Source organism: Ptychodera flava, chromosome 22, assembly GCF_041260155.1.
Source record: "Ptychodera flava strain L36383 chromosome 22, AS_Pfla_20210202, whole genome shotgun sequence".
Classification (NCBI taxonomy): Eukaryota; Metazoa; Hemichordata; class Enteropneusta; family Ptychoderidae; genus Ptychodera; species Ptychodera flava.
This window is the reverse complement of record NC_091949.1, coordinates 13,813,840-13,917,258: the sequence shown is the minus strand read 5'-3', so window position 1 is coordinate 13,917,258 and position 103,419 is coordinate 13,813,840. Positions and strand designations below refer to the sequence as shown.

Here is a 103,419-nt window from a genome sequence, read left to right as displayed (position 1 = left end):
GATACTAGTAACTCACGTATGGAAAGAAGTTTCGACATTTGGTCTAGCTTTTATTTCATGACGTAACTGTCAGCAAACGCTTCCACTGTCTACGCTGAATAAGTTCTGAGAGGAGCAAGTATGCTTTCGTATGAAAATGAAAGCTTCAGAGCCGCGGTTTTTTGACAGGCACGCACTTTTTTAGGAGTTGTTTTGGTCCTTTTTTGTGTTTCTGGAGATAAGCCATGCTGCTGTATATATTACAACATTGAAGGTTGCAACTTCAATCGTGCCGTTTCAATATTCCCCCTTCACATGGTTATGTTAATCTACGGTTGGGACCACTAAGGTGTAAAATAAGGTTTCGAAGATATAAGAAAATGACAAAAACTATGACCTATTATAATGCAGTGAAAGCGCTTTGCAGAGTCGATACAATTTTCTAAGCGTCAAATGTTTTCTTCGCCCTTATTATCAGTGGTAGGCGCGGTCTGCATACTTTTCCTATATGCACACTGCCCTATATACTGTAAGCATGATAAGGAATAGATAACATTTGCAAATAATGTCATTTTTGCATCCGTATGTCATGGAAGCGGAACATTTGTAGAGAATCCGTGGAAATGTTAGCTTGGTGATATTAAAATTGACTAATAGCGTCGCCATGTTACAACTCATTGGGACAACATTTACATGTAAATGGAAAATAAACGAAGATTGATCAGAGAATATGTTATTATATTTTTGTAGAATAAAACGAATATCCCATTCACTGGCTTAAACTAACTTAATAAATACATACACAGAGATAGATAGATAGATAGATAGATAGATAGATAGATAGATAGATAGATAGATACATACATACATACATACATACATACATACATACATATACACCTATGCAGTCTAAATATTTCCTTTCAATGGGAAGGCACTCCCATTAAGAGTGTATACATGTGCCGCGGTTTTTGATATCCCTCCTTTTTCGCCTGATGTAGACCGTTGACAATGATCATTTGAAAAATGTAGACTTTTGACCTCTGTTCTTGACTCTACACGGCGCCATCGACCCCTTCGGCATTTTTGACAAACCATTTTATTGAGAATGTAGAGTTTTGACATCGGTATTTGGCCAAAACTGTACACTTTTGACACGCCTCTCATTTAAAGGAAATATTTCGACTTTGTACCTTGTAGTTTGAAACAGGGGTAAACGTGTACTAAATTCAGAGTCAGGTGCTCCTCCCGAAGAAAAAATTGTGCCACTTTGATTAAAATTATCGCATATTAAAACAGCTTGTTTCGCGGTAAAACAAGAAAACACAGTAGGCATACTCACATAATTTCGATAACAAATTCAACAGAATAACGGTAATTTTTGCACGATAAGCGATATTCTAGGTGCGTTTTACAAGTAAATGGATGTTCAAAGCGGCGTGAAGCGCTCTGAATGTAGCAGGTGTATAATCGAAAATGAGGCCAAGGGGATTTGAACTGATTTAATTTAGGAAAAGGTCAGTCTTTTGTCAATATCAGTTGTTGAAAAACGTCTTTTGTATCAAATATACATTTCTGACCTCAATGTGTAAACTCTGACATTTTTCCTAGTTGCAACTCACAAAATCGGTTTTCTTAAGATGTTCCACCGTATTCGGTTTTTGTTAACGATCCCAAATGGCGTGGCGTCTGCTGAAGGCTTATTGCTGCCTTCAGTGAACTCAGGGTGCGCGTGATACACAGTTTGACCTCTGTCGAACTGTCAATGCGTAATGTAAGTCGGGCGGTGTTTGTTTGCCAACGACGCTTGTCAGTGAAAGGTCGTGAGGGTCACTTCGTCACCATCCATGTCGATCAAATTACGAGCGGAGAACCCTCTAAGATGGTGATTATTATAGTAGCTGGCAATTATTGAGACCGCGCCAAATTTACGAAAAGGCTATGACCTTCGCGTGTGTCTGTGTGCACAGTTCGAAAGCGCAATGCATTATGTCGCCCATGGTTTTCATTTGCAAATATGTTTATTGCATCTTGCGCTCTCACGCTTCAAGCGTGGTATTTTTTATTAAATAAATCGTGCAAATAATACCTTGTGTTTAAAGAAGTAAAAGATTCGAAAGAAGTTCATAATGTTTAGTTTTTTTTATTCTAAATATTACCAATGATATTAATTATATTAAATGCTGAATGATAAATAATGGTTGCGTTTGTACAATATATATGTCAATGCGCCCTGGTAGTTTGGTGGTCGGTGGCAGCAACCTTTTGTATTCTGTCAGTCAGCCATGATGAATTCCGTGACAAGTAGGGTACAGTGCAGTGGACGAGGGCGTCTTTGGCGACACTGGACGAGAATACAACGACCTGAGCGCAGACAAAACAGTGTGATCTCTGACAAGCGAGAGAGGGCAGCAAAAACAACTTCTGACGCAGGTCCGGGGCAGAGGTCAATGAAGCACCTGGTGCTGGGTATTATTGTTGCTGTCAATTTTACTATTCATTATCGGTAAAATGGCCCTCTTTGCCCGTATCCTCTTCCTTTATTTCTGCTTTTGGTTGACTGAGGCGTATAAAGAAAAGTTCAAGAAACTATGCAAACATATTGGTACTTGCATTGCCGTCTTCAATTAAAACTGAACAGAAGTTATGAAATTGCGGGAAATGGCTTACCTTTAATTTCCTGTGAAATTTTAGGCATGGCACTCCTCGTTTTCTTCTTTGATAGCTTTTTTTATTCGTGGTGCAGTAGATTAATTTCCCTCAATTTTATTATTTTGTCTAAACTTGGTGTGACGTCTACATTTCTGTACAGTTATAAATCTGTGTGAAAATAGAAGTGTCGGCCATGCTGTGAGAAGAAATACATGAACAGCGCGTATACTCGTCGGTTTTTCGACGATTTCAGCCAGAGACACGCCAATCTAAACTTGATAGTCTACGACAAAAATCTATCCGCTTAGTTCCTTTCACACCTACAGAAACAACGCGTGTCATTTCGATGTAGGCCGAGCACTGATATTAAAGGGAGGGGTCGTCGGAACTCTGCTCAAAGGTTGCCAGGGACCCCTACGACCGAAGTAAATACTGTATCTAGGGTACTTTGGTGAGTGATGAAAGCTAAGATATGTTTGTTAAAAAGGAATATTGTAAAATTTAAATGTTGCTGCTTATTAAGTTGACGTGTTGCACCTAGATATCATGCACGAAATACATTTTTTGTAAATAAGAAATCGCACGCGCGCAGTTCAGACAACACCCTCCCTTTAAATGTTGTCGTAGTGTTTGAAAAATGTTCTGTGGTCACACTTTAAAATGCCCTTATTTATAAATTGATAAATTTGATTCAAAACCATCTTATCCAAAAATAAATGCAAAAACATATAACTAACGGGGTTTTAAAGGCACGCGAGCTGTAACTTTTGGCATTATTTTCATGATTTTACATTTAGATTAAAATTAGTTCATAGAAATGTTCTTACTCAGAGACGTTTACTCAAGTATAATTATCAACTGAGCGGGACTCGACTGCATGGGGAGTTTTCAGTAAAGACAAATAATAAACGGGTGACGTATCCAAATATGGCCGCCTCCATACAACTACATGATACAGCGTAAATGTTGCATTTGTACATTTAGACAAATAATAAACGGGTGACGTACCCAAATATGGCCGCGCCTCCATACAACTACATGATACAGCGTAAATGGTGCATTTGTACATTTTAATCTTTACAAATACAACATGGTGCAACCCACTGAAAGGACGGGAAAGGGATTCACTCCACTTTTACAAAAAATTATCCGTTTTTCACATGACATGGCAAGATTTTGAAAATGGCGGGAAATTTAAAATGAACAGAAATCTGTTCAATTTCTTGCCTGTTCTGCCACAGCAAACGTTGTTGAGGCATAGTTAATGACTATGTCGTTCAATCTGCAGATGCAAAACTCGTTACTTTCATATCATGGTTGTTGGTATGGATTTGATACCATATCCTAACATTGCCAGTATTAAGTTACAAAATTTAGTTATCGATACAGATAGTCGTACAGATAGTCAAACGCGTTGCCCGCGGTGAAACTCTCAAGATAATTGATACCCTTGCCTGCTCTAAAATCATGAAGAATTGGGTGTTTTCTGTTCATTATCCGTGAAAAAAAAACAAAACAAAAAGGATACTTTTGACGAAAACCTGTCCAGTGAAAGGATTAGAATACTTATCGAATATTCCAAACACATAAAAAAGTTGAAGTTTTGAGTCTCTCGTTTTCAGATCTAGAAAGTGTGCGAACCGAGAAGGTTGGTGTCGAAATGCAGGTGTGTATCTCACTCTCTATCTCCTGTAATGGCGGCAAAGAGTGTATAAAACTAAAGGCAACATAAATTATAGACTGTACTGAGGTGTTCAGCTATAACAGGCCGCATTAACTATTCTGTGATATTTATCCCTATATCACCTTCATTTGTTAATCAGGGAAGGTAGCTTATTTTTCATAATATTTATCTTAACGTTGTCCTGCAAAGCGGTATCTTGAAATAAATACCCATAGTGCCACAGGTGAGGCCTGTCTCGAAAAAGGCCACGGCATGAAATTGCTATATTGGAACTGAGGCGGCGCTGTATATCAATCATTCGTGCTGAGAATTCGCTCACCTTAGGGACCGTTCAGTTTTTACGGCCGGGGGGGGCCGGCAAAATCTTGTCGCCGGTGTTCAAAAAAATGATGACCCCCCCTGCATTTTTCGCTAAAAAATGATGACCCCCCCTTTGTAAGACTAAAAAATTTGATGACCCCCCCCCCCCCCCCCCGCTGAAAAATAACCAAAACCCATATGTCAAATTTACCCGCACGGTTTGGATTTGAACTCCGGTACGCAGCGCGCTTTATTCGTGTAGCAGAGATGCCAGTGCACAAACTTCTCAGCCACATCCATGCAAATGTCTGTTAATTAGGACGACTGTAAGGCAATTTTGAACTTCATTTCCATAGACAACTTATGTCCATGGACATTGTATAAAGTAAACTATTCGTGTAGCAGAGATGCCAGTGCACAAACTTCTCAGCCACATCCATGCAAATGTCTGTTAATTAGGACGACTGTAAGGCAATTTTGAACTTCATTTCCATAGACAACTTATGTCCATGGACATTGTATAAAGTAAACTTTATTGGAGTGGTTCGCCAAAGGCAGCCCTCCGGTTAAGAGGGTCATGGGCCATTACGTAAAGTCAACTTTATTCTAGTGGGCCACCAAAGGTGGCCTGCTGGTAAAAAGAGGGTCGACCATGGCCATTGCACAAAGTAAACTTTACTGAACAGGGCCGCTGAAGGCGTCCGGCCGTTAAGACGGTGATGGGGTATTACATAAAGTCAATTTATTGTAGTGGGCCGCCGCAGGTGGCCCGCCGTAAAGAGGGTTGATCATGGCCATTGCATGAAGTAAACCTAATTGGAGTGGTCCGCCAAAGGCGTCTGCCCGTTAAGAGGGTCATGGGTAATACATAAAGTATATTTATTGTAGTGGGCCGCCGAAGGCGGCCGCCGGTAAAGAGGGTCGATCATAGCCATGGCATAAAAGTGAACTTTATTGTAGGTATTATGTTTTTGAAAATGTGGTGACCCCCCCCTTTCCTACCAGTGAAAAAGTGATGACCCCCCCTTCTCGGATTCCAAAATTATGATGACCCCCCTGGATTTTGCCGGGCCCCCCCGGCCGTAAAAACTGAACGGTCCCTTACCCACAGGGGCGTGGAATGTTCAGTGTAGAGTATTAGTAAGAGACCTTCACCAGATCCTTTCCCGACCGTCTTTGCCCGTGACTTACAATTTTCATGACGGACTTATACAGTAAGCCTGCGTTCACAAATAACGATTAGGGGGGGGGCTGGAGGAATTTCGATTGAAATCTTATTTTTTTTAAATCCCCCCCTAAGTACCCCAAAAAAATTTCAAATGCCCCCCCTCTATATGGTCAAAATTTTTCAAGTCCCCCCCCCCCAACTATCACAGGCCCGCATATTTGTAAAGGATGTGAGCGCAGAAAAAATAAACATATTGCGCCGTTCCGCTCACAGGTGTTCAACACTACCTGTATTAGCACTTTCTATAGTCATATTCTCAAGGCAAGTTCTTTAAATGCATCAGTGATTTTTTTAGATTTATTGGTCTAAAAGCCAACTTGAGTTAATCCAACTCTGGCCAGGTCAATTGCTCCTGCTGAGGAGCACACAAAATGACAATCATGAGAGAGTAGGCAAATTGTGAATTCTGGCTAATTGCCATATTGCACTGTGACCTACCAAACATTTTTCCAAAACTACAAGACATCTATGAATTAGATGCTACTCTAAATTGACAATACTGGAAGGTTAAAATGTTCCACCAAATAAATGTTTTAATCTCTGAAATTTTGGGTGTAATAATTTCAAATTTGGTTAAAAAATAAATAATTCCATTTGGTCAAATATTTTTACTTTTAGTCTTTACTGTTCAAAGTTTTACATCTGTATCATTTTATAACAAGAATATGAAAATTTAGAAAACCAAGCATGGTGACCCTATCTTTTTTCTGTAATATTTGATTATTCTTATATGCTAGAATTCAAACATTACTATGTGTTCTTGCATGTGTTGCTCTCTGGCCTGATCTTGTGTACAATTATGTTTCACTGTCATGAGCATCATTTGACCCAAATTCTTCTTCAACTACCATGTACATCAGAGTCAGAGCTATCTCTGTCACTGATCAGGTATGCAGTGACAGTGAAACTGCAGGAGCAGAGCTTTAATGATAGTGACACTATCTGTAGGCAGTAGCTGTATTAACTTTGATAATTTTGGCAATATTTTTGTTCAGTTTTACAAATTTGTTCTAGTTCTACTCCCTACAGCCTGTTGAAATGTCTAGTATTCAGCTTGCTATCACAGCCTATTTATGTGTACCATGCATTTGTATCACTGACAACTGACTGTCAGTCTGGACTCCAATTAAATTATCACTAAATACATATTATATTTTATATATACAGGCTTTGTCGACAAACTAAATATTGTATGTTTGAGCATGCTGTAGGGAGATAGCAAGAAACTGTAGTTGTTATATTGCATAGAATATTGCAGAAACCATTAACAGTTGCAACTTCTGCCCTGTTACGAGGCTCAAGTTTGTTTTTTTAACACAAATCACACATTTAGATTTTTTCGAGATAAAAGTCATGAAATGTGACAAAATGGTTCTAAATTTTGTTAAATTATTTCTAACATTAAAACATTTTGATGACATTAAAAATGGTATTCATTTTTCATTGAATTATCTACAAAAGCTTGGAATTGGCAAATGTAAACACAAAAGGGAACAAAACATTTTCAAGTCCCCCCCTATAGGTAGAGCAAAATTTTCAAGTCCCCCCCCTCTACTACCCCAAAATTTTCGAATCCCCCCCCTGAATTCCTCCAGCCCCCCCTTAACCGTTTTTTGTGAACGCAGCCTAAGCTTATGACGTTCTCAGTATCTAAGTTTCTGTGCTCCATTTTGAGTGCTCTCTATCATCACTTGGTAGAAATTGGTCGAATTTAAATAATTCTTGTTCAGCTGCTTGTCGAAACAAGCCAGTTTCCGATTGCTAGTAGTGCTATAGACAACAGCCTACTCCAAGTGTACCAACACGATCTGTGGACGGAAAGGTTCTTTAAGAGAAATTTTCGTTACTTTTCTACATGGCCTCGGCAGTTTGACTTTAACCCTTTCAGCGCCAAAGTCAGTTTTTGTTGCCTTTACAAAATCCATGCAAGTCAATTTTTTCAGAGTTTTGCCAAAATTTTGATAAAAAAGTGTAGCTGATGAAATGTGATGCCCATTTGGTCCAAAAATTCAAAAGAATCATAGAAAATTTCGTAAAGATTGGCACAATGTTGCACTAAAATTTTGGTGTGAAAAATTTCAGCTCTCAAAGGGTTAAGCCTACATCGATGTATCTGTTAAAATGTCAAGTACTATAACGAGTGTAAGGCGACATTTCCTCTATAGTCTTGTTTGAAGGCACTTTTGTTCCAACCTAGTTGGGCCCATCTAACTTACTACAAAGTATCAAAATGAAACTGCAAATTTATGTGAATGATATGAAGCTCCGCATTGGATGATGTTGGAAGGGAATCGTGCATATGATATGACTTAAACTGCGCCACCTATAGTATCGAGGCTTCAGTCGCTGTATACTTCTCCAAAGGTCCATGAAACAAGGATATATAGGACAAGTTTCTGCACAGCTCTTCTTTTTTAAAATTACACTTTTCAAAGGATAGATAATCGCGGACGCCAAACTCTCTCGCTCAACTACGGTTCTCTGTTCGACCATTGCACGTGACACAAAGAGAAACTTAAAACGAGAAACAGACGAATAGGAATGTTTAAGAAAGAGTAGAAAGGGGGCGATGACTCGATATTACATTATTTATGGACTAACAGACAATATTGGCTTCGGACATAAAGAGTTAGAGGTCCAGTTTCGTTTTTAGGTAAGCCCAATCAAGTTAAATCGTGGAGGCAAGGGGTTTGTGTTCGGTGTCGACTGGGAAAAGATACACACAATACAACTGCGACAGCGCCATCGAGTTTCGAAAGTTTAGTGGTGAAGTACCATTTTGCCATACTCCTACAAATGTCAACGAAAGAAACATAGAACAAGTCTTCCAAATAATCAACAGATGTGCAAACTATGCATCTTGTCCAAAACTGCCTCAGAAGGGCCAGAGAGCTAGCAATACTGGAATGACTCTTTAGAAATAAGGGGGAGAGGGCTTGGAAGATCGATTTTTGTGGCGGAAATTATGTTTCAGCAGCAACTCCCAAAACAACATTTCTTCCAAACCAATGGGAATTTTCTTATCCCTGTCTTAGACAGTCTGATATTTTATTCTTATTGAATCAAAGTTCACAAGTAAAAAAATACTAAGAAAATACTATCAACCATCACCCTTCACATCTAATGTTTTTATCTGCCGCTTTCCCGGTATTGTAAAATTTTATCTATTTTATACTCGCACTTGTGCGATTTTGTACCTTTCCTACCTTTATGAAGATTTTTACGGTTTTGTAACAATTTGTGTTAACGTTTGATACTATACAACATGTCAAAGAACTCGTAGGTAACTTCAGTCAAGGCGAAGACGTCCCCACCTCTCCTGACGCTTTTGGATGTCACATTACAAAAACTGAAGCCTGTTATTACCCTGAAGACGACGAAAGCAACGTATCTATGTCACAAAAGTATACATTACTTTGTCTTGATTTACACGCTATTTTTACTCATGAACAGTTTTGTAAATTTTGACACATTTGGGTGGTCTTGGGGCTGTCCGACCCTTGAACCAAAGCGAAATTCGTGAAGTAGTGACAATTGTATGGAACAAGTTGACATAGCCTGTATTGTGTGGGAAATACATTTGTATCATAGTCATGATTTCATTTCCCGTCGTGAGTTTAAGTGGAAACTCTAGTTTTTTTGTGTGTAAATGACATACTATGATGACTGAACATTATGAACGCGATGTGCAATTAGTCTGGATTTACTACTTTGCGTGCATCCTACTTACCAAGTTCATTGGCCTAAGCTTATACATTAAAGGAAGGGGGCGTCGGAACTGCACATGTGCGACTTTCTCGTTTTCAAACAATTTATGTCATGCTCGATATCTGCATCACGTTAACACAGTTGCAATTTAAATTTTTCAATGTGAATTATGACAAACCAATCGCCAAGGTACATTGGAGACAGTGTTTACATTGGTCGTCTGGGTCCCATACGACCTCTTAGCGCAGTTCAGACTAACCCTGTCCTTTGATACTCATGAAGTGTTGCTCTTCGAAACATATATTACATTGCACCCTGGGAAAGTGCCCATTAACAATATTCGAAGTTCAACACTGATGGAATAGTACGGAAAATACTCCCATAATTCGCAAATAAGCTTATTGCAATTTGATGTTTGTGTCCGCATATTTACATACAAATAACGCGATTAAAATTAAACGTGAAAATTTAGCCTACATACAAGCATCGAAGGAACGTTCAGGAAACAATAGCTGTGCCTGTAAATTTTGACATTGAACGAGACAGTCAAATATAAACTACGCGAGTAAAAAATAATAATATTCCAAGTGGTTGTTGCTGCACTCCCTTTTGCTTGTTCTACAATTACCCCGATTTGGGGGGGGGGGGGAATAGACCACACTTAAATGCGCCCATGGTTTTGGCGACTCTTTACATACAAAAAAACTGAAAAAAACTGCTATTAAATTGTTGTTGCAGGCTTTTCGTGGTAAGAAAGGTGCTGTTCTGCTCTATGTTAACGGTTAGAGTTCGACCAAAAATTCGGACTAATTGCGCCGAAAGGGCACACACCAGGAGATAAAGTGGAGAAGCTACTACCTGCAACGTCGAGCCCGAAGGGTGCGGCCCCTCATGTCGAAAACTGATGACCCTCAAGTTCCTGGTTCTAGATCTAACGAGATGCCACAAGACACCCTCAGAGGCAATAATGTTTCTTTATATCTCTATTTTCCTTCTTGACGACAGTGGTTTGAGAAACTTTAAAATGAATCCATTTGGGTATTTGTAACACAAAAAATCTGCTAAAGCCACCCCTCGCCTAGTCGTATCAAATGGCCAAGCCCTTGGTTTGTGAAGCCATGTAGAGTATATAAATACCAAACAAACATCACACCTACTTCCGTTTTTATGCAAGACTCGGACAAACAGTAAGCGGGATAACATTGAAATGGCTTCTTCAAAGTAACGTCGCTCCGCTCCGTTTGCATGTCCAGTGGGCTAGTTAGTCCGTTTAAATATCTGTCGAGCGTGTGCGTGATTTTGGACGACAGAGAACGGGACAACCGACGTGGTGCCTTTTCGTTGGGCGAACAGAGTAGTGGCTACATTACGGTCAACTTACGGTGGTGCAGTGGCACTGGAAGTGGAGCGACAGTTTGGGCTTGTTCGAGACACAAACAGACAAAACCAAACGGCGCAGGATATCCTTGTACGTATTGAACTAATCAATTAAGCAAGCTAGTACTGCATGTACAAGAATTTCCCCTCTCTTGCGGAAGATTTTGCGCCAAGCCGCTTTAGACTGAAGTTCTCTACCAGTACTGTAGGTTCAATCACCTTCCGGAAAGTGGTACCGCATAGCACAGCTGAAATTCCAGTGTCCCGCTAAGGTGACAACATCAAATCAAGAAAAACATCAGCTTCAGTCCACGTCGCGCCGAGCCATGGTGCAGTTCTCCAAAGTTAAACAGCTTCTTCACTGGGGCCCGTTACTAGCTCTCTTCATCATAGCATTCGTAACCGCTTGGGCAGTACTCTGTACGTTTGTGTGGTGGCCCCCAGCGCTGGACGATGTTGGTAGTATCTTGCACATGGTTATGCTGTTTGTTTGGTTGTTCCTGATTTTGTACAACTTCTTCAAGGCCGCGTTTATTGGGCCAGGATTCGTACCACTGGGGTGGAAGCCAGTAAGTCACACACATGTCACTTTACATTCTATCGTTGTTTGTATTACTGGATTGCTGCAGATTATATTATAAATGTAGTCCTGTAGAATAGGTTGCCACAGATTATAGTATAGAAGTAGGAGTCCCAACTGTACTGAGGGACAGCATCACAATATTCGCCCTTAAAAATATAGGATTGCAAATTCTGATATTTTTTCTGTGGACAGTGATAAATCTGAATTGTAATAAATTTGTGCACCAGGCATCTTGCTAGTTCGGACTATCGGTTCTCATATACATTGTAGATGCAAAAGTGTACTGTACAGGTTGAGCTTCATGTTTTCCAGCAGCTGAGGTAACAGATTGCAACAGTTCTATAGCTGACATTCACAACCACATCGACAAGTTCTCGCTTCAGATTCATTTCCAGTGAAAATCTTAAGGGTATGGGATGACAGCTTTGATGTTCATGTGATTCCACATATTGGACAATGGTGCCAGCAGCATGGAAGCATCGGCTTGCAGCCCTCAATGCTTTCAGTTTGGATAGACATCAACAATCCCATAAAATTTTTTCCGACAATACATGTACAATATTTCAATGCAGTCAACAATGGTAGACAAGCACATATTGCTGGTCTTTGAAGGCCACATGTTTTTCCCTCTATTATTGTGACAGGCTGTGAGTGAGACTAGAATTGCGTACCAGTGCATGTGATGTACATGTGATTCTGTCCAGTGACAGATACATCTGGTGTGTATTGAGATGAGACAGCATAGCATTGAGATACGCAATATCACATTTTAACCCTTTGAGCTCTGTAATTTTTCCCACCAAAATTTGAGTACATTTTACCAATTTTTATGAATTTTTCTGTAATTTGTGTGATAATTTTGGACCAAATGGACATCACATTTCATTTGCTCCAGTTTTTTATCAAAATTTTGGCAAAAACATGAAAAAATTGGCTGGGGTATAATTTTTATAGGCGACAAAAATTGACTTTGGCGCTCAAAGGGTTTTTAAGGGGACTATGTGTGAGATGCATACAGCTACGGTTTGCGCTGTAACGGTAACAAACATAAGCTTCAAACTCTTCAGGCAGCTTTCTTAATTTCTGAGAATTCCCTCAGAACCTGTATATATATGGTTTACAAGTACCATCATAAGAAACTCTCGTGACTATCAAATGCAAACTAAATGACTTGGTAGACAGAAAAAAAACACCTGGAGAATCACATCAGTCAAACATTCCTATTTTAGCCAAATTTAATGGTTTTGCATGTGATTTTGAACCATTTATAATTCCGCGGCAAGAAAACCATACTGCATTACTGCCTCAGGTCAGGAAACTTTATTCTCCTCTCATTAACATGGAAGATAAAAGAACAGTCCCATCTGAGATTTCACTTCAGTTTCAATTTGCATTTTAAAATGAGAACAAGCCCATATTATGCAAATTTTCATTTTTCAAAATCTACATTATAACTGTATTTCTGAATTATAGAGAAAAAAGGTATCCCAGCCCTATGTTTTTCCATAAATTATGAATAGCAAGTCGCAAGCAGGTTCTCAATTAATTTTTGGAAATTTTGCTTGCACAAGTGCAATCAAGGATATAACAGCTCAGTTAAAAAAAAGGAAGACATAAATGCATCTAGATTAGGATGTAGGGGAGAAATTGTCCTTTATGGTCAATAAATCAAATAAGTGTGTGTAAGCGATGATTTGAGAAATTATTTTGGATTAAGAATCATATCCTCTTCTATAATTGCCAATTTTTAAAAGATTCATGAATTTTTTTTCTGTTTTTCTGCCGAAACATCATGAATATGACTCTTGGAATTGAAACTCGCTATTGAAAATAAGCCATCCTGATGCTTTGACCTACATGAAGCATCATCAATAATGGAAATGTGAACACACAATCCTATCAGAAAGCCGTACTTGCAGGTCTGTTTCAATAGTCTATTCACAGTAATCAGCCAACACTGACATCTGCTGTCTCTGTGATGGGTGTGATTAATGATTTTTCACTATTAAACTTGACAAGTCAGTCGATTGAAAAAAAGGACAGTGCTATCATGTGATTGTTACAAAGAATAGCACCATTTCTGTGGGTACTTTTTCTCATGGATATCATAGTCAATACGACTTTAACAGAATCAGTGTGTCTGCTACAGGTCTAAATCTGAGATCTCTCGTCCAGTTACTTCCAAAGTGTGAATTTTATAATAATAATGTAAAATGGGTTCTTATATAGCACACATATCCACAAGTACATGTGATCAAGGTGCTTTTACAATTATTACAATTTTGTGTAGGTTTATCAGTATTAAATTTTTCTTGGACATACGAGATACTAGAACTCATGAAATAATGAGCTAAATGTCACTGAATATGGCAGAAAAAACAAGATATGTCAGTTTTTGATAGAGACATTTTTGAACAGAAATAGGGAAGACTGGAATATAACATTTACCATCTTTATATCTTTCCAAGGCAGATGTTTGACTAAAAATATCACAAATGTTATGGGTGACTCAAAATGTGAATTTAGTTTCTTCTGTTTTATTTTTAAACTTAATTAATGACCCAGAAGCTCTTAAAATACTTGCAAAAAAAAACCACTAGTGAAATAAAAACAAATGAAGAAAAAATACTCAGGTGGTTTGCATTGAAAGAGGTTAGTGAAAGGAATTTAGTTCATGTCATATGGTTTATATACCGTATTGGACACTTCTATAGTATTCCATTTGGATTTGAAAGTTTGACTTAGATTAAGTTCCATGACAGCTGTTGGGTAGGTTCCCCAGGAGAAGCAGTAATAGGGCAAAGCTACCTCACTCTGTTTTGACTGAATACACAATCAATATTCAATCACTCACTGTCATTGATATTACACAGATGAGTCCGTGTATCTTCAAAAGTTTGTGAAGAGTATGCTATCATTATCAGCTAGTGCTACACATATATTCTGGCTTCTCCATTTCTCAGTATACACATAGGCGTTGTACATGTATATCCCTTTTCCTGCCAAGTCGGTGAAAATCCGCTTGAAATTCGGTGTAGCTAGAAGCTGAGCAGCCACGGCCGTTATCCTCCTAAGGCGGTGGAAATCGGGCTCCTTTTTGGTACCCCCTTTCCTGCCTAGTCGACGGAACTACGTGTAGCAAACCCTTGCTCACGCTAGGGTCGTTCGAGACGAGGACAGGTTTTGGGCGAGGAACGGCGTTTGCTCTCGAAATGGGTTCACAGGGAGTCCAAGGACAGGGAAAGGTGCAGAAACCTGTCCGCCAGTCCCCCACACCCGAGGGGGCTGGGTTTTTTTTACCGCTTTTTAGCGGACTTGGCAGGATAGCATGGTGACGTTTTCTGGCGGAGTTGGACGTACTTGGCTGCCTGGCACTATACAGATTGCTGCCGAACTTGACCAACTCGGCAATGCTAATCTAGAAGGCTACCTCTTGCAAACGACTTGGCAGATATGCTGATGGTGCGAGACGAAAGTCACTTATTCAGTTGTGCGTGACTGAAAATGAGAACGTATTTTTGACGGGACGGCTCGACTTGTTCCTCCCATGGAACGGATATGAACGACTCAGAAATACCATTGCAAACTGGTGTCCGACGTACTAAGCTGGGCTTCAGCTCTGCAAGTTCAAGCCAGGCAACATCCTTCACTGCCTTGGCCGTGCCATTCAATGGACGTAGCTTTGGATTTTTATTTATTCCACCGTCCGAAGTACTGGCTCTGGTTTGCAGGCAAACGTATCCTCTTGCCGATGCATTGGTAACTACGTACGCTGTTTGCGTACAGAGAATTCAAAAGGGCACATGAGGTCAATATGCTACATGTACGGGGATACCGTCTGCATTTAGCAGGGACTGCTTTTGTTATGCAAACCAGCTAGCAGTACAATATGGCTGCCAGCATGTGGACACGTCGATGGCTAGAACAATGGAAGCATATTGCGTTGCACCCGTGCATCGCAAAGTGAACTGAAGACTTGGGGTAGTGACTGGTTATCACTGGTTAGCTGCAACCCAAGCCATGTCGGTACAAACCCGTACCTGACTGAGGACCACTCGATTAAGTCAGTAATGAACGGTAACACTCGTAAGCCAACTCCCAACTGAGCTGGCAAAACTACGTAAAGCTGTGCTTCAATGGCTCAGCCATGTCGTTAATACAACGGCAAAAACGTAGTTTTTGTGCTACACTGCCAATGTCGTTGGAGGTACGTATTCAATTGACCCTACCCTGGGGAAACAGGACAGGTTTGACGGTGGCTGCTGCACCCCTAGCACGACCCTCAGGGTCTCTGACTAACAGACGAGTGAGGTGATGTTTGTGCCTAGCGGACGTACGTAATACTGAAGGAGTTTATTTCCGAAAAAATAAACATGAAACGGCAATAAAATGACGCACTCCCAGGGGCAAACAAAGCCGGTGACCTCAATTTTTTTCTGCAGCAACCCTTGAGCTCCTTCCCCTGTCTACGGGCATATAGAAATTATCGAAGTCTAACACGTATAAGTACGGCTAAAACTACCCTGAAAATGGGCGATTTCTGCCAAAATGCCTGGCAGGATAACATGCAGGAGAGCCAATCTTTTGCAGGCACATATTATGGGGCGGTTTTCTACTGACTTGGGAGAATAACGGACAAGGGTGCTCGGCAGGAAAAGGAATATATGAAATTTTGCAGGAAAATAAACAATATTATGCTGATGATAGATTACTATAGGGTGGAAAAAGAGGACTGTTTGTTTTATGATTGAGTAAGAACTGTTGAAACTAGCTGACAGAGATTTATTTGTGTCACTGGTACAGTATTGCAATTTCAAAGACATCCTCCTTTTCCATTGCTCCTTGCAATATTTCCAATTGATCATTCAGAATTTCACTCTGTTGATCACTATGGAATTCAGGGCAATAGCACAAACGAATCCTCAATTCTAGGCTCACAGTACACCACCCATTATATTTTCATTTCGACAAAATATACAGTATGTTCTTGAAACAACTTTGACAGAAGGGGAAAATTTGCTTTCTTTTGGCGTTGCTAAGTTTGTATGATTTTTGAACCAAGTGTTGATCAAAACTTGAAAAATGTGGCAAGTTCGTCCACACAACACAAATGAAGAAAAGGCTGACATGATTTCTTGTGTCTACCAGAAATATGCAAATGAGCCAGTCACTGCTTTAACCAATGGCAAGCATCGGAGTGTACATGTAAATTTTACCCTGATTTATCCCACATTTATTGACAGGCAAGAAAAAATGTAGCTCTATGTAAAGTTCTGGTCACTCAAGTTTGCATGAAATTGATGAATCTTTAACCAGGGTGTCTAATTTTTTCAATCCTCCAAGTCCCGGTACAAGCTTGTACCAATGTGTACTGAAGATACTCTGTCAGCACTCGATTATTTCCAGTTTACAAATGGATACAAACTCACTCTGCATATTGTCATTTCACAGATATCCTAATTTATGATATTCTGTCAGTAAAAGTTCCCTGGGAATTGTTTCAAATCTGTCCTTTCTTTCATTACAGCCTGCAGGTAGTTGATGATAGTTTTAATGGAATGGAGTCATTAAAAACAAACATGAATCATTCTGTGATCATCTGATTATTGCGGACAGGAATTCTAGCTTTTAGAGATGTCTGGGAATCATGGGAACAAACAGAACAGTGAGGCGGTGTCACTTGAAAAAAGAAATAATCAATAATAATGCAAAAACAGAATCCTTTCAAATGGCATTGCTGACGTTTTCTAAAATCTCTCCACTGAAATATTTGAAAAAATGTCTGTTGATGAATACTAGGCCAACTCTGAGCTGTACTACAATTCAACATCATCCTAGGGGGTATTTTTGTATATATTCATCATGTAAAGCGATGCTGAAGTTATTTTCGTATTCGTTTTCGTATTCGTTTTCGTATTCGTATTCGTATTGGAGTCACTGACAGAAAATGTTATTTTTAGTCCAGGTTTCAGGTATGAAACGTGCAATATACGATATTTACTGAGGTTTAAATATTGTGATAATTTGATTCGTAATTTCATCTGCCCAATTTGGTTAAATTTACATAAATTTGCATTTGTAGATTTCAAAGAATTTTGTTCACCTCATTTTATTTGAAAAAAAAATACTTAAAATCAGTTGGGATCAGGCAGCATCTTCGCTTGCCAATGTCTCTTGACCGGGCCGCAGCTGGATGCACCCCGAATCAGGTGGTCAGTGCCAAGTAATGGGACTCGTGAGAGCGGATGCAAAGGAGCTGCCCTGGACTGTACCATTGTTTTGCGGGGAGGGCAGATTTTTGTGAGGCGCTGCAAAACGGGTGACTGTTGAAAGCTATGATGATCGGGGGACTTGTCCAGGACTCACTTTAGAATAATCATATCCATTTACAATTTGTATTTCAAGTATTTTACTTGATTTTGATATGACTCTACGTAGACCTGAAATAAATTATAATAACAATACAATACAATACTTTACAAAACTCAGAGAGTGTGGTAAGGCAAAAATTACAAAATTGCAAGTTACGACAAAGTTGTACGTGCTGCTACAGGGAAGAAAGTAACAGAAATCAATCACAAAAGGTTGTTTATCTTTCAGAGTAAAGATTTGAGCAATAATAACATAAAACCGGACCGACCGATAATTTATGTATTACATTCAATCAGGGCTCAAAGTACACCATTTTCAGTCGCATAGGCGACCAAATTTTATGAGATTGCGACTGAATTTTTTTCAAGACCTTTCTCCATACCGTATACGTGATCAAATACAACATGTATTCGCTCAGTGTTCACGGAGCATTGTTCAAAAGGCCGCGATCCCCCAAAATACGCATTGAATAAGCATAGCCGTTGAGCGGAGTTAAGGTTTGAGCGCGTTCTCTCCAGTTCACAGCGCTGCTAATGTGTCTGCTGATGTTATCTTGAATGATCTGTCAAAATTCCCATGAATTTAATGATAAATTTTACTACAATCCAATCAAGTATCAGAAGCAGTTTTAGTGCTGTCACATCATTTCAATTGAACCAATCATAATCCCAGCATAAAATGTCATCAAAATATAGCTGACAAGGGAAAACAAGCAACCAGTAACTGCAACATGTTTCATGCGTTCACGTGCGTAATGAATATTTGCGTTAGTGGCATGTGACCGGCTAGACCATTTCCGGAAATCGTCCTTTGGAAAGCAGATCAAAGCATCGATTTCATCAAGCTTGGACTGGATCAGCCTGTTTCATAAAGGTTTTTGTTTTCAGCTAGATCTAAATAGCAAGCAACTTTGTTGAAATATCATGGCACATCTGCCGGGTAGCGACTGCAATTATGTAGACCATGGATGGGACTGTGGCGATGACCTCAATGACCCGAGCGAGTTCGATACACGCCACAAGTACCGCTGCGATATCACAGCTAGGATTCAATGCGCATATACGTTTGAGTTTTGTTCTCTTGCCTACAAAATATCTATCGAAAGTTGATAGTTGCTGCATTTCTATTCAGAGTTTTTGTTGAAAAAAGTAGCTATCTACGGCTAGCGGCTTAATTGGTCCCCCAAAATAGTACTGCTGAAAGTTTTTGGAGTGACCTGCAGAACGGAGTTGTAGAGCGGGGCAAACTGCGTAACACTAAAACTGGATCGCACAGTCAGTAACAAATGACGGAAACCGATCGAGCCAGTTGCGACAGCTACTAGACTAGCTGAAGCCTATTTATCATAGAATACAGGTATTTCTCGATATTTCGTGATACAAATTAATTTCCATGCATTCTGGTGTATCTTATCATAACACAAGTTGATCAACATGTTCTGGCAATGACAGTTGACGCAAACGCAAGGAAAGAAAAAGAGATGGGCCGTACTCAAATAAAGACTCTGACAACAGCTCACACATTAATTTAGTCTTTATTAGGGAAACAAATGTACCGATCGGGACATAGGCCTATGATACCATTTTATTCATCTCGTTTTCTTTTATGACGCTTTCCCGCATCATATGAGATGATATTTTCTTTGCGACAGCAGTCTAAATATAGCATGTCATATATATATAATTTTTTAAGGTTTTCGTGACACTACAAAAGCCTCTAATATTTTCAAGGTCCAAGGTTTGCCCCTAAAATTTCGACTTAGGGGCATGCGATAACGTTGAGCCCTGCATTCACTGTCTTTATCACTTTCTCAGAGATATCAGTTTAAAACAAGAAAATTACCTTTTAAGTTTACAACTCGTCAAATTGGGCGGGTCAGCTAAATTTCCATTATCGATACTAATGATGTCAACAGAATGTTGAAGTTGGTTGTTGTGATAGAAGTTAATACGAAAACGAATACGAATACGAATACGAAAATGATGTTTGTTTAAAAAATCTTTCCTCCAAAGACTACTACTGGCCCACAGGCGCTAATAGCTTGGTAGTCTGCTAAATAGATCGATTTTCGGCTCGATCTATCGATCCCGTGGTCAGTATGCCCGCCACTGTAACCTAGTGATTATTTTGGTTATAATGGCGCGCATATCGACTACGGGATCGATAGATCGAGCCGAAAATCTATCTATTCAACAGACTACCCAGCTAAGAAGTGCCTGTGTACTTGCCGTTTGTTTTTAAAATCTCTCCTCTAATGATAGCAACGATATCTTTCAATCTAGGGCCTAAAAAGATTGGATCTTTTTCAACTTACATTCTCAAATATTGAAGTATTGATATATTGTCATATAAAAAGCACTTTAACTTCTGTAAAGACAGAACTTTTATGTACATGTAATACGTACGAAATTTGGACTAAAAATAAAAAATTTTGTCAGTGACTCCAATACGAATACGAATACGAAAACGAATACGAAAATGAATACGAAAATAACTTCAGCATCGTCATGTAAAGCATAGACCCTCAAGAGGTCTATGCGTAAAGCACCCTCAGGTAAGTGCTGGTTACAAAGGATGTGTTCCGGTGTTCTTTAGGTGAACAGTGATTCCTTTCAAACAAAGAATTCACAGTCAAAAACTAGGGAAAACATGGTGCATCTGCCTACACCTGCAGATCTTGTCATTTTTTCAAATACATGAGTTCACACAGCAGACATTTTACAACACTTCAAATTCCGTTTTACTATCTCGTAAAATTTCTTTTCAAAATTTGATCAATGAAAAGCTATCACAAATATAAATTCTGGAATCGTGCAGGCTTTCAATTGTCTTCATTATCATGATTAAAAATTTCAGTCCAAACCGTTTTAATATCCGCGAAACCTGTTAACAAAATTGGACGAGGAGAACCGTAGATGAAAGTGTGAAAAGCCAACCATAACTCGCACAAATTTTCAAGCAGAAATGAGATGGTGTTGTCGGAGGAAGTGCTAAAATCAATTATTTAAAGACTTTTTTCAAATTTCCTGTGATGCAGACAGCACAATAACCATGGAACGTTCAATCAGTAGTTTACAAATAGACTGACAGTCAAACAATGCACATTATGCGGGATTGCTTGATCTGTATTTGGTGAAGAATACCGTATTTGAAGAGGCTTTTTCCTCAAACTATAACTTTCAGCTGTAACTTCACCTAAGTTGGCCTGAGGTCAGGTGCAGTTGACAAACACCTGTACTTTTATATAAAAATGCTGAAACCACAATGACACTTTTCACATTATATCCATGGAGTGAAATCAATATTTGCTGATCCAAGACCATGCAGTCTTCTCCCATCTACAATTAACAGTTGTAGAAAAACTTAAAGGGACATAAGCTGTAACTTGTGGCAAGTTTTTCAGTATTCTGCTTCTGTATATCAACTACCGTGTCTGACCCTAATCCATTTGTCATGCTGAAATTTTGAGTATTCTTTTTGTCAACACAGCTTGTATGTGTGTAGTGATCATTGTTGATCTCTTCAATTATGCTGCCACGGAACTACCCGGCGGACTGTACCATTATTTTTTAGGGGTGGCCGACTTGTTAGAGGCTGAATACATTGGCGCGCTAATTGGGTTTCTTTGTAGGACAAAAGGACGGGTGATTGTCACGCCTATAACACGGTCTCCTTTTTCGCTAGCCGACAAATGAAACTAGAAAAAAATAGCGTACATGCATTAAAATTGGAAAGAATCAACAAATGAAACAGAAGAAATAGCCGACATGAATTAAAACGATAACGCTTTCGGTTGCCGACAAACGCCACAATTCCCCACGGGAATCTACATGGCAACAAGTTATTTATAGCCTGAGCGTTGCTAGTTTTCAGTTCTATTTCCGGCCAGTTCTAGTTTTCAGTTCTTGAGCTAACACAGCGAGAAAACCATACAAGCTTAGGTAATTAATCATACGTTCTTTCTCAGTTTTTCTCGATTAGTCGAGTTCCAGTCCAATTCAATAAATCGGTGCATACACCATTAGTACAGTTCCGTCTCTTCAACCAAAATCAGCTATTTCAATAAATCATTCGTTCATGCACGTTGTTCGGATGCATTTGCAAAGTTAAAGTGCGGACAAGTTCAACTTTCTCAACTATGTTCAACTACACTATCAAAAGATGCCGCAGTAATAGAATGTGTGAAGTGGGGTGCCAAAACGACAAGCTTGTCGCAGTACCCGCAACATGCCGACAGCTTTTTTAACAAAGTGTTCTGTGTGGTTAGAATGTGTGAAGTGGGGTGCCAAAACGACAAACTTGTTGAAGTGCCCGCAACATTCCGACAGCTTTTTAAAAAAGTTTTCTTTGCGTATATATGTGGCGAGAGCGGTACGGTAGGACAGATGAGGATGCTGTTCGCAATATTTTGAAGAATATTGCAGAGCAGTATCCACTAAAGGGATAAGTTGAAAAGAGATATACCAAACCAAACCAAACGGTCCTTTTCAGGACCATTTTTAATCCTCCAAAAAGAGATATACCGTTAAAAAACATTTAATGCCAATACAGTTATACTGCAAAGTCCCGCCCTTCAATTAGTAGTTAATTTATTCCGCCACTCCTGCCAATGTATTCAGCCCCTCACAACAGTCGGCCACCCCTAAAAAATAATGGTACAGTCCGCCGGGTAGTTCCGTGGCAGCATACTTGAAGAGATCCATCATTGTTTAGTGTTTACAAATGAATTCTAGTCCGGACTTGAATACAATTTTCAACAGTAACCATGTAGATTATACTCATATAGTGTTGTGTTGATATGCTAAATACTTGGCATTAAATTACAGTTTAGGGATTCAATGCAGAAAGTGTAGGGAAACCACAAAACAAAAGTTCTGAAAAATAGCCAAAAGATACAGCTTATGGAGCTTTAAGAGCAGAATGTGTGAGAAAACCCAACAAGTCACATTTAGCACAGGGACAGTATCCTAGGTTAAACATCATGGCAGCTCAAACAGTGGTCAATTTTTTTTTAATTTCAAAACGAAGCTAGTGAAATTATATCACTGTACTGTGATTGCATGACCATGAATTTCCTGATTAAGATGGCAGCCTGTACTACAGTACTTGTTCTACCTGACTTCAAGATTTTGTATCAAACCAATATTTTTAGTTAATTAAGAATTCCTAAATAATTCTTTTAAAAAAATTGCCAGTGGATTTCAACAAAACAATTGAATCAGTAAATGCCGAGGAAAGCAACTCCAGGTGCTGTGTCAAATATGCATGGTACAATAAGCACATCTTTGCTTCCCTTGTGGTTTGGTCAAAGTTGGAACACTTTAGTCTTATGTTATCACAACAGGTGTCTTTCACACAGGTAAAGTGCAGAGTAAAACACACGGAAAATAGTTTAAAGCAGAAAGTACAACCGTACATTAACCTTTAACCCTTTTCCTGCCAGACAGTATCACTTCCCCATCAGCCAAGTCAGTAAAAAGTGGTATTGAGCCAAAACATGGCGCATTTTCATCCACTTGGCTTGGTCTGTTATAGCATCTTTAGTCCAAAAAAATCAAGTTTACAGTGTTTATGTTTTCAACAGCTTTCAAATGTACAGTATTATGTTAAAATACACCATATGGAATATGTTGTGTTTCATTAATTTTAACCATCTTGACCTGGTGGTGAAATATGGACTTGGCAGGAAAAGGGTTAAATCACGTTAAATTCATTAATCATGAAGGTAATGTGTTCCGTGATTGCCATGAACATAGTATCAATCATTATATTACCATGCCCTGGCTGTCGCAATTTGATTGGTCGAGCTGAACCATGTGACTGACCACAAATAAACAGTAATGGTCTGTTTACATGCCCGTGAATATGAATAATAAGATTAACAACTCAAAGTATCGTAACTTTACAGCTGAAACGTAAATCATAATCAATCACAAAATAAAATGGAGCACTTGTAGGACAAGTTGAGATACTTTTTCTGAAAATATCTCCGGATTTGCCAATATTTTACAGAGCGCGTGACATTTTGTCGCGTATTGCTCATTTCTGGGGCCCAGTTGTCATTCGCCTCCAGAAATTTTCGCAAATTTTGACATTTTTTTTCGGTTCGTTGATATTATAATGGAAATAACAGACTCCGCTCTGACCATTAACGTTTATTTATGGGCGCGGGCTCGAGGAAAGCCAAATTAGCGGGCTTGGCAAGCCTCGCCCGTTAATTTTTGGCTTTCCTCTCGCCCTTGCCCATAAATAAACGTTAATGGTCAGCGCGTTGCCCGTTATTCTATAATGTATTAACACACACACATGAGCACATGCATGCATGCACAGACATATACACACATGCATGCACACACACACACACACACACACACACACACACACACACACACACACTCATATAGGTATATTTATATGTGTACATGTATCTATTCAGAAATACCATCAGATAAGTTTATTGAATAACTCCTCACTGAAAAAGAACGATCTTGACAACATCAGTCTCTGTCAGTTCACGTAGTATGCAGTGATTACCTACATAAAATGTTATAAAAAAAATGAGTGTTTCAACACTTAATCTCTATTTTCTGACATCTTATATGATAATGAGAGTTTTATAATCCTTGTTTTTGATCTATCATCTCTTCAGATTAGCAGGTGTACCAATAATATGTTGAATTAATGAAGCAAATGAGCCAATAAACAGTAGAACCATTGTATTAAGTTTCTCTAAACTCTCATTTTGATGTAATGCTGCACCCATGTCATGAAATTAAAGAAAAGCTGATGGACTTTCCATGGTAACATGTGAAGAGGTTTCCATGGTAACACTTCTCCCCAAGTAAGATAATCGAATCCTGTGCTAGGATGATCCTTGTCGTGCAAGCAACGAGAAAATCAATGAAATCAATTTATTTCCAATTACAGGACAACCCAGAAGAGTGTAAATATTTACAGTATTGTAAAATATGTAAGGGTTACAAAGCGCCAAGATCTCATCACTGCAGGAAGTGTGGCAGGTTAGTGGCTTATTTACTGGTAACTATGGCAACACCATTATGCATAGTTGAACAACCTTGTGGAACAAAGTTCATCATATTTTCTTCAAGCTCATTAATGTTTCAAAACAATTTTCACACCATCCAGTTCCCTATCATTTTGTGTTTGCATTCATTTTTTTCCAAATAATGATTCTAAGTTGAATGTCTTCCTGAGCATCTGGTCAGTTCAATCTAATGGATTGTAAGTTAGCCTTTCAAAATATGCATTAGTGATTTCAATTCACTCTTCTTGGCTACAATTATGTAAATTTTAACAGCTTTATATAAAAACACAAAAGTTACTTTAACAGAGCGACCTATTTATTCATTTGTGTGGTAAATCTTAAATGGAAAACATTTTTAAATGTTAGAAACATGTCAAATTTTCACTCATACATGTATTATCACAATGAAAAACAAAACCTCATAAGGTGTTCAAATTGTTCACAACATAAAGAGTTTAAATGTTGTCACCATTGTCTCCCTGAATAGTCATGTTTCCAGGATATTACGGAATATATACGTATATTCTTTCAGGGTTTTTTCCTTGAGATAGCCAGACTAGACTGTTGTCACCTTCGTTGTTCACAAGTTGCAAGGTCAAGTTTCTCCCGACGATTGAAACGTATCGTTTCTGTGAAGTGGAGATTACACTTCAGAATCATCAAAAACATCGACACATTTGTCTCTGTGTGAAGGTCAAACTATCTTTCTGAGAAAGATGAGGCACCAAAATCTGTTAAGGTAGAATGCACTTCAGGGACAGATATTCAGACTCTCAAACTTTTACAATGTTCTTTTGGCCTACCACTTGTGGGGGCTCATTTTGAAGCTTATGGAGTAAATAAAGTTTTCACTGGCTTGGTTTTGTGAAAACTAGGAATTTTATTTCCCCCATAGAGATAATACAGGCCATTTTGAATTTCAAGTATTGGCAAATAATGGGTAATTTGTTTCTCTAGTAGTACTGAAATTTGTACAATGATCCCTCAATTGTTATTCTTGATTTTTGAAAAAGAATTGTTGAAAGTTTCTTGAGGAATGATTGAGCAAAAGTTTAAATCTTTCAATTTTGAGACATGAACTGTCTTAATGTTCATGTTCATTAAGGTTTAATATTCACTTAAACTATTACTTTCACCAGAATTATTGTACATTGTCCCCAGCAAATATCTAAAGACATTAAAGAAAAATAATTTTTACTGTGATGTCATAACAAGTTAATATTCTGCTTTCTTTATGTAGGTGTGTTATGAAGATGGATCATCATTGTCCGTGGATCAACACATGTTGCGGTCACACCAATCACACAAGATTCATCTATTTTCTATTTTTTGCACCAGCTGGTTGTATACATGGATCTGTTATATTCATACTCACAATCTACAATCAACTATATAAGGTAAGATTATCCATGATTTGATTGATGTCGAAAGACTTTGCTATCCTGTTCACCCTTTGATCATCAAACTTTGGAATGTTCCATTTGTTTTAGAAGCTGTGGTTAGACTTGTGTACTTGGAATATAGGGCTGACCTGTTCACCCCTAATTTCCTGTAGACATGTCCATACTCATCATGTGTAACAATGGGTTTGGGCCAAACCATTGTTGTAAAGGGGTAAGATTTTGATGTTGAGGGCCAGTAAGCCAGGAAATGGTGCTAGCATCTTCCAATCAGCTTTTCTTCAATTCCCTTTGCATATCAGTATGGTCTTATAACCACACAGAAGAAATTTTACCATGGTACCCAAACTGTGTGCCCATATTTCCCAACCTTAATTTGCAAAAATCACTTTAGATGAGGTCACATCTGACCCTTTTTCACCATATTCGTTGACCATTGGTATGAAACTGCTGTTTTCAAACTTTTAGCTGTTTTATTCCAGCTCGTTTCAGATGTGTCTTTTGTGACCATATAATTCCAAAACTTGTGCTCATTGGTATTTGTAGACTGGGTTGTTCCATGTTTTGGTGCTATAATAGACTAAGACTATATTCTGGTCATTCGGAGATCCTTAAAGAATTTGACGTTCAGAGTACCAGTTGGTTTGAAACTCTGCATAACTAGGCTAGCTTTGTGTGAAAACATGGCACATCATATCTGTGAAATTTCACAGCATTCAGTTCATACTTCTGAACTCTACATATATATATTATATTGTCACGTTCAATACCACAGCCATGCAATATCTTGTAAACAGTAAAGTCTTGCACAATACAGAAAATGTTCCAATGAAACATGAAAACATGAAGATCAACCATCACCCCATGACAGTGCTCCATCACATATCTATGCACAGCTGTTTGCTAGTTTGGTGATATGATCCAACATGGCTTCCAATGGGTCTTTGTCATTGATTTCTACCTCATAGTCAAAACCAAGACACAACTGAAACTTGGCCCATATATGTAAATGGTGGACTGAACTATGTAGACGTTTACGCGAATCATGGTATATCTTATCATCACCTTACAATCTGTATGTTTCCTTGTCTTCAAACCTTTCAATCTATTCCCACCAAATGTTGGTACATGTATGACCAATTTTCTGTTCTGTTGCAAGAACACCTCTGCAGATTATCATGACTACTGAAGGAGATGGAGGATGAATGGCTTAAGTTCATTCTGAGTCTCACATACATGGGTCATCTTAACTAGCAGAAGAAAACTGGATTTTGCATAATCTTCCTAGAAAAAAACGTAATATTCAAAACAAGGTCTGTGATGTTTTCAGTCTGTTCACGTCACTGTGTTTTGACCCCTCACCCCAACCAGTATCTGCTACTACTAGGGGCATACATCATTTACTTAGTTGGGGTTTGCTGAATTATGAAAAAAATTATAAAATTGTTTTTTTTTCATAAATTCCAAAAATTCACATTATGACAGAGCTATTTCTATGATAATTGGTATATATGTTGGTAGGGACAATTCATTCAATATTTGTTCAAATTGGTATAATACAAGTTTGAGAAAAATTTTTTGAAATTTTTTGTCAAAAGTTTTCTTTTCAGGAATAACTTGTCTGGTAGGTCTTGGTTTGGATTGTATGTTTTCTTTAGGATGATCTGATTAACATATATCCAAATGATGACAAAATTTAAATTTTCAAACATACAGCCTAATTTTATCATTTTTGTCAGAAATCATATTTTTCAGAACTGCTTGAGTAATAGCTTATTTTTTGTGAAAAAGTCAAGATATACCCATTTCAGTCATTTCCATATTCAATTTTTTAGGGCCATGGACTGTTTATTTCCAGAAAAATCTTTTTCGATTACTTCATATTCTTTTTTCATCATCACAGCCATATGACATGGGGGCCATGAAAGTCTTACTTTGATTTTCATCAATTCTGTGAACTCATTTGCATTCATATCATTTTATTTCCATTTTCAGTATAATCATAGATGTTTTTCGTCCATTTGGTCAGAAATTGAAAGCCGTCAAGTAATTGTATGCTACTATTCAACAAAAAATAGAAAATCAATACTTAATCACTCTTCAAGATTTCATCACTCTTCTTTTGTTGCTCATGAACATTTTATCTACAATCTGTCACGTTTTTGTCAGTGCACCTGTGGCTTTTCAGAAGTTTTCAGACAAATACAATACAAATACATTTTATAGAGGAAATTTCTTTCTGTTTTGGTGTCATATTCCCAGCATCAAACCATTTGGTGACTGAAACGGTACTCCCTAGAAACATTGCTTCATTGATATGCTGTGTATATGCTGTCTTGCTTCCCAAATTGAGAAGGCAAATTGACTTCCTCAGTCCATGTTAAATTTTCTAGAGTGTCAGATGTAAAACAGAAAATTTACTTATGTTGGCCTTATCCTTCTCAAGATGAAAATTATCAGTATTTTTTTTGCAACATGCTTTGAAGTTCTTTCAGGGGTTTTGTGATCCTAGAATTTATTAGATAAAAGTCTGAAAAATGATGGAAAATGCTAAATTTTTACAGTGTTGAAGTTGTTGTTTGTTTTAGGCAGCCAGGTTGCAAATATCGTACAGTCAGTGTAACATTGAATAAGATATAAAGACAAACCTGAAAACAAATTTCAGATGTTACAAATGCGTTGAAATTAAATTAAGTGTCCATACATGCATGATTAAATATTTGATGAGTTAATGAAGTAATAATTTTACAGCACTACAGCTTCTTGTCAATGAATTCCAGACATTTTCCGCCCATGTTCTGTTTATTCTGAACGTCGTGACTAATATGGAAGCTATTCGTGTCATCCAGTGTTGTGATGGTGCCGATATGACATGAAGAATGTGGCAGTTGGAACACAAGCGATAGCCTCATTTGGGACTCTACAAGTTGAACACGTAGATGAAGATTTTGCAAACAGCTGCTCTGTGTTGACGACATGTCAGCAGTTTGACCTTTGACCCCTGCACAGGCAGAACATGTCTGCCACAGTTGTCGAACCCTTTCCCACCACATTGAGGCAGTTTTGTTTGCAATTTTCCGGTGACAGTAACTTAAATTTCTGAGAGACAATTTTAAAATTTATAATAATTAAAAGATGTGAATGTTACAGAGTAATAACATTAAGAAAAGGGGAAATTTGCGAAGTACAAATGTATCAGATATTTTAGGAAGAGGAAACGAGGTTGAGCTAAGTGGGAATGGGTCCCCTTAGTTGTTTCCAGATTTGTCTTTTATGTTGGCGTTTACATTTTGTACTATCACATACTTCACAACAGTAGGTTTATAAAAATGTTGAACTTGTTGCCATGGAGAGAATTTATAGATTTAAACGGAAATGAACATTGAAATGCAAAATAAATTTTGAATTTTGATGAAGGATATGCTCAGTACACTTTTCATGAAATTGTTAGGTGCTCTTAAGAATCTCATGAAATGAAGATTTCAGCAATGGTAGGAGCAGAAAGATTTGAAAAAAGAAAAACAGTCTACCGTCAAAACTGAAGGAAATGATTTTATTTTGTCATGGGAAAGCAAAAAATACCAAATGCCAGTCCCTTTTAGATGTAATTCTGTATCACATAGTCAGTTTGGGATTTTAACTGCTGTTTAATGTATCTGAAAGACTTAGTTTGCCCTCTATCTTCAAGATTTGTAGAGTTTTTGGGTTTAATATACAGACTGATAGAATCATTTTAGCATTGGACAACAAGGGAAACGGCTTTCAGAGTGTGCCCTCTTAGCATACAGGATTTCATAAAGTCTTTCAGCCAGATAAGGAACAGAATTAGCATTTTCTTTCAGTCAATCCTGTGTCAATACATGTAACATATTGATCAGCTTGAGGTAAAGATAACATTGGTGATATGGTGCTGCATCATTATGTGATCGAAGACATACTGCAAAGAGCTTTGTTGAGATGGTGTACATTATATTGCATTTAAGAACACACCACAAAGATCTCCAGCTTGCCATAAGCCGCCTTTAACAATTCTTCCATTGGTTGGCTTACACAGTGTATCATTATTTTCCAAGACTTTTTTGGACTAATTTTTTGTGTTATTTGTAGTTCATCTGTGTAGAAGGTTGTTACCTATAATATGAATATCAATTCATATCGTTTCATCTTGTTCTTTTCACCATGTCAAAAATATTTCAGATGCACATAAAATTTGAAATTATATATTATGACAGGTTAAACAGAGGTAAACCTTTATGTGATCATATGGCCTTGTTGTAGAGAAATATTGGAGAAATGTATGGTTTTTTACCTTCTCGTGTCTATTTATAGACAGAGAAGGTATTAGAGTTGAAAACCAGTATGCTGGTGTCAACTACTTCCGTCTATCAATACTTCCGTCTGTCAAGATCCGTTGAAGTTATGCCATTGTGATGGGTCATATCATAAACTGGTGGGGGTGTTCATGGTTCAGGTTGAGGTGTAGGAGAACCATTTTGAGCTGTGACAAAAATCAAAAGGACTTAGCGGCATAGCCATAGTGTTACATGTAAGCCTTTCTCCAAGGTTCTTAGTTGACTACGATCTATTACAGACTACTGAGCTGACGTTAGGGTACTCACTTTGTGTTTGCTCACCCTGTGTGCGCTAGTGTTTGGTACTGAGTTGCGTGGATATACCCTCATGGCCTCACGTGATATGGGCATGTTGCATAATCTGCAGATGATCATATGCCTCATGCCTCTGAGTCTGAAAAAAGTCATTGTGTAAGCCTGTCGGCATTTTCCTTGCATTTTTTCTCATTTAATTTTGCAAAATATCGGCGAGTACCTCAATATTTCAAGATAACTCTTTCTTCCCAATCGTTTCCTTGAGTTTCAGAGTCATATGAACGAAAATGAGTGAAAGTTTTAGACAGGAAAATCGGACGTCGGCCATGTTCAATGTTTACAGTACAATCAGAAGTTTATGTGGAGGAAATAACTAACAAACACTATTCATGATGCCCGCCCTCTAGAGGCAGACCTTCCTATATGAAGTACATTGTACAACATTTGATGCTTGTGGAAAGCTTGACCACACAAAGGAGCATTTTAACTTTTAGAAAATGACAAATTGAATAAGAAGCTATTCTGAAAATGTCAAATACTGAGAAAAAATGCTCAAATATTCAAAATAAACAGGTTAACTGACTGGTCAGCTATAAAAAAACAATGAAAATGTTTATGATCAAAAGTTTTTGAGATGCGCACATTTTAACAAATACAGAAATTATTAACATTATAAATATAAGACCAAACTATTTTTTCAGGGATGGGACAGGTTGGAAATGAGGGGTGAGAGACAAAGGCACTCCTATTGCTGCATGTGGATGCAGCCACACCATTTCATTACAGCATACTTATTCACTGTGTTGTGTTCAAGTTCCATATTGTACTGACTGTCATACAAAGGTAACATAGGCAAATCAAATCAATTAGAAAATGCTGTTGTGTGGATTTTGCTGAACACGGCTGATTTTAATATTTCGCCCTACATATTTGGTATCCAGCAAAGGCATATTTTGATGTAAAGTCAAAATTAACACTACATTGCTGACAATATATGTTACCGTTTCTGCATGAACTTTTCTTTTTAAATTATAGAAAGTACTTCGAACAGATTAACAATTATCGTGATGTCAACCCATGATTTTACATCACAAAGACTAATTCTGCCAATTTTTTTTATTCTTCAGTCATTTTATAAATTTTGCACTGCACAAGATGATTGAACAAATTGTAATGTTTGAATTTGTAAACTCAAAGAATAAAAATCCTTTAGTCACAGATTAATTATTTTTGAAAAGAAATTTACTCTTAAACACTTTTAGCATATATTCTTTACACGGTCATGTATTTCAAGGAAAATATGCCTATTAAAAACTGTAATTTCTTCACTTTCAATTTCTTTTGAATACTATGACAATTATCAGCCATGAGGTTTTACAAACACAAGACCAGATAAACGTTTTTCATCATTTCCACAGGACTCTTTGGAATATCCCTTAAAAACAGTTAAAAGTGACTTAAAATGATCACTTGGTATACATTTAATTTACAGATGCCAGGTTGTGTATTTCACATGCACTCAGATCAGTAGGGAAGTGCGTCATTACTATTTTGGACTGTTAATTCTTATTTCTGAATTATTTAACCCTTTTTCCACACTGAACTATCTTTAGGCAGTTTATACTGTAGCTTAGAATTTTTTTGATTGATGTATTTAATCATCTTTTGGGTTCTTTGGGTCCATATCCCACCTCATGCCCCTACATCATCAACTATTTACCAACAACTCCATGCCAACAACCAATTACCTGACCTGGCCACACATTAGAGAAGGTACAGCGTCATTGACGGTATTTTTTTGTGTAGGTTTGAATGAAAGAAATTGTTATGATGTTAAACATGAAATAACAAATGTCAACGCCCGTTTCCTATGAGGATTCCTCGCTACAAAGCAAATACAAAAGTAAAAATAGATGAAAAGACCTTTAAAGGATTCAGCAAAAAGTCATAATATAAATTTTTCAATATTATTTTCAATCATCGTTGAGAAAGTAATTGAATTCTGTCATAACCATAGCAATGCCATAGCCTCTGTCTAGGAGAGAACAAAGACTTGCATACCTGCTACCAGTTTTGCCATCAACTCATTCAACTCAGAACAGGCGGTACAGTATATTATGCATTCATCATGAGAATTTGCTTTCAATCAGTCCATGAAAAGAAACTTTAATTAATTGCTTATTTACTGATGACATAACAGATGGGAAATCAAAAACACATAGATGCATAGAGATAAAAAAGAGAATTCTCAAGGAGATATTACTACCATGACTGGTGAAAAGTGTTAATATTAAATTTGAAAATTGTGGATAATTAAATTGATTGTAATTAAAAGCATGTAAAATTGAATTTTGTTGACATTTCAACTCTTGATTATGCCAGACTGATTATTTCAGTTTTTTCTACCTGAACAGAAGTACATGGTAGAGCATTACATGTGTAGTGTACAGTGTTTAGACACGTATGCAAGGGACTGTATAGAAAATATACAATTCTGCTCTGCAGCCATGAAATACATTAAAGCCATTACACAGATTATGGCTTGAAATTTGGATCATTTAGGAGTATTGCCGTGCTGTGTATCACCCACATTATGTTATTTTTTTGCCCCAAAACATGTTGAATACAGTTTGACATAACCAGATTTACAAGTACACACACAGTCTGTAACCTCACGTTGGTATTTTAGCCCTCACATCTGCTGTCCCTCGTAGGAATGAGAGGATCAGTTGAAGACATGTCTCATGTTAGTATTTTAGCCCTCACATCTGCTGTCCCTCATAGGAATGTGAGGATCAGTTCAAGGCATGTTTGAAGGACAAAGAAAGCCAAGGAGCCAATCACTTCATCCGATATTAATCAAATTTCTTGAAATACTCGTGTGTCGCATATAAATGGTACATACACAGACACACATTTTTAGATTTTTTCTTGAGTGCATGTATCTATGACTTGTTTGGTGTATCTATGACTTGTTTGGTGTTTAACACACACAGAACAATAAAACTCAGGATATGTTATTGAAAATGTGGAACGTTGCTCTTTAAATCATCTAGGAAATATTTCCAATGTTCCATACATTTTTTCTACAGTATTTGTTTTTCAACTATTAGAAAGCTACTCATGATATGTTTGGCAACCTCATCAGTAAATATAAATACATTTTAAATTATCACTGAGGAGTACCATGTGCCAATCACTTGCAAAAATTTCAGTTGACATAGGAACGAAAATGATTCATGTTTTTAATGAAGCTACATGTTTTAGAAAGTGAATTTGACGGTTACATAATACTTTCAGATCTGACCTCGTTTTACAATTTTGTTAATTGTTTTCACAGAATCGATATTTGTATCACGCCATTGCATCCAAGGCCTGGTTGACTTTCACAGTATATTCCTTCCTGTTGACATTCTTTGCTCTGGGAATGGCCATTGGAGTTACGCTATCTGTAGGATTTCTATTCGTCACACAGGTAGGTTAGATATACTTCTCAACAGTTTGAATAGGCCTTCATGAGTATCTACATGATAAAGAAAGCAGTATTTACCATAAGTGGCATAGAGGGCGCCAATCATCTAAGGGCATCTGTGCAAACCATCGGCTAAAAAAAACAAGAAAACCATCAGCTTGGTTGATGTTGGCTTTGTAATGCAAAGGTGAACTTCTGTCCAGGGAAGCATAAACGCAAGATAAATCAAGGCCTCTTTATATATATTGGACAAAAGCTCCTTTAGGCCCGCACCCCTGGAAATCACTTTGGTAGACTTTATTTGGAAAAAGCACATCAAATACAACTTTTGGAGGGGTTTAGAATTAGGGTTTAGGTTAGTTTTAGGGTTAGCATACTTAAAAGTGTTGTATATCATACCTAAGAAAAAAAATTTAGGGTGGGGGCCCTAAAGGTACACTGTCACCTGTTCCAATTTTGCCACAGTTACCATGGAAAGAGAAAATCTAACCAATCACAGATTTTAAGCGGGTGGCCACTTTTTAAAAACAGCGCCCTCACATGGGCATTTTGAATACCAAGGAACGCCCCTTTGACCATATATGGGTATATTTATATTACAGGTGACTGTATACCTTTAAGGAACTCTTTCCATATATTGGATCTAATCACAATTTGTAGTTCATGAGAACTTGGCCATGATTTCTCACCATCATCTTTCATGGGTTAGACTTTGTTACTGTAATAGTGGATTTAACTGTATCTGCTTTCTCTTCTACCAATGTGAATATGTGTGATCTACAGGTCTTTGAATAATATGAGTGGGTTTGTAAAGTTTAGACAATGTAATTGTTGAATTGATGAACAGAATCATCAATGTAAAGTGTCTTACAAGATAGAGGTGATTGTGTGTACTCTGTGTGACTTGCAACTACTGCCAAGATAACTGAATAGAAACCTCATGAAATGTTTTTTATTCAAAACTAGGTTAGGAGTATATGGAAGAATGAAACAGGGATTGAAACATGGATTATTGAAAAAGTAAGTATCTTTGCTATTCAAAGTTTATAGATGTTTTCACAGAACTTCAAAGTCTGAAGTAAAATTAATTATATAGACAATGTGATGACTGGATGATATTTTGATGATACATGTCTTCTTCTGCAAGACAAGAGCATAGTAGGATTATATATGGCAATGTTATTGTACACTTCTTTTAAAATTTACTGTTTATACAACTTTTGAAAGTTCAATCATTTTTTGCTCACGTGTTCACACACGTGAGCATATGGTTTAGCCATGTCTGTGTGTGTGTGTCTGTGTGTCTGTGTGTCTGTATCCCCATTATCTCAAAAACGGCTGAACGTATTTCAGTCAAATTTGGTAGACATCTTCAGAATTCAAATGGCTAGAACTGAAAAGGTTTTGGTGGGCGTGGCTTGGATATTAATGAAGTTATGAAAGTTTTAATTTTTCTGTTACGCCGCGTATGACAAGTGAAAACAATCGACTGTTTGAGGGCGCTGTGAAATGAGCTGGTCCAGGTTGGCTACAGCTGGATAGCTCTGGTTTCAACCACGGTCCCTCCGTGTTTCAACCTCGTATTGAACATTAAAAATATGATATTTTATTACTCATTCAACTCACTATTCAAGATAAAATATCGTTTAGCAAATTAGCTTTACCCTTGGTGATTGATTGTTTCTCTCGCTGCTCGATCGCCAGAAATGAGTACATACGTTCTCTACCTAGCCTCATGGCATGGCATTATCACTCGCCCCGATCCCTAAATATGGAAGTGCTGATGAATAATAACTTTGGGTCAAAGGTATTGAAGTGTCCAATCAGGTTCGTGCAGTGAGTCCAAGGCCATGACCTACTTCATGTACTTCTGCAGTGGTTTGATTTTGCTTCGCCAAGAAACGTGTTCGTCATTGTCCATAGAAGTATGTTTGCTCTCCTTTGTAACCATTTTTAAATTCTGACTGTGGCACATTAAAAAGGTGAGGTTGTTTGTGAAACAAATTCCGGGATAGGCCTTGGAATGCATACGATCGGCATCGCGGCAGTGCATGTAGCGTACCATGCTTGTGTAACTGCCGAGCTCAACGTGCATTCACGGTTGATACTCATGTACAATCATGATGTGTTCAATTCCGATGAAGATTCATAAGTCTTACTTTTGCAGTCTTTTTTCCGTACGATAATCCCGACAATACGTGTTACTGTTAGACGAGGTGGCCATTTTATGATAAGTTTCAATACTGCACAGCTACATACATGTAGCGTCACTATCGTTTGATCGAGGTACAGCGTTGTTGAACGGGATACAGAAACTCTGCAGTCTGCAGAGGGAGAAACGATCGTTGACATGAACAGTCAATGTACTTCAGCACGTAGTCCGCAGATAGCGGATTTGGAAAATAAACGTGTCCCAGGATATAACGGAATATTTATGTACATTAACTCGATATTAATCAAATTTCCAGCTCATCGCAAAAAAATGTATTGCAAAGATTAATTTGTCACTGACAAATACTGCAGTGAATGGAAAAAAACAGTCTGTAGAATAGTTCAACTTCAAGTGGTACTACCCGAGACAAACACTAGTGTTGTCAATTTTGATTTCATTTCATAAACTTTCATAAATCGTGTATTTCAGCCTTTGTGAAGCCATTTTATTGATATTTTCAATTTTTGTCTTGGCTTTGTTGTGGAACATGTTGAATCGTCTCCGTGGACATGTAGGCACTAGGCCATGGTGCAAACATTCAGCGGCCAAATTATCGTTTCGAAGCAAACAGTTCTATCAAAGAAACACCATCGATTCTCTCTAGCAAAGTTGCGTTAAATATTCAGTAAAATGTCACATAACGTTAAAAGTGTGACGGGGTCGAAGTGACTTGGGTACCTGGGGTCGACCAAAACCAGTGTGAATTACTGGGGTCAAAGCGGACAGCGGTCGGGATGACGTGTTCCCCAAGCGAGCTACCTTCAGAAGTCTGTTTCATCGCAAAAAACGTCAACTTTTAAAACCCGTCATTTATTTACTGATGTTATTCTCAGCATCACAAACATATACGCCTCTGCTATGTATCACAGCAAATAGTTATATTTGAGCGCCCCGTAAATGGGATCCTCGTTTTTTTGCGAACCCGGAAGTGTGTCTTGCTCAATGTATTTCCTACCCATAGCGAGGGAAACTGCCCGCGTTCCCATGCTCCCATGCACCTTTTTTCAATGCCAGTGCAACACTATCTGTGCAAAATTTGTGGTGATATGCTCCCGTGTGATGGAAAACCTCTCTTATTCTAACAATGACGTAGTTGACTTTGGACTTCGATTTCGTAAATGTGATGTCCATCCAGTGAGTTTGGGTTGGCGCGCTTATAATGCAATCTTCACCCGCCTGCGGTCCGATATCCCGCATAAGGCATGAGACCACTAGAAAGATTGCAAGAAACCCGTATTTCAACTCTGTTGTCATTTTTAGTTGCTTTCACTGCTTATCAGAGAGGTTTTTCCAGGATTGGAAGCCATGGGAATGTAAATCTATATCTTTCTCTGTACTGCACCCTTATAGATCACCTCTAACTCCTGAAAACAACAGTAGAAATCAAAACCACGCGGTCCATTTGCAAGCAAAGAGTTCAAAGATCATTTTCTGCATGCGGGAAAATTTGGCCACCGATGACATTTTTTGTCTCAAAACGTTAAAGTTGAGTATGCGAAATCTGTGTTGCTGGAAGCCTTTTTGTTTGCCAAGGACCTAAAAGTGGGCCACCTGATTGGCCCACACGATGGCATAGTGTACATTGAAGATATTATGATATAACATTATCGAAAGTCATTAACTAGTTTTATTTCAGCCAATTCCTTATTTGCATATGTAATGAACATTTCTAATTAGGGATATATATATCTGAATTGACTCAACCAAAGTTGATAAATCTTGCTACATATATTTCAGATACTATAATACATGCTATTGAAATTTGTGAAGAATTTTTGCTTCAGCCAATTTCTAATTTACATATTTGATGAACTTTCTTAATTAGCGATATTTATCTGTATTGACTTGACCAAAGTTGACAAAACTTGCTATGTACATTAAAGATACTATGATACAAGATTATTGAAAGTCATTTGACATTTTTTTCAGCCAATTCCCAATATGCATATTTAATGAACCTCCAAATTAGGGATATATACTGGCATTTACTTGATAAAATTTGGCGAAACATGCTGTGTACATTGATCATTATACCAGGTTATAACAGTATTGAAAGTCATTTTGCATTTTCATGTCAGCTAATTCATAATTTGCATATCACGGTTTGGCATATAGAGCTTGAAGGACTTGACCAAAGGCAATTACAAATGCTATATTGTGATACAATGACAGTACTCGAAGAAATTAATTATTTTTGTTTTAGCTAATTACATATTTGAATACTGAATGACCTTTAGAATTGATCTGTGGTGAAATTCATTATGTTGATCATAACACTTTAAATGTAGCAAAGCATGTAGCAAAGGTTCAAACTTGCACATAAATGCAATATATAATGAAACACGTGAGCATTTTCAGTTCGTATCTGGTAAGAAATTTATTTCAACAACATTAAAGAATTCTTTTTATGTAAAAGAAAATAGTCATCATTTAGCATGAAATGCATTATTAATAGAAAATATAAAATGTACAATTTTCATGAATTTTACTTTTTTTTCAGGCTGATAGACCCAGGGAAGATGAGTTTGTGTATCCATACAATTTAGGATGGAAACGAAACTTGAAAGAGATATTTACATTGGAAGGATTGCCAAGTGGTGATGGCATCACATGGCCAGTAGTGGATGGATGTAATCAGTACACACTAACTGTGAGTAATTATTATTACAGTTCATTATATTACCATGCCCTGTCCATCGCATTTTAATTGGTCAAGCTGGATCATGTGACTGACCACAAATACACAGTAATGGTTTGTTTACATGAATATGAATATGAATATGAATAATAATATTAACATCTCACAGTATCGTAAACATCATTAACTTAACAGCTAAAACGTAAGATCATAGTCAATCACAAAATAAAATGGAGCACTTGTGGGCCAAGTTTAGAAATCTCCGGATTTGCAAAATTTTTACAGCGCAAGTGACAGTGCGTCGCAAATTGCATAGTTCTGGGGCCCAAATGTCGTTCGCATGGAAAATTTTCGTAAATTTTGACATTTTTCTCGGGTTTGTTGATAATATAATGGAAATAACGGACACAGGCCTGACCATTAACATTTATTTATGGGCGAGGCTGAGAGGAAAGCCAAAATTAACGGGCTCAGCAAGCCTCCCCTGTAAATTTTTGGCTTTCTTCTTGCCCTTGCCAATAAATAAACATTAATGGTCAGGGCGTCGCCCTTTATTTCTATAATATATAACATATTTCAGAAACACATTGTAGGGAACAATCTTTTTACGTAGGCATTTCTGTCATGTTTTTAATATTTGAAAGATTTCGTGCATTTTATACCTTACAGGTTGAACAGTTAGTCCAGAAAGAAGAGAAGCGAAATCGAACTGTAAGTAAAACATGAAACATCGACACAATAATTTCATGATTCCAGAACCTCACACCTCCATTTCCCAGTACATGCCTTCAACCACAAGACTGAACACTAAAGAGCTTTACCTTAATAGTTTGGATTGCTAGTCAAGGACATTTCATAGGCAATGTCAGAATTTTTATGTGATACTGTTTTTAGCCAGGCTGTGATAACACATTCTTTTTTATGTTCTGTAAATTTTCCAATGATAGCAAGCAACCATACTGTGTATGTCATTACAACTCTGTGAGAATTCATGTGAATATTGTCTTGGATATGAAATACAAGGCATCCATCTTGAGATTTTCATATCTTGTTACAGAATGAAATGATGCTATTTTTGTCCACACTGAGCTCAGAAACATAGGAACTGACCTGATTATTTTGTTGTTTTGTTTTGCTTTTCAAGATGGAGCTGACAGCGTTTGAAAACTACAGCGGCTATGTCTTCCCTATCACAAAGGGATTCTACACGTGTATTAGTGTCCCCTGTACGGATGAACCGAGAATACCACTAACTAAAGGAGATAAAATACTGGTCACAAGATGGAAAAAGTATGAGACACATTTAATTCAGAACTTTCATGTAAACTGTCAGTAGAATATATTGCATGCAGCACTGCTGTGACAGAACAATGGTCAAGTCATGTGGTTTCGTTCAACATAGCATCTGAACAACACAGTGTATGACATATTCATTAGTGAACAAATGTAAAAATGCATTGGACTTCAAATGAGGAAAGAAATTGGTCCAGGAAAATAAGTACGGCTGACAAAAATCATTACTTTCCAAATGCAGTGACATTTATAAGTTGTTGAAGTTTTGAGATGGTGCATTCAAGGAGTGTTTTCAGTGTGTACTATAAATTTTTTGCTTCCACAATTGACAAAATAAGACCTGAATTAAAAGCAAAACAATGATCACACATATGCACGTTAAACTTTATACTCACTACGATATAAAACCTCAAACCATAGTTCCAATATATGAAAAAACACAGGAGGGGTATATTTTGGTATTTTCTTCTTGGTTTGTTATCAGTGTATTGCTGAACAAATCAAAGTGTTAGTCAGTCAGCAGTCTTCTACACTCTTGATGATTTTGACAATGTTGAAGCCTGGCATTGTATGTATACTGTTTACTAATACTATGAAACTCTTTCCCTTGTACTTGGCAATTCTCAATAGAAATCATATAGGAACAGAATTACATCCCCAGCTGTGTAGCTGGAGGTATTTGAACTTCCATGTATGGTGTAATATTGACACCTCATAAAACCCTAGTTTAATGTAGCTTATGCCAAAATAAGAAAGGTTTTGTTCTCATTGTTGTACATATCAGTCTAGCCATGTCAGTCATCTTTCATGTTTGCTTAAAAAAAATTAATTTAAAAAGTGATAGTGTACCATGCATAGCAGGAAATGTCACTATTGGTAGGATCAACATGTTTTCACCATACTGTATGAAACAGTGAAGTTGTCATGTTGCTCGCGTCAGAATTACTGCTGCATGTAAACGCTCCTGTTTTGATGTTTTTGTGTTGGAAGTTCAAGTTGATTTTGTGAGCTAAAAAAAAAAACAAAATAAAATTACATAAAAACCCACATCACTGCATCATTTGTAAGACTGAGGATGAGAAACAGTGATTTTCAGCCTATCAGAATGGAATTTTAGAAAGTGATCAACATCTTTGAACGATAGCTTTCAACTAATCTGAGCTACTCTTTCTGATTGACAGGTATTGGTTATATGGCGACAAGGTCATCGACCAGGAAGGTGAAGGACAAATCAGAATTCGAGGTTGGTTTCCACGACGATGTGCCAAAGAAGTCTTCAACAATGGCATGAACTTGGTGGTAGAGGAGAAAAAAGACATGTAAACTGAAATCCATGGACCGTCAGGTTTTTCGTAAACTCAATTGGTGAGACACAGCAGTGTTTTTGTTAGGGTTTGTACCCCCTGTCATGATACCGGGGTTCCCCATGCTGTGTCAATGCAATCATATTAGAGGACGACAGAAATGGTACAGGGGGTCCCCACACCATTTACCCACATACCTGAACCTTGGCAAAATACACTGCACAGTCATTTGTGTTGTTAGTTCTTTTTTTTTAAACAACAATATTTTTACCAAATTATTTGTGCAGAAGATTTCAAAATTTTCTGTTATTTGTGTAAATTTCAGCATGATTTTGGACCAAGATTCTGTAGGCAGGTTTGTACATTGACAAGGTAGATAAATGTTTACTTCAAAAGTGGCAGATTAATAGTATAGGTACATATTTGTTTTAAACAAAAAGGCCAACAGGGGCGGGTAAAAAGGATGTTAAAAAGATGCACATGTGCTGTGAACATTTAAATTTTCTGAAAAGTTTTTTGGGTTCTGAGGTGAGTGACAAGTTAAGGGAATTTTTCAAACTGTAACGATCCTGTCACTCTTTCTGGCAAAACATCCTTTCCAAAACCATGAACGTGAGAGTTCATAGCTCGCTGTGTTGTAGTTGCCCAGAAGTGCTGTCTTGACGACACTGAGCCAAAACAGGAATCACATGATGGCAATTCAAACAAACAACATATTTTCTGTTTTAAATTGGCTCCAATTTTACTTTTGCTAATCTGTGAAAGTTTTGTACATACCTTCAGGTTTTGGTGTTAACTAAAGTTTTGTTTGTATTTTTAAGGTGGAGTAATTTTAAATGCTGATCACGTTACTGCACAACCCCCTTCCCCACCCAATCCTAAAATTTGATATGAATGATCTTGCCAGTGACTGTATCCCAGCACACCATTCCTGAAAATGATATTGCCCATCTAGTGCAATATGACATATTTCCATGGAAATGACTCTGTACAAAGTGTTAGCCTTACAAATTGTTTGCGACAAGTTTCCATGGAATTTTGGGAAATTAGCAAAATTTAGTGAATGGTTGTTCACGGTAGAAGTTTGTCACACAATAATGATTCACAATGATAAGCAGATTTAACCCTTTGAGTGCCAAAGTCATTTTTGTCACCCTTGTAAAATATAACGCAGACAATTTTTTCAGATCCAGACAATTTTTTTCAAATTTTTCCCCAAATTAAAAGTTATGACTATTTGGTCCAAATTTATAAAAAAAATTACAGAAAAATTCATGAAAATTTTTAAAATGTTGCACTAAAATTTTGTTGGAAAATCTGCAGCACTCAAAGGGTTAACAACGGAAAGGACCCCTAGAGAAACCCAATTTTTTTCATTCGGGAGCTTGGGTCAAGTTTTTTTCAGGCAATGTGCAGGAAAGTAGATACGATAAGTATAGGTGTTGAATTCTTCATAAATTCAAGTGTTTTTAATTTATAAGGCATACTTAAGTTAAATACCAAAAACGCTGATGCTGTGTGTCTTTTTATGGACTGAAATACTTAACTTTGAATGTCATACCTCAGAATACAAATCAATATACTGTACTTCTGAATACATAAACAAAATGATAATTTTATTTTTAATTTTTTTTTTCAAAATGAGAACTGTGTTAATGTTGAGGACCCCTGTGGATTTCATCGAATTTGAAATATGTCTTCGGTTTTGTGAAATGATTAGCAGGTGTTATTTTAGTTAGTTTTGAAATGTATGTTTCAATTTCAGTGTCAACTACATGACTTGGTACTCAAATGGAAAGAATATTTGTGGTATTTTCTACTTTTTCAGGGGAAAATAGAGCAGAAATATGTAGTCTTGTTTTTCGTAAAGCTTATAATCTGAAACAATTCTGTCGTACCTAGATAAGTTATACAGAAATTTCTGAAGCATTGGGTATTACATTGGATGTAGTTGACTCAACTACGAATCAAAAAGCTGCCCATAACCTTTTCACCCCCATATCCAAGTATATGGGTCCATCTACCCAATGAAAAGAATAGGAATATACCAATGGTTAGCAATGAAAGGTTGAAAGAAGTAATATGGAAGTGACAGTCAGTGCGCTGTGTTTAACTGATACCTCTGTCTTTTGACTTCGACCACATACAGGATTATTGCAAAAATAGCTTTGTTTTCACTGAGTCACTGTCATGAAATGGACCAAGTTGAAAAGTGTTGTGTACATAGTTGATATATATAATATTGTGTGTTGGAATGTGATGAAGTATTAGTGAAGTGCAATGGTGTTTCATCAGCCACGCTGATCAACTCTGATTTCTTTGATCTGTTTGATGTCAGGTAGTTTGTGTTCTGAACAATGCTGACCGACACAGAAATATGATATGATTGCCACAGTTCAAGCAATGGAAAGTTAACTGTCTTTCCGTCTAATATCAACCAGAGTCATTCTGTTGTATGTTATGCTACATGCTCCACAGTGGATCACGTCACAAACCAAATCTTATTAAAATCAGACGTAGAGATGGCGACATCTCTCCTCCTGGTTGTTTCTAGCTGGTTTCACCTCCGTACAACCAACAAGGTCCAGGAACAACTGAGAGAAGAAAACATTGCTGTCTTGACATCTCATTTTAATCAAGATTGGCAACAAGCCATTCTCTTCAGCGATTTCATTTATGTTAACATTAGATTCTAAAGCAGTGAAAGTTATTAATATCTGGAAAGAGATGTAATTATTTAGTCAGAGTGGATTTTTATAATTAATGATCTTAAAATATTGCAAAATGAAAATGATCAAACTTTCCTATATGTTGGTTTGATGTAAAAATGTAAGTTTGTGAAAGAAATATGTATGATAATTTCTGGTTAAGATTACACTGAAGGATTCATTGTGTGCAGTGGGTTGCTTAACATCAAAAGTATTTGAAACGGGGTGAAAATGTGTACTGTCTAGTAATTTTCAACAAATGCCTTTCATATCATGGTATTTTAAAGTTTTCAGCAATTAAGACAATTTTCAGAGGTTCAGTACCTTTTCATAAAATTTGAGAAACCAACCATTAGAGAATTTGAGAAACAACCAAGAAAACTGACAAGTTTTTTGTTTTTTTTTAAATTCTTGATGCAATATGGGTAATAAAATAGTTTAAATCATACAAAGTACATGTTTGATATGCTACTGGTTCTTGAAGTCTAACAAAATGCATTCTGTCGGTGATGGCCATGGAAGGATGGTCTCGTGTATCAACTAGAAATATGAGTTGCTGATTTTCAATAATATTGCAGCTTCACTCATCGTAATTTCATTGAGGTCACACGGCCATATTTTCTGTATGACTCCACAAAGTAAACAACTACCTGTCATTACGGATATCATCAGTTCTAATCACCAGTATGAAAAGCAATTTGAATCCTTTAGTGTTATCTTAACACTGCAACAAGATTATTTATGTTTCAATTGTTAAAATCATGTAATCTACCATGAGAAGTTTCTTTGTGGATTGAGATTTTCTACATTGTGCATATAGAATCAAATGACAATCAAAATGTCTGTTCAACAGCCAATGGGATATTTTCTTACATGTCAGACATGTTATCATGATTGGTTTGACTGTGTCAGATAATGTGATTGGTGTGGTTTGAAGTGCCAGCCAATGAAAACTTAGATTCTCCGTCTCTATGGCACTGCCATGGAAACTTGATTTCAGAGGCAGGCAATGTTATTTCTTTACTACTGCCATTAAAAAACATCTCACATGGACAAAATATGTTGTGTCAGAGGTTACCTATCTCCTACAAGTAGTTTCGTGGGGTTGCCTGAAGTACCAACTGTGTGCCTTGGCAGCCTGCTGTGTTCAAGCCAGAGCACTGACACAAAGGGGTGTAATCGTTTGAGTCAGTGCTGCTGCCACCCCATCCCCAACTCACCTAAACCTTCAATATTTGTTTGAAACATTTTATGATGATAAAACTCCATTTCAAAAGATGGAAAATGAAGATTTTATTTGAGCTGGTAGCCAAAGGGAAATAGATTTTGCATTTTGTTCTGAATATGAAAGGAAAGTAGATTTCTCTGAGAAACAAGTTCATCTGTACTCACTTTTTTTGAGTTTTTGAAAGTAGTGCTTGCTTTTCATTTTGTACATTTTAGAGATGAAATGACAATTTCAGTCTGTTTCAGCTGTACTTGCTCACTTTTTGTGTTAAGTTTTGTGTATGTACCGGTAGAATGTAGTATCTGTAACAACGGTATAGTCGTGATATTATTATAGTGGAATTTTTAGTTTCATCTGCAAAAACTGCTGCAGGATTGGACATACAAGCTCTTTTATGATTGTAGTTGTCAACGTCCACCAAGCATATGGCATTGATTCAAATTTTGTCATAATTGTATTTCTTTAGTACTTGGAAGTGTTGCCAAGTGTGCGTTCCTTTTTTACTCGCCGTGCACATCTTATGAGAGAGCAAACATTTGCCGCCATTTCCCCATGGCAATAGTACTACCTTCCAACAAGTATTGTTAGGAAATATCTGATAAACTCCCTCACTCTGTCTTCTTCAGCTTGCTGACGTCACAAAAAGTTGATAAAATCCTTCAACTCCATGGCAGTACTACTTGTATAAGCAGCTGTATATTTGCTGAAAATTTGTTTTTTTTAAACAACAAACAAAATAATATTCTTTAATAAACACAATGTGGAAGCCTGTAATGTAAGAATTCATACTTCGATGTTAAGTATATATCAAAAAAGACCTTGTGATAATAGTCTTCACTGGACTTTGTAAAAAATCTCTGATTGTCCTATTTCTTTCATGAGGGCCCAAGCTACCGATAACTATGTCCCATTTTATGAAAAGATGCCTTTTTTGAAAGGAAAATAACAAAAAATGCCAATGTTAGAGACCATGGCAAATCTGACAAAGTCAAATAAAAGAGTTCACAATTTGTAAAGTCTGTTACTCTTTCCCTCTGTATGGATTTGTACTGTACTCTGAGAACACAAAGGTTAAACCTGGAGCTTGTCAGTCATCACATTAAGTATTATGATGAAAATCGTAATTCCATAAATGTAAATAATTACAGTATGACTTTGTAAATACTGATAAAGGGGAGAAAATTCTCTTTACAATTTATGTACCTGTGAACTGCAATATTTAATCAAAGTTTTTATTTGTAATTGGAATGAATAAAAGACCTTGACTGAAATGTTAATTGCAATAGTGGTTTTTAGCTTCTCGTCTTTATGTAGACAGAGAAGCTATTAGAATTGATTTATCTGTACAATATGTGCAGATTTAGTGGTAGAGTTATCAAGTGACCTTTGAACTTTGTCCATAGAGCACACAGCTTGTTATGCATTGGAAACCGTGAGCCTTTTGCAGTATGTGAAAAGTGTGAACTCTGCCTGTGAATCTTACTGGAACAACAGTCAACATGTACTCTTAAGGTAGAACGTGCCTCGGGGACATATCTGGACTCTCAAATTTCTACAATTCTTTTCTGATCTACCATTTCTGGCGACTCATTTCAAAGCTCTTGGAGAAAGAAAAACTTTCACTGGCTTAGTTTTCCGAAAATCCAAATTAAATTTTCCCCCATAGAGTTATAACAGACACGGTGGCCATTTTGAATTTCAATTATCACAAAATATTGGGTAATTTGTTTCGCTAGTTCCAAACTTTGCACGGTGACCCCCGATTTTTATTGTTGATTTGGTAAGAGAATGGTTGAAAGTGTCATTCAGGAAAGTTTGAGCAAAAGTTTAAGTCTTTCACTTTCGAGGTGCATACAACCTTAATAGCTACTTGCATACAGGAGAGGTAGGAGAATGATGTTGGCAGTGGTACCATGCACACACACGTGGCAAATCTCTGAGATATTAAATATAAAATGTCATACAACACCATAATATCACGTCACAGCTGATGTTAGGCACAGACTTTGTCATGACACAGAAAACACGATGATGGCAATTTTTCCTTTTAGAAAATTTTTTCACAAAGCAGAGACAGGAAACATCCTGAATTAAACAAAATGCAATATGGTTAGACCTTGGACAATATGCGAAAAGTATTTTTTTTTCAGATATATCAGGGTAACTACCACATAATATGGCATAATATTCAAGCAAAAAATCTTTTATTAACAACAACACAACATGAAATGATGTAAACAATCTGGAAAATACAAAACTCTTTAAGAACAATAACAAAAATACAATTGTTAATCTGCAAGCACAAAACATTAAGTTGACATAAAGTAAAGGTGCTTGTTAGACAGGGTCTCAAAACCTACGGCTAAAATGCACACTACTCTGACACTGGTGGAACATGAAATTGTAGCTCTCATCGAAGGTTTTCAGCCCCAAAACCCTGACGTTTGAGCAATGTTCTCACAAATGGGGTTGTTCACGAATATCCCACCTTCATCTAGTGAAGAAAATGTTGGAGGGAAAGCCCCATTTGGATTTGAGTAGCTCAGTATGTGTCGGTTCAATACCACCTGCATGTGCAGTGTATATAAAGTGTTAATGCAGACATGTCCATCCCAAAGACTATAAAAATATACCCATGGTCATCCAACTGTTAAAGTTACTGAGTCATCACAAATTTGTATACATCGGTGTTGTACGAGGGGTGTACTATTCATGTCTACTTATAGAAGATTAGCTAGTGCTATAGAGTAAAAACATTGGTGGCGCACTTGTTTTTGCATGATTTGCTGGAACGGATGCAGGTTACAGAATTCCTTAGAGCAAAGTTGATAGAAGCTAATATTCTTTCTATGTACGGAAAATCAACACTGCTCATGGATACCAAATGGAAGTTTGTGATCAGTGACCCATGATCAAGATAGAGATAGAACCATGGAACCGTTCACACATAGGCACTGATTTGGGATATCCTTCCTCAATATTTTCACCATGAGCACTGATAGTAAGATTTCATTTACCGGTATCAAACAGGCAATCACCGACTTTCATTGTACACACGATTTCTGCTCATACCAACATGGCTCAATATACAGTTGGATGACCTATGGAGCATACATAGACAGTTCAATACTCTAAATATTTCTGACAACTGCCCTCACAGTGTGTATAAGCCAACAAAACACTGGGAAAAGTTTCTCAGCCTGGCTGCAGTAATCAGCTTTTCTAAGATGAGATTTCTTTTACCACTGAACATGAATGACAAAATGAGCAAACGACAAAATTACTTAAACTTCACATCAATCGTATAAACCCTTGGAATTTGAACCTGATCTCGATAACATAGCAATATAATAAACTCCTCTGAAATGCAAAGTATAAAACAGGAATATAGTTTACACCAACATTTGGTATGCAAATGTATAAACAAGCAAATAGGTACAAATAACTTTACCAGTCGCTATGTATCTTTGGCCATGTACATGAATGCATGACAACACAGCTCCCAGCTTTATATAAATGTACAAGAAAAACAAAACAAATTTCCACAGACAAGTGTTGCATCCCCTCCCCTATACGTTTCTGCTCTCTCACAATCCTGTTACTCCACTCTGTGATAACGCCTACATTTCCTCACAGACCCTAAAAAAGCGGTCTATAAATCACATATCTTTTCGATATATTTCACATCCTTGCTTTTAGTTTAGGTGTTCAATCTTTGTGTTGTGTAGTATTGAGATGTGAATGAATCTTTACACTTTCATTTGCAATAGGTATTCTCCTTGGAATGATAATGCAAAATTCAGCTGGTCATCACTGACAAATGGGAAGTGTGTGTGAAGGTTAGTCTGCTGCCACCAAACTACCTCACATAAATACAACAAAGACAAACTACCTGGAAACAGATACATGATGTAAAGTTACAACATGTCTGGGGAAAGTGACAGTGCACACTGAGGGCGCTGTATACATTGATGATACACTGTTACTGGAATACTGAACCCAGAATTCAAATGATTCACAGTACAAACAAAACAATTTACACAAATGCACACATAAAGACATATCATACGCATTTGTGCACACAGGTTTGCTTGTACTGCCATCATGTGATCTCTTGGGTGTACTGAGTCTGTAGAATGCACAGTGTCCCCCTTATTCCGGCGTAGAACCATTCTACCAACACATTTAAGGACTGATGTGTTGTACAGGGGATGGTTGTTACCCTTTTTGGTACATGTCTACGATAAACAAGTGTCAAGTACCCTATACGTGGAAATAAATGACACTGGTCTTCTGTTTTTGTTTTGCTTGACAGTGTCCCCATTTTACCTGACATTCTAGTATCATCACTCACTGGTACAATCTATTTTTAAATGATTGGCTCAAATCATTATACAACAGAATAGGGGTGTAATGGTTTGCAATCATTGGAATTAATTCCAGCCTCAAAAACTCAAATTAAACTTATTACAGATGCTTTCGAACTGACAAACAATGGCACAAGCAGCATGCCAACAGATATATATTGCTTACTTGAAATGCGGGTAATGTTTAGAACATGAACAAGAATTCTTAATAAACTCTGGAAATGCCCTGAGGGAATATACAAGTAAAGTAACTCTGGTAATGACTATGTACATTATTTGCATATAAACACCGAACTCAAAATAAGATAGTTTATGTTTACAAAAGCATATCCTTCATGTCAGGTTAATGTCTTTGGAAAAAGAGAGAATTTTGCGAAAAAAAAACACTGAACTTGGGGAAAACCAAATCGAAGGAAACTGATAAACTAAAGATAGCTATAAATTCATAAAGTTTAACACATAACAAAAAATGAAAAGATAACCTCTTCTTCTCACCAAAGTTGAGTCTGAAGAGGTAACTATTTTACACAAAAACAACGATGTTAGTTTAAAAATAAATATTGAAACTACTAGACAGTGAAAAGTACAGTTTTAGAAAACTTGAGAAAACGCCAACAAACATTTTTGCACATGTATTGAGATTGTGCAATACATGATGTGAATATAGGCAAACTGTTTTTTTGAAATCTTTATACAAGTATAATGATGTACAAATCAACTGTTTGGTGGAAGGAATTATCATAAAAGACAAACAGTTGACAGGATCAAAGAGTCCTAATAAATATGGTGGATTATCAGTTAAGCTGTAATCTTTTGTTTTTTCTTGAAATGGGATATGTACACTGTGCAATATAGATACTTTCTACAATAGATACACTCCATGAAATGCTATAAAAATAGGGTTAACTCTGTATAAGCTCTCTGGCCTGTCCTTTGAAAAACACATAAGTACAGAAATATAGAACAGAACAGAAATAAAGAAGTGTACAGAAATATGTACAGAAAACAAAATTGTTGGTTTTCAGAGTTACATATTTCAACCTTATGTCACCATAAGTTGCTACATCACAGCAAATAGATGAAGCAACAGGCAGTAAGTGTGTACAACTGTTACAGGAATGCTGAGAAATTTCTTTCCTCAGGGAGAAATATTGAACAGCTCTGTTCAGCCTGGTGTATGAGAGCCTTGTCTAAACATACGTATCTTCTGATCATAAGACAGCTCCTTCAGTGACCAATGTTTGCATGGATTATGCTGCTGTTTTCTCTGTTTCTGCAAAAAAGTACACAAACAAACATTATGTATCAAAACAAGGAGATACTTATCTCTGAAGATAATGAAAAAAGGAATTTAATATATCATCTATTTTAAGCCATCTGGGTTACATGTAGCAATGGATACACACACAGAAACTCATACTGATGATATCCTTAATCTGACGCAAGTTGATTTCAAACATGTACAGATAGCTAATGAGATATGAAAAGTACACATGAACAAATGCTGCAGTGTCCGCACCATTTGAATGCCTACAACTATGAAGGACCAGGATAAACAGAAAGTATATTACTACCCTTTTTTAACACAAAATGGATTAAACCCGGAATCTGATTTGACTTCTGGACAAAACAATGAATGCACATAGACTTATATGTGCATTTCCATACACATTTGTACATGTGGGTTGATTTGTACAGCTATCATAAGATCTCTCGGGCGCACTCAGTCAGTTGGACACTGCGTGTCCTTTTCATTCCTGAGTAGAACCATTTCACAAACAAGCATTTCAAGGTGTTTTACTGAGGTTTTTCAACTTCAACAGCAAGATAACGAAATATCATGTCACAGTAAATAATGCTGTGTGACCCAGGTATATGTTGTCATCTATAGCAAGCCCATCATCATACTGGTCCTGTGCAATAGATGAACTTTTCTTGAAACACCACTTTGCAGAGCCTTCATACACATGTGTGAAGTGATATGAATATTTTCTGTTGCACTGATGCAAAGAACTTGTTTGATGGTAATACTACACAGCACTATATACCCAAGCATCATAAATACCCATTAAAAATTATAAATTTGACCAATTCACATAATCCATATTTGCTTAGAAACTGGTGTATTGCATGTGCTATTACAATCATAAATCTGCAAACACAATCAATGCACAGAACTGTAGCCTACAAAGAAGTGAATTGATCATGAACATTTGGCAGGCAAAAGGACATTAATTCTTACCTACTGATTCCTTTACCAGCCTGCTGTTCAAAGTTTCTTCACCACTGCCTACTGTAATAACTGCTGTCACTGGAATAGTCACTTCTTGTCTCATACCTGTCTGGGTTATAACATCTCTTTCTATTGGCTTTGTACAAAAGTCTTTGCTCATCTCCATATTTTTCTTCCACATGGCTTTTGTGAACATGTCTGGAACCTTGGTCTGTTGACTGGGCTAATCTTGATTCCTGGTCTTCTGAAGTGACCTCTAAAGGTTGTGTATCGTGAAAGCGCCTGCTACTGTTTGCCATTCCCTCATTGTTAAAATCTATCTTTCTGGTGATCCAGTTTGATGTGAATCCATACACATCATTCATCCATGGTGAACTGTTGCTGACAGACCTTGTTAACCCATACACATCATCCATCCCTCTTGATCCATACACATCATCTATCCCTGCCGAGCTCTTGCTTACTGATTTTTGGAAGTATTCTGCACTCTCTGAGTTTCCAAACAGACGACCTGGCCTGTCAGGATCGTCCCCTCTCTGGCTAAACCTTGACTTATTCATATACTTTTCCTGCTTGCTATCTGTACCCCTGGAGAAACCACCATCTTTGTATGAACTACTGCCTCTGCGTCTTGAAGGACTCTTGGCCCTCTTAGCCTCTTCTATGATCTTCAGTCTTTTCTTCAAGAGGTACCAGTCATCTGGACTAGAGCTCCTGGACAATGAATGGCTGGATCTTTCAAACCTTTCTCCAGAACTGCTGTGCTTTCTGTGTCTGTACTTTCCTCTATCCCTATAGCTTTCCCTACCACTGCTACTGTGATTGCTGTGAATATGATCATTTGACATTACAGATTCTGAGCTTGATTGATACTCTCGCTTCTTTTCCTGATCTGGAAGCTCAAGATGACCACCGAAAAGATCTCTCTTCACAGGATGAGGGGAGAACTCACATGCTTTTCTTGAGATCTGTGGTTTGTCTCTTTCCTTTTCCTTTCCTATCTGCATTTCATCACTGTTAGTACTTCTTTTATCTTTGGTTGTTTCATCTTGTCTGGATTCCTCAGAAAGACACTTTGAGTCTTTTTTGACGTCTTTACGTTCACATCTTGGAGACACTGCTTTTCTCTTTCTTGTCTTACTAGTACCTTCAGCACTACTCTTTGCTGGACTTTTTGAGCAACTTTTGGCCTGCACTGCCTTGCATGCCTTTGCTTTCTGATTAGAGTCTTTAGATTTCTCCAGGCCTTTAAAGTCGTCAGAAGTCAACTCCTTGCTGTGCATAAGTCCCTTTGCAGAAGGGTACACTTTTTCTCCCTTCTGGGGTGTACCTTTGCATCCCTTATTGACGCCATCTTTGTTTGCTTCATTCTTTTTGGCTGGTGAACTCTTTACTCCTTGCTGAGTAAAGCTCTCTTTCTTCACAAGTACACTCTTTGACTCTGCTTCCTTGGGTGTTGATTTGCCTGGGCTGGAAATCCTTTTCTCCTTGCCAACAGCCTTCTTTGTTGGTGTATGCTTCTCTCCATCTCCAAAATCACAGTGCTCCTTGTGAGGAGAGGCTGTTGGCAAGATTGTTTTGGAGCTAGATTTCTCTGGACTACGATCGTTGCTTTTATCCCCTGTAGAGACATGTTCTTGGTTAGTATTACTTCCAGTGCCTGTAGTGGACAAAGATTTTGGATTTGCACCGCATTTTCTCTGTGACTGCTGGAGGGATTTCCCTTTCTGAGGGGAAGCCTTGTCACTTTTGGTCTTTTTCTTCTTTGCTGGAGAGACTTTCAATCCAGAATTCTTTTCTTGTCCAAATGTATCACACTTTCCATCTTCTCTGACAGTGGATATATCGTGTTTGAAACTCTTTCCTTTCTTCTCTGGTGTGCTTTTACAGGCAATCTCGGTAGTTGCCCCTGTCTCTGATTTTGATTTAACTGGGCTTACAATTTTTCTTTTCTTCAAAGGTTTACACTGTATGTGTTCATCCATGCTATCATCTATCTGACTTTCTACAGCTGATTTCAATGTTCCAATACTGTTTACCCCCTTCCGTTTCCTGTCATCGGGTGGCAATGTTTCACAAACCATCCTGCCGCCTTCTGGTTCCTTCGAGGAAACTTTGATTCCTGGTTTGGTATTGTTTTTATTGTTTATTTTATGCTTTTGAGGGCTCTTCCCAGATACCTTGATACACTGTCTTTGAGGATCTCTAACTTTATGTGGCAAATCTGCGTCGACATCCTTTGGCTCCCCGTTCGGAATGGAGATATCTTTACCAACAAGGCACTGCAGCTTTTGATGAGAGCAAGATTGAGTGCCAGCACAGTTATCATGATCAACTCTTTCATCTTTTGGTCTATTGTCTCCTACCTTATCAAAAGATAAATTGGTTTCCTCACTGGAATATTGCCTCTCATCCTGACATGGAGTCCCAGGGTCCTCAAGACTTTCATCCTTTTCATCCACTTGGCTACGTCCTCAAGACTTTCATCCTTTTCATCCACTTGGCTAAGTCCTGAAGATACCACTTCATTCAACAATGAGAAATCAATGTGCTGCCCCGTACTCTTCTCTTTCAAGAAATTTCCATCAGCTTTGAGTTCATCCTTCCCCATGCTTCCAATGAAGTCACTTGAAAATGTTGGAATATGTCCAGGATATCTCCTGCTATCATCAGTTTGAGATTCACAACTGTTTCTCGGAACTTCAACATTAGACTGCTCAACTCTTTCTTCAATATCAGTTTTCTGCTCGGAATCCAAACTGCCTGCTATGTCACTGCTCTGCAAGCCCTCTTTCAAAGTACACTGTCCTTCCAAGTCTGCTACGGGTTTTTGGCTTTCTGGGCTACTCTCTTTGCTCTTTTGACGATCTACACCAACTGTAACACCAGTTAGTTGATCTGTTCTACTGTCTACTGATCTAGACACATGGTTTGTATCTCTATATGAGCTATCACAGACTGAGCAACAACTGCTACTACTTGCTGTATAATCAACAAGATGTTCAGCAACTGGTTGTACCTGTTTCTGTTGAATACCACTTCTTTTGTCATTCAACATTTTCAGCTGTAAATCAATATCACCTGACTCCAGGTCTACTTTTGATGAGCTTGGCACAATGTCTCTTTTACTTTCACTGTCCTGCATCATTGCTGCTAGCGGCTGACCCTGTACAAATTCAAGATGTTCAACTTGTTTCTCTAGTTGCTGATATTCTGTGCTCATGAAATTTTCAGAGATTCCAGGAGCAGCTTCTGCTTTGCTACAATATTTATCCTGTTCATCCACCACTTTCAGATGATCATTAATCTTTGCTTTAGCTCTACTCTTCACCGGAGAGGTGCCATTTTTTCTTGTGTTGAACACAGGTCTAGTGGCTGTAGTTGCAATATTTCCTGCAGCTGCGAGTTTCTCTTTGATCTTACTTACATCAAATGTCTTTTCTGCCTCAGCTGTTTTTTGATCATCACCATATGGCATATGATTGGTTCCTTTGGTTAGACATTTGGAATGTTTCATGCTGTCAGACTTATTTTTGCCATTCTCTTGTGGAGCAGTTGATTCAGGCATATGTCTCTCCTTGCTGATTTCTTCCAATGCCTTAACTGCATATTCACCTTCCAATGCCTTCACTTTATATTCAGCTTTGTGCATATTAGAGATCTGCTTTTTTTCACTTTTGTCAATATTGTGACTATCTCCAGACTCTGGCAGGACATTATGGCTTTGTTGATTATTTTCGGTGTTTAAACAGTCATCTTTGCATTTGTCCTCTTTCTTGGACTTCACTTTTGTTGCCTGACTGGTCTTCTTATCGGAATAAAATTTAATCCTGGGATCATCTAGTTTTTCAGTCCTGCCTTGTTCAAGCAGGATTTCCGGTGGCTGCTTGGCATGAGGTCCTCTGTCATAAAGTAAAGGCCTCCCGTGGAATTCGAACTTACTATACTTCTTTGGCGGATGTGAGGATTTCTTTGGTGGAATCTTTTGTCTACGAGGCTTTTTCAATCTTGGATCTCTACTTCCATGGCCATTTTGAGGAATGTCTCTGGGCTTCTGGAATGCAATGTCACATTTGGATTCTAGTTTTGGCAAGTTTGATAGTATGGCAATGGCATCGTTGATTGCTGTTGCCATTTCTTGAGAAGTAGCATGGGACAGCTGGAATTTCAACTTTTGGATGGTCAATTCTTTTGTTGCTTCAGACATGCAACTATCCACTGAGCTTTCACTTTGTACATCTTGGTCTTGAGGTTTGGTGTCTTCATACAGCTTCTGAATATCTTCCTTTGAGAACGGACATGTCACCGTTACATTTTCACCGGTAGGAGCAACTTCTGGTGAAAAGGCTGGCGAGTTTGCCTTGCCTGGCAATGACGACGTTACACCTTCTGTTTGTGGATGGCCAACACCAGCCAGGCTCATCTGTTGTAACCAAGATAGTATACCCGATATTAAGTGCTCATATATTTGTGGGTTCGTCGGACTTTGGGGTTTTGATGGCTCAGGGCAAATTGGACTTGGTGGTTTTGATGAGTCAGGGTACTGTGTATCAATACCTGGAGAACCAGTTGTATCGAGAAATGGTAAAACTTCTTCTAAGGGAGACTTGTTCGGCCCATACAGCATTTCTTCAACTTCAAAGACAAGAGCATTGTCTTTGTCATAGTACTCTGAACATTCATTTCCTGGAATGATCACTTTCCCTTCGTTCATTTGACTATAACTTCTTGAATTCCTATTGTACCTGTCATGCCTACGATTACTGCTTGAGTATGTTTGACGTCTTTGGCTGAACGCAGACGTATCAAACTGTTGACCTGGCATACCTCCTGATCCAACATCAGGACTTCTCTTGCTAAATCCTTCTGGAACAGAACCTCTTCTAATATAGGACTCCTTCCTTCTTTCATTCCAATGGCCAGGATAGCTGTTTCCATATGAAGACCCTTCCCTTATGCTTCCTCTCTGATACTCTCTGCCTTGTCTGGAATGACCATTTCTGACATTCTTATCATCAATGACTGGATCATCTTGGCTACTGCTGGTTCTCCTGTATGTCTTTACTAAACTTGAGCCATTAATTTGTTCTGAGCCACCTGTACGCATTTCCTGTCTTTCTTGTGATCTTGGATCATCAACAATTTTATCATCTAGGCCACGGCTGGTTTTCTTGTATGTCTTCACTAAACTTGAACCATCCACTTGCTCTAAGCCACCTATACGCATGTCCTGTCTTCCTTGGGTTCTTGGATCATGACGTCGTAACGACACTTCTCCTGTTTTGGGTTTCTCTTCTGCAAAGCCTCTATGACTGCCAACTTTGTTATCACTGATGTTCTCTCTACGATAAGTATTAGATGAATCGTTTATTCTTGAATGAGCTATCCTAGGATCAGATAATCTGCTGGATTTATTGTCATCCATGAAACCTGCTGGTACAGCTGTTATCCTCTCTGCTGTATCATCTTTTGGAGAAGTGGTTGAATGACTTCTGTTGAAGCGTAACCGTTGTGATTTAATTTTTGCCAGCTTCTTCTGATTTTCAAGTATATCTTTCTGCAACTTTTCTAGTTTACTTTCTGTACCATCTATCACAGTTTTCCCAGATTTGTCGAGGTTATCATGGGCAAGATCGTCAGTTGAAAGGAGATATTCCTTTGTGGCCACTGGATATTTTCCATCTTGTAGCCCTTGGTTTTTGCTCACAACATTACCATCTTTTGAAGGCTGCTTGTCCCTTCCTTCAAAGTTTCTTTTCTCACTATCTATAGTACCATCTCTTGAAAGCTGCCAATCCCGTTTTTCAAAGCTGTTTTTCTCGCCATCTACAGTACCATCTCTTGAAGGCTGTCTGTCCCTTCCTTCAAAGATTCTTTTCTCGCCATCTACAGTACCATCTCTTGAAGGCTGCCTGTCCCGTCTTTCAAAGCTTTTCTCACCATCTACAGTACCATCTCTTGAAGGCTGCCTGTCCCGTCTTTCAAAGGTTTTCTCACCATCTATAGTACCATCTCTTGAAGGCTGCCTGTCCCGTCTTTCAAAGGTTTTCTCACCATCTACAGTACCATCTCTTGAAGGCTGCCTCTCCCGTCTTTCAAAGCTTTTCTCACCAGCTACAGTACCATCTCTTGAAAGCTGCCTCTCCCGTCTTTCAAAGGTTTTCTCACCATCTACAGTACCATCTCTTGAAGGCTGCCTGTCCCGTCTTTCATAGCTGCTTTTCTCACTATCTGCAGTCCAATCTCTTGAAGGCTGCCTGTCCCGTCTTTCAAAGGTTTTCTCACCATCTATAGTACCATCTCTTGAAGGCTGCCTGTCCCGTCTTTCAAAGGTTTTCTCGCCATCTGCAGTCCAATCTCTCGAAGGCTGCCTGTCCTGTCTTTCAAAACTTCTTTTCACACCATCTGCATTCAACTTGAACTCCTTGTACTGATTTGAGCTGGCAGTTTGTGCATGCACCAAGCTCTTTTCTTGCTCTTCCTGAACAAATGAACTGCGTCTTTCACTTCTTGAAAATAGCATGTGATCTTTTTCAGTTTCTCTTGGAGGTGGTTTGTGCCCATCACCAAAACTATTTCCTTGCCCATAAAAAGATGCACCATGCTCTTCAATTCTTGGAAATGTCTTGGAAACCTTTTCACTCTGTCTCGCACTTGATTTCTCATTCCATCTGTCCAAAAATCTGTTGACTGAGGCAGGTTTACTTTGAGACCATCTCTCTGACAAAGTTTTGATTCCACTGGATTGGCTCCTTTTATGGTATGGTGATGTGGGAGGTCGAGACTTTGACTGGAAGTGACTGTAGTTCCTTGAATGAGATGAGTCTCTTGGATCAAAGTCATCTGTAAAGCTATGTTTCCACGTATCCATTCTTTGCTTGGAACCATGTTGATCATAATCTTGCTTACTATCAACAGCATGGCTTATATTAGCTTTTTTGAAAAAGCTTCCACTAGGATGATCATTTACCACTCGCCCATATTTCTGAGGAGATATGTTTACATGCTGTGGCAGATTTCCTGTCGCTTCTACTGTACTTCTTCTTGTGAAAGACAGGATGGCCCATGGTAGACAGTGGCTTGGTAATGTATTCACTGGTTGTCCATCATCATCAAACTCATACAGAAATATCTGGAAGGAAATGTTAAAGTTACTGTATGAATGCAAATGAAAACACTGAATGGAGTTAAACCATAGCCACTATGTATGGTTTATGTTTTCACAATAACTAATGGAAAGGCTCAACTTCCATATTTATATGTTATACATGTGCCATGATTGTACAAACATGAAAGTGCTGCAATTCTTGTAATTGGTTTTTGTTCGATTATGTTAGCCAGACTTGCAGAATGCATAAATGAAACAGAAATTTTGATTCACTGCACATGTACTAATCTACAATCCTAACAACAGTTACTTTGTCCAAGCCATCCATAAAGAGTATGTACACAATTTACAATCTATACACTTGCGAATAACAAATTCCTAAGTTATCAACAGCAATAAGTTGAAATTTAGCAATAAAATTATATATAAGAAATGAAACTACAAGTTCGAAGCAATCATACAGTTCTATTTCATTTCTATAATTCTAGGGACAAGCATCAATTTATATTGGTCAAGCACTGCAACAGAATCTTCAAAGACTTATCATTATAAAAAATGTCAGTAAACTCCATTAAGTTTTCACTTAGCGGCATGATATACTGCATCATTTTGATCAAAGACATTATTGCTGGCATTAAAGACAAGCATCCTAAAAACCTATGCTACTCATCATATAATATCACCCACAATCCATACCTGAGAACAGTTCACCTGTTGTTCAAGAGAATCTGATGCATTGGGCAAGTCCTCACAACAATGGGTATTAAATTCTGGCAGTGGATCAACATATGCACAGCTTTCAGATTTTCTTGCAGGAACATGCAGAGTTCTACCTTTGATGACCTATATAACATACAGAGCAAGTGGTCACGTAAAGCTAAATGTAATATATATGCACATAACATTTTGCATCACTGACATTGATGTTTTTGAAAAACATTTCCACAATAACATACATGTACAAACTGCAAATGGAGATTTCAACCAAAATATTGCAGCAATAACACCGTTCTGTTTGATTCTCAAGTTTTCTATTACAAATTTGAAAATCTGTAGGGCGGAAAGGATTCCTCTGGAGTATGAGCATACAATATTGGGACATTGACAGCTGAGTTTTACATCAATTTCTTTTAATTAAATTACCAATGAAAAGATGAAGGTAGACCATGCACCATCACGTTGGCTTTTTGAAGGAAAATAAAGTAGCGGCAATCAAACTCAGTGTGCCCTCTAAGCCAATACGACACATATTTTGTTGTTTATATTTAAAGATATACGGCTGGTACAAAGAATTTTCCGCAATTCCCTAAATTAATGTAAAGTTTCTAGGAAGATATGTTTGTTAGAGGGCACACTGCTTAAACTTACGAAAATCAGGGAAGATCAAAAAGTCAAAGACAAAGTAATGAATCTTCAAACATTCTTATTTTCATGGTTGAAATGTGTATGGGAATTCAAGATCACTGTAAAGACGTCCTGTCAGTTAGTTCGATGATATGGCATACAGCCAGGTTTCAATGCATGCAAAGAAAGTATGTTTACACCAATACCATTTCATCCTTGGCATGCAGGGTGAACATAAACAATAAACTGTCATACAAAAGAGTTCGGTGAAAACTCCTGAAGTTTCCTTTATTCTTTGAGTGCAAAAGTCAATTTCTGTTGCTTTTATAAAATGTAACTGCAGACAATCTTTCTCAGATTCAGACAGTTATTTTTTCAGATAATTCCCAAACCTTACTAAATCAACTGTACTCAATCAAAAGTGATGTTCATTTGGTCCAAAATGATCAAAAAAAAGTCATTGACAATGACATAGTCCCCTTTGTAATTGGGAGTTTTGTCACTGGAAGTGACTAAAAATTGAAGTCAATATGATGTACATGAAAAAAGAAATGCGGGTACTAAGGCCCTGTCTGTGACTGATGCCCATAGTGGATTTGATTGTAAACAAGTAGACTACTACTAATTAGGAAAGTTCATTAAAAATATGCAAATTAGCAATTATCAAGATATCGCTACATGTTTTTCTTCACCACTATAACGCTGTGAGCAAAATATCTGTACTGAGTTTCATCAAATTTGCTTCAGTATGTGCAGACATATTTCCTTAACTAGAGAAATTCATCAAATATGCAAATTGGCAATTAAATATCATGATCCCACAAAGTATTTTTGCATACAGTTTCAGCTTTTGTATATGAATAGCTGTACCATGTTTCATCAAATTTGAGTCAGCATTTCTTGACATATTATTGGAATTATGAAAATTCATTAAATATGCAAATAAGCAATTAAATGACATGATCCTGGTAAATGTTTTTGCACACTGTTACAGATCTGGTATGTCAACATCTGGACCATGATTCATCAAATTTGAGTTGGCATTCCTTGATATAGCACCCTAATTACAAAAATTCATCAAATATGTAAATAAGCTATTAATTGACATGATCCTGCTATAGTCTTTGCACAAAGTTACAGCTCTGGTATATACACATCTGTGAGAAGTTTCATCAACTTTAAGTCAGTATTTATTGAAATAGTACCAGAATTATCAAAAATAAAGTATGTAAATTGGCAATGAATTGACACAATACTGATAAATGTCTGTGTGTGCCATTAGAGCTTTGTGTGCCAAACATGTGCACAAAGTTTCATCAAATTTAGTGCAGTCTCATTAGAAGCAGAGCTTTTTTCCAAAAATCCAAATTATGCAAATTAGTACTGATTACGCATGCCACACCAAAAACAATGGACATGCATATGTATGTCATAGTGTGTTATCCTTGTACCCAGTTTGAAAGGAATTGGCTCAGGTATGTCTGAGATATCAGCATGGATGGACGGGCAGATGGACAGACGGAACTGTTCTGAACCCAAACCATAAGTCCCCCTGGACTTCATCCAGGGGACTTATTACTGAAAAATTCATAAAAATTTGTAAAATGTTGCAGAAGGTGGGAAGAATACAGCACTCAATTGGTTAATACACATACATATGGCTGATAGGAGCTATTGAAATGAAGGCAGACAACATAAAATAGATGTGTGATCTTTAATATTAATCCAGCAATTCTCAGAAAATCTCTTCACATCAGTGACATAAACAGAACATTAACTGTGATGTACCTTATAAACAACTATCCAGGGGTTTGCATATTGTCTTTGTTTAGCCCACTTTAAACAGATGTCTGCATAAAGACACAGGTTCACACCTTTCCTCACGTCACCTAGAGTGTGATTGAGATCTGTAATGGGGCTCTTTCCTTCCTTACTGATGCAGTCCATCAGCGAACTGAATCCAACAGGCACATATCCATACACCATGTCCTGGTTTTCCCAAAAATCCTTAACCCTTGTGTAATTGATGTAAAAATCCTCATTGTACAACCCTTCTACAGCCTGCAGTTTCCAATCATCTTCTATCATATACTTGTCATCCAAAAACGAGTTGATGACTGCTAAAAACACATCCTCTTGTTGTTGACTGCCTGGGGTTAGGAGTGTTCTCATGGCTGTAAGGAGGAAAATTGTCTTCAATTGAGATGAAAAGGAAATAAATTGCTATCCTATGATTGTATTGATGGTAATGTAAAAAAACTTCACACTGTCCACGGGCAATTTACTTATTACTGTTACGTTACGCATCAAACTGGCTTAATTATTAAATGCAGACCCGTTGAGTTTTGAAGAACTGGAACACCAATTACCTTTCATTCCTTATTATTTCTCATTCATTCGCGTTTTCAGCACAAGATCGATAGGAAACGTGCGAATTTATTATTGTCCGATAAGGACAGCAAAATGCCGCACGTTATCACTCGCAGCTCTTAAAATTGAATTTCATCCAAACAGCTCCTACCTTTCTTGTCCGCCATACCTTTATACTATCTTTTTAAGGTTTTATTGGCAAGGAATTAATAATTTCCGGTGTACGGTGGACCACTTATCCTGTAATATAATCCTTGGACGGATCGTGGCCGAGTATGTGAAGACTGTGACAGTGGGACCTGTGAGGTGTGACGCACGGTGCTCGAACGGGCTTACTTTTAGCTCACTATATGTTCTGCAGCTGCACTCAATTCATGAAAGCGTGTAATATCGGATTAACCTTGACTGAAAGAAGGTTCGTTTTCCTGCTTCTCACGTTGTAAAATAACCCTTCAAACGATTAGATGTCCTCTCTGGCGACAAGCAATCACCCGAGTACGCTGCTGGGCCACAACGTACGACAACATGTGCACCGGACTATTTTACATTCTGCAAACACCGGCTGTCGGCGTACGTAAACAACCTTCACACTCAAGCCCTTGATTCTTGAAAAGATGTTGCTTGTGCCTTCTAAAACCTTGTCAACATTGGTTATCGCTTGTCCAAACTTCAAGCTGAAACACGAATGTTCTCTGTCATCGAGTCAAACTACGGTTTGTGCTCAAAAATTTCGCACGATTAGGTATGAGGAGCTGACAGCATTTTTCCACAAGTTGTTCGGGTCACCCAGCAAACTTTTAACCGAGTGTTTCCGACAATTCCCGAACGTTGTTTCTCACAAATTCTCGGGAGAACAGCAGGCCTGTGCATGTGGCACAGATCCCAGGAGCACAGAATGGTTGGAATATGTAAATACGATGAAGTTTTTCACAGAATTTGATTTTATTCTTCATAGTTACCATTAGAACTAGGTACGAAACTAAAATTCATCGTAAAAAATTGGAAAAGCAACGAACGAGAATTCAATTTTACGTGTTGTATTCTTTTTGGTAGTATGCCTATAGCACTCTCAGGGAAAATAGGTACACGCGCGTTCACATGCGTGTTATCAAAATCACAGAGGCGGGTTTGTTCGTCATCACGGTCTGTGAAAACAAGAAAAAGGGGTATTTTTGGAAAAGCTGATCCGTCAAAGCATAAGAAAACTCCATAGAAACCCAGTAAACTTGGATATACTTTACATTTTCACACTTTATTGCATAAACTACACACTTTGGAAAGTACAGTTGGGGCCCATAGTAAGAACAAAATTAAAAATTGCATAAAACATTGTTATCAATTTACACCCATTTTGCTCTTTCTCAACATGTCACAAAAATCATATAGGGGAGCCGTCATTATTGACGGGCTGGGGGTCGGAGGAATCTAAGAGGGATCACGTAAAGAGGAGGTTGCTCAAAATGTGGGGAGAAAGAACGGGGTACTCAATTTTTGGTGCAAAATAAATTGAACAGCTCTCACATTGCATCATTGCACCATAATTTCTCAAAATTTTCGATACGAGAGGGGGAACACCCCCTCTCGTGCTCTCCACCCCTTTTTTTTAGATAGATAGATCTCCACCCTTTGGGTGTTCTGACAGTTTTACTAAGCCTTTGTAAAAAAACAATTCAAAACACCTCTCAGATTGCACCAGACTGCATACACCATTACACACATCAATTTCTCAAATTTCCACACAAGGTAGGGGACACCCCCTCTGACACTTCCCTCCTCACCCTCTCGAGTGTTCTCCCCTGTACTTTCAAATTCTGCCTAGTCGGATATCCTAGTGAAAACACTGTCATGATATCCATCCAAATTAAACAATACCATATGGTAGCATACTGGTTATAGCGTGAGCTTTTATATCTATATTTTGTTGTTACTTTAAATTTCATTTTATCGGTTTCACCCACGGGTTTCACCTTTTCAACCGTCATGAGATAACCGTTGATAATCTACATGTAGCAGGATACACCAGGATTTAAAAGGTCTTTACAATTGCTGTATTTTTGTAAATTTCACAAACACATGTATTGATATTTAACTTTTCTAAGGGATGGGGTTCAATCAAAATTTCTGTTTAGAGAGGGGGAGTTACCCAAAGTCATCATGGTTGGCTGGGGATTATTCGAAATTTCAGAGTTTCCGATGAAATTCCTCCGACCCCGAAGGCAGAGAGAGAGAGAGAGACAGAGAGAGACAGAGAGAGAGAGAGAGAGAGAGAGAGAGACAGAGAGAGAGAGAGAGAGTGGGGGGTGAGTGTGGGGGTGTGTGTGTGTGTGTGTGTGTGTGTGTGTCACTTCGTCGAGTAGGGTCCAAATTTGCATATCGTCATGACTTGGGCATGTGTCTATATTAACTATAAAAGACGAGTCGGCAAAGGCAAAGGGGCGGAAGTCGCTCCTATCTAAGTATTGTCAAACAGGATGAAACCATCTGTCAACACAAAGTCAAGATTTACTGGGTATACGTCTGGCGATTGCTAACATAACCAGTTGTTAAAACAACACATCACTGTACTGAAGGGTTACTTCACGGTCAGGAACTCACGATACAACTTAGTGCAAGGTTACTTTTAGGCTACTGTCGGTCAAAGCCGTTGTCAGTTTTCACAACAAATTTGAAAGTTTCATAACGATGGGAAGTTGATCCCAGCGACATATATTGAGAGAGTGAGGGATAGGGAGAGAGAGGGGGGAGGGAGGGAGAGAGAGGGAGGGAGAGAGAGAGAGAGAGAGAGAGGGAGGGAGGGAGAGAGAGGGAGGGAGAGAGAGGGGGATTTGTGCCAATACATAAATTCTGAAAAGTCAATTAGCATTTTAAATTTGAGGAAATTATTATTTCACAGCGACCGGGAGTATATAGGCAGAAGTTTTGTCTCAAACCCGGCAAAGAACATGAGAAAGTTAATGAAAGACTGTTTTCAGGGAAGCCTGGCACTTTGTTTATTGCAATACTCGACCCTGCATTCGGCAGATCTATTGATTTGTCGTCACTGAAATATTTGATTATTTTACACACTGCGGAGAATAATCACAAAAAAGTTGGGGCTGGAGGAATTCGGGGGAGATTCGTAAATTTTGGGGGTAGTAGAGGGGGGACTTGAAAGTTTTGCTCTGCCTATAGGGAGCACCTGAAAATTGTTTGGTTCCCCTTCTTTACGATTCCAAGGTTTGGTGGGTAATTCAATGAACATTAAATAACATTTTTATTTCATCCAATGGTTCTAATGCTAGTAATAATTAAACAATGTCAAGAACCATTTTGTCGCATTTTATTACTCTTATCTCGAAAAATTCTAAAAATTTATTGATTTTTGTAAAAAAAACCAAACAAGTAGGCCTAGTATCGGGGCATAAGCTACGACTGCTGATATGTTTTTTTCAATATTTCTACGCAGGATATCAAATACAGTTTCTAGCTGTCTCCCTACAGCATACCGAAAGACAACATTGAGTTTGTCAACAAAAGCCTGCATACATGAATATTGGATGATAATTGAATTAAAGTCAAGACTAAAGGTCATTTGTCAATGATACAAATGCACAGTACACATACAAAGGCTGTGTTGGCAAGCTGAATACTTGACAGCTCAACATGCTGTAGGAAGTAGAGCAAAAACGCAGTTGTATAAACTGAACAAAATTATTATCAAAAGTATCAAAGTTAATACAGCTACTGCCCTGCCAATGCCTACGGGCAGTGTTACTGTTACTGCATATCGGCAGTGACAGAGGTAGCTCTGATTATGAAGTAGCTGAAGAAGAGTTCGGGACACGTGACGCTAATGACTACAGTAAAACATACTTGTGCACAAGATCAGGCCAGAGAGCAACACATGGAAGACCAGGAGACTTGAAAGTTATCAGGGATTTTTGAACTCTGGCATATGAGAATAATCAAATATAAAAGAAAAAGATGGGAGTCACCATGCTTGATTTTCAAAATTTTCACTTTCTCATCGTAAAATAACACAAAAGTAAAAATTCGTACAGTAAAGACTCTAATTTAAATGGAAAAATGCGTGACTAAATGGAATTATTTTAATTTTACCAAATTTACCATTATTACACCAAAAATTTCAGAGATTAAAATGTTTATTTGATTGAACATTTTAACCTTCCAGTATTGTCAATTTTGTATAGCGTCTATAGATGTAGCCAGGAATTCACAATTTGCATACTGTCTCATGATCGTCATTTCGTGTGCTCGTCAACAGGTGCCATTGACCTCAAGTCGGCTTTGACTGATAAATCAAAAAGCCCACTGATGTGTTTAAAAATGAATCAATTTAAGAACTTGCCTTAGGAATATGGCTCTACAAACTGCTAATAACAGGTAGCGTTGAATATCTGCGAGCAAAACTGCGCAATACATATTTATTTTTTCTTTGCGTGCATCCCTAATATATATGCCAGCTATATGATAATTGGGGGACTTGAATATTTTTGATCATATAGAAGGGGGACTTGAAATATTTTGAGGGAATCGAGGGGGATCTGAAAAAAAATTCAATCGCGATTCCTCCAGCCCCCCTAACCGTTATTTGTGAACGCAGCCTTATTCTTTATTGCAGGTTGATTCATTGCTACATACTGTCTCGATCGAGTACGCGCTTTCTGTGCCTTTGTTGTCCGACAGCCATGGCATTATAGAGTGCCCTCTGGTGTTCGAAATCGTTAATTGTGGGCGAGGTTTAATGGCGCCACCCGGTGCCACCACCGAGGAAGAAGTTTGCAGCGCAGATGCACAACAAAGCCGTGCAATTTTGCCATAGGTCAGCTACTGTATGACAATAAACTCATTATGAAACTAAAGAAGATATTCCTGTCGTTGGAAGAAGAAATTTGATGGTTTGTTTTATGTTTTGTAATCCCCTCCCCCGCGTTGGTAAAATACATTTTAAAACAATCATCACATATGCGATATCTCTACATGAGGTTGATATACAAATTAAATTACTCAAAAAAAAATAATGTATTTGGATTCAAATGTGAGATCCTTGAATTTCAGCTGGTAACTGACTCGAGCTCGACGGAGCAGGGGGAAGTCGGAGGATTTTCGTAATAAAATATTCGTTGCCATCCAAATATGAAAAACCCTGTTTTAGCGCTAGAATATGAAAAACAGAGTTTTCGGGAGAGGTAAGAATTGCTGTGATGTACTCAGGCATGTCTGTTTGGCAGAGTCTTACTTCAGAGGGCTCTAGAGCAGGCTGCCTGTGACAACAGTTTTAAGGAGGTAGCCTACATCCTGCATCATTTATGGCATAGCTTTCAGGAATCACAGTAAGTAGGGTGTATATTACCAAACTAGAAATTTGTGTACTCACATTTGTAGATTGGTAGAAATACAATAAATTAGAAGATATCATTTATTGTGTCATTTGTCACGTCGGGTATATACAAGTTAATGGATTATTATTACACACAAGCTAAAAATCATTCAATGAAGAATACAATAATGCACAAATAGGGAATATAAGTTCTCTCAAACTAATTTATTGCAAAGCAAAGTATCGATGATGACTGCCAATCAAATCTATCAAGTGAAATTTACAAGCCAAACAGTGCTTTTTATCCATGATTATTATAATACTTAGTTGAATACCTCTAATGTGATTTTCACTGCAAAAGTAACATCAACTTGAATCCTTTGGATTGCACAGCGTGAAAGTCTTTCACTAACTCTGTACAAAGGTCAATGTATTTGACAGTCGTTGACTCCATGAATTTAAGTACAGGTATAAGTTAATTGAGTACAGTGACAAACAACATATGGTTGATCGAAAATCGCAAATTAAAAACCCGAATGCTAATTAATTTGCATATAATCTAGACATACACCTAATTGTCGGAACATTCACAAAGGCGTCAAATGTGCGTTTTCACAAACACACCAGAAGTTTGCTCTCTTTTAAAGAATAATAAGGGTAGGTGATTCTATTAATATATGTTGTGAAAGTTAAGCCCCGTTAGCTGTACCTTTTTGCATTTCAACCGACAAAACAACCTTTGGAGAGATGTTCATATTGTCTTTGAAAGTGTAATTATTTCACTCCCTGGTGATCGATATTGTTGATGAATTTCAGCGCCCACATATATTTGCGTCAGCCATATTTGAGTTGCAATTTGAGAATTATTTCAACATTAAAATCAAAATTGTGCGTTCGTCGCCGATATTTGAAAATCGTTCTGTGGTCACATTTCGATAAGCATTTTAACATATTAAGTTGCGATTGATTTCAAACCAACTTATAAAAACAAAGCAAAATGAAGCAGCTAATGGGGCTTTAATTCTAAATAAATAATTGCGATATTTATGAGCGTCTTTTCAAAAATTATGCTAACTGAATGAAGATGCCATAATTAAATGTAAAATGTTATTGTAGCCGTAATTACTTGAAAATTTAGAGTCGCTGACAGTGTGGGGTTTATAAACCGGATAAATTTCTTTGATTGTTATATGTTACTTTGAATGTTTTATGTTGCATTATAGTACTTCAGACTGAGACAGTATAGAGCTGTTGTAATTTATTCTGAATATGTAGGAAACTAAAAAACGAATCTTGAATAGAAGGGATAAGGGTGGTGAGCGACAAGCGAAATATATAATATAAAACAATAAAATTCCAGAATTGAAGCTATTGGTAGTTATCAAAAGCCGTAGCTGTAGTAAATATACCGTGAGAGCTTTCTACAAACCGGTTCGGAAAGTGTGATATACAGATTTCTTCGAAGTTTGAACGGTGTTATCTCAGTCGCCAAGTTCAGCGCACGTTCTTCACGATAGTATTCAAACGGCACAGGTAACAGCATGTCTTTTGGCGTCACTATTATCAGGCTGAATTTGATATTTTTGATGATAAACTGTTCAAGTTCAAGTAAATTGTGATTTCGAGCGTGTTTGTACTGATTTTGTTTCTGCCAGAAAAGGCTTTGCTTCCTCTTTACAACAAAGGGCTTTCAATTGCCTTTATGAAGGCGAAATTCTATGAGGTCCACCTTCTTCAGCCCCTCCTCAAGATCAAATTCTCCGCCCATATTAGAACAAGATTGGACAATCGTGGCTTTTCAGCTCCCACAGCGCCCAACCCTCAAGGCATGGAGTCGTTCTTTGACAGAAAAAACTCTATTTAGCATCCCACTGAAAATTAAATACAAATAACAGTGACCCCTCCTTTCAAAATCAGGTCTTTGAGTCTGCGGAAGTCATAATCCATTTTTAAGAAGTAAAATATCTCCCGCAAAGTTTTTAATGTGTGCCCCTACTTTTGTAACTTCCCTGGTGAGCGGTTAACGAGATGTCTGAAAGTCCGACAAATGTCACATCAACATTTTTTTCATCGTATACAAAATGGGTATATTCTCAGTGTCTTTGCTGGAAAACTTCTCTGGAAATAATAATGTGGCCCTCGTCAACTTTGTTTTGTTTCTTGTATATCCTATTCGAAAGGTTAGCGTGATTAAAGTGATTTATTGTCAAGTGGCGTTGGGTTTCTGACAAGGCTGTTATCATTTTGCAAAACAAGCCTGTTAATCGTCGTTTCGAGGCCTTGGGTGGTAGAATTAGCTATATGGTAGAGCAAGAGTTCTTCAGAGGTCAGCTTTTTGCCACCTGTAGCATTTTGGTAGTGATCGGGTGAATTCGTTTGCGAGCAATTCGATTTGCGCTTCAAGAATGAATCGGACTATCCGATACGTGTCCACGTGTGCGCTCGCGAAAATGGTGCATGCTTTCAACGTAGTGCAGATCTATCATCAGGCATTGTCTGCATTATATTGAGAACCTAGGGAATTACAGAGAAGGCTCGGAAAACAACTTTATCATGCATAAGAGCTATGCTTGATAACGTTAACCTCCTGTCTGGTCGGTGTGTCCACTTTTTCCCCAGACAAACCGTTGCTGTCTACTTAGTGGGAGCCAACACTGTCGCCGTAAACACACCGGCTGCACTTGCACAATATACGGTTTACTTTACCTGGAATCTTTACGTCCGTTTCGAAAGTATTTTAGAGTTTTACAAAGTCACAAATCAACCGTTCAGACAGTTGACTCACGCTTCGTCGAGGAACGCAGTAACGGTTTTTAGGGAACGTATCAAAGCTCTGGTGTGTGAAACGAGGAAAGGCGATACGACTCACAGCGTCGTAGTTGTCAGCAAATGCAGACTTCGTTGAAAAATGTGTTGGAAACCATGTGTTATCAGTTTGGCCTCTCATGTGTTAGTCGTGACAGGGATCAACCATTAGATATTGGAAGGGGTGGTCAAAATAGAACCAAAATATGCAGAGCCAACTTTGCGGTGAAGAGATTTTTGCAGTCCTGTTGGGTGTTTTAGAAAAATATGAAGAAAGGAATCAACCAGATAAAAAAGTGGACATTTTGGGGTAAATTATGCACGTCATTAAACCTCCAGGTCACCCTTGAAAGCAAAAAACAGATCGCACATCAACATTCCGACTACCCCTTCCCAAGATCCAACAGTCTATCCCCTAGTTACTTACAACAGTGATGTCAGTGGATATGTCAAGGACACGAGGTTTTGTGATGGATTACTTTTGGCGGGAAAATTGCCCTTCTTATGGAGATATCATGTGACGGAATGATGGAAAACACATGTAACGGATAGTACCTGTAATCGGTAAAACAAACAAATGAATGTCAGGACGCTACTGATTGTTTTAGAAGGAGTGTTATCATTGCTTATATTTCGGGAGATACGAAGAAAAGCGCGTAAACAAATGGTTACTTTTTGACGTAATCTACACTTTTATTATATTTATAAAGTATCATTGATCTTTCATAGTCGTGTAACTAACGCTGAAATGATGTGGTATCGTTGTGGATTGTCGTATTTTTTTGTCGTATTTTTGCTGAAAAGCCCACCCCAAAACATCGTCGTACACCACGCCCTCTTCGACGAGTCTTATCACCCAATATTTTTTAGCGAGAGCAGGAAAAAAATGCTCTGGCTTGCGAAAAAGCCAACCCCAAAAAGGTCCAAATATGTATACCGGCTAACATAGAAACACGGTCCTCGCCGTGATAGGAATGCAACGACCATACCCCTCCCTGAGTTGTTAGTTTGGATTTCATGGGTCACTGCATATGTTAGAGAAACCGCCTTCTTATGTGTGATAAATTATAGACAGTCTCCACTGTCTATGGATAAATCTGTTGGAATAATATTTATTTGGGGAAACGGCCTTGACTATTTGTCGGTCCGTTATCACCTAATTTACATCATTCTGTCGCATGGATACCAGAGCTGTGAAATTATGCTGGTTTACCACCGATACAGCAATGCGTTTGTACACCAAAGGTCAAAGACCTCTGACTTGTAGATCCGATCAGATATTTACCGAGGAGCTAGGAGTGTAGCCTAAAGTGCAAAGAGCTAGGAGTGCAGGGAGTGGGTCGGAGGTACGGAGGCAAGCGGACGAATAGAATCTCGGCTACTAGGAATGTAACATATTACATGTACTAGATGACCGTTTTAGAATGAGCATCGAGGTAGCACACAGCTACCTCCAGGCGTTGAGTGCTACCGCCATGCATGACACCTGCCAAGATTGTAAACATGTTTTTGGAAAAGAAAGAACATACACATTTCCCCGAAATCCCTCATTATCTTCGTTTTTCAGCCGTGTGAATATTTTTGGCAAGTGTAACAATGCTGGGTAAAAAGTCTTTAAAAGTCCTCTAATTTGATTTTTGCACGTTCAAAAACCAAATTCACGGGTCCTATAATCACCTCTTCGTGTTAGGATCTGCATATTTGGACTGCAGATCTGTAAGAAGTACCTTGACTTCAATAACGCAAGTTGTCATGAAGATACGAAACGCTTCTAATTCCATGGCCTTACCATTCAGGTAGACTTACCAAGTTCACTTTTGCCCATCCTGCCCTTTAAACACTCTGCTCCGTCATCTACGCGTGCGCACACAACTGGGGTCCGAGACTGGGGAAACAGTGAAATATTCATGCAGACTCCGCAGAGACTGTCGTTGTGTCTGTAGCATGGCTTCCTCCCCTGATTGAGCTCAGGCGTCATTAGCTGTAGCCAGAAAGGATGTATGTGCGTGGAGTGGGTTTGCAGAGGAATTCGTCCTAAAATGAGGAGAATACGAGTAACCCCCTCCCTGCTGGCCTACACAAGAAATCCGAAATGTAGCAAAAGTTTCCCGCCAAGTTTTGAATCCACAAAGGCCATGATCTAGTGGAGACCCTCAGAATCATCCACTTGCACATCTTTCGTGAATTCACTGAATTCTTTATATAAGCAGTGCCCAATACGGGTAAATACTTATTGAGACTATCGAGTTTTGCTTTCCTCAAAATACGGCAGACTCTGTGTTTTCGCCACTTTTCTTCACCAAAGTCGTAGCGTAATTACTTAAGGATTCTTCGAAATCATTTGTGGTTGGTCAGGGTTCTCTTCATCCTCTGAAATCAAGCTTTTGCGTCTCTCGTGTAGTCTCTCCGCCAATCAAAGCATAAAAGTGAATAGAAGACGCAATGATTGGCTCCTAACCATCATGCACTGATCTCGAAATTGCTAACAATTAATGTTCTGTATTCTAAAATTACAAAAACATATTTCTCCGGCTTCAAAACATGGCCAACATAGTTTTGATCGATAAGCGTAATCTTAATTAGGTCATTTCGCCCGGTCGTCTCGTGTTATTGTTTGCCAAGTATATTAGCCCGTAAAATCAGGAAAATCACTTTAGCGTGGACAACCAGACAGATAAGAAATATGCCGTTAGTCTTTCAGCGGTAGCCTTGGACCCCATTCTCCGCTTTTGGCCTTCGTCCGAAGGCCAAAAGCGGAGAATATGGTCCAGGCTATTCAGCGGTAGATCACGTTCTTGGGGAATTTGAAGAATATTTTAGCGTTTTAGTGTTTTTTCGACCGGGCTAAGGTACGGATGACCCGTATCAGGGTCACAAAAATGAACCAAAATCTGGACTCGCGGAAGATTGAACGATTTTGCACCAGTATATCTCGTCGGTTTTCTCGTCGGTGAATAAGCTGTCTCTCCCGATTACAACTCCACATTTTATATGTTTTTAACATATTCTGAAGTAAATTACTCGAATCGCTTACAAAATGTTTCCAATGAAATATCTAGAAAGTGGTCTGTCAACGAACAGTTACATACCTAACATTACGTAACCATCACTTGTAGAAATCACGCGAACTCATAAAAGCACATTTCACTGATAACATTCTCGTAAAAACATTCTTGTCAAGACAATTAGTCACGTTAATAATAGAACGGACCATCCTTATCGTTCTTAATCAACAGGTGTCTGTGTAATCTCCAAAACAACCTATAAATGACCTATAAATGGAAATTAGATTGGCTAGCAAAATCTCTGTAATAAATATACAACTGATGTTCTAGGCAATAAAGAAAAAAGTTGGTCCTTTATGGGTCACGTTTTTCGTTGGTTTCGGCTTTGTTCCTCAAGGCCATGGAGCTGATTGTAGCGCCATACCTGGAACAACAAAAGTCCACTGAAAATCCCCATTGTCTTAGATATACTTACCAGCCCCATTAACATATCACGACCTTACTGTGGTCGGAGAGCCACGACGGTGTAGACATAGGTACACCAAGGACAATTTATGATATAGATTGGTAACTACGTTAAATCTCAAGGCGAATGCCATCGACACGCTCAAGAGTAAAGTACCGAAAAGAGGTTTTACATACACGTAAAGTAAGAAAAGTCACGTGTCGACGACCTCATGGCATCCAATTCATCAAACTTTTTCGGGTAGTTAGTGGGAAGTAACGGACGCGGACGACGTCGGTAGGTCTACTCAGTTCTTTGCCTCTCAAAATCTCCAATCTTTCAACATAGCCTTATTGTGTCTGAAGTTCAATTTATTGTTAATGACTGAATTTTAGTCCGCACAAGAATTCATTTGTCAACAATAACACTGTATTTTATACACAATGCGCTGTATTTTAAGGCAAATACCTTGTATTTTGATGTACTGTAGCGAGAACATGTAACAAAAGGAAGTGAATAGTATATTAAACGTCAGAGCTATAAACCGACATTTTACTAATAAATTACACCTGAGTTGTGAAATTCACCTCATATTGGCATGTTGTTCGGCCAGATTATGTTATAGATAAAGTTAAAACTGCTTTGCGGGTTTGTTGGTTTATGATTAGATTTTAATCTGAAGCTTTATGGATTAATTTGTTAAGCAAAGAGTAATTTCTCTGGATGATCAGGTGCCGATACCCTCATTTTGATAAACAGTAACTATTGGAACTAACACGGCACGCCTATTCGCCCATGACAGTGACACCTATGTCACCCACACGCGGATTTGCGGACCGCCCCCTGGGCCCTGCGAGCTCGAGAATTTCTCCGAATATTTTGCACAAACAACCGCGACGAAATCAATGTCTGATACATCAAAGATGCCTTCTGTAATAATTCAAGCAAGCTTTAATACAGTCCATACATTATCACTATCCCGGAAACGTACATGGTTAGCGCCGGCGGTGAGACATGATGGTGTACAGACGAGGAGTTTCTCTCTCGATTTAGCCAAGACAGCCCTCATCCAATCCAAACTGACCGTTAGAAAACACACCTCCTGTCTGCCGCTCATTCGTTTATGCAATGAAGAAAGTCACACGTTTCTGTTGAATATCAGTATTGTTCTACAATCTTAATGATGTACCTACATTTCATGTTCGACCAAATGACTGCAATCAAAATAGTTTGTCACAATATCGACACAAGTTTTATAAATGTCTAAACTTTATCGAAAAATGTCTTGTAAATAAAATATATTAATTCAACAAGTTGTTCTAAAGTCAAACTTTTTCTGGATCTATCGGAGTGTTGAAGCTACGTTTGCAAGAGAGAGGGCTCGATAAAGGTTCAGCTGTAAATTTCACCTTGATCTTAAGAAGGCCGGTACATCAACACCATAATGAAGTGTGAGTTACTTGAGATAGCCTCCGCCGTACGAAACGAACCACATTAAGGGGCGCTGCACTCAACACAGCACGTTTTGCTCTAAATTATTTTTTACAAGTATTAATTCTTAACGAATTCAAATGCAAAATGCATTGGCAAAAGGGACCATAGTTAAAGCTTGTCATATACTTTTCACTATTTTTGTTCAGTTAAACAAAACAGCTTATTCTCCTTCTCTCGGAGCGTCAGTCCTCCAAACACAAGGCATTGTTATGATTTCTGTTTCGGATTAAAGTTTCAGATATTACGTCAACATTATATAACGTAAGAAGTCACATATATACACAGGCTGTGCTGGTATGTCGAACAGAAGGAATTATGGGAATTTCGTTGTGAGTTTAAGGAGTAGAGCAAGAAACTTTATCTTACAAACAGAAAAAAGCTCCAAAAATAGACCAAATATTACAGCTATTGGAGCTTTTAAGTTTGAAAATTATGGCAACTGCGCTGTTTCAAAATATTTTTTGAGGTATGTGCTATGTACTATACTGAAAACAAGCCTGTGTAACTCCAAATCTACCGGAGAGATATAAAGTTATTTGTTGGAAATAATTTGAGTGACAAATGAATGACAAAAGCAGTTATCCGCTTCAAGAAACTATCCGGATTTCCCTAAACGTTCAGATATGGTCAGTGTTTGGTTCAGCTCAGAAATTCTGGGACCAGTATCATTTCAGGCGAGGAAATTTGAACTCAGAAGAGGGAAAGACAAATAAAACTTATTTCTGTTTGTTAATTTTTTGCAGCAATTGCATCACAACAAGTTGACCATACGCACTCGTTTATGGGTTTCATGTCTAATTTGTATCTCAGGGATGAAAAGAAGTTACACCCTGGTAATGCCACAGGACTATAGATATGCGCTCTTCCCGCAAAACGCACTGGCAGGTTATAGCTGTGGGCCAAGGATATATATCTGAAAGCGAAAGCAATATTTTGTAAGAATTACAAAGTTACACCCTGGTAATGCCACAGGACTATAGATATGCGCTCTTCCCGCAAAACGCACTGGCAGGTTATAGCTGTGGGCCAAGGATATATATCTGAAAGCGAAAGCAATATTTTGTAAGAATTACAAAGCGCACGGGGTGGTCGTTGACGGAGAGCTATCTTAAAGATGTTGATGAGCATCGCAAGAACGAAAACTGTTGATAAAGTACTGAGGATTTCGCGATTCCAACTTTTGATGGGTGAACCGTCAGACTGTGGGAGGGGTGCTCTGTAGAGGAAACGACGCAAAGCTTTGTCGAATAAAAAGTTCAGCCTTGTTGCCTTCTGAAAAAGTCTCTGCAAACGTCACCAAGGAACGAAGAGAGTTTAAGAAATGTAAGCATGTACTCTGATAATAAATCGTGGAAAGCGACAACAGTGCGTTGTATGTCTCCTTCCTATCCTTCCCCCATAACATCTGCCTTTCAATCCCTTACACAACCACATCCCTCCTCGAAAACAACGTATAACTTTTGGAAACCCCGTGATTACTCTGATTGCTACCGGTACAGATCAGTCGCACACCAGTCAGTCGATTGCCTGTGATATAAACAGACTTGTATCGACCAATGTCCAAGGTTATGGACTTCCGCCGATGGGAGAATGCAATCAGACGAAACAAGTGTGCACTTCATGGCCGTATTCTTTAGATCTCTCTCACCAGTGATGCTATCAGTACAGCTCAGTCGTATTACCAGCGAGTCGATTCCATCTACCCATGTCCAAGGGTACAGGACCTGGAATTGCCAGTCTGGTATGCACCTGTGTCCAAGGGTATGGACTTTCGCCAATGAGCAAACACGTTCAGACGGAACAAATGTGCACAACCTAGTGCAGCAATGGCCGTATTCGATATATCGACGTCAACGGTGTAACAATAGACGACCACGAAAAACAAAGACCCAAACAAACAAAAACAAAAAAACAAATAAATAAATAAATAAACATACGAACAAGCATACAGATACAAAAATCTTAAACACACAGACAAACATAAATGAATAGATAACCAAACAAATAAACAAACATACAATCAAATAAAAAATGTATACACATAGCATATATAAATGTAATATATGTATATATTATATATATTATATATATATATATATATATATATATATATATATATATATATATATATATGGATATGCACATATGTATTCATTTATTTGTTTGTGTGTATGTTTGTGTGTGTATGTATGTATGTATATAATGTATGTGTGTGTGAGTGTGAGAGACAACAGCATATTGAAAAACGATTGAAATGCTTGACTGATATAAACAGGCCGTGCTTGCATGTTGACATATACACAGGCTGTGCTGGTATGTCGAAAGAGAATTATGGGAATTTCGTTGTGGGTTTTAGGAGTAGAGCAAGAAACTTTATCTAACAAACAGAAAAAAGCTGGAAAAAATACACTAAATATTACAGCTATTGGAGCTTTTACGTTTGAAAATTATGGCAACTGCGCTGTTTCAAAATATTTTTGAGGTATGTGCTATGTACTATACTGAAAACAAGCCTGTGTAACTCCAAATCTACCTGAGAGATATAAAGTTTTTATTTGTTTGAAATAATTTGACTGACAAATGAATGACAAAAGCAGTTATCCGCTTGAAGAAACTGTCCGGATTTCCCTAAACGTTCAGATATGGTCAGTGTTTGGTTCAGCTCAGTAATTCTGGAACCAATTTCATTTCAGGCGAGGAAATTTGAACTCAGAAGAGGGAAAGACAAATAAAACTTGTTTCAGTTGTTAATTTTTTGCAGCAATTGCATCACAACAAGTTGACCATACGCACTAGTTTATGGGTTTCATGTCTAATTTGTAACTCAGGGATGAAAAGAAGTTACACCCTAGTAATGCCACAGGACTATAGATATGCGCTCTTCCCGCAAAACGCACTGGCAGGTTATAGCTGTGGGCCAAGGATATATATCTGAAAGCGAAAGCAATATTTTGTAAGAATTACAAAGTTACACCCTGGTAATGCCACAGGACTATAGATATGCGCTCTTCCCGCAAAACGCACTGGCAGGTTATAGCTGTGGGCCAAGGATATATATCTGAAAGCGAAAGCAATATTTTGTAAGAATTACAAAGCGCAAGGGGTGGTCGTTGACGGAGAGCTATCTTAAAGATGTTGATGAGCATCGCAAGAACGAAAACTGTTGATAAAGTACTGAGGATTTCGCGATTCCAAGTTTTGATGGATGAACCGTCAGACTGTGGGAGGGGTGCTCTGTAGAGGAAACGACGCAAAGCTTTGTCGAATAAAAAGTTCAGCCTTGTTGCCTTCTGAAAAAGTCTCTGCAAACGTCACCAAGGAACGAAGAGAGTTTAAGAAATGTAAGCATGTACTCTGATAATAAATCGTGGAAAGCGACAACAGTGCGTTGTATGTCTCCTTCCTATCCTTCCCCCATAACATCTGCCTTTCAATCCCTTACACAACCACATCCCTCCTCGAAACAGAACGTATAACTTTTGGAAACCCCGTGATTACTCTGATTGCTACCGGTACAGATCAGTCGCACACGTCACCAGTCAGTCGATTGCCTGTGATATAAACAGACTTGTATCGACCAATGTCCAAGGTTATGGACTTCCGCCGATGGGAGAACGCAATCAGACGAAACAAGTGTGCACTTCATGGCCGTATTCTTTAGATCTCTCTCACCAGTGATGCTATCAGTACAGCTCAGTCGTATTACCAGCGAGTCGATTGCATCTACCCATGTCCAAGGGTACAGGACCTGGAATTGCCAGTGTGGTATGCACCTGTGTCCAAGGGTATGGACTTCCGCCAATGAGCAAACACGTTCAGACGGAACAAATGTGCACAACCTAGTGCAGCAATGGCCGTATTCGATATATCGACGTCAACGGTGTAACAACAGGGGACCACGAAAAACAAAGACACAAACAAACAAAAAAAACAAACAAATAAATAAATAAATAAACATACGAACAAGCATACAGATACATAAATAAATCATAAACACACAGACAAACATAAATGAATAGATAAACAAACAATTTGTTAATATATATATATATATATATATATATATATATATATATATATATATATATATATATGGATATGCACATATGTATTCATTTATTTGTTTGTGTGTATGTTTGTGTGTGTATGTATGTATATAATGTATGTGTGTGTGAGTGTGAGAGACAACAGCATATTGAAAAACGATTGAAATGATTGACTGAAAAGCTCATATAAACAGGCCGTGCTGGCATGTTGACATATACACAGGCTGTGCTGGCATGTTGACATATACACAGGCTGTGCTGGTATGTCGAACAGAAGGAATTATGGGAATTTCGTTGTGGGTTTTAGGAGTAGAGCAAGAAACTTTATCTTACAAACAGAAAAAAGCTGGAAAAAATACACCAAATATTACAGCTATTGGAGCTTTTACGTTTGAAAATTATGGCAACTGCGCTGTTTCAAAATATTTTTTGAGGTATGTGCTATGTACTATACTCAAAACAAGCCTTTGTAACTCCAAATCTACCGGAGAGATATAAAGTTATTTGTTTGAAATAATTTGAGTGACAAATGAATGACAAAAGCAGTTATCCGCTTCAAGAAACTATCCGGATTTCCCTAAACGTTCAGATATGGTCAGTGTTTGGTTCAGCTCAGAAATTCTGGAACCAGTATCATTTCAGGCGTGGAAATTTGAACTCAGAAGAGGGAAAGACAAATAAAACTTGTTTCAGTTTGTTAATTTTTTGCAGCAATTGCATCACAACAAGTTGACCATACGCACTCGTTTATGGGTTTCATGTCTAATTTGTATCTCAGGGATGAAAAGAAGTTACACCCTGGTAATGCCACAGGACTATAGATATGCGCTCTTCCCGCAAAACGCACTGGCAGGTTATAGCTGTGGGCCAAGGATATATATCTGAAAGCGAAAGCAATATTTTGTAAGAATTACAAAGCGCACGGGGTGGTCGTTGACGGAGAGCTATCTTAAAGATGTTGATGAGCATCGCAAGAACGAAAACTGTTGATAAAGTACTGAGGATTTCGCGATTCCAACTTTTGATGGGTGAACCGTCAGACTGTGGGAGGGGTGCTCTGTAGAGGAAACGACGCAAAGCTTTGTCGAATAAAAAGTTCAGCCTTGTTGCCTTCTGAAAAAGTCTCTGCAAACGTCACCAAGGAACGAAGAGAGTTTAAGAAATGTAAGCATGTACTCTGATAATTATTATTATAGACTTTATATCGGACTCATTGTCCATATAACAACAAAAGAAAATCTGGTGATAAATATACACAGCTTGGTTAAGTTATACAAAAAGAAGCTTGTTCCATAACTTTATCATTTCGGAGTTTAAATATAATGAGTCATACACACATCGTACAATATCATTACTGCTTCTCAGAAGTCTTTGCTTTAGACCATAAATTTGCCTTCTTAGCAAGGCATCAAAGTTATTGATTCTGTTAGATACAAACATAGAGCTTGCACTACTACGTTTATCATAACCCAATAAAAGACGAGCAGCATTATTGTACGCAACTTTCAATTTCCTCATAATATTAACAGAATATTTCATCCAAATTGGACCGCCATACAATTGATAACAATATGTTTTGAAAAGAACACTCTTGACTTCAAAGGTACATCGAGAAAATTTTCTCATAAGCATATTAGCTGATATATAAAAGCATCTCATCTGTCGCTCGATATCGTCATCATCACGAAAGTGATCATTGAGAACAAAACCCAAATGTGTCTTCTTTGTGACAAATACTAATTTAACTCTATTGAGATACACAGAAGGAATGTGACGAATCATAGATGAATCGCATCTCACACACATACATTTGGTCTTTTTGTTATTAAACAAAATATCATGAGTATCACCATAGTCACTACAAATATTGACTAACTTCTGAGTTCCCTTGACAGAAGGACTAATCAGACAAATATCATCAGCATACATTAAATGATTGACGAAAAGTCCTCCAATGTTACAACCTGTTTTGGAATTAGACAGCATAAAGCTCAAATGATCAATATAGATATTAAAAAGCTTAGGTGACAAGATCCCACCTTGCTTTACACCATTGGAGACAGTAAAACCACTGGAGGTACATGCACCCCAGCGAATAAAAGTCTGTTGAGTTCGATACCATCTCAGGAGAAATCTGACAAAATACACTGGTACTTTGCGATCAATCAACTTTTTGAAGAGAACCCAGTGGTTGACTCTGTCAAATGCCTTGGAGGCGTCCATGAAAGTGACAATGACATTACTACCATGCTTTCTATAGTAATTGATTACTTCTTTAAGTACAAAGACACACATATCGGTCGAGTGACCAGATTTGAAACCAAACTGGTAATGTGAGGTTTCAAGATAACATTCAATATTTCTAAGTAAAATTAATAATAAATCGTGAGAAAGCGACAACAGTCCGATGTATGTATCGTGGAAAGCGACAACAGTGCGTTGTATGTCTCCTTCCTATCCTTCCCCCATAACATCTGCCTTTCAATCCCTTACACAACCACATCCCTCCTCGAAACAGAACGTATAACTTTTGGAAACCCCGTGATTACTCTGATTGCTACCGGTACAGATCAGTCGCACACCAGTCAGTCGATTGCCTGTGATATAAACAGACTTGTATCGACCAATGTCCAAGGTTATGGACTTCCGCCGATGGGAGAACGCAATCAGACGGAACAAGTGTGCACTTCATGGCCGTATTCTTTAGATCTCTCTCACCAGTGATGCTATCAGTACAGCTCAGTCGTATTACCAGCGAGTCGATTGCATCTACCCATGTCCAAGGGTACAGGACCTGGAATTGCCAGTGTGGTATGCACCTGTGTCCAAGGGTATGGACTTCCGCCAATGAGCAAACACGTTCAGACGGAACAAATGTGCACAACCTAGTGCAGCAATGGCCGTATTCGATATATCGACGTCAACGGTGTAACAACAGGGGACCACGAAAAACAAAGACACAAACAAACAAAAAAAACCAAACAAATAAATAAATAAATAAACATACGAACAAGCATACAGATACATAAATAAATCATAAACACACAGACAAACATAAATGAATAGATAAACAAACAAACAAACAAACATACAATCAAATAAACAAATGTATACATATATGCATATATAAATGATATATGAATATATTATAAATATATATATATATATAAATATAAAATATATATATATATATATATATATATATATATATATATATATATATATATATATATATATATATATATATATATATATATATAAAAAAAGGAACAAAAGGGCAAGAAGTTAAGCACCTCTAGGAAACCAAAATGGTATACCAATGATCTTGGTAATTTAAAAAATGATGTTTACAAATTATCAACTAAGTTGAGCAGAGACCCATATAATACTGAATTACGAAGCTCGTGCTACAATTTAAAGAAACAATATAAACGTCTAGTTAAAACAAAGAGAAGAGAATTTAAAAGTCAGATTTTAAACAAATTAGACAGCTTGGGGAAATCAAACCCAAATAAGTACTGGGAGCTGATTAATGAGTTGAAATCAGATTCACAAAATAATAGCAGTGAACACACACCAATTGAAAAAGAAAGGTGGTACAGTCATTTTAAGGCACTTAATACAAAGGTAGATTTGCCATTAATAGATGAGAATGTCATGATAGATCAACAGAGGCTGGGAACACAGATCTCAGCTTTGGACAAACCCATCTCTGAATTAGAAATTCAAAAAGCCATCAGTACTTTAAAGAACAGGAAAGCCCCAGGTATGGATAAAATAACAAATGAAATGATAAAAGCAAGTAGACATGTATTAATTAAACAAATCAAAACTCTTTTCAACATAATCTTAGCTAGCGGTCACTTTCCTGATGCATGGAATACAGGCATTATTATACCGATATATAAAAAAGGAGACAAAAATGACCCGAGAAATTACAGAGGGATAACATTGCTAAGTACAATTAGTAAACTTTTTACTTCAGTTCTAAAACAAAGACTAATTACTCATATTAAAAATGAAAACCTTATTATTAGGGAACAAATTGGCTTTATGCCAGAGTTTAGTACATGTGATCATATATTTGTTTTAAAACAATTACTTACAAAGTATCTGAGTAAGGGGAAATATATTTTTGGCTGTTTCATAGACTTTCAGAAAGCCTTTGATTCAATTTGGCATGTGGGGCTTCTACACAAACTAATAAAGTATGGTATCACAGGGAAATTTTATAACATCATTAAGTCAATTTATTTAAATTTGAAGGGTTGCATTAGGGTGAAAGAGGGACTCACTGAACAGTTTCCCATGGAGAGAGGAATAAGGCAAGGTGACGGCTTAAGCCCACTGCTTTTTAACCTATACATTAATGACATAAAAGATTCGCTTAATTGTGTCACCAATGACCCACCAACTTTATTACGGAGTACTTTATCATGTCTACTTTATGACGATGACTTACTTCTACTATCTGAGACACCTACGGGGCTACAGAATGCTATAAATCCAATAGGGCATTATTGTGAAAAATGGCATTTAGGCATAAACATTCTCAAATCAAAAATCATGGTTTTCAACAAATCGGGGAAAATTTTCAACAAATTTAAATTTACTATACATGGTAATGAGTTGGAAAATGTGTCAACATATACTTACCTTGGCATAAAGTTAAATATTACAGGAAAACTAAACAGAGCACAAATTGATTTGAAAAACAGAGCTATGAAGGCATGTTTTAAATTGAGACAGTTACTCTTTGCAGAGTCAAATATTCCAATTAAGGTCCATTTACAAATGTTTGATGCCATGATAAAACCTATTCTGCTATACTGTACAGAAGTATGGACTGCGGACATATGCACAAATGCAAAAACCATACTCACAAACTTAACAAACACAATTGAAAAGTTGCACATTAAATTTTGCAAGCACATACTTAAAGTGAATAATAAAGCATCCAACATAGCATGTTTAATGGAACTGGGTAGATATCCTCTAATTGTTTCAAGCATAACACAAATGGTCAAATATTGGTTAAAAATAAGTAAGAAAGCAGATACAACACTGACTCGTGAGGCTTATGATCTGGGTTGTCAACTGGACAATGCACATACAGATAATTGGGTGTCAGGAATTAAACAATCGTTGCTGCTCGTAAATATTGGAGATGCCATGAATGTAAAGATTGAAAATGACAAACAGTTTAAAACTAATTTCAATGTAAAAGTTAAACAGCTATTTGAAAAATGTGCATTTGAATTGATTCATGATGATACCAGACAAGGGCACCATAAAAATAAACTTCACACATACAGAGAGTTGAAAAAAGATTTCTCTCTCGAAAGCTACCTTCATGTTATAAAAAACCCAGATCACAGATCAGCCCTGTCCAAGTTACGCATTAGTGCACACATACTACACATAGAAACAGGTAGATATAGAAACCTTGATGTCATAGACAGAGCATGCCCAATTTGCCAAAACAAACAAGTAGAAGATGAGATACATTTTCTTTTTCATTGCAAAGGATACACAGACATTAGACATGATTTTTTCAGTAAACTAAACATTTGTAAAAACGCATTCAGAGGCACACAAGACCTTGTAAGCATCTTTTCAAGGACAGATAAAGCATCACTATGTGAATTGGGAAAATACATAAATACATGTTTTAAACTCAGACAAGACAAATGAAAAAGACAAAGTAAACTATTTATAAACCTTTAATATGTTGACCTCATGCATAGATATTTATATTTTATATATATAGTATTATATATACTCTTTCATTGTTGTTTTTTGCAAAACATTTATTGTACTTTATGATCAAGATCCCAAGTGGGATACGATTTCAATAAAGGCTTACTTTACTTTACTTTACTTTACTTTATAAAGATATGCACATATGTATTCATTTATTTGTTTGTGTGTATGTATGTGGGTGTATGTATGTATATAATGTATGTGTGTGTGAGTGTTAGAGACAACAGCATATAGAAAACGATTGAAATGATTGACTGAAAAGTTCATATAAACAGGCCGTGCTGGTATGTTGACATATACACAGGCTGTGCTGGTATGTCGAACAGAAGGAATTATGGGAATTTCGTTGTGGGTTTTAGGAGTAGAGCAAGAAACTTTATCTTACAAACAGAAAAAAGCTGGAAAAAATACACCAAATATTACAGCTATTGGAGCTTTTACGTTTGAAAATTATGGCAACTGCGCTGTTTCAAAATATTTTTTGAGGTATGTGCTATGTACTATACTGAAAACAAGCCTGTGTAACTCCAAATCTACCGGAGAGATATAAAGTTATTTGTTTGAAATAATTTGAGTGACAAATGAATGACAAAAGCAGTTATCCGCTTCAAGAAACTATCCGGATTTCCCTAAACGTTCAGATATGGTCAGTGTTTGGTTCAGCTCAGAAATTCTGGGACCAGTATCATTTCAGGCGAGGAAATTTGAACTCAGAAGAGGGAAAGACAAATAAAACTTATTTCTGTTTGTTAATTTTTTGCAGCAATTGCATCACAACAAGTTGACCATACGCACTCGTTTATGGGTTTCATGTCTAATTTGTATCTCAGGGATGTAAAGAAGTTACACCCTGGTAATGCCACAGTACTATAATTATGCGCTCTTCCCGCAAAACACACTGTCAGGTTATAGCTCTGGGCAAAGGATATATATCTGAAAGCGAAAGCAATATTTTGTAAGAATTACAAAGCGCACGGGGTGGTCGTTGACGGAGAGCTATCTTAAAGATGTTGATGAGCATCGCAAGAACGAAAACTGTTGATAAAGTACTGAGGATTTCGCGATTCCAACTTTTGATGGGTGAACTGTCAGACTGTGGGAGGGGTGCTCTGTAGAGGAAACAACGCAAAGCTTTGTCGAATAAAAGGTTCAGCCTTGTTGCCTTCTGAAGAAGTCTCTGCAAACGTCACCAAGGAAAGACGAGAGTTTAAGAAATGAAAGCATGTACTCTGATAATAAATCGTGGAAAGCGACAACAGTGCGTTGTATGTCTCCTTCCTATCCTTCCCCCATAACATCTGCCTTTCAATCCCTTACACAACCACATCCCTCCTCGAAACAGAACGTATAACTTTTGGAAACCCCGTGATTACTCTGATTGCTACCGGTACAGATCAGTCGCACACCAGTCAGTCGATTGCCTGTGATATAAACAGACTTGTATCGACCAATGTCCAAGGTTATGGACTTCCGCCGATGGGAGAACGCAATCAGACGGAACAAGTGTGCACTTCATGGCCGTATTCTTTAGATCTCTCTCACCAGTGATGCTATCAGTACAGCTCAGTCGTATTACCAGCGAGTCGATTGCATCTACCCATGTCCAAGGGTACAGGACCTGGAATTGCCAGTGTGGTATGCACCTGTGTCCAAGGGTATGGACTTCCGCCAATGAGCAAACACGTTCAGACGGAACAAATGTGCACAACCTAGTGCAGCAATGGCCGTATTCGATATATCGACGTCAACGGTGTAACAACAGGGGACCACGAAAAACAAAGACACAAACAAACAAACAAAAAAACAAACAAATAAATAAATAAATAAACATACGAACAAGCATACAGATACATAAATAAATCATAAACACACAGACAAACATAAATGAATAGATAAACAAACAAACAAACAAACATACAATCAAATAAACAAATGTATACACATATGCATATATAAATGTAATATATGTATATATATTATATATATGTATATATATATATATATATATATATATATATATATATATATATATATATATATATATATATATGGATATGCACATATGTATTCATTTATTTGTTTGTGTGTATGTTTGTGTGTGTATGTATGTATATAATGTATGTGTGTGTGAGTGTGAGAGACAACAGCATATTGAAAAACGATTGAAATGATTGACTGAAAAGCTCATATAAACAAGCCGTGCTGGTATGTTGACATATACACAGGCTGTGCTTGTATGTCGAACAGAAGGAATTATGGGAATTTCGTTGTGGGTTTTAGGAGTAGAGCAAGAAACTTTATCTTACAAACAGAAAAAAGCTGGAAAAAATACACCAAATATTGCAGCTATTGGAGCTTTTACGTTTGAAAATTATGGCAACTGCGCTGTTTCAAAATATTTTTTGAGGTATGTGCTATGTACTATACTGAAAACAAGCCCCTGTAATTCCAAATCTACCGGAGAGATATAAAGTTATTTATATCTGTTGTTGTAAATGTTGACCATACGCACTCGTTAATGGGTTTCATGTCTAATTTGTATCTCAGGCATGAAAAGAAGTTACACCCTGGTAATGCCACAGGACTATAGATATGCGCTCTTCCCGCAAAACGCACTGGCAGGTTATAACTGTGGGCCAAGAATATATATCTGAAAGCGAAAGCAATATTTTGTAAGAATTACAAAGCGCACGGGGTGGTCGTTGACGGAGAGACATCTTAAAGATGTTGATGAGCATCGCAAGAACGAAAACTGTTGATAAAGCACTGATCATTTCGCGATTCCAACTTTTGATGGGTGAACCGTCAGACCGTGAGAGGGGTGGTCTGTAGAGGAAACGACGCAAAGCTTTGTCGAATAAAAAGTTCAGCCTTGTTGCCTTCTGAAAAAGTCTCACTACACGTCGCCAAGGAACGAAGAGAGTGGAAGTCTGAGAAATATAAGCATGTACTCTGATAATAAATCGTGGAAAGCGACAACAGTTTCGTTGTATGTCTCCTTCCTATCCTTGCCCCATAATATCTACCGGTCCATCCCTTACACAACCACATCCCTCCTCGAAACAGAACGTATAACTTTTGGAAACCCCGTGATTGCTCTGATTGCTACCGGTACAGATCAGTCGCACACCAGTCAGTCGATTGCCTGTGATATAAACAGACATGTATCTACCAATGTCCAAGGTTATGGACTTCCACCGATGGGTGAACGCATTCAGACGGAACAAGTGTCCACTTCATGGCCGTATTCTTTAGATCTCTGTCACAAGTGATGCTATCAGTACAGCTCAGTCGTAATACCAGCGAGTCGATTGCATCTACCCATGTCCAAGGGTACAGGACCTGGAATTGCCAGTGTGGTATGCACCTGTGTCCAAGGGCATAGACTTCCGCCAATCGGCAAACACGTTCAGACGGAACAAATGTGCACATCCTAGTACAGCAATGGTCGTATTCGATATATCGACGTCAACGGTGTAACAACACGGGCCAGGAAAAACGAACACACAAACAAACAAACAAACAACAAACAAACAAACAAACAAACAAATAAATAAATATATAAATAAATAAATAAATTACGAACAAGCATAAAGATATGTAAATAAATCATAAACACACAGAAAACATAAATAAATAGATAAACAAACAAACAAACAAACATACAAACAAACAAATGCATACACACATGCATATATAAATATATATATATAGATATATATATATGTATATATATATATATATATATATATATATATATATATATATATATATATTATGTATGCACATGCACATGTGTATTCATTTATTTGTTTGTATGTTTGTGTGTGTATGTATATAATGTATGTGTGTATGAGTGTGAGAGACAACAGCATATTGAAAAACGATTGAAATGATTGACTGAACAGCTGATAAATAGGCCGTGCTGGCATGTTGACATATACACAGGCTGTGCTTGTATGTCAAACAGAAGGAATTATGGGAATTTCGTTGTGGGTTTTAGGAGTAGAGCAAGAAACTTTATCTTACAAACAGAAAAAAGCTGGAAAAAATACACCAAATATTACAGCTATTGGAGCCTTTACCTTTAAAAATTATGGGAACTGCGCTGTTTGAAGATATTTTTTGAGTTATATGCTATGTACTATACTGAAAACAAGCCTGTGTACCTCAAAATCTACCAGAGAGATATAAAGTTATTTGTTGGAAATAATTTGAGTGACAAATGAATGACAAAAGCAGTTATCCGCTTCAAGAAACTATCCAGATTTCACTAAACGTTCAGATATGATCAGTGTTTGGTTTGGCTCAGAAATTCTGGAACCAGTATCATTTCAGGCGAGGGAATTTGAACTCAGAAGAGGAAAGACAAATAAAACTTGTTTCTGTTTGTTAATTTTTTGCAGCAATTGCATCACAACAAGTTGACCATACGCACTCGTTTATGGGTTTCATGTCTAATTTGTATCTCAGGGATGTAAAGAAGTACACCCGGTAATGCCACAGGACTATAGATATGCGCTCTTCCCGCAAAACGCACTGGCAGGTTATAGCTGTGGGCCAAGGATATATATCTGAAAGCGAAAGCAATATTTTGTAAGAATTACAAAGTTACACCCTGGTAATGCCACAGGACTATAGATATGAGCTCTTCCCGCAAAACGCACTGGCAGGTTATAGCTGTGGGCAAAAGGATATATATGTGAAAGCGAAAGCAATATTTTGTAAGAATTACAAAGCGCACGGGGTGGTCGTTGACGGAGAGACATCTTAAAGATGTTGATGAGCATCGCAAGAACGAAAACTGTTGATAAAGTACTGAGGATTTCGCGATTCCAACTTTTGATGGGTGAACTGTCAGACTGTGAGAGGGGTGCTCTGTAGAGGAAACGACGCAAAGCTTTGTCGAATAAAAAGTTCAGCCTTGTTGCCTTCTGAAAAAGTCTCTGCAAACGTCACCAAGGAACGAAGAGAGTTTAAGAAATGTAAGCATGTACTCTGATAATAAATCGTGGAAAGCGACAACAGTGCGTTGTATGTCTCCTTCCTATCCTTCCCCCATAACATCTGCCTTTCAATCCCTTACACAACCACATCCCTCCTCGAAACAGAACGTATAACTTTTGGAAACCCCGTGATTACTCTGATTGCTACCGGTACAGATCAGTCGCACACCAGTCAGTCGATTGCCTCTGATATAAACAGACATGTATCTACCAATGTCCAAGGTTATGGACTTCCACCGATGCGAGAACGCAATCAGACGAAACAAGTGTGCACTTCATGGCCGTATTCTTTAGATCTCTCTCACCAGTGATGCTATCAGTACAGCTCAGTCGTATTACCAGCGAGTCGATTGCATCTACCCATATCCAAGGGTACAGGACCTGGAATTGCCAGTGTGGTATGCACCTGTGTCCAAGGGCATAGACTTCCGCCAATGGGCAAACACGTTCAGACGGAACAAATGTGCACATCCTGGTGCAGCAATGGTCGTATTCGATATATCGACGTCAACGGTGTAACAATAGGGACCAGGAAAACAAAGACACAAACAAACAAACAAACAAAACAAACAAACAAATAAATAAATAAATAAATAAATATACGAAGAAGCATATAGATACATAAATAAATCATAAACACACAGAAAAACATAAATAAATAGATAAGTAAACAAACAAACAAACATACTAACAAACAAATGCATACACACATGCATATATAAATATTATATATATATATATATATATATATATATATATGTATATATATATATATATTATGTATGCACATGCATATGTGCATTCATTTATTTGTTTGTATATTTGTGTGTGTATGTATATAATGTATGTGTGTATGAGTGTGATAGCCAACAGCATATTGAAAAACGATTGAAATGATTGACTGAACAGCTGATATAAATAGGCCGTGCTGGCATGTTGACATAAACACAGGCTGTGCTGGTATGTCGAACAGAAGGAATTATGGGAATTTCATTGTGGGTTTTAGGAGTAGAGCAAGAAACTTTATCTTACAAACAGAGAAAAGCTGGAAAAAATACACCAAATATTACAGCTATTGGAGCCTTTACCTTTAAAAATTATGGCAACTGCGCTGTTTAAAGATATTTTTTGAGTTATATGCTATGTACTATACTGAAAACAAGCCTTTGTAACTCCAAATCTACCAGAGAGATATAAAGTTTTTTGTTGGAAATAATTTGACTGACAAATGAATGACAAAAGCAGTTATCCGCTTCAAGAAACTATCCGGATTTCACTAAACGTTCAGTTATGGTCAGTGTTTGGTTTGGCTCAGAAAGTCTGGGACCAGTATCATTTCAGGCGAGGGAATTTGAACTCAGAAGAGGGAAAGACAAATAAAACTTGTTTCTGTTTGTTAAGTTTTTGCAGCAATTTCATCACAACAAGTTGACCTGACGAACTCGTTTATGGGTTCATGTCTAATTTGTATCTCAGGGATGAAAGAAGTTACACCCTGGTAATGCCACAGGACTATAGATATGCGCTCTTCCGGCAAAACGCACTGGCAGGTTATAGCTGTGGGCCAAGGATATATATCTGAAAGCGAAAGCAATATTTTGTAAGAATTACAAAGCGCACGGGGTGGTCGTTGACGGAGAGATATCTTAAAGATGTTGATGAGCATCGCAAGAACGAAAACTGTTGATAAAGTACTGAGGATTTCGCGATTCCAACTTTTGATGGGTGAACCGTCAGACTGTGGGAGGGGTGCTCTGTAGAGGAAACGCCGCAGAGCTTTGTCGGATAAAAAGTTCAGCCTTGTTGCCTTCTGAAAAAGTCTCAGTGCACGTCGCCAAAGAACGAAGAGAGTGGAAGTCTGAGAAATGTAAGCATGTACTCTGATAATAAATCGTGGAAAGCGACAACAGTGCGTTGTATGTCTCCTTCCTATCCTTCCCCATAATATCTACCGGTCCATCCCTTACATAACCACATCCCTCCTCGAAACAGAACGTATAACTTTTGGAAACCCTGTAATTGCTCTGATTGCTACCTGTACAGATCAGTCGTACAGCAGTCAGTCGATTACCTGTGATATAAACAGACATGTATCTACCAATGTCCAAGGTTATGGACTTCCGCCGATGGGAGAACGCAATCAGACGGAACAAGTGTGCACTTCATGGCCGTATTCTTTAGATCTCTCTCACCAGTGATGCTATCAGTACAGCTCAGTCGTATTACCAGCGAGTCGATTGCATCTACCCATATCCAAGGGTACAGGACCTGGAATCGCCAGTGTGGTATGCACCTGTGTCCAGGGGCATAGACTTCCGCCAATGGGCAAACACGTTCAGACGGAACAAATGTGCACATCCTGGTGCAGCAATGGCCGTATTCGATATATCGACGTAAACGGTGTAACAACAGGGTACAAGGAAAAACAAACAAACACACAAAAAAACAGACAATAAATAAACGTACGGACAAGCATATAGATATATAAATAAATCATAAACACACAGACAAACATAACAAATATATAAACAAACAAAAGACATACAAACATATAAACAAATGCATATATAGTTTTATATATATATACATATATTACATATATATATATATATATATATATATATATATATATATATATATATATATATGCACACTCAAATGTGTATTCATTTATTTGTTTGTTGTATGTTTGTGTGTGTATGTATATAATGTATGTGTGTATGATTGTGAGAGACAACAGCATATTGAAAAACGATTGAAATGCTTGACTGATATAAACAGGCCGTGCTTGCATGTTGACATATACACAGGCTGTGCTGGTATGTCGAACAGAAGGAATTATGGGAATTTCGTTGTGGGTTTTAGGAGTAGAGCAAGAAACTTTATCTTACAAACAGAAAAAAACCTGGAAAAAATACACCAAATATTACACCAATTGGAGCTTTACGTTTAAAATTATGGCAACTGCGCTGTTTCAAAATATTTGTTGAGGTATGTGCTATCTACTATACTGAAAACAAGCCTGTGTAATTGCAAATATACAGGAGACATATAAAGTTGTTTTGGGGGATTTCGTTGTGGGTTGTGTATGGCCGTATTCGTTACATCTCTGTCACAAGTGATGCTATCAGTACAGCTCAGTCGTAATACCAGCGAGTCGATTGCATCTACCCATGTCCAAGGGTACAGACCTAGAATCGCCAGTGTGGTATGCACCTGTGTCCAGGGGTATAGACTGTGTATATGTTAACATATACACAGGCTGTGCTGGTATGTATCTACCAATGTCCAAGGTTATGGACTTCCGCCGATGGGAGAACACATTCAAACGGAACAAGTGTGCACTTCATGGCCGTATTCGTTACATCTCTGTCACAAGTGATGCTACGAGTACAGCTCAGTCGTAAGTCGATTGCATCTACCAATCACCAAGGGTACAGGACCTGGAATTGCCAGTGTGGTATACACCTGTGTCCAAGGGTATGGACTTCCGCCAATGGGCAAACACGTTCAGACGTAACAAATGTGCACAACCTAGTGCAGCAATGGCCGTATTCTATATATCGACGTCAACGGTGTAACAACAGGGGACAAGGAAAAACAAACACACAAACAAACAAACAAACAAACAAATAAATAAATAAATAAACATACTAACAAGCATACAGATACATAAATAAATCATAAACACACGGACAAACATAAATTAATACATAAATAAACAAACAAATGTATACACACATGCATATATAAATATAATATATGTATACATTATATATAAATATATATATATATATATATATATATATATATATGCACATGCACATGTGCCATGTCATTCATCTATTTGTTTGTATGTTTTTGTGTGTATGTATGTATATAATGTATGTGTGTGTGATTGTGAGAGACAACAGCATATTGAAAAACGATTGAAATGATTGACTGAACAGCTGATATAAACAGGCCGTGCTGGCATGTTGACATATACACAGGCTATGCTTGCATGTCGAACAGAAAGAATTATGGGAATTTCATTGTGGGTTTTAGGAGCAGAGCAAGAAACTTTATCTTACAAACAGAAAAAAAGCTGGAAAAAATACACCAAATATTACAGCTATTGGAGCTTTTACGTTTGAAAATTATGGCAACTGCGCTGTTTCAAATATTTGTTGAGGTATGTGCTATGTACTATACTGAAAACAAGCCTGTGTAATTGCAAATATACCGGAGTCGTATAAAGTTATTTGTTTGAAATAATTGAGTGACAAATGAATGACAAAAGCAGTTATCCGCTTGAAGAAATTATCCGGATTTCCCTAAACGTTCAGATATGGTCAGTTTTTGGTTCAGCTCGGAAATTCTGGGACCAGTATCATTTCAGGCGAGGGAATTTGAACTCAGAAGAGGAAAAGACAAATAAAACTTGTTTCTGTTTGTTAATTTTTTGCAGCAATTGCATCACAACAAGTTGACCATACGCACTCGTTTATGGGTTTCATGTCTAATTGGTATCTCAGGAATGAAAAGAAGTTGCAACCTGGTAATGCCACATGCGCTCTTCCCGCAAAACGCACTGGCAGGTTATAGCTGTGGGCCAAGGATATATATCTGAAAGCGAAAGCAATATTTTGTAAGAAATACAAAGCGCACTGGGTGGTCGTTGACGGAGAGCTATCTTAAAGATGTTGATGAGCATCGCAAGAACGAAAACTGTTGATAAAGTACTGAGGATTTCGCGATTCAACTTTTGATGGGTGAACCGTCAGACTATGGGAGGGGTGCTCTGTAGAGGAAACGATGCAAAGCTTTGTCGAATAAAAAGTTCAGCCTTGTTGCCTTCTGAAAAAGTCTCTGCAAACGTCACCAAGGAACGAAGAGAGTTTAAGAAATGTAAGCATGTACTCTGATAATAAATCGTGGAAAGCGACAACTGTGCGTTGTATGTCTCCTTCCTATCCTTCCCCCATAATATATACCGGTCCATCCCTTTCACAACCACATCCCTCCTCGAAACAGAACGTATAATTTTGGAAACCCTGTGATTGCTCTGATTGCTATCGGTACAGATCAGTCGCACACCAGTCAGTCCATTGCCTGTGATTTAAACAGACATGTATCTACCAATGTCCAAGGTTATGGACTTCCGCCGACGGGAGAACGCATTCAGACGGAACAAGTGTGCACTTCATGGCCGTATTCTATAGCTCTCTGTCACCAGTGATGCTATCAGTACAGCTCAGTCGTATTACCAGCGAGTCGATTGCATCTACCCATGTCCAAGGGTACAGGACCTGGAATTGCCAGTGTGGTATGCACCTGTGTCCAAGGGTATGGACTTCCTCCAATGGGCAAACACGTTCAGATGGAAGAAATGTGCACAACCAAGTGCAGCAATGGCCGTATTCGATATATAGACGTCAACGGTGTAACTACAGGGGACAAGGAAAAAAACACACACAAACAAACAAACAAATAAATAAATAAATAAATAAACATACGAACAAGCATACAGATACATAAATAAATCATAAACACAAGGACAAACATAAATAAATAAATAGATAAACAAACAAATAAACATACAATCAAATAAACAGATGTATACACACATGCATATATAAATATTATATATATATATATATATATATATATATATATATATATATATATATATATGCACATGCACATCTGTATTCATTTATTTGTTTGTATGTTTGTGTGTGTATGTATGTATATAATGTATGTGTGTGTGAGTGTGAGAGACAACAGCATATTGAAAAACGATTGAAATGATTGACTGAAAAGCTCATATAAACAGGCCGTGCTGGTATGTTGACATATACACAGGCTGTGCTGGTATGTCGAACAGAAGGAATTATGGGAATTTCGTTGTGGGTTTTAGGAGTAGAGCAAGAAACTTTATCTTACAAACAGAAAAAAGCTGGAAAAAATACACCAAATATTACAGCTATTGGAGCTTTTACGTTTGAAAATTATGGCAACTGCGCTGTTTCAAAATATTTTTTGAGGTATGTGCTATGTACTATACTGAAAACAAGCCTGTGTAACTCCAAATCTACCGGAGAGATATAAAGTTATTTGTGGGAAATAATTTGAGTGACAAATGAATGACAAATAAAGCAGTTATCCGCTTCAAGAAACTATCCGGATTTACCTTAACGTTCAGATATGGTCAGTGTTTGGTTCAGCTCAGAAATTCTGGGACCAGTATCATTTCAGGCGAGGAAATTTGAACTCAGAAGAGGAAAAGACAAATAAATCTTGTTTCTGTTTGTAAATTATTTGCAGCTATTGCATCACAACAAGTTGACCCGACGAACTCGTTTATGGGTTTCATATCTAATTTGTATCTCAGGGATGAAAAGAAGTTACAACCCGGTAATGCCACAGGACTATAGATATGCGCTCTTCCGGCAAAACGCACTGGCAGGTTATAGCTGTGGGCCAAGGATATATATCTGAAAGCGAAAGCAATATTTTGTAAGAAATAAAAAGCGCACTGGGTGGTCGTTGACGGAGAGCTATCTTAAAGATGTTGATGAGCATCGCAAGAACGAAAACTGTTGATAAAGTACTGAGGATTTCGCGATTCCAACTTTTGATGGGTGAACCGTCAGACTGTGGGAGGGGTGCTCTGTGGAGGAAACGACGCAGAGCTTTATCGGATAAAAAGTTCAGCCTTGTTGCCTTCTTAAAAAGTCTCACTACACGTCGCCAAGGAACGAAGAGAGTGGAAGTCTGAAAAATGTAAGCATGTACAACAGTGCGTTGTATGTCTCCTTCCTATCCTTCCCCCATAATATCTACCGGTCCATCCCTTACATAACCGCATCCCTCCTCGAAACAGAACGTATAACTTTTGGAAACCCTGTAATTGCTCTGATTGCTACCGGTACAGATCAGTAGCACACCAGTCAGTCGATTGCCTGTGATGAAACAGACATGTATCTACCAATGTCCAAGGTTATGGACTTCCGCCGATGGGAGAACGCAATCAGACGGAACAAGTGTGCACTTCATGGCCGTATTCTTTAGATCTCTCTCACCAGTGATGCTATCAGTACAGCTCAGTCGTATTACCAGCGAGTCGATTGCATCTACCCATATCCAAGGGTACAGGACCTGGAATCGCCAGTGTGGTATGCACCTGTGTCCAGGGGCATAGACTTCCGCCAATGGGCAAACACGTTCAGACGGAACAAATGTGCACATCCTGGTGCAGCAATGGCCGTATTCGATATATCGACGTAAACGGTGTAACAACAGGGTACAAGGAAAAACAAAAAAACACACAAAAAAACGGACAATAAATAACGTACGGACAAGCATATAGATATATAAATAAATCATAAACACACAGACAAACATAACAAATATATAAACAAACAAAAGACATACAAACTATAAACAAATGCATATATAGTTTTTATATATATACACATATATTACATATATATATATATATATATATATATATATATATATATATGCACACTCAAATGTGTATTCATTTATTTGTTTGTTGTATGTTTGTGTGTGTATGTATATAATGTATGTGTGTATGATTGTGAGAGACAACAGCATATTGAAAAACGATTGAAATGCTTGACTGATATAAACAGGCCGTGCTTGCATGTTGACATATACACAGGCTGTGCTGGTATGTCGAACAGAAGGAATTATGGGAATTTCGTTGTGGGTTTTAGGAGTAGAGCAAGAAACTTTATCTTACAAACAGAAAAAACCTGGAAAAAATACACCAAATATTACAGCTATTGGAGCCTTTACCTTTAAAATTATGGGAACTGCGCTGTTTGAAGATATTTTTTGAGTTATATGCTATGTACTATACTGAAAACAAGCCTGTGTACCTCAAAATCTACCAGAGAGATATAAAGTTTTTTGTTGGAAATAATTTGGTGACAAATGAATGACAAAAGCAGTTATCCGCTTCAAGAAACTATCCAGATTTCACTAAACGTTCAGATATGATCAGTGTTTGGTTTGGCTCAGAAATTCTGGAACCAGTATCATTTCAGGCGAGGGAATTGAACTCAGAAGAGGGAAAGACAAATAAACTTGTTTCTGTTTGTTAATTTTTTGCAGCAATTGCATCACACAAGTTGACCATACGCACTCGTTTATGGGTTTCATGTCTAATTTGTATCTCAGGGATGTAAAGAAGTTACACCCTGGTAATGCCACAGGACTATAGATATGCGCTCTTCCCGCAAACGCACTGGCAGGTTATAGCTGTGGGCCAAGGATATATATCTGAAAGCGAAAGCAATATTTTGTAAGAATTACAAAGTTACACCCTGGTAATGCCACAGGACTATAGATATGAGCTCTTCCCGCAAAACGCACTGGCAGGTTATAGCTGTGGGCAAAGGATATATATGTGAAAGCGAAAGCAATATTTTGTAAGAATTACAAAGCGCACTGGGTGGTCGTTGACGGAGAGACATCTTAAAGACGTTGATGACCATCGCAAGAACGAAAACTGTTGATAAAGTACTGAGGATTTCGCGATTCCAACTTTTGATGGGTGAACCGTCAGACTGTGGGAGGGGTGCTCTGTAGAGGAAACGACGCAAAGCTTTGTCGAATAAAAAGTTCAGCCTTGTTGCCTTCTGAAAAAGTCTCTGCAAACGTCACCAAGGAACGAAGAGAGTTTAAGAAATGTAAGCATGTACTCTGATAATAAATCGTGGAAAGCGACAACAGTGCGTTGTATGTCTCCTTCCTATCCTTCCCCCATAACATCTGCCTTTCAATCCCTTACACAACCACATCCCTCCTCGAAACAGAACGTATAACTTTTGGAAACCCCGTGATTACTCTGATTGCTACCGGTACAGATCAGTCGCACACCAGTCAGTCGATTGCCTGTGATATAAACAGACTTGTATCGACCAATGTCCAAGGTTATGGACTTCCGCCGATGGGAGAATGCAATCAGACGAAACAAGTGTGCACTTCATGGCCGTATTCTTTAGATCTCTCTCACCAGTGATGCTATCAGTACAGCTCAGTCGTATTACCAGCGAGTCGATTGCACCTACCCATGTCCAAGGGTACAGGACCTGGCATTGCCAGTGTGGTATGCACCTGTGTCCAAGGGCATAGACTTCCGCCAATGGGCAAACACGTTCAGACGGAACAAATGTGCACATCCTGGTGCAGCAATGGTCGTATTCGATATATCGACGTCAACGGTGTAACAATAGGGGACCAGGAAAAACAAAGACACACACAAACAAACAAACAAACAAACAAACAAACAAAAAATAAATAAATAAATAAATAAATAAATAAATAAATAAATATACGAAGAAGCATATAGATACATAAATAAATCATAAACACACAGAAAAACATAAATAAATAGATAAGCAAACAAACAAACAAACATACAAACAAACAAATGCATACACACATGCATATATAAATATTTTATATATATATATATATATATATATATATATATATATATGTATATATATATATTATGTATGCACATGCACATGTGCATTCATTTATTTGTTTGTATATTTGTGTGTGTATGTATATAATGTATGTGTGTATGAGTGTGATAGCCAACAGCATATTGAAAAACGATTGAAATGATTGACTGAACAGCTGATATAAATAGGCCGTGCTGGCATGTTGACATAAACACAGGCTGTGCTGGTATGTCGAACAGAAGGAATTATGGGAATTTCATTGTGGGTTTTAGGAGTAGAGCAAGAAACTTTATCTTACAAACAGAGAAAAGCTGGAAAAAATACACCAAATATTACAGCTATTGGAGCCTTTACCTTTAAAAATTATGGCAACTGCGCTGTTTAAAGATATTTTTTGAGTTATATGCTATGTACTATACTGAAAACAAGCCTTTGTAACTCCAAATCTACCAGAGAGATATAAAGTTTTTTGTTGGAAATAATTTGACTGACAAATGAATGACAAAAGCAGTTATCCGCTTCAAGAAACTATCCGGATTTCACTAAACGTTCAGTTATGGTCAGTGTTTGGTTTGGCTCAGAAAGTCTGGGACCAGTATCATTTCAGGCGAGGGAATTTGAACTCAGAAGAGGGAAAGACAAATAAAACTTGTTTCTGTTTGTTAAGTTTTTGCAGCAATTTCATCACAACAAGTTGACCTGACGAACTCGTTTATGGGTTTCATGTCTAATTTGTATCTCAGGGATGAAAAGAAGTTACACCCTGGTAATGCCACAGGACTATAGATATGCGCTCTTCCGGCAAAACGCACTGGCAGGTTATAGCTGTGGGCCAAGGATATATATCTGAAAGCGAAAGCAATATTTTGTAAGAATTACAAAGCGCACGGGGTGGTCGTTGACGGAGAGATATCTTAAAGATGTTGATGAGCATCGCAAGAACGAAAACTGTTGATAAAGTACTGAGGATTTCGCGATTCCAACTTTTGATGGGTGAACCGTCAGACTGTGGGAGGGGTGCTCTGTAGAGGAAACGACGCAGAGCTTTGTCGGATAAAAAGTTCAGCCTTGTTGCCTTGTGAAAAATTCTCAGTGCACGTCGCCAAAGAACGAAGAGAGTGGAAGTCTGAGAAATGTAAGCATGTACTCTGATAATAAATCGTGGAAAGCGACAACAGTGCGTTGTATGTCTCCTTCCTATCCTTCCCCCATAATATCTACCGGTCCATCCCTTACATAACCACATCCCTCCTCGAAACAGAACGTATAACTTTTGGAAACCCTGTAATTGCTCTGATTGCTACCTGTACAGATCAGTCGTAGAGCAGTCAGTCGATTACCTGTGATATAAACAGACATGTATCTCCAATGTCCAAGGTTATGGACTTCCGCCGATGGGAGAACGCAATCAGATGGAACAAGTGTGCACTTCATGGCCGTATTCTTTAGATCTCTCTCACCAGTGATGCTATCAGTACAGCTCAGTCGTATTACCAGCGAGTCGATTGCATCTACCCATATCCAAGGGTACAGGACCTGGAATCGCCAGTGTGGTATGCACCTGTGTCCAGGGGCATAGACTTTCGCCAATGGGCAAACACGTTCAGACGGAACAAATGTGCACATCCTGGTGCAGCAATGGCCGTATTCGATATATCGACGTAAACGGTGTAACAACAGGGTACAAGGAAAACAAACAAACACACAAAAAACAGACAATAAATAAACGTACGGACAAGCATATAGATATATAAATAAATCATAAACACACAGACAAACATAACAAATATATAAACAAACAAAAGACATACAAACATATAAACAAATGCATATATAGTTTTATATATAATACATATATTACATATATATTATATATATATATATATATATATATGCACACTCAAATGTGTATTCATTTATTTGTTTGTTGTATGTTTGTGTGTGTATGTATATAATGTATGTGTGTATGATTGTGAGAGACAACAGCATATTGAAAAACGATTGAAATGCTTGACTGATATAAACAGGCCGTGCTTGCATGTTGACATATACACAGGCTGTGCTGGTATGTCGAACAGAAGGAATTATGGGAATTTCGTTGTGGGTTTTAGGAGTAGAGCAAGAAACTTTATCTTACAAACAGAAAAAAACCTGGAAAAAATACACCAAATATTACACCAATTGGAGCTTTACGTTTGAAAATTATGGCAACTGCGCTGTTTCAAAATATTTGTTGAGGTATGTGCTATCTACTATACTGAAAACAAGCCTGTGTAATTGCAAATATACAGGAGACATATAAAGTTGTTTTGGGGGATTTCGTTGTGGGTTGTGTATGGCCGTATTCGTTACATCTCTGTCACAAGTGATGCTATCAGTACAGCTCAGTCGTAATACCAGCGAGTCGATTGCATCTACCCATGTCCAAGGGTACAGGACCTGGAATCGCCAGTGTGGTATGCACCTGTGTCCAGGGGTATAGACTGTGTATATGTTAACATATACACAGGCTGTGCTGGTATGTATCTACCAATGTCCAAGGTTATGGACTTCCGCCGATGGAGAACACATTCAAACGGAACAAGTGTGCACTTCATGGCCGTATTCGTTACATCTCTGTCACAAGTGATGCTATTAGTACAGCTCAGTCGTAAGTCGATTGCATCTACCAATGACCAAGGGTACAGGACCTGGAATTGCCAGTGTGGTAAACACCTGTGTCCAAGGGTATGGACTTCCGCCAATGGGCAAACACGTTCACACGGAACAAATGTGCACAACCTAGTGCAGCAATGGCCGTATTCTATATATCGACGTCAACGGTGTAACAACAGG

At 37.9% G+C, this 103,419-nt stretch overlaps 2 protein-coding genes across 2 annotated transcripts; one reads left to right on the top strand and one right to left on the bottom strand.

Annotated features, from left to right (window-relative positions):
* Positions 1 to 10,706: 10,706 nt before the first annotated feature.
* LOC139122738 (palmitoyltransferase ZDHHC6-like) lies at positions 10,707 to 47,061 on the top strand. The gene is made up of 9 exons (XM_070688414.1): positions 10,707 to 11,497; positions 24,811 to 24,902; positions 26,169 to 26,325; positions 34,276 to 34,410; positions 35,374 to 35,427; positions 39,120 to 39,269; positions 39,927 to 39,968; positions 40,402 to 40,547; positions 41,732 to 47,061. Exons 1-9 carry the CDS (start codon positions 11,255 to 11,257, stop codon positions 41,871 to 41,873), a joined length of 1,161 nt encoding a protein of 386 aa, XP_070544515.1. The 5' UTR covers positions 10,707 to 11,254; the 3' UTR covers positions 41,874 to 47,061.
* A 5,376-nt stretch (positions 47,062 to 52,437) lies between these two features.
* LOC139123351 (uncharacterized) lies at positions 52,438 to 64,017 on the bottom strand. The gene is made up of 5 exons (XM_070689502.1): positions 63,364 to 64,017; positions 62,631 to 63,016; positions 60,195 to 60,341; positions 54,786 to 59,522; positions 52,438 to 54,678 (listed from the first exon to the last, which is right to left on the bottom strand). Exons 1-5 carry the CDS (start codon positions 63,377 to 63,379, stop codon positions 52,438 to 52,440), a joined length of 7,527 nt encoding a protein of 2,508 aa, XP_070545603.1. The 5' UTR covers positions 63,380 to 64,017.
* Between the last annotated feature and the right edge of the window lie 39,402 nt (positions 64,018 to 103,419).

What these genes read in the sequence shown, in the direction of transcription:
- LOC139123351 (XM_070689502.1), bottom strand. An exon ending in AACAGGTGAACTGTTCTCAG is followed by an intron (nt 59,523 to 60,194) that starts GTATGGATTGTG and finishes ATTTCCTTCCAG; the next exon opens with ATATTTCTGTATGAGTTTGA. An exon ending in GGATGAGAGGCAATATTCCA is followed by an intron (nt 54,679 to 54,785) that starts GTGAGGAAACCA and finishes TCTCATCAAAAG; the next exon opens with CTGCAGTGCCTTGTTGGTAA.
- LOC139122738 (XM_070688414.1), top strand. Translation starts at nt 11,255, where the DNA reads ATGGTGCAGTTCTCCAAAGTTAAACAGCTTCTTCACTGGGGCCCGTTA. An exon ending in CACTGCAGGAAGTGTGGCAG is followed by an intron (nt 24,903 to 26,168) that starts GTTAGTGGCTTA and finishes TTCTTTATGTAG; the next exon opens with GTGTGTTATGAAGATGGATC. An exon ending in CTGGTCACAAGATGGAAAAA is followed by an intron (nt 40,548 to 41,731) that starts GTATGAGACACA and finishes TCTGATTGACAG; the next exon opens with GTATTGGTTATATGGCGACA.